Here is a 116,544-nt window from a genome sequence, read left to right on the forward strand (position 1 = left end):
TCTCCCTGGGGCCTATCTAACTCTCTCAGGGTCTCACCTTTGTATCCCTTACCTCAGGGAAACGCCCCCACCTGAGGATCCCTTTCCTGTCTCTCTTAAGGAGGACCGGGCCAGATAGCTGGAGCCGGTCCATTAAGGCAGTCTGAGGCTCTCTGTCATATACTTTATCAAAGCCCCCTCCAGACCTCCTACCTGGTCTTGGTTTCTGAGGATGCGTTCTGAGGTGTTGTTGAAGCATCTCTTTATCCATGATATTAGCCAAAGGTTCCCAAGAGTTTTCTTCAGGTCCGTAACTCTCCCATGACTGGAGGTATTCCCATACTCTGCCTCTCTTTCTCACATCAAGGATGGCATCTACCTTGTACTCGATGTCTTCTTCTGCATCAATAGGTGTAGGTTCAGGTGTCTCGGTGGAAAACTCGTTAAGGACTAGCGGTTTCAGTAGTGAGACATGGAACGCATTATGTATCTTCATCGCTGGTGGAAGTTTTAGACTGTACGTGAGAGTACCCAATCGTCGGAGAATGGGAAAGGGTCGTCTGGCACAACTGGAACAAGAAGCAACATCGGAGAACATGTCTTCCTTCATGGTGGGCCACCAGTAGTACTTCTGTAATTTAGCCAGAGTTCTTCGTTGACCAGGGTGTCCAGCCAGTTTCGAATCGTGAGCCCATGCTAACAGTTTTTTCCTTAGGTTACCGGGTACAATGATCTTGCCCACAGGTACCGGATGTGTAGCTGACAGGATAACGCTCTTCGGGTCTCATCCTTGGAGAGAAATTAGCAAGATAGGGCATCTGCTCTGACATTCTTATCTCCAGGGCGGTATTTCAGCACAAAGTCAAATCTATTGAAAAACAGGGACCATCTCGCCTGCCTATGGTTTAGGCGCTGAGCATGACTGAGGTACTCCAGATTTTTGTGATCTATGAAAACAGTGATCTGATGTTGTGCGCCTTCAAGCCAGGGGCGCCACTCTTGAACGCCATCTTTATTGCCAGTAGTTCTTTATCCCCAATCCCGTGGTTCTTCTCAGCTGGCGAGAAGCGTCGGGAGAAAAAAGAACATGGATGCAAGATCTTAGAGTCACTGGACTGGCTTAGCACGCTCCCTACACCTACATCCGAGACATCGACCTCTATGATGAAGGGCCGGATCGGATCCGGATGTCGCCATCGAAAAGCTCAGGCCACCGATACAGGCAAGCCCTTGGCATCGACGTTGTCTGAGTCATCGGCGAAGAAATCCCGTCTAGAAAAGGCCCCATCCTCTTCTGGGTCTGGGTCACCGAGGCGTTGCCGACTTGGACAGGTGCCGGGAGCCGCAATTCCACTTTCACCGGTGGATCTACTCCGGAACAGGGGCTCCATGCTCCAGGTTTCCGCGAGGAATTGGATCGGATGATCCAAGAGGCCATCGGAAAAGCACTCCAGGCTTTTAAACTCCCATCGATACTGGTGCCGGTTCCCGAGCCAGTCACTGACAAGATACCCATGGCTCTTGCACTGGCCAGAATGGATGCATTGATCGGTGCCCTTCCACCGGTGGATCCGAGGGAACCGGTGGCCCCGATTCCTTCCACGCCAATACCCTTATCATCAGATGAAGAAGAAACACAGATCTCCATTCCGCCTTTTGGAGTGTTGCCACCGATGCGTCCATCGATGTCACCGATTCCATCGGTGCCTCCGTTGATGCCTCCATCGATGCCTTCGGTGCCACCTCTGATTTCATCAGCGCCTAGTCCTGGACCTTCAGGATTAGCACCATTTCTCCCATCTGATAATCCCATGGGAGCTGGTGACGAGCCTTATGATCCCTGGACCGATGACACGTCCCAGGACACTGATGATCTTCCTTCACAGCCCTCTCCTCCTGATGAAAGAAGACGTTCTCCTCCAGAGGACTTGTCTATCATTAATTTTATAAAGGGGATGTCTGAAACAATTCCATTTCAGCTTCAGACAGAAGAGGACTCTAGGCACAAGATGCTAGAAGTGCTCCAGTTCATTGATGCTCCTAAGGAAATCATGTCCATTCCAGTACATGAGATCCTTATTGATCTATTGAAAAGAAATTGGGAGCATCCAGGTTCTGTACCACCTGTGAATCACAAGACTGATGCTACTTACGTAGTACAGTCTGCTCTCGACTGTAAACGTGCTCTGGCTTTCTACCTAGACCGTACAGCCGCCCACAGAAAGTCCACTCAATTGTTTGTCTCTTTTGATACCTTCAAATTGGGTAAACCTGTGGGAAAGCAGACCCTCTCCTCCTGGTTAGTGGACTGCATTTCCTTTTGCTATCAGCAGGCAGGCATTCCGCTCCAAGACCTCAGTAGTGCACCTCCACTCGGTGCCACTTACTGACATTTGTAAAGCTGCTACCTGGAGCTCTCTCCATACCTTTGCAGCACATTATTGCTTAGACCAGGCTGGCAGACAAGATTCCATCTTCGGCCAGTCTGTCCTTCGCAACTTATTTGCCAATTAATGTACCAACAGCCTTCCACCGACCCATCAGGGTTCAGGATGCCCTTTTAACCAAATTTCCACCCCAGTTGTTGTGCCTGTTGCACGCCGTTGGGTACATTTGGTGCATTGCTTGGGCATCCTCAGCTCGGTACTCACTCATATGTGAGGACTACCATCCTACTTGTCCTGTGAGAAAGCAGAGTTGCTTACCTGTAACAGGTGTTCTCACAGGACAGCAGGATGTTAGTCCTTACGAAAGCCACCCCGCAGTGTTGGGTTCGTAACGTTTTCTTATTTTATTTTTCGCATGTACTTTTTACTATAGGATGAGACTGAAGGCAGACCCCTGGCTGGTTGCAGGGTTAGTGCCATGTGGGCATGCCCAGTAGATGCCAGTCAAAGTTCTAGAAACTTTAACAAAAGTGTTCTGGATTGGGCTCCATCCTGTGACGTCACCCATATGTGAGGACTAACATCCTGCTGTCCTGTGAGAACACCTGTTACAGGTAAGCAACTCTGCTTTCTGCTTCCCTTATTCTGTATTAGATAAGGGTCTGTCTGTGTTCTGCCTGTGTAACTGGGGTGCAGTATTTCTTAGGGATGTGAATCGTTTTTCAACGATTAAAATTATCGTCCGATAATGTTAATATCGTCTTAAATCGTTATAGAACACGATACAATAGAAATTCTAACGATTTATCGTTAAAAATCGTTAAATCGTGTTAGTGCGCCCTAACGGGAGTTAGTGCGTACTAACTCGAGTTAGTGCGCACTAATCGGAAAAAACGATTTTTAACGATTTTTCAACGAAATAATCGTGCCAAACACGATTTTCTTCTCCTGCCACACGATTTCTATCGTTAAGACGATATGGAAAACGATTCACATCTCTAGTATTTCTGCTGGCATGTAGTTTTTCTGTAGGGCTTTGTAGCAGTTTGGCTTGCTCTGTTAACCTCAGTAGGTGGTGTATTGGTGTTCTAGGGCAGTGGTTCTCAACCTTTTCCCCATCGTGACACAGCTGACAGACCACGCTCATATCTGTGACACACTGCTCATTACAATTCATGGCGGAAATAAAAAATAAAGGCCCAGCATTAGTTTTATTGTGAAGAATGAACCAAAGGAAAGATAAGTACTCTGTCTGAACAGAAATTGCATAAACATTCCATACCAAAACAACGCCAATTTCCAGCACTCAAACTTACAAGGCAAAACTGAAACTATTACACCAGGCCGTAAAACTCCAATACTCCTCCTATAGGAAAATGGACCAAGCCAGGCTGCTTTAGAGTCCTACACAGAAACTACATGCCAGCAGAAAACCTCACCTCAGTCACACGTTCAGATCCTCACCTAACAAAGAATAAAGAGACCATAAAGTATAAATAGAAACTTGCAGACGAAAACTGAACTGGAAACCGCAACAAGCCAGAGACTCTGTATGCAGTGTAACAAAGGAAAAAGAGAAACATCACCAGTGTCATAAAACAAATCAAGAAATATAAAATCAATAGCAGTAAGTCCAGCTGATGAATGAAATATCCAATAATTAAAAATTCATACCAAAAATTTCTAGAGACCAATGAAATATTTCCAAATCGCAGGCACAAAGACCCAGTAATGAAAAATAATAATGATAAAAAAGTGCTTTGCTCTGCATAGCTGGGAACGTTTGATATCCAGGTGCCCTGAGATTGTTTTGAGTTAGCAGGAGGAGGGATGGTTTGCTTGCAACTTTCTCCTCTCTCTCTGTCACACACAAGCTCTCTCTCTCTTTCACACTGGCTCTCAATCACTTACATTTACTCATGCTTTTTCTCTCTCACTTACGGGCCGATACAGTAAAGTTCACGGGAGAGCGGGCGAGTGCCTGCTCTCCCAATGCGCGCACAGGCCAGTGTCCTGTGTGCGCGATTCAGTAAACAAAAATATTTAAATTAGGGCCCGCAGTAAAAAGAGGCGCTAGGGACACTAGCGCGTCCCTAGCACCTCTTTTTTGACAGGAGCGGCGGCTGTCAGTGGGTTTGACAGCCGACGCTCAATTTTGCCGGCATCGGTTCTCGAGCCCGCTGACAGCCACAGGTTCAGAAACCGGACGCCAGCAAAACTGAGCATCCGGTTTTCAACCCGCGAGCAGTGGGCTGCTTTTAAATTTTTTACTTTTTTTAACTTTTGGGACCTCCGACTTAATATCGCCATGATATTAAATCAGAGGGTGCACAGAAAAACAGTTTTTACTGCTTTTCTGTGCACTTTCCCAGTGACGGCAGAAATTAACGCCTACCTTTGGGTAGGCGCTAATTTCTTAAAGTAAAATGTGCGGCTTGGCTTACTGTATCGCGCGGGAATGCATGTTGTGGGCGCTATTAGTCTCGGGGGGGGGGGGGGGGGGGTGGACGCGCGTTTCTGACGTACTATTTCCCATTACTGAATAAGGGGTAAAGCTAGCGCGTCGAAAACGCACGTCCAAATGCCGGTTAACAATGCGCTCCACCGGAGCACACTGAACTGTATCGGCCTGTTATATAGGCTCTTAATTAATTAATTTATTTATTTTAACATGTTTTGTATACCGTATATTTGGTTTTGCCATCATAACGGTTTACATTAGGAGAGTAACATTAGAGTTTTAACAAATACAATTTAAAGATAAAGTTGGGTAGCAATGGGGGGTAATAGAGGGTTAAATTATATAGGGAAAAGTTCTTAGATGTCTGTTGTAGAGTTTGTGGTTTGATTAGTCCGTCATAAGTTGATAGGATGGTGTCTCTGTTTTCTTTGGAGTTGTCTGATTGGGAGTTTGTTGGTGTTTTAAATTATGTAAACAAATTAATTAATTAATGTAAATTACACATTTACACACATGTCTGTCTTTTCACACATACACATAGACTTTCAATCACACACATACATGTTCTGTCTTTCACTCACATACATAGACACTCATTCACACACTTACAAACATTCTCTCTCTCACTTACACACAGGCTTTTGATCACATACTCTCTCATCTACACAGGCTCTTAGTCACACACAAACACACATGCTCTTAATCATACATATACCTGATCTCTCTCACTTACACATACAGGTTCTCAACCATACACTTACATTCATGCTATCTCTCTCACACACAAAGGATCTCAATCACCCACACACACTCTCTCTTTTACACAAACAGGTTTTCAATCACACACTTACACATACAGGCTCTCAGTCACTCACTTTCATACATGCTGTCTCTCTCTCTCTCTCACACACATACACACGGGCTTTCAATCACACACTTACATGCATGTTCTGTCTTTCACTCACACACATAGACACTCATTCACACACTTACAAACATTCTCTCTCTCACTTACACACAGGCTCTCGATCACATACTCTCATCTACACAGGCTCTTAGTTACACACAAACACACATGCTCTTAATCATACATACACCTGATCTCTCTCACTTACACATACAGGTTCTCAACCATACACTTACATTCATGCTATCTCTCACACCAGGCTCTCGATCACATACTCTCTCACCTACACAGGCTCTTAGTCACACAAACACACATGCTCTTAATCATACATACACCTGATCTCTCTCACTTACACATACAGGTTCTCAACCATACACTTACATTCATGCTACCTCTCACACACACAAAGGATCTCAATCACCCACACACACTCTCTCTTTTACACAAACAGGTTTTCAATCACACACTTACACATACAGGCTCTCGGTCACTCACTTACATACATGCTGTCTCTCTCTCTCACACACACACACACACACACACACACACACACACACAGGATGCTTGCTCACTCTCTCCCCCCACCTAACTAGCGGCGGCAGCAGCCTCCTCCCCTTCCAGTCCTCGCGGCCTTGAAAAAGGACTCCCATCAGCTGCGGGGAATAAACAGCAGAAGGGGTGGAATCAGCACTGGGTGAAACTTATGAGCAGCAGTTGCTCGCTGGCAAAAAGTCAACTCTCTGGCCTTGAGGATGAGCGCGACAGTTCACAAGGTTTCGAACTTGTGCTCATTCAACGCTTTTTTGTGCCTGTTAGCCAGGGTCTCGTTTTTGGGAGATCTACACAGAATGGTATTGTGCCACCTTTTTCTTTTTTTTTTTATTATTTAAATTTTTATTGATTTCATAAATCAATACAGATAGCATAACTGGTAATCCACCAATTCTGGGACAGACCCAAAGAGTGGTGTAAATCAGTTCCAGGTCCCTGCAGAAACTGAGCAGAGATAGTGCTGGCGTGGATCATTTCTGGCCCCACGGGAAGCAAAGCAGAGAGGATTGGAGCTGCTTAAGCCTGAGAAGGGAGCAGCCACATGGCCTTGATTCTTCAGCAATTGCCTGGCACAGCTGAGGAGGCCTTGAGGGAAGACGGCCAAGGTCGAAAAGAAACAAGCCGAATGCCTGTCAGCCTCACTGCTTCTGCTGTTACTGGGTATGTCGGCTTCCTGGCCTGGTTTTGCCTCCGGTGCTGGCATCCCAGGCCCCCGACGCCTCTGCCATTTATTGAGCACTGTTGGGGGAAAAATGGCTGGGGGGGTTGAGAGCTGGCAGAGGCTGGAGGATCATTGAGGTAAGGAGGCAGAGGCAAAAGGAAACGTGTGCTTGTGCACATGTGTATGTGCTTGCACATGCATGCACTTAGGATAAAGGGAATTCACATCCAGCTCTGGCCCTTCTCCATCACAGGTCACACCCAGCCCTAGCCCTAACCCCTTTCCTCCAATCCTGCATGCCCTCCTTGCCCTCAACTCTACAGTACTTCTTCCTTTTCGTCTGCAAATAAAGCACTGCATAGATCACGCTGTTATTTAATCCCAGTGTGACTGCTCTGTTTCTTCACTGACCTGATAAAGCGAGGATAACTCTCCAAAGCTCATCACAGATGTATTAAATCACTTCAATAAAGAAGAACCACCTACAAATCGTTTATGGACCCTTAATTCCAAGAATTCATTTCCCAAAATCTGAAACGAATGTGCCTGATTCGGTTCTGATTTCTCATTCATTTTAAATGCATGCACAGCCCTAGTACAATCCCCCCTAAGCGGGAAACACAGGCAACGGAGGGTGAAGAATCTTGCCCAAGGTCACGAGGAGCGGCAGCGGCAGCTGAAACCTGGCTTTCTTACGTCAAAGACCACAACTGTGACCACTGCGCCTCCACACACAAAGCCAAAAGGGGAAGAGATTCTGCAGGCCCGTGAGCAGGAGAGCTACCAGGACCAAGCATTACACGGAATATAGAAAGATAGAGTTACCCAGCTAAAGCTATCCAGGTAACTAGAGGGCAGGGGGGTTTCCAATCAGACTTTCCTGACAAGCTTAGCTGAGTAGCGCTAACATCAGTCTGATTGGAAACCCCCTGCCCTCTAGTTCCCTGGATAGCTTTAGCTGGGTAACTCTATCTTTCTATTCCCTGTAATGCTTGGTCCTGGTAGCTCTCCTGCTCACGGGCCTGCAGAATCTCTTCCCCTTTTGGCTTTTGTGTGTGGAGGCGCAGTGGTCACAGTTGTGGTCTTTGACGTAAGAAAGCCAGGTTTCAGCTGCCGCTGCCGCTCCTCGTGACCTTGGGCAAGATTCTTCACCCTCCGTTGCCTGTGTTTCCCGCTTAGGGGGGATTGTACTAGGGCTGTGCATGCATTTAAAATGAATGAGAAATCAGAACCGAATCAGGCACATTCGTTTCAGATTTTGGAAAATGATTTCTTGGAATTAAGGGTCAATAAACAATTTGTCAGATTTATTCACACCTCCAGAATCTCACCATCACTTCCTCTTTTTTTTAAACTGTTTATTTAAACAACAAATAGACAAACTTTGTGCATTTATAAAGACTCTACTCACTTTTCACATATATTGAGTTGAGTTAACAGTAATGTACAACAAAGCGGTCTCATTCAGTTCCCTATAGATCTCTCCCCGCCATTAGCACACGGGAAGCCAACCATCAACCCGCTCCAATAGACTGTCCCTCCTCCTCTAAATACCTACATAAATATACCTCTTCTTTTTCAATATAAGGGTAAGTTTTTCTTTTTTTTTTTCTTTATAATTTTAAGGTATCATATTACAATAACACATCAGTATGCATGTAAACTAGCAGACACTAAAAAGCCGCAATACAAAGGTAAACAGCAAGGCAAATAGCCAACTTGAAATGAAAGTGAAGTGTTATATTGTACAATAAAAGTTTCACAATTTCAATACCTAACAGTTTTTGAAGTTATTTATTGGCATACCCCCCCCAACCTCCCCTTCCCCCCCCCCTCTTCCCCTCCCAAACCCTTCCCCATAGCCTAAATGACATTTCCATGTTGGGATTGCCAATCTTCCTATGGTTGCCATTGAGCAGAAAATAGGATAAGTTTTTTCCAACAACGCAATATTATGAATCTGTGCGATCCACTGAGCCACAGAGGGCATGGACTTCCACAGTAAGCTGCAATCAGCAAAGCGTGCCGCATGAATGAGGTGGCCACACTGTTTGCGCGATGCTTTTCCAAGGGCCAAGTCGGTCTTAACGCCCTAACAAACAAAGTGTCACCCACCATTGGTCCAGCTGCGGTCTGCACCCCTTCCCTAGAATTCAGCCAGTGGTCTGCAAGTCCACCACACATATAGAAGTACCCAGGGCACCACACCCCCTCCAACACAATCCTGAGGCCTGGGGTGAGAATGCAGTATAAAACATGAGGGTATCGATACGCTCTCCAAACCAGTTTGTACATCAGTTCCATCCTCCTGCTACATATAGACCTCTACCTTGTGCACCTTTCTCCAAATAACTCCCCATTCTCTGTCCGCTATCTGCAGGCCCAAATCTACATTCCATGTGTCCAGCAAAGCAGGGAGAGTTCTTTATCCTCATACGACAATGTCATTCTCTATATAGAGGAGATATAATTTTGCCCTGCACTGCTGCTCCCATCAGTACCTTCTCAACCCTCATGGGCTCTCTGCGTGCCCATGACACCCCTTCCCCTTTGGTTCTGGGGTATTTGCAAGTGCTTGCAGAGTGCGTACAAGGTCTTTACTGGATCTCAGCGCCCTCAAACCCGTGGGGAAGTTGAAGGCATATAGAGAAGAAGGGGAGGATCCACACCTCCCGCTGCACCCGCTTCTAGTGTAAGCCAAACTTGGTCTGAGGCACGACAAAACCAGACTGGCAGACAAGTCAGCTTAGCCACCCAGTAATACCCTAGCAGGTTGGGCAGAGTGAATTCCCTCCCCTCACACACACATACACACACTTGGTTCGCCAGAAGGTGCTGAATTTTATTCGGGCCTTCTTGCCCTGCCAGATGGATCAGGAATAGATGCATTCATACTAGCAAAGATTTGCATAGGGAGGGTGATTGGCAAGGGTTGAAACAGACACGTCAGATTGAGCAGGATATTCATCTTCAGGATCCCTGTCCTACCCGCCCAAGAAGCCATCATCCCTGACCGCGCCTGCAGTTTTCCTGCACAGAGGGGCATAGTTATATAAATCCCTAAATACTTAAACCCGTCTCTGGAAAGCTGAGAGCGGGACAGACAGTCAGGTAGGAAATTCGCCACCGCTCCCCCCAGTTAGGAACAATTACGATTTACGATAATTAATCATTTGCCCAGATTCCCTCCCACACTCTTCCAGTACTTGTAATAGCCGGGGTGCAGATTTCTGGACCTGTGTCAAGAAGGTCAACACGTCATCCGTGTACAGGGATATTTTTATGTGAATGACCATTAAACAACAAAGCTGCTAAGACCCTCATCTCCGCGGAGCACTTGGGCCAAAGCTTCAACAGCAAGGTCGAAGATCAGAGGAGACAAAGGGGCACCCTTGCCTGGTTCCCCGCTTCATCGGGAAATGAGCCCAAAAGGAACCAGAATCCGTGCCGACGGTTGAGAGTACAGGGCAGTCAGGCCCACTAATACATTTCCCATCAAAGTTGTAAGGCCCAGCTCCATCTATCAAAGGCCTTTTCGGGGTCCAGTGACACTAACAGGGCGATGCAATATAGCGCGCTCGACCGAGCGCACGGCTATACATGCGCTTGGACGTGCATTTTGGAAGCACGTCCAAAACCCTCAAGCAATAAGGGGATTAGCGCGTCCAAGACGCACGTCCAAACCAGCGCGTGGCTAACGGCGCTCATCGCATGTAAATTCATGGGATGATGGGAGCTATAACCCACCGATGCAATGGGAGCTATAACCCACCGATGCAATGGGAGCTATAACCCACCGATGATGGGAGCTATAACCCACCGATGCAATGGGAGCTATAACCCACCGATGATGGGAGCTATAACCCACCGATGCAATGGGAGCTATAACCCACCGATGATGGGAGCTATAACCCACCGATGCAATGGGAGCTATAACCCACTGATGATGGGAGCTATAACCCACCGATGCAAAAAATTGCAGCATGGCCACGGCGCCCATTTTAACCCTGGAAATTTAAACACCTGCCCGGAAGCAGGTGTGGAGCTCAAGGGCTGACAAAAAAAAACCAGGAAAGTCCTGCTTTCTGTGATTCCTCCTATTAGTATCCTAGCGATATTAAATAAGAGGAATCACAGAAGGCAGAATTCTGTCCCACTCAAGGGCTTAACGAAAAAGTAATCCTGCTTTCTGTGGTTCCTCATCGGTGGATCCCCAAGGTCTGGCCCAATCAGAGCCCCTGCCGGCAGTGAGTGAAGGAGTGAATACATTAATATTAGGGGTCAGTCACTTGATATTAATTTATTCACTCCTTCACGTCCTGCCGATTGGTCCATTCACTGTCACCTGTCAGTGAAAGGACCAATCCCCAGTCAGAAGGCTGTCCTGAAAGGGGATTGGTCCTTTCATTGACAGGTGACAGTGAAAAGGACCAATCGCAAACAGCCCTGCTTGTGGTGGGGAGGGAACTCTGATCGGGCTGTTCTAGATGCACAGCCACGTCTCCTGGGCGCCTGATGTAGGGCACTAGAGATGTACTAATTGCCCATTGCCTGTCCCTTTTAGCGAGGCAGCACTTTCTGCACTTCCTTCTCTCCAGCGTTACCTTAGGCGACTGGGCCCTATCAAAAAAAGAAAAAGCCACAATGGCCTCTTCTGTACTCTGACCCTCTCCTGCATATAGGGATTCATAAAAGGCTTTGAAAACATTATTTTTACCCATGAGATTAGGGAGACCGTACCGTTCCCCGTGCGAATAGCAGGAATCAGGGTGCTCTGGGGCTTTCTCCTCAGCAGATTAGCCAAAAGCTTCCCTGCTTTGTTGTCCTGTTCGCAGTATCTTTGCCGCATACACCATAGGGATTTTTCAGTTTGGTCTACTTGAAATGCCTCTATTTCCCTTCTCCACATTACCAGCTCCCTCCAGATCTTCTTAGAGCAGGTGGCCTTACGAGCGTGTTCCAGACGCGTGATTGCACGCTCAAGAGATGCCTCCTTCAACCTTTTTCTGGTGACTAGTGTACCCAATTACTTTCCCCCTGAGCAGCACTTCTAAGGTTTCCCAGAGCGTAATAGGGTTATATTGTCTGCTGCATGGATTTCCTTAAAATCCTTAATCTCCTTCCTAATCATCTCCGGGAAGTCATCTCTATTGAGCACCGACAGATTTAGGCCTACGCGCATGCCCTAGCATCAGATTGCGTCAAACAGATTCCCATTTCCACCGGACTATGATCAGAAATATCTGCAGACACAGTCTTGCGAACCAATCTCCCAGAGCAGAAAAACATGTCTAGCCTGCTGCAAGAGTGGTGCACCGCAGGAAAAAAAAAGCATAATTCCTGCTTTTCGGCATCCTGCCTCTCCAAATATCAACTCAACCAAGGCAGCGTGTCAGGCTTTTAACACCCTTGTTAGATTTCCCCCAGGTCCGATCTGTCCAACCTTGGCTCTAAGCATGAATTCCAGCCCCCTCCAGCAATAACAGGGCATGGTGTGCTTGAGGATTTTGGAAAAAGGAGGCTGGTCCTTGTTTGGAGCACAGAGGTTTATCAGTGCTAGTTCTTGACCATAAAGGGAGCCTTCCAGCAAAACAAACTGGCCCTCCGGATCCGTATGTACTTCTTGAATTAGCAGAAGTAGGTTCTTATGTGATAATATAGGGACCTCCCTGCTCTTGGTGCACCTCTGACGTTGCAGGAAGTAAGCGTCACCTGCGTCTTAGCCATACCCTTTTACAATAACCTCTTGCAGCTGTTTGGCCCTATCAGTGAAGACCACGTTCATCTAAGTCTGGAGCCTAAACCCGTCACTGTCACGTCTGTCATTTGTAACACGTTCAGACCCCAACCAGAACACCCAAATAAGCAACATGGTCCACCAAAACGCCACCCACCCACCCCCTTGCCTGGGTATGTGAAAAACTAGCCAGAGCAGCAGCAAAATATCTTCTCCCTGACCAGATTTCCATAGCCCCCCAAATCCTTCCAATCTGCAATTCCAGTCCCCTGTTTCCCTCCCAGAGTGAACCGCCCAGGTGGGAGCTACCTCAAGGCATGAGATCTGCCTTGTCAACCCACTCCCTTCCATCCCCTCCCCCATTGTTAACCATCTGTAGAACCACCTCCTACCCATTCCCCCCTTCCAACATAAACCCACCCTCACTGTACAGCTTTACCCAGAGTCTCTTCAGGTAGAGTGTATTCTGTAGCAAATGTCCATGTCCAAGCAACGACATATCCCTCCCACCACCACCTCTTCACCCACCCAACCCAATATTTCCTCCAATCCAACCTCCTCAAACCCCTTTGGAAGATATGTCCTCTTCCCATGCCAGCCCAGGTGGCTATAGACCGCTCTCATTCTACTACTTCACCATCAAGCATGTCACCACCTTCTCCGCAGCTGAAGATATTTGTTGCGCCCGTCGGTCGCAGACAGCCGCACCCTCTATTGCTCACCTTTTTTCTACCTCATTCAGCTCAGTTTGGAAAGATGGCTGCCTCTGCTTCTCCATGCCAACCCCTTTGGAGTTCCCAGTCCAGCATGGGCGATTGCGTTCGCCATCTTTCTCCCGGAGTTACTTAGGGCACACGCGCGCTCAGCTCCGTCCTTTACATGCTACTGGTCCCAGTAATAGCAGTGGCCATTCCCTAAGTCTACTTGATTAATAGCAGGTAATGGACTTCTCCTCCAAGAACTTATCCAATCCTTTTTTGAACCCAGCTACACTAACTGCACTTACCACATCCTCTGGCAAAAAATTCCAGAGCAGGAAATTGAAACAGTCCGATACTTCATAAATTGATAAACAAAGTTCCTTGTTTAATTATTATTTGTGCAATACTTCAAAGTGGCTATTCCAAGAGCTCAAGTGAAATAGAGAAGTTTTCCACCAGGTTCCCAGGTCCCCAGGTCTATATTTCACTTGAGCTCTTGGAGAAGCCGCTTTGAAGTATTGCACAAATAATAATTAAACAAGGAACTTTGTTTACCAATTTATGAAGTATCGGACCGTTTCAATTTCCTGCTCTTCATTACTTTTGGCATGTTATAAAATGGCCATGTCCATTCGTGCGAGCCAGCAAATGCGCATATATGTATGGCTGCTTAAAAGCTCCCGTCCCCATGCATTTAAACACTTTATAGCTGCTGAGAGAGGTCTTCCTCCCCAGTGAAGCTTTTCTCATGTTCAGAACATGGAAACACTCTCTTGACAGTATAATTTCATATCTTGTATGGTCACTCTTCATAAGGAAGCTTTTATTACAATCTCTTCATAAAAACAGTTTTTCTCCTGTGTAGATTGTCTGGTGAGATAGTAAACCTATCTTTCATAATGAAACTTTTTTCACATTCAGAGCATGAAAATGGTCTCTCACCAGTATGAATTGGTTGATGACTCTGTTGCGGTTCTGGCCGCGAGCGCCGCGACCAGACCCTTACCTCCGTGCTCCTGGACCTGCTCCCGCTTCTGGAGGCCTGGTTTGCGGCCTGTTCGGCGGCGTCCCCGTGGGGGCCATGCTGCCGGGAAGCTTCCCATGGACGCCCTGCTGCTAGGTGCGTGCGTCACTCGGGCGCTTTTCTAGGCCGGTTCCCGCCAGTGGTGACTCCGCCCAGTCCTGACGTCAGATGCCACGGCCTTGATAAGCCAGCCGGACACTCAGTCTTTGCCTTGCACGGGTTTACCTCCTGGTTCCCTGTTGCGTCGTGCCCCGGAGTGAGCTGCCTTGGTACTCGCTCCGTTCCTGCTACAGTACCTGTTTGGTTCCTGCCTGCTTGCTACAGTTCCTGCCTGGTTCCAGTACCTGAGTCTTGCTAAGGTTCCTGCCTGGTTCCAGTACCCGAGTCCTGTTACAGTACCTGTCTACTGTCCTAGTCTGGTTCCAGTTCTCAGTCCTGATCAAAAACCCGCCTAAGTCCCAGCGGCCGGGCCCCTATGGGCTCCTCCCAGGGGGGGGGGGGGCTTCGGCTTCCAAGGGTGAAGCCGCCTAAGTCCCAGCGGCTGGGCTCCTACAGGCTCCTCCCGGGGAGCACCAGCTTCCAGGGTGAAGAGCACCTCTACGTCCTGCCTGATCATCTGCCTCCCAGCCTGCCACATACTAGAGACATTGAACATCTTTCCCAGTCTCCTGCAGGTTGGCCCAAGGGTCCACTAAATTGAGATTCCATAACAGACTCGAGCTTTGCCTTCTGAAGGAAGCTTTTCTCACACTGAGTGCATGCAAATGGTTTGTCATCTTTGTGGATTTTCTCATATTTCTCCCTTCCTAATTAAATGTTTTCCATATGTAGTACATGAGAATAGTCTCTCTCGTGTGTGTTTTTTTTTCTGGCAAGATATTAGCAAATAACTGCTTACAAAGCATTTCTCACATTCAGAACATGAGAATGGTCTCTCACGGGGGCAATTTCTCCAAGTGGGTTTATTTTGCCCAAACCTTGACAGGAATGATCCTCATTTGTAAGCCATGGCATGTTGGGGATGACCTCAGTCTCTCAATTTTATTGTTAATGCTTTTCTTAGTACTTGCCAAAAAGAGCCTCCTTCTAGAGTTCATAAGATATAACCTTATCAGGTGACAATCAGAGATATGCTTGGAAAATTCTTCTTAATCAAACCCAGTGGCACCCAATACGATTGGAACTATTTCTGTATCTTTCTGCCACATTTTCTTGGTCCTCTGATTCCATTTCTTGTTTTTTTTTTTAAAGGCTTTATTTATACGTTTGCAATAATCATATCAAGCAATAAAGCTTAACAGAAATCCAGAATAAAATGTGCAGATTATAATATATGAAACAAACAGAGAAAGCAATAAACCACATTTGTCTATTTACAAAACCACTAAGGGGTGGCAGGATCTTTTGAACAACTTCACATTCACAAGGGGGGAAAAAGAAACAGACTGCTCAATAACAATGATATCTGCATATAAACCAACTAATTCAGTTGCACTGGAGTGGAATCTGGTGGCAGAATTAGTCTGCTATCCAATAATATGTTATAATTGATTAGGCTCATAAAAAATGATCCCATTCATTTTATTGAACGCTTAGAAGGATAATAAAGAAAAAAAAAGTCTTCACCCAAGCTAGAAAACAGTAGCTCTAAACTGAAGAAAAAGCCTTTCTCTTCTTCTGAGTTTGACTGGAAATATCTGGAAGTGTTCCAGTTTTATGCCCAATAAAAAGGACTTCCCTATTAGCAAAAAAATCTCGATGATCAGATTTTTCTCACTCTCAACAGACAATGTGATCAAAAGGGCTGCCTGTTCTGAACGCTATCATCAGATTGCTTAAGGAAATTGGTCAAATTAAATGACCAAGAAGATAATTTAGAAGCCTCAAGATTATCCCTAACCCCTTGAGGCTGCTTAGGAATAAGATAATATATCTCAGTTAAAGAAATTTGATCTTCAGAAATACAAAGGACGTCTTTGAAGATATTTTGCATAAGCTCATGCGGGCTGATAAAAGAAATATAAGGAAAATTTAAAAGACGAAGATTTAAAGATCTCCATCTATTTTCAAACAGTTCAAGAAATTGATGTATAATGGAACTATCTATAGAAGAAACTATTTTAAATTCTTCAGATAATGAATCATGAGCTTCGAGATTTAGTAGTCTCTTTGCGTGATCACCAAGAGACACTTGGGAAGCAGAAATTTGTCCCTTTAGAGTATCCCCAGAAGAGTCAAAATCATCCATTCTTTTACTTATAACCTTTTCCAGAAGAACTATGGCCTTCCATATGTCCTCAAGGCTAAGATTAGACGGCTTCTGTAGAATCAAAGCCACCAGAATTTGAGATACCAATTCCATCTGTTGATCAACAGGGACTCCAATCAAAGAAGGAGACTCAGGGAATACTGGTGCAGAGGGAGAGGTGCAGTGTCCAGGATTCAAGGTGGCATCTTCCTCTAGCTGGCCCAACACCATCCCAATCACATTACTGGCAACAAGGGATCCCATTGACCCCAACATCGTCTGGAGAACTGCCCACTGCTGAGAAGAGGAGGACACAGGATTCGATTGAACCTGATCTCGTCTCTTACCCAGATCAAGGGGAAAAAAAACCTGGTAAGGCAACACTAGGGGCCAAAAGGAGGCTGGCTTTGCTTTCTCTATATAATCCACAGAATAATTGCTGCTGACTGATACTTTCTGTCAATAATGCCATTCTTGTGTTCTTCTCCTTCACCACATTATCTGGTTTTCCACGCATCAATCTTCCTTTCTGTGGGAATAGGAATATCTGAGGTGATCACAACTTCTTCATTCTCCACTATTGTATTAGGGTTGTGCTCCCAATGTTTATTTGGTACATCAGTGTTATAATATTTACACATCTTCCAATGAATACGCTGTGCTACCTTGTTTTGCCTCTCTCTATATAAGACTTCTGACATCAGCACATCACATCCAGCAACAAGATGTGTAACTGTTTCCCGTTCCATTCCACAGAATCTGTATTTGTCCATTTTACCGGTCTTTTCTCTGCTGGCTGTGAACCATCTCGTCCGTAGCCCCCTATCCTGGGCTGCAATTAACAATCTCTCATCTATAGGTCTGAATTGACCTCTCCTCCACCACTGCTGTGTCGACTCTTGATCCACGTGGGGTTGCTGAAGTAGTTCTCTCTACTTCCCACTGTACTTATGCTTCTGCCAATTATCCTTCCTTGTTTGCTGGTCTGATTCTTTAAAACGTTTCTTCTCATGTTTTGCTAATTCTGTAGCGCCTTTCCCTTTGTCTACAGATGGATTTTCAGTCATTCACTCTATTCGCCAGAACGATTGTCCTAGCTTAAGGACTGAGACTCTCGCTTTCATACCGCTGCACTATTTTAGCATTTGGGTCCGTTGATGGCATTAAGTTTGACGTACCCCTGTTACCATGTTTTCCCTCTGTTAAAATGTAATTACATTAATTGTTGAGTTGCCTGCGTTACAATGTAATAATATTAAGACACTGTAGTCTTTCTATTCTCTGCGTTAACATGTAAACCGGCATGATAGACCCCAATGGATGTCGGTATATAAAAACAAATAAATTAATTAATTAATTAAGTACGCCTGAAGGCCTATTATGGTAGCTCTATTTTATTTATTTATTTATTTAAGTTTTTTATATACCAACATTCAAGACGGTAGTCCCATCATGCTGGTTCACAAGAAACAGGGGTGCAATTATAACAAACTTTACAATTTGAACAATGGTGCAGAAAAGCAGTAATCAATTTCAATAAGACCCACATCTCCTTCAGCTCTAGAGTTGTACAATCCCAGCATGCACTGGTTCTTTATGGATAACCTGATGGGCATGGTGGAGCTTTCTTGTTTTTACTTCCAATTCTTCAAGATATTTATGAGGTCAATTCCAAAGCTGCATGATCATGCAGGGATTGCAAGCTTGTATTTATTTATTTAAAATTAATTTTTAGCCCACATCCTCCAAAGTTCAGGGCGGGGTTACAGTGAAAGCATACACAATAGATAAAATCAGAGCATTACAGAAAACCAGGGACAAGGTATCATTGTATCTTATTTCATGCTGTTAAGGCACTCTTCACTCTCAGTACTTTATGCCAAATTACTCTCTCCCCTGTATGGGTTTTCATGTGTTTTGTGAAGTTGCTCTTCTAACTGAAGTTTTTATTACTTTCACCACATGAAAATGGGACTATTTCTGTATATTTCTGCCACATTTTCTTGGTCTCTGATTGCATCTTTGGGTACTTAAGGATCTTTGCTTTCTCCATATAATCCACAGAATAATCACTGGTTTCTGACACCTCTATCGGCAATGTCTTTCTTGTATTCTTTTCCTTCACCAGTGGTTCTCTCATCAGTGTGTATATTTTGATGTCTTCTGAGGTCTGCCTTCTGAAGGAAGTTTTTTCCACACTCAGAGCATATACATGGTTTGTCACCTGTATGGATTGTCTGATGTTCTGAGAGCTGTGCCTCTATAATGAAACATTCTCAGCAGTTAGTACATGAGAATGGTCTCTCTCCTGTGTGGATTTTCTGATGTTGTGAGAGGTGATATTTCATACTGAAATATCTTCCACATTTGCTACATAAGAATGGTCTCTCTCCTGTGTGGGTTTTCTGGTGTCGAGAGAGGTCTGTCTTCCTAATGAAACATTTTCCACATTCAATACATGAGAATGGTCTCTCTCCTGTGTGGGTTTTCTGGTGTCGAGAGAGGTCTCCCTTCCTAATGAAATGTTTTCCACATTCAGTACATGAGAATGGTCTCTCTCCTGTGTGGACTTTTTGATGTCGTGAGAGCTGTAGCTTTATAATAAAACATTTCCCACATTCAGTACATGAGAACGGTCTCTCTCCTGTGTGGATTTTCCAGTGTTGTGAGAGGCTTGTCTTCCTAATGAAACATTTTCCACATTCAGTACATGAGAATGGCCTCTTGCCTGTGTGGATTTTCTGGTGAGATTTTAGTAAATCCCTGCAAACAAAGTGTTTCTCACATTCAGAACAGGAAAATGGTTTCTCACTAGTGTGTATATCTTGATGTCTTCTTAGGGTCGCCTTCCAAAGGAAGCTTTTCCCACAGTCTGTACATGTAAATGGTTTGTTGCCTGTATGAATATTCTCATGATGTGAGAGGCTTACCTTCCTAATGAAAGATTGTCCACATTTACAACATGAGAATGGTTTCTCTCCTGTGTGGATTTTCTGGTGCAAGATTAGTGTATTTTTGGTAATGAAGCTTTTCCCGCACTCAGTACATGTAAATGGTCTCTCTCCTGTGTGGATTTTCTGGTGCTGTGAGAGGTTTGCCTTCGTAATAAAACATTTTCCACATTCAGTACATGAGAATGGTCTCTCTCCCGTGTGGATTCTCTGATGTTGTGAGAGGTGTGCTTTCATAATAAAACATTTACCACATTCAGTACATGAGAATGGTCTCTCTCCTGTGTGGATTTTCTGGTGTTGTGAAAGGTTTGTCTTCCTAACAAAACATTTTCCACATTTAGTACATGAGAATGGTCTTTCTCTAGTGTGTAATTTTTTATGTTGTATAAGAACGTCCTTGCACATGAAACTTTTGCTGCATACAATGCATGGAAAGGCTCTCACTCTTGTTTGTGGTTTCAGATGGATATTTAGTTTGTTCTTCTCAATGATACTTTTCCCACATTTATTGCATAGAATTTTGAGTGGGTGGGATTTCTTTCGCAACATTAAATTAGATTTCATAACAAACCTTTTTCCACAGGAGTCACACAGAAAGGATTTCTTCCTTTTCCCCTGTTTTTGGTGGACATCAGAATTCATTTGATCACTGTTATTACTTTGGAAGGGATTGTCTCTTCGCAGATGTCTCTGGTGCTCTGGGATATCTGTGAACTCCCTGTCACTTCTCTCACATGTAGTGACTCCATCCGGTGAGTCTCCTGCAGGATCTCGCTGCTTCTCATCTGATTTCTGCTCACTATTATTGCTTATGTTTCTCCTCTCAGTTCTCTGGGAAACATTCACAAACACATTTCCTGATTCTCTTGGGTTCAGTCCTACTCCCATAGGATATTCTTTTCGATTCTTCTCCTCTTTTATATTTTGGGTGATCTCATCACTTGCTGGTGAGAAGAGAAAGCATTAACCAAGTATTAGTGACCATACCAATGTTTCAGATCTTGTAATCACTGCTCTAGAATTGTCACACAGTGATATAGTTGCACACCTCTGACTAATCTCTAGTGTCCATGAAAAGCTACCAGTGTTGTGTGGTCTGCACCAAAAGCACTATGAGATGAGAAATGGAGACCTAAGTATGTACTCACTAGGGGTTGATGCATGTGTGAGAGGTATGTGTGAGAGAGAGAAAGGGTTTGTATATGAGAGTATATGTGTATGAGGAAGAAAGAACCTGTGTGTTTGTGTGTGAGGGAGAGAGTGTGAGTGAGAGAATGAACACTTGTGTCAGTGTCAGCGAGAGGAAAATGTTTGTGTGCCCCTCCCCCCATTCCTATTCCATGATAATCTCAGGACATCTGGAAATCAAAATCTCACCAGCCCGTAACTCTGGAGCCGTGACTCTCCCACTTCAGTGAGCTAAGGTGACAATGGTAACTAATGAGGTTTCTGCTGTTAATGATTGAGTCACTGTGTGATGATACCAAAGGTGAGGATTAAGAGAGGAAAATGTTGCTCTTCCTCCTGTTGGATCTTTCTAAAAGAAGCAAGGAATGAAACCCACCCAGAGGGAAGACAGAGTCTTGAAAATGAGTAGAATTAGATGGAATCTATATAGATTTTCAAAAAACGTAGTTGTCAATTTATTATAACAATTTTAATGGCTAACAACAACAATTGGTGAATCCTTTGTCGATGCACCACGAATGTTCACAACTAACACAATCTCTCTCTCATTAATTATCAATAACCCTGAAGAGAACCGATTCTCTCAAGCATCTACTACACAATCAGCTCAGTATGGTTCTTTTATAGCCTGTTCTAGTTTCTCTGTAAATGATACACTAACTATTACCTTAAAGAATGTGAGTCTTTGGGTTAAAATGTTGTTTTCCAGGTGCAGCTGCGTACAGATACCAACCACAGGTGCCGATAAGGAGAGAGAAGGTCTATTCTCTTCTTTCTCTCTGTATGTTTTCCAGTATTCTTTCTTTTATTCTCATCTGCTCTTTCTCTGTTATGTTTCAGTCCCTGTGAGTCTCGAGCTGTTTTGTAGTTTATGCTTTCTTTCCAGTTGCCCTAACACTGTTTCTTGCGCCTGTTCCTTTAAATGTCTCTCCCTGTCTCTCTTGCTCCATACTTTCTTTGAGGATGTCAGTCCTGGAGTCCAACTAGAATTGACAGCGTAATTGCCCTTGCATTATACACTTAAGCTGACCGAGGTCTGTGGAAAGGAATCGTCATCCCCACTAGGAACGGCTCGCATGAGTTGCTGGCTGAGCGCAGGTGGTGGACGAGGCTTGAGTAGCCAGAAGCTGTTTCTCCCTCTAGTACTGTCTTCTGATTGCATTGAGAACATTGTCTCCGGATGCAGAGTTGGAGTTTCCTCTCTCACTATACTTTAATCAAAACAATATAGTGTTCCTCGACTACTCTCTCACCATGGCTCTTCTGATGATGTACTAAATTAGATGTTCCCTTTATGTTGTCCATGAGCTCTTGTTGACCTTCGCTAACTATCTGTGCAAAAGAAAAGTAATTCAATTTCGCTAGCCTAACTAAAGCACAGAGGAATCTCTCCAATGATTGAGGGTGAGGGGGGAAAAAAAAACCTCTCACACACACTTTCCTCTCTTATCTCAGTGTCTGACACAATCACGCACTTTGTATTAATTGCTGGGGTAACCCTGTTATGCAGAGACCCTTAAGGGTAGATTTTAAAAGGAGCGCACGCGGCCTATATGTGCGCGCGCTACCCGGTGCGCGCACATATACGCCCGATTTTATAACATGCGCGCCTTCCTCCGTTCCCTCCCCCCTAACCTGACCTTCCCCCTCTTCCCCTAACCTTCCCGCCCTAGCCCAACTCTAACCCCCCCCCCCCCCCAAAATGCTGATCTTACCTTTTGCGCCTGCTAGCAACCTGCTGGCACGCAATCCTCCGACAGAGCAGCAATGGCCGCTCTGTCGGAGGCCTCTGGCCCCGCCCCTGCTCCGCCCCTTTTTGCAAGCCCCGGGACTTACACGCGTCCCGGGGCTTTTTCACGTCTCGCCGGGCCTTTTGAAAATAGGTCCGGCGCGCACGTAACCTTTTGAAAATCCGGCCCTTGGCGTTTGGAAATACTTCCCTCGGGTGCTCTATTAATACAGGAACGCTGTGGTCAGCTTTCCTTATCCTGGGTCTGCTCACACTTTTCTGCAGCTGTATGTCAGGGTGTTGAGCTTTGTTAGAATTCAGTTTTATTATGTTTTTTTATCAAAAGATGCATACTCTCATTCTGCTAAGAATTATTCTCAGATTCACACTCAAATGTATTATTCAGCTAGAATCAGATAGCACTGGGATTGTATCCTCTGCTATCAGCTAAATTTGAGAGGCAGTACTGATTAATCCTGGGATGGAATCAGACTCCAGGTTCTAAACCAAGGCTGTTATACCTTCCCTAGATAGCCTGCTTCTTCCCTGGGGTTTTGTGATATCAGTTCCTAGACACCATCAGGTTTTATTCTGATTTTATGACCATCAGCATTAACAGGTCGATCCAGTAAGGCCGCGGTAGAAACAGTGCGGTAGTGTCAGGTAGTGTCAGGCGCACCCTTCCTCCCCGCACGCACAGTTCTCTTCACTAACTCCCCGATACTCTCCTCTAATCGCATGCAAATGCATGCCGCGGCTTTAAAGCGGTAGGGAAGGGTTATGCCCGCGTAACCCATTTTACTGTATAGGCGCTTAATACAGCGCCTATACAGTAACCAGGGTGCGCTGGTGCCTGTCATTTCAAATGACATTTGAAATGACAGGCACCAGGAAGTGTAAAAATCAAAATTTTTAAATACCTGTCGGAGGGCTGCGTGGGTCCAGGCGGCCGGCGGGATCCGGGGGGGCCGGTGGTCGCGTGTTAAATCTAGGCCGCGGGCGGGTGGGCGCCTGTTCCGGGCGGCGGGGGGGGGGGGGGAGCGGGTGGACGCGCGTTAGTTTCAGATGGCCGCGTGGGTCCAGGCGGCCGGCGGCGGCGGGAGCCGGGTGGTCGCGTGTTAAATCTAGGCCGCGGGCGGGTGGGCGCCTGTTCCAGGCAGCGGCGGCGGGGGGACACGCGTTAGTTCGAAATGGCCGGCGGGCGGCGGGTGGTCGCGTGTTAAATCTAGGCCGGGTCCGCACAGGCGCGCATTCATTCATCCAGGCGGAGGAGCCGGTGGCGAAAGCAGCCGGCTCCTCCGCCTGGATGAATGAATGAATGTGCGCCTGTGCGACCCCTGCGATTTGGCGCTCAAGGCAGTCACATGCCGTGACGTCACGCCTTGAGCGCCGAATCGCAGGGGTCGCACAGGCGCGCATTCATTCATCCAGGCGGAGGAGCCGGCTGCTTTCGCCACCGGCTCCTCCGCCTGGATGAATGAATGCGCGCCTGTGTGGACCCGGCCTAGATTTAACACGCGACCACCCGCCGCCCGCCGGCCGTCTCGAACTAACGCGTGTCCCGCCGCTGCCTGGAACAGGCGCCCACCCGCCCGCGGCCTAGATTTAACACGCGACCACCCGGCTCCCGCCGCCGCCGGCTGCCTGGAACCACGCGGCCCTCCGACAGGTATTTAAAATTTTTTTTTTTTTCTTCTGACAGGTTTTATGTGTCCCACAGCATTACATTTTCTCGATCATCTCTGTATCGCTTTTTTTTTAAATTGTGTTTTATTGTTTTTGAGTATCTTAAGCGGTGTCAATGGATTTGTTACTAGACTCACAGTCCTAACTCCTACTAGGGGGAGGCGGTAAACTAACACGTTACGGCCGCGGCAAAACAGTGCGTTACTAATGAGAGAACCTGAGTGCCCGTTACGGTATCGGAGGGGAATAGCTAATTCCTTCATTATACAGCTAATTCGTTCATTTACATGCCGGGTGCGGGAAGGGTTACGCGTCTGTTTTAAGAAGCGCTACGGACGCGCAAAACTGGAGACTGTATCGCTAGTTTGCCTTACACGTCCGAATTGTGCGCAGCGAGCTCGTTACAGACGAGAAATCTTCAACTGAACTTTACTGTATCAAGCTGTAAGGGATTAATCACACAAAACTGTGATTCTCCTCACAGATGATTATTGTCTCTGCTATTCTCCATTTTGCGATTGGAAGATTATACTCGATCCATCTCTGTGGTGAGAAATTTAGGCAGACGCTACAGCTCAATTTCCATCCTTTATGAGAGTGATCGTTTATTTAATAGATTTGTTGCTTGTCATTCTCTCTTACACTCACTCATTCTCTGTTGCGTCAAGGCTGACTTCTAAACCTGCACGTCAGCCACACTTTCAGAATTAACTAGACTACGCTAAGCCTGTTCCTTACCTTCCTTTCAATCCTGTCACTAAAATCACTTGCACTCACATTACACTCTCTCATAAAGTAGTATGCTTGCCCTCCCTGTGCTTATAGTTGGGTTTTCTGGTATTTTAGAGCAGTCTCTGAGGAGATAAGGGATAATGCTCTCTGCTCTACTTACTGGATCAACCACCAGACTGACTGGATTGTCGGCTGGAACAGTTTTGAGAGAACCTTAAACTGATAATGACAATAGCTTCAACAATCCCTAGTGGGATTTTTTATCATAGAATATCCACCTTCTTTATATTAAATTATCAGGATAAACTTTTAGGGGTTTTTAAAGCTTTTTATTTGAAAACAAGGGCATTACAGCACACACACAAAAAGAGACAACGCACAATCATTTTGAGGAGTCTCAGGTAACAAGACATACATCATTAGTAAGAAATACTTTACAGTCCCTTGTGGGAGTCACTTAAATTCCCTGTAAGAGGGACAATACAGATTAATAACAAGACAAGCATATATAGGTCTCTATGTATGATTCTCATTCCAAAACTCCCAATATCCCTCCCAAACCTTATCATGAATTGCTGCTCTGTGTTTCAGTTCGTACATTAGCTGCTTGATTAAGGCAGCCCTTCAAGGCCTTTGTTTCAGCTGTCATCTTGCTCTGCAAACACTGTGACTTTGTGCTGAATCGATTGCAGTTGTTGTAAAATGTGGGCCAAGAAAAAATGTTTATGTAAAGAGTTCTGAAAAAATAAAGCTACAGAGAAGGGCGACGGAAATGATAAAGGGAGATGGCAAGGCTCCCTTGTGGAGAGAGGATAAACAGATTAGGGCTCTTTACCTTGGAAAAGAGATGACTAAGAGGGGATGTGACTGAAATGTATGAAATCGGGAGTGGGCTGGAATTGTAGAGGGGCCCTGAAAGAAAGTTTGGATAAATATACCTGTAAAATGTACATTCCTAATTAGTGAAGTACAGAGGAGCAATATAAAGGCAAGCCACAGTACAAGTCCTTATTCTTAAGTAATGCACTGCATTTTGCTTAGTATGAAATGCAGTATTTGCAAGGCAAAGGCACCTTGAAACAGAAGTTTCTAGAAACGGCTGGTAAGAAGCTTCCTAGCACTCAATGTATTGAAAAGTGGGATAAAGTCCAGGGATACGGGAGACCTGCAGCAGCTTTGCTCTAAGCTCACTCTCCATATTTATATATTAAAGACAAGAACATTTGCATTAGTCACTTGTAGAAATATCATTCATTACACAGGTCTACATTTGCAAAAAAAAGTTTTCTGCTGACCTAATTGTTTTTGCTGATTTTACCCAAATGAAAGGTGCCGACTCCAAATATGAAGTCAAAAAATACGCAACACGTCAAATTTTTTTTCACAAATGAGAAATGTTCGACTAAGATTATAAAGTCGAATATCAAGGGTAACAAGATGTTCTGAAGAAGCGATGGCACGTAATATATTTGTTTCATGCAAAAAACGAGTCTATCGTCTACCCAAGAGAGCAATAGTTGTGTAAATTTTAATTCTTAGGGAGAAATTCTCTCTTTTTGCGTGCTCTGGAATAGTTATGATCAGGGTCGTCACGCTGTAAACACCAGCAGTAGCCTGCCATCATGTTTGTGTTCCATCTGCCTTGGTATCTATCTTCCTTGGTCTTGATGTCTTGGTGGAAGCGTTCTCCTTGTTCTTCACTCTGAAATATGCATGATAAGCTTTTCGTACAAAGTCAGATATATTTGTCCTTTGTTTGGGTGTTGTAAAACAGCCACAACTGTTAGCAGAATATATCAGGATCATTCCGGCACCGCCCACGAACTATTCGAGTGTTGGATGACACATTAAACAAAAAAACAGATTTAACAGAGCTAAATTTGCTGCGACTTCTAAGCCTCTTGAACGACGAATGCTGCCGTCGGTTTTCACGCTGCTTATGTAGCCATAAAATGCCGATGTCAGCAGTTTTAAACTGTTTAATAAGCAGTCTTCCTATTGGTTATGCCTATTGCGTATTCAGCATGTCTTCCTGCGCATTAATTATCTTTTTGCGTATTCAGCATATCTGAATAATAATGTTACATTATTGCTATAAGAGTTTATGAGTAGGCAGCGTTTTGCGGAAAAACCGGACGTGGCTGGAGGGAAACGGATGTGATTTTTGGATTCAGCACCCTAAAATACATAAAGATCACTTGTTATCGTGTAGTCAGCAAAATTGATGTAGACCAGTGTTATCAATCATTTAAGAAATGTTTTGCTTATAAGTAGCTATCTCATTGGTGTATGGATTAGAGGTGTCAAACTATTTAACCCTTCGTATCACTGAGAGACTGCTCCTGCTCATCCTGCATGGTAAACTTGTAGCAACTCTCCATAAGATCTTATTTGCTTTTTGGTATTATTTGTGATAATTGTGGGTGGATCCTTGGGCCGGTGGCAGATGACCACGCCCACAGGGGAAGATCCCGAGAGGGGCCACCGGTCAGGCTCAGAGTATGCAGACACACAATAATTCTTTTATTAAATTGTATAGTGAACCACCAGAGGTGGCAGTAGTGAGCTGGAATAGCCCGGCAGGGCTGTAGTCCCTCAGGTACTGGAACAGCGATCCCAGGATGGTTGAACTATAGAGAAACTGAATATAGTGAGTAGGCAGGGTATGCAGAGTTCAGGAACAGACCCTTGATGGTAACACTCACACAATAGTCTCATGAAGCAGCCCAGGAGCTGGAATGAAGTAGGCCCTCAAGGAGCAAGTACCTGGTTCCAGGGAAAGCTCTGAGAGAGAGATGGTAACTCACTGGTGTTGTAGGCAGTGATGACCTCCTGGCAGAAGTGGTATTTGGTAGCAGGTCCGGGAACGTGGGCCCTCGAGGAGCGAGTACCGGTTCCAGGGAAAGCTCTGAGAGAGAGATGGTAACTCACTGGTGTTGTAGGCAGTGATGACCTCCTGGCAGAAGTGGTATTTAGTAGCAGGTCCGGGAACGTGGGCCCTCGAGGAGCGAGTACCGGTTCCAGACTGCGACCTGAAAAGCAAGAGAGAGAGCGAGGCCCCCGAGGAGCGGGTACCCCTGGTAAAGTCCGAGGATGCAGAGTAGCAAGGTAAGCGGAGAGCGAATCCCATCCGCAGCGATACCTGGAGGAAGCTAGGTAAACGAACATTAACCTTTGCTAACTCGATTAGCCAGCAAAACGAGAGACCTTAAGTAGCCGGTGAAGATGACGTCATCTCAGGGGGATGCCCCTGAGGTTCGCGCCACAGATGGTACTTTGAGTCGGGGCCGCGCAGCGCGCGCGCCCTTAGGCTTCAGGAGAACATGGCGGAAGGCAGCGTCTTGCCGGTCCGGGGACGCCGGAGGAGAACAGTCGCAACACTTTTTTAATTAAAGACTTTTCTCTTCTAGCTTTCAGTATTAAGAATTTCTTTAATAGCCACATCAGAATGGGTAAATAGGGAACGGTTATTTACCCCTTCAAACAACCCTAGGACTAAGGGGCAGTCCACGAACCTAACAACCCGCAGATTTAAAACAAATCATAGGAAGAAGTTTTTCACTCAGTGCACAAACTATGAATCTGTTGCCAGAGGACGTGGTTAAAGCAAGAAGATTGGACAATTCCTGAAGGAAATAAACAGTTATTAATCAGGAAGACTTGGGAAAGCCATCGCTTATCCCTAAGAGTGAGATACAAGAAATAGTTCAATAATTGGAAACCTGCCAGCTATTTATGATCTGAAATGGCAACTGTCATAAACAGGATGCTGGGTTTGATGGGCCTTGGTCTGACCCAGCAGGGCACTTCTTATGTTCTTAAGTTTGTGGAAGCTCAGCAGCAAGTGTCCTCAGGTGAGATATCACAATATGTGTAAGTCTTTTTGAAGCTCCTTATCTCAGCAGAAATATGGGATAAGTTTCAGACTGACCGGCAAGGTCTGGACTCAAGTGAAAAGACCCAAACAACCATTTTCAGCTACCAGCACAGACACAGAGCAATACAAGAGTTGCATTCAGGATCAAGCAGAGTTGCTTTCCTGTAACAGGTGCTCTCCAAGGACAGCAGGATGTTAGTCCTCACACATGGGTGCCATCATCAGGTGGAGCCCCGGTATGGAAAACTTATGTCAAGTTTCTAGGACTTTGACTAGGCACACTGAGCATGTTGGTAACAAAGGGGGAGACAGCCTTAACCCAAACAGCGGGCCCTAGGTTGGGAGAATTGGGTTCTTTACCTCATCAACCATCCCTATCCAGACAGTAATGAGATGTGAATCTCCACAGGAACTGCTCGCAAGTGGGCCAACGACGCTGCCATGGATCTGACAGAATGAGCCTTGACAAGATACAGTTCTGCCTGGGCATAACAGAAGGAAATGCAATCTGCTAGCCAATTGGATTGTGTCTTTGTGGCAACGGCAACGCCCAACCTATTCCTATCAAAAGAAACAAAAAGTTGGGTGGACTGTCTATGGGCTTCTGTCTACTCCAGATGGAAGGCTAAGGCTTACTTGCAGTCCAAACTGTGCAATGCTCATTCGCCTTGGTGTGAATGGGGCCTGGGAAAGAATATTGGCAGGACGATTGACTGGTTAAGATGGAAATCTGTCACCACTTTAGGCAGGAATTTAGGGTGCGAACGCAAGACCACCCTGTCATGATAAAACTTAGTACAAGGTGGATAAGTCACTAAGGCCTGGAGCTCATTGACCCTGCGCGCTGAAGGGACCACCACAAAAAAAAATACCTTCTAGGTCAGGTACTTCAGGTCACAGGTGCACAGAGGCTCAAAAGGAGCTTTCATGGGCTGAGCTAACACCAGTGAGGTTCCAAGACACAGTGGGAGGCCTTAGGGGGGGCTTCAATCAAGCAGGCCCCACATGAAATGTACAATTATAGGCTGTACAGAGATGGGCGTACCATCTACACTGTGGTGGTATGCGCCAATTGCACAAAGATGAACTCTAACAGAGTTGGGTTTTAAGCCAGCCTCCGATAGGTGAAGAAGGTAATCAAGCAGTTTTTACATGAGGCAGGAGAATGGATTTAGGGCCAACCTCCTCTACTTCAGTCCTTTGGACTTTCTAGTGGCAGGCTTTCTAGAAGCCACCAGGATTCAAGACAAATCCTCTGAAAGATCAAGCGGCTGCAGAATTAACCTCTCATTCGTGGGGTCTGACGGCTTGACTCAGCCTGTCCGCTACCACGTTCTCCATTCTGGTCAGGTATATGGCCCCGAGCATCATCCTGTGGGACAGGGACCACAACCAGATCTGGACCACTTTCTGACCCAGGAGGTATGATTCCGTGCCTCCCTGCTTGTTGACATACCTCATGGCTACTTGGTTGGATCAGGACAACTTTGTTGGAGAGCCGATCTCTGAAAGCCCATAGCAGATACCAGATCGCCTCAAGCTCCAGGAAGTTGATTTGACAAGAATGTTCCTGAGCGTACCACAGACCCTGGGTACCAAGCCCGTTTACATGCTCCCCAGGGTAGATGCATCCATGGTTAGCACAATTTGAATAGGGAGATTCCAAAAGGAGATCCCCTGTTCTAGATCAGAAAGTACCCGCCACCAGAACAATGAGTCCCTGAGAGACGCTGCACATGTATGAATGTGCCAAGGGAGTGACATGGATGCCTGCGGCCATATGGCCCAACAGTCTCAACATGTGCCAGCTAACACCTGCTGGCTCTGTTGAATCTCTGCCACAATGGTCGCCAAGGCAACGGCCCTCTGGCGAGGCAGAAAGGCCTTGGCCTGAGCCGTGTCTAGAAGGGCTCCTAAAAAGTCCAATTTAGGTGATGGGCTGAGATGGGACGTTGAGTAGTTGAGAATGAACCCTAGTGATTCCAACACCTGAAGAGTCAAGTGCATGGACCTAACAGCCCCTGCCTGAGGCATGCTCTTGACCAGCCAATCATCCAGGTATGGGAAAACATGCACTTCCAGCCTGCGGAAGTGTGCCGCCACCATAGCCAGGTATTTTGTGAAGATCCGTGGGGCAGACGTGAGCCCGAACAGCAACACCCACTATGAATCGGAGATACTTCCTGTGACTGGGGAAGATCTCGAGCATAGCCATTCCTTCCTCTTTTTGCAAAACAGGGATCAAGGTGCCCAGGAAAACTATCTTGAACTTTTATTTTTTTAGAAACTTGTTCAAGGCCCTTAGGTTTAGGATGGGAAGGAGTTCTCTTGTTCTCGTTGGAATCAGGAAATGCCTGGGGTAGAATCCCCACCCTCTTTGCCCTGGTGGTGCGGGCTCGACCACTCTGGCCGTTAAGAGAGAGGAGAGCTCTTTTAGTAGTACCTCCTGATGTGCTACTGGCCCACGATATGTGCACAGAGGGCAATTTGGCGGGACACCTAATAGAGTCAATTGGTACCCCTGGTAGACAATGGATAGAACCCACTGGTCTGAGGTTATAATCGGTCACTGGTTCTCAAAGAACCGCAGCCTACCCCCGACTGGAGGGTCCATCATCCCGGGTATGGGCAACTGGCTTACACTCCCTGCAGCCCAGTCAAAACCCTTTCTCCGGAGTTGACTGAAGAGCCAGCTGGGGTTTGGGGGCTCTCTGCTGCTTGGCAAGGCTGTCGGAGCCCTGATGGTATTGAGGGGGCAAGGAGGCAGAGGATAGTACTTTCTTAGGTGAAAGAAAGACTTCCTTGCTGCCCGTCTTGACGCCTCCTGGATGAGAAGGATGGGTCCGGAGAACTGGCAGAGAGTTATTGGAGGGTTTCACAGTGGTCTGGAAGTTGGGCCACAGCATCCCTCATCCTGTCTCCGAAGAGATTCTCTTCAGTACTCGCCACATCAGCAAGTCGTTCCTGCACCTCTGGTCGGAGATCCAAGAGCCACAGCCATGCTATTCTGTGGGCGCCAATTCCCACTGCAATGTCTCTCGATGCCATCTCAAAAACATTGTAGGTTGCACAGACCTCGTGTTTCCTGCACTCCAGGCCCTTGTGCCACCAGCGACACGAGGGTGTCTTGCTGCTGTTGAGGCAGCTGCTCAGCCACCTCATACACCTGCTTCCAGATGTCCTGCGAGTACTGGCTCATGTAATGCTGGTGTTAAAAGTTGAAACGGGATGGCTACCCGTCATCACTCTCACAAATCCTGTGAAGGTCAGGTCTTCAGGTGGGGACTTCCTTCACTCATCTGGAGGAGAAGGTTCTGACAGGAGACCATCAGAGCCCTCAGAGGAGGACTTTGTTGGATCATCCCTCCAGGAGTCATAGGGACCTTCATCCTCGCTGTATGCTACAGAGGATGGGGCCCTAGGTTACCTGGCCTTCGTCCAGAGGTGCAGGCACCAGTAGAACTGAATGGGGGGCTTCATGCCTCAGATTCTCTGCCAGCCTTGGGGGAGCTTCCTCCTCATTGAAACCAGCAACAATCACTGTATTGATAGGGGGAGGCCTTGGTGCCCCACCAGGCACAGGTGCTATCCCAGGAACTGGCACCAGCTGGTTTGGTAATGCACCGATGAGCATGTTGAGCTTCTCCAGCAGCAGTCGGATGACAGTCAGCACCGGCTCCAGTGCCATCGGTGCGTGATGCACTGCAGTGCCTGATCCACCACCAGTTGGACTCGATGCTCTAGCTCCTCCTCAAACATTGCTGATGCCAACACCGACTGGGAGGAAGGAAGAGTGACCAGATGTTCCTCGGACCCATGAGGTGGATCGGCAACTGGCACCAGGACTGGTGGAAACCGTCTAGGACCCCTGGCACCGAAGGGAGGATGGGCCCTCCTTGCTGCAGGGTTGCTTCGGGGGCATCACGGCAAAAGCCCCAGCACCATGCATCAATGGGGACTGGTGCTTATGCTTCATAGGCTTCCCTTGATGCTCGGCCTGGTCTTTCCTTGGTGCTGAGGCAAGACGATGAACTTGGTATCCTCGACCTGGAGGAGATCAACAATGGTTGGACTCTAGCGCTCCAATCCACTGACGGCACTAACTGAACCGACGGCCCCCACCGATGTTGATGGCGCGGTGTCCATTGGTGCGGTTCCAAGGTCCATCGATGCCAATGCCACCAATGTTGATGGCTCAGACCTCTTCGACTGGAAGAGCTGATCCATCTCATCAAGTTGAAGCCCTCATGCCTTTGGGGTCATTTGGGCACACAAGCGACAACCCCGGGAGTCACGCAATGCTCCCAGGCTTCATAGGCTTCCCTTGATGCTCGGCCTGGTCTTTCCTTGGTGCTGAGGCAAGACGATGAACTTGGTATCCTCGACCTGGAGGAGATCAACAATGGTTGGACTCTAGCGCTCCAATCCACTGACGGCACTAACTGAACCGACGGCCCCCACCGATGTTGATGGCGCGGTGTCCATTGGTGCGGTTCCAAGGTCCATCGATGCCAATGCCACCAATGCTGATGGCTCAGACCCCATGAGATATGCTTTCCACATATCTCATGGGGATCCGTGATGGACATGGTCCTCGGCTACCGGAGGCATCAACAAAAACTGGACGTGGCAATGATGGAATGAAAGAAAAGAGACAGTAGACACTAAACAATGGCTATGGTTGTCAATAGCCTGCAGGCACCGGGGAACCACTGCCACAAGAGGAATTGACCGTGAAAGAAAACTTACTAGAAATGCCGAAAACCCCAACTAGGACACTACAGGGAGGCACCGAGAGGGGCCCGGCAATGGAAAAATACCGAAAAACCGCAAAATAACTGCGATGAATAAAGAAGTTTTCCACTAGGCAAAAAACAGCTAAAGTGAGCGCAATCAGACCACGAGGCTTACAGCTCTGCGGAAAAGAAGAGGATGAAGAGGGACCTCATGTGGACGCGCGGCATAGGGCATGCTGGGCATGCTCAGTGTGCCTAGTCAAAGTTCTAGAAACTCTGACATAAGTTTTCCACATCGGGGCTCCATCTGATGATGTCATCCATGTGTGAGGACTAACATCCTGCTTATCCTCAGAGAAAAGTCACAAATGGCCTTCAGTAAAACAGGCCCCCGGTCTACTAAAAATGAAGATAATGCAATCCTTACCCAGGGAGCTCAGGGTCTCATAATTCTCCTTCATCACCTCCCTGTAAAGCTGCTTCTGCCCTTCATCTAAATACTCCCACTCCTCCTGGGAGAAAGAGACAGCGATGTCCTCAAACGTCACCCGCACCTGAAACACAAACCAGAAACACTCAGGAGGGGGGAGGGAGGAGGGGCTCAGCGTGCATTAGATCTCAGCTGGATTTATTCTCCTAACGTTTTATCATGGAAGAGAGGACGCCAGGACCCCTCAACCCAAGATGCTGTCACACTTGCTCACCTCTGGGTATGGGGCCATCCATAAATGACCTCATGCTCTGATGGGGAGGGGGGTTACCATTTTTGTGACGAGGGGGCTTGGAGATTTGTGATGAGGAGGGGGGTGTTGATTTCATGCCAGAATAGTGTGACGTCATTTATGGATGGCCACCGTGCCTCTAGAGTCAGTTCCCTCCATGGCCATCAGGGGTCTGCAAATCAAACTGCAAACAGATTCTCCGATACCGGAGACAGAGAATATCAAACGTCACTGCCTGAATAAATCCCTGTATAGTAAAACAGAAGTTGTATCAGAGCATCGGAGCTTAATTTCTGGGGGAAAGGCCTGGAACGGACTCCCCACACTTTTCCTTTTCAGATGTAAGAGACAGAACAGCAGGAGTAAATCTTCTCCGGTGCCTCCCCCTCCAGGAATCCTGCACGGGCGAAGGGAGGAGACCGAGCGGAGAAAAGCAGAGAAGAGCCACTCTGCTCCCCCCTTTCTGCTCCCCACCAGCTGAAGCCTCGATCAGGGCTTCACAAACCTGTCCTGGGGATGCGGCAAGAGATGTATTGCAGCAGGTGCCCTATTACAAACAGCTTGAACGGAAACTGACTTTAGTAAGCATTTAGTGATGGTTTGTTTTTTTTTTAATTTAGTTCATTTCACTACTTATTTAGTAGTTTAGAGAGCGTTGCTCTTTATTTACCTTTTCAGGGCGAATTGAATCGGATGATTAGAGCCGTTCTACAAATCTCATTCTAAGAATCTGAACGCTGATGTCACATTCGTAATCAACAGTGATGCTAAGCATACTGACTGCATATGTGATGCGCCACTATTTCTCCAAAATCTATGCAACTTCGTTTACAGTTTTCTCAGTCTTAAAGATTCAATGTAAACTTGTCGTCTTATAATGGAAATCCTCCCCCCTGAAGAAATTATGTTCTAGTGAAACGGGGGCCCTCTGTTGGGGATTACATGAACATTGCTGCATTTCGTACAAGAATCCTTTTTGGAGTTTATACAAACATTGCGGCATTTTGTATAAAAAGTGCTGAAGGTGTGCATGAAAACATTTTCTAATTTGTTTGAAAAATATTAAAAGCGGGAATGGTTGTGAGTTGTGGATGTGAGGTATGGTGTTGTCATTTTTCTATGAGGTGTGTGATGTTTTTATGGTACTATATTTTGGTATGAGCTTGGTGTGTGATGTTTTTATAGTACTATTGTTATTTTGGTATGGTCTTGTAACGTCAATTACTTTAGATAAAAAATTGCTATAAAATATTTTTCAAACACATGAAATAAAATCTATGTGAACTGTTGTGTTTACCATATTCTCTATTGCTGTAGTGTGTCACATTTGGGATTGTGTTATTGTTTACCTTTATTGTCATACCGAACTGGGGATCCCACAACCAGTCAGGTTTTCAGGATATCCACAATGAATATGCATGAGATAGTTCCACATACAATGGAGGCAGTGCAGACAAATCTGTCTCATGCATATTCATTGTGGACATCCTGCATACGAGATCTGCTTGTGGCTCTCAAAGAACAGAGTTGACCGCTGCTGCTGCAGAGTCCACTGCTGGGGCTGCTGAGAGAGGTATTGAGATGAGCCTTTAAGTCCCCTGGTGTTTGAAAGAGCGCAGCTGATGTGAAAGATGAAACCCAGCAGACTCTGTGTCCCCTGGCACTTTCTGCTTTCTTGCTGAAAAACATACACAGTACAGATGAACCTTCTGCTCCTCTGCTACTAAAAACAAAAGTGTGGACAGGAGCAGGGAAAGCTGGGGCTGCTAGGAGATGTAAACTCATGAGCCTTCCACTTCTTTGTTGCTGGAAACAGTCCAGGGACTTTGGATACTGAAGCGTAAAGAGCTCATGGTTGTCCTTTAGAGTCCTCGGTTGGGGCTGCTGGGAGTAGTATGTAACTGAGCCTTAAATTCTCCGTTGCTAGAAAGATTGTGGGGGCCATGATACTTTAACCTAGATGGCTCGCAGTGTCCTCTAGCATAGTGGCTCCTAAACCTGTCCTAGAGGACCCCCCCAGCCAATCAGGTTTTCAGGATATGCACACAATGAATAGGCAGGAGTTATATTTGCACAGCACGGAGACCTCAATGCATGTAAATTTAATCTCATGCTTATTCATTATGGATATCCTGAAAACCCGACGGGCTGGGAGTCCAGCAGGACAGGTTTGGGAACCTCTGCATCAGCATCTTCTGCAAAGGAGCCTGTTAGCTTTCAGCAGGCGGAAACAATCTGGGGACTGAGGAAGGTGAAGCATAAACAGATTGCGGTGCCTGCCAGCGTCCTCTGCTGGGAAAAGTATGCAAATACGCCTTAAGACCCTCCTGTGCTCAAGAGTGTGAGGGCCATAAAAGCTGATATTTACATGCCTTGCAGTGTCCTTTCTCAGGAAAGTAAGCAAATAAGCCTTCCAATTCTCCACTGTTGGGAAACAATTTGGTGCTGAGGAAGTTGGAGCCTGGAATGCTCTACTCAGGATACAGGGAGAAGCATTCAATGAACCTTCCAGTCCTCTCCTACAGACAGACAGACAGACACCACAGCCTTCTAAGCACATCTATATATAGTGGTGCCTGTCAGAAACAGAGGACTGGAAGATTGTATCAGAGGCAGGATGGCATCCCCTGCCCCCCTCCTGCCAGTCTCCTACCTGCTGAGCAGAAAGCCCTGCAGCCATTCTCCTGCCCCTTCCCCAGAGCAGGATTTCCAGCCCCGGCTCCCTCCCTGCACGGTCCCTGGGGTGGGGGATGGGATCAGTCCCAGGCTGCATCCCCTGCCCCCCTCCTGCCAGTCTCCTACCTGCTGAGCAGAAAGCCCTGCAGCCATTCTCCTGCCCCTTCTGCAGAGCAGGATTTCCAGCCCTGGCTCCCTCCCTGCAGGGTCCCTGGGGTGGGGGATGGGATCAGTCCCAGGCTGCATCCCCTGCCCCCCTCCTACCTGCTGAGCAGAAAGTCCTGCAGCCATTCTCCTGCCCCTTCTCCAGAGCAGGATTTCCAGCCCTGGCTCCCTCCCTGCACCGTCCCTGGGGTGGGGGATGGGATCAGTCCCAGGCTGCATCCCCTGCCCCCCTCCTACCTGATGAGCAGAAAGCCCTGCAGCCATTCTCCTGCCCCTTCTCAATCATCAGCTTCTCCCTTAATGGAGGAAGGAAGAGGACGAGAGCAACGCAAGAAGTGCAAGTAAGAGGAAGGGGAATTCGAGGCTGGGAATTGTGGGAAGTGTAGTCCCAGGGCATGGTTTGCTGTAATTCGCTGATTTAGTAAGCCAAGTCTCTTTTATAATAAGCAAAATGGTAACTCTGAAGGGAGAGATGAAGCAGGAGAGGGAGGGATCCTGTGGCAGAGCAGGGTGAGGAGGCGCAGGAGGGGAAGAGAACGGGAAGGCTCAGGGAGAGGGTAAGGAAGAGAGAGGATGTGAGAGAGAGAGAGAGCCCCCTCTGACTGCTGCCCTCTGCCTCCCCCGCCCAGCACTGACAGCAGGAGCTGAGGCTGCACACAAGGCTGCAGGATTCAGGATCAGCTGGGACTGCACTCTCAGGAATATTGGGACTGGCAGACTGGGAGCTCAGATTCATACATTATCTGATTTATAGACATAAACTCCATCAACTCACAGTGCACTCTGGGAAGTGTAGTCCTTTCTAGGAGGGGTTACTGTATGTGACTGTTACAGGGCACTCTGGGAGCTGTGGTCCTTCCTAGGAGGGATTACTGTATGTGACTGTTACAGGGCACTCTGGGAGGTGTAGTCCTTCCTAGGAGGGATTACTGTATGTGACTGTTACAGGGTGCTCTGGGAGCTGTGATCCTTCCTAGGAGGGGTTACTGTATGTGACTGTTACAGGGCACTCTGGGAGCTGTGATCCTTCCTAGGAGGGGTTACTGTATGTGACTGTTACAGGGCACTCTGGGAGCTGTAGTCCTTCCTAGGAGGGGTTACTGTATGTGACTGTTACAGGGCACTCTGGGAGCTGTGGTCCTTCCTAGGAGGGATTACTGTATGTGACTGTCACAGTGCACTCTGGGAGCTGTGATCCTTCCTAGGAGGGGTTACTGTATGTGACTGTTACAGGGCACTCTGGGAGCTGTGATCCTTCCTAGGAGGGGTTACTGTATGTGACTGTTACAGGGCACTCTGGGAGCCATGGTCCTTCCTAGGAGGGATTACTGTATGTGACTGTTACAGGGCACTCTGGGAGCCGTGGTCCTTCCTAGGAGGGATTACCTTATGTGATTGTTACTGTGTGGGAGGAGGGAAGAGGAAGAGTCTGGGGACAGAGCACAGAGAGGGGAATCTGGAGGGAGGGAGGGATCCTGGGGTTGGGAGGCCTCTGACTGCTGCCCTCTCCTGCCCCCTCCCAGCACTGACAGCAGGAGCTGAGGCTGCACACGAGGCTGCAGGATTCAGGATCAGCTGGGACTGCGCTCTCAGGAATATTAGGTCTGGCAGACTGGGAGCTCAGATTCATACATTATCTGATTTATAGAAATAACAGAGAATCATAGAAACATGACAGCAGGAAAAGGCTCCACAGCCTATGGAGTCTGCCCATCCACACCAACTATTCAGCTTTACAGTCCCTCCCACTCCCTCAGAAATCCTCTGTGTGCATCCCAGGCTTTCCTGAATTCAGATCCTGTCCTTGTTCCACCACCAGCACAAGGAGACCGCTCCATGCATCCACTCCCCTCTCTGTAAAGAAATATTTCCTTAGGTTACTCCTGGGTCTCTCCTCTTTCACCCTCATCTGATGAATCCTTGTTCTAGATCCTCCTCTGCATGGAAACCTTGGAGGTATTTAAATGTCTCTGTCATACATCCCCTGTCCCACCTTTCCTTTAGGATGTACCTGTTTACATCTTTCAGTCTATCCTCCATGTGCTTTAGAAGGAAGATCTCTGATCATTTGTCACAAGTTCCCGTCTCTGTCCCTTCGGAGATACGGTCTCCAGAACTGAACGCCGTACTCCAGGTGAGGCTTCACCAAGGCCCTGTACAAGGGCATCACCACCTCCTTTTCCTTACTGGTTATTCCTCTCTCTATGCAGCCCTGCATTTTTCAGGCATTTGACAAAGTCCCTCATGAGAGACTCCTCGGAAAATCGAGAGGTCACGGGATCGGAGGCAGTGGGCTTTTAAACGGGCGGATGCAATTTAATGTGGACAAGTGCAAAGTAATGGGCTTAGGGGAATATCATCCCAACCACAGGCAGAAAATGCTGGGTTCTGCGTTAGGGGTCACCACCCAGGACAAGGACCTTGGAGTCCTAACACCTCGAAATCTTCAGCCCCGTGCGTGGGCGGCGCTCAAAAAGGCAAACTGAATGCTAGGAATTATTTTGGAAAGAAACAGAGAAGAAAGCTGAGAATATCGTGGTGTGAGCGACCGCTCCTTTGTGCGTTGTGTGCAGTTCCGGTCCACCTCATCTAAAAAAAAAAGACAACTTAGCGGGGGGAGGGGCCACTTTCAGCAGAAGTCGCGATACCGCTGCGAGCCTCGTCCTCTGCTGCGTTTCGTTGCCCCCTCGCCCTCTCTTGGTGACCAACCTGATCTCATCAGCTGGCAAGAGGCCGGGCCCATTTAAACACTGGGCCTGCGGTGTGCGGCCATCGGTGCGTGGCCGAATCCACGGGCCAAAAGGGGGCGCTACTGGAAAAGAAGTGCGGAGGAGTCGAGAGGGCAAATTTTCCTGTGATTTTGATAAGAAGGAAAAGGAAGAGTAAGATGTTTGTTTCCTCTCCTGGTTCGACTGAGGGACCCTACGGGTCAGAGCCCTAGCGTGCCTACAGCTAATATGGCCACAGACTTAGGGGCCACTACCAAAAGGCGCCATGTGGCAATGAGAGCAGTGCAGCCGGTCGCCAGCAGGTCTTAGAAAAAAAGAAAAGCACAGCGGCCCCGTTGAAACTGACGGCGTGGACGGCGCGGCCTTGGTAAGTGGAAAAGCAGAACGGCGCTGCTGGCAACGCTGCTGATTCTGGCGGGGCCTTGTGCTTTTAAACTCTGGAATTTGTTGCCAGAGGACGTGGTTCGTGCAGTTAGTGTAGCTGTGTTTAAAAAAAGGATTGGATAAGTTCTTGGAGGAGAAGTCCATTACCTGCTATTAATTAAGTTGACTTAGAAAATAGCCACTGCTATTACTAGCAACGGTAACATGGAATAGACTTAGTTTTTGGGAACTTGCCAGGTACTTGTAGCCTGGATTGGCCACTGTTGGAAACAGGATGCTGGGCTTGATGGACCCTTGGTCTGACCCAGTATATTTATTTTATTTATTTTAGACTTTTATATACCGACTTTCTTGATACAAATCAAATCAACTCAGTTTACATCGAACTAAGCAGTTAACCATAACCAATTAACAAAAGACAAAATTTGATGAAGCATAAAGCTACATTATAACAAGGGAGCAAAAACTGGGGATAGGAAAATAAAGGGGGGAGAACAGAGATAGTATACTATATACAGGTGAGGGTGTGGGAGGGAGGCAAGGAGCCAATCTCTTTATGATGTATTAGCGAGTCTTAGTGCTAGTTTAATTACGGTGGAGATGGGAACAGTTCTGAGTCATGCTATTGGACTAGGAACAGGGAAAGGCTTGACCGAAAAGCCATGTCTTGAGTTTCTTTTTAAAAGTTAGGAGACAGGTTTCCTGCCTGAGGTCCGGGGGCATGGAGTTCCGAATGGAAGGACCATTTATTATTATTACTTACCTTCATCTTCCTTCCAGCTTATTATAAGCTTCCAAGTTTTCGATTCCAGTTGATTGTAACTTTGACTTATTCATATCTATTGTTATCTATTGTTTACCTGAATTGTTTCCTTCAGTTATACCCCCTGTTAAATGTAAACCGATCCGATATGGTTATTTACTATGAAGGTCGGTATAAAAAACTGTTAAATAAATAAATAAATAAAATATTGTTGAAAATGCCCGGTCTCTGATGTTTGAGTGGTGCACCACTTTGATAGGGGGAACGTGTAAGGATCCCTTGTAGGCTTCCCTTAAGGGTCTGGCTGTAGAGTGAAGTTTGAGAGGGTGTAGCAGGTCAAGAGGCGTCTGGTGGTGAATGTTTTTGTGAATAATTGTAAGTGATTTATGTAGAATCCTAAAGTTTACTGGGAGCCAATGGAGATCTTTTAATATGGGCGAGATGTGCTCTCTCCGATTAGTATTTGTCAGGATTCTCGCCGTCGCATTTTGAAGCAGCTGGAGGGGTTTTATTGTAGTTGCAGGAAGACCTTGCAAGATGGAGTTGCAGTAATCGACCTTAGAGAACAGGATGGCTTGGAGGACCGATCTGAAATATAACATGAAGTATAGCATGTTAAAGAACATAAGAACATAAGAAATTGCCATGCTGTTCTTATGTTCTTAACCTCTTGGGAGAGACCCCTCAAGATATTGTCATGCCCCAGGGAGAGGAATCCATTGGACACCACTGACCCCCAGGGTGGAACCCCCCTAAATGTCACAGACCCCCAGGATGGGAATCCCCCAGATGCTGCCAACCCTCAAAGTGGGGACCCCCTGGATGTCACCGACCCCCAAGGTGGGAATTCTCCAGTTGTACTGACTCCCAGGGTGGGAATCCCTCATATGTTGCTGACCCCCAGGGTGGGAAGTCTTCAGAGACCACCAACCCCCTGGGTGGGAATCTTGTGAATGGCTTCCCGGGAGGGACCTCCACAGAAGTCCCCAAACCCCAGGGAAAGAATTCACCAGATGTAGCGAACCCCCCAGAGAAGGAACCCCATAGACATCTCCAATACCCAGGAAGAGAATCACCTGGAAGGCACCATCCCCAAGGGAGGAAACCCCATCCATGGTGGTGCAACCCAGGGAGAGATCCTGCAAGCACCCAGTGGCCTCCAGTGAGGAGAACGCAGACAGAAACCAGGCCCTGGGGAGGGAGCTCACAAATCGCTGCCGGTCCCCAAGGTTGGAACCTACGAGCTCCCTCTGACCCCCAGGGTGGAACATACTCAGTTGTCATCAATTCCTAGGTAGGGAATAATTCTATTACCCCCAAATCCCCAGAAAGGAACATCCTGCCTGCCCCTGAAACCCAGGGAAGGAACAGCCAGGCCACCTGTGATCAAAGAAGAGAAATCCCAGGGGGAAAGAGAAAATGCAAATCAAAACAAATGGAAGGAGAGGAGCTAAGCCCAAGCACCCAAGCCCTGGCTGTGAAACTCAGATCTTTTGGTGGCCGAAGAAGCCGGCAGCCCCCTCCCCCCACCTATCAGAAACCTTACAACCCGGCCTTCAGCAGCTCAAAACGTCAACACAGGAGGACGCTCTGGCGCAAGTCAAAAACATGGTGTGCGCCGTGAGATGACATCCACGTGTAAGCTCCGGCAGCCGCACAAGTGGTAGGGGCAGAGAGCATCCACTCTGCCAGCAAGGACAACAGCAAAGCAGTAATTTACCTGTGATCTCTTGCTGCCGACCACACAGCTCTCGTTATTGGGCTGGTGGTAGAGGACATGGTCCTTCCCTCAGGGCCCCTTGATGCACAGGGGGGTGAGGATAGTTTTATCCAGTGTCCCTCCATTTCTCACAGAGGCTGGGCTGAAGCAGGAGCTGAATACCTTAGAGGAAGTGAGATTTTCCATCTCTCTCCTTCCTCTGGGGTTTAAAAGCCAAGCCACGAGGCACATGGAGTCCCGCTGAAGGCAGGCCTGGATCAAGTTCCCCAGGGGAAGAGAAGAAGCAGAGGGATGGTTTCCTGTGTAGGATGGGGGGCCCTTCCTATAAAATCTATTTTTCTACCCTGGAGTACTGGTGCTATCTGTGCCAGGAAGCAGGACACATCCACAAGGCGTGTCTCTGGAAAAAAGGGCAGCTCCAAAACCAGCAGGGCCACAATGGGTGGACATACTCCTTAGCCAGATTGATAACTTTGTGTGGAGCAGGAACACCCTCAAATATCTTGGTGTCCACCTATCCACTGTGAATACTGAGAACTCTGTGAACTGGAAGGATTTGGAGGAGGTCACAGTTTGTCTCAGGGCGTGGAAGTGTCTAGTCCATCTGATGTCCTTCTGGAGGAGGTCCATGATGGTGAGCCAGCTGGTGTTCAGTATGCAGTGGCATCAGCTGGCCACCTTGTGGCCCCCTAGACAGAGTTCATTGCATAGACCCAGAGGAAGTTGCTGGACTTCTTCTGGGCTGTGATGCAGTTCTTGATCTCTACAGGTGTCGTCGACCTCCCCATAAAGGAGGGAGAGCAAGGGGTACTGAACATCAAATGCAAGGTCCACAGCTTGCATCTCTAGACCTTGCAGAGATTCCTGTACACATACACACCTCCGCAGTAGCACCCATTGGGGGAGTACTTCCTGCAACAGATGGGTGGTTTGTGGTATGACTGGCAGCTTTTGGTGATTGACATGCAATTTCTCGTTACTGCCAGCCTTCTAGCAAGATATTTTCAAAGCCTGGAGCATGGTCACCAGAACAAGAGACCCCCCCGCCCTCAACACCCCTGAGTCTGGACAGCCTAGAAGAGCCCTTTCTTCACAACTCCGTTCTGGTTGTGAAGGCCCTGGAGTCTGTTCAGGTATGCTGATGACCCACAGAGTCTGGGACCACATGGGTCGTGATCTCCTGAGCGATGACCAGTGGCACTCGGTGTCCACTGAAGTGCTGATACAGTTCATGGGCATGAAGCACCTGTATGTGACTGGTCAAGTGCTCAGTGAGATATGGGTCCATTTTACCCCCTGACCATTCTTCAGGCCGGGCCAGAACATGCTCAATCTCTTGCAGGTGCTCCTGGAAGTTGGTATTCTTAATTAGTATGTCATCCATGTACACTAAGGTGCCCCTAGCATCTGCATCAGGTAATGCTTTGTGTAGGAAAATGTTGAAGGCTGCTGGTGGGTTTAGATACCCAAAGGGAGTTGTGCTCCAGGTGTATTGTTTCTTCCCGAAAGAAAAAGTCAATTTATACTGATCCTTAGGTCCGACATTGACTGTCCAGAACCCTGAGGCTAAATCAAGGCTGGTGAAATATTTGGCTCTCTGAATTCTGGTTAAATTCTGATCCAGGTGGGCCATGGGCCACCTGGACAAGGGTACTATTTTGTTCAGTTTTCTGTAGTCTATAGCCAGTTGCCCTGTGCCATTTTTTTTTCAAGATGGGCCATATGGGACTGTTAAAGGTACTGTTACATTGTCTGATAATTCCTCTTTCTTCTAAGGTGTTTTAAGATTTCTTCCACTGACTCGTAGGAAGCTAGCGGTATTTTGTATTGGCGTACGAAAACAGGCTTGCTTTTGGGGTCTGTTGGCACTTGAGTAACATATAAGTCAGTCAGGCTGCAGTCATTAGGCATCGATGGCAAAGATATCTTTGTATCCTTTAACTGATCTCTTTCTGCCGGGCTCCTACAAGCATCTGCTTCCCTGAGCTGATTGTTTACTGTCTCCTCGAATCTGGGGAAGGGTTCATTCTGAGCCATCTCCTCTCGCTCCGAGATGGAGCGTGTCAGTACTGAGCTTAACTGTTCGGATTCCTTCAGCCTGGACTTTGCCTGCTGAATTTCGTCAAGTTCCCTTGACAGTAGGAAGCAGTCGTTCTCCAGCTGAACCTTGATCATCATACGGCCAAATAAACTTCAAGTTGACAAGGCCTTTAGGCTGCGTTTTGCACCACTCAGGGCGGTCTTCTCCAGGGCCTACCTTGGGATTCCCAGGGAATTTACCTATGAGCACCAGGTTTAGCTCTAAATCAGGGAAGGAGTCACCAATTAAGGAACCGAGGGGTGAAGCTTTTCAGTCTCTCAGTGCACTTCGGCTCAGGCTGGTATTTGTCACTAACAGCCACCTCCATACAAGGTGTGGCTCCCATAGACAATCCAGATTCTAAAAATCTGATGTTTGGCGAGAAGAAAGCCAATTTATCTAACATTTGTTGACCCTTGGCTATTCTGATTTTGAGGGGATAATTTTGTACACAGCTAAGGATGTGGGCTTTCTCAGTGCTCACCACTTCACATACCTGTGGGACTGCCTGGCCAGCCCTGCGTGATTTGGGAATGTCGGGCTACCTACCCGATCACCTTCCAGACTGCTCCAGACATCATTCACTAGGTTCTCATAAGCTCTCAGTCTGATGAGACAGTCTGAGCCCAAATCCATTGATGAATCTAAACCTCTAATTACGGAGAAGTTGTGTTTGAAGGTCTTACCTCCTAATTTCTGCTCTAAGTTACATGTTCCCACTTGCAACTTAGTTTCATGTCCGAGTATCTCTACCAGAGTGTGATGGTGATTTACTGCATCCAGTTGTATCTTACCTTTCACCTTGCAGAAGAGGGACTCACTCATGAAGGAGACCTCACTGCTGAGCATCGAGGGTACCTGTAGGTTTTGTGTGTCTGTTCACTGGACATAGACTGAAATGGCATCTCCACTCTGGGTGTACCAGGTGTGTGTTTTTGGTTACAGGTGTGCTTATCCTTGCCAGAGGATGTGGTTAGTGCAGTTAGTGTAGCTGGGTTCAAAAAAGGTTTGGATAAGTTCTTGGAGGAGAAGTCCATTAATGGCTATTAATCAATTTTACTTAGGGAATAGCCTCTGCTATTAATTGCATCAGTAGCATGGGATCTTCTTAGTGTTTGGGTAAATGCCAGGTTCTTGTGGCCTGGTTTTGGCCTTTGTTGGAAACAGGATGCTGGGCTTGATGGACCCTTGGTCTGACCCAGCATGGCAATTTCTTATGTTCTTATGTACCTCCCGAGCGCCGGAGTCTGCTCGGCTTGGTTGAAGGTGGGTTTTGGTTGAGGCAAATCTCTGGTGTCAGCTGATGGTAAGCCTGTTGGGGTGTTGGCCTTTGATCCAGCACTCCTTCTGGGAGGAGGGGAGGGGCAGTTCCCCCTCCCCGTCCCAGGCTGTGTAGAGCGCTGCAGGTGTGCGTGTGTGTTTTGCGAGAGACGACGGCTGTATTTAGAAGATAACACCACTGCTTTGTCCCATGCTTTAAGCTTTTCCTGTGGTTCTATTTTCTCCTGATCTTGGACACAAGGCTATCTGTAGCTCTTTCCACTCTCACTGCTCCTTAGGGAGGTGCGGGAACAGGGGCGTTTCCTGAGCTATGCTGGGATATTTTGCGGCCTGCATGCTCTGCTTTGGAGACACTAAATATTGAAAGCACAAATCCACTGTAGAGGCGTTCATGCAAGAATGCAGAAGCATCATTGGCGGTTAGAAAGCTTCACCAAACTATCCGCAGGATCCAGTCCCTGAAAGTGTTCAACCAAGAAAGTGTGCTTTAACGCTGGGTAGCGGTTTGATTGTTATTTCTATCCGTTGACATTAGTGTACCTTTGTTCATATTGGTATGGTGCATCTTACCTGTGTTGTTTGCAATATCTTTTTCAATAAAAATTATTAAAAAAAAAAAAAAAAGAGAAAATGTGCTCTAAGCTGTCAGCCCTCTAATGCATCTCCCTGCATTGCTGGGAAATAGCTAATGCTTTCTTTTACAGGGGATGCTAAATTTAGCTTAGAGCATCATTTTGTAGGAGTTAAAACCCCTGTTAAATTCCAGAGTTTACTTACTGCAGAAAGATGTGGGCTAAACCAGGAGTAAAAACCTGCGCTGATGGCATTACAGCCTTCTCCTCAGCTATAGGCCAGGATCTCTGGCCTTTAACCTAGACCTGGCCTCACAGTTCTCCACTAGGAATCTGTGACCACAGCTCAAGCTTGTCCACTCGAGATCTGAGCAACCTCTGTGGATCCCAAAGGTCCCCACTGCAATCTCCAGCCTCTTTCTGGTCTGTCTCTGGCCTCTGACTCTTCTCTACAGTGTTTTCAACATTATGACATTATGCAGACTAAGAACAACCAGGAGGGCATCTGTCATAGAGAAGGTAGGCAAAGCCTATAGTCACACCAGGTACATTCTCCACTGGCCTGACCAATGTTAAACTCTCTCACCCCAAGGAGCCAGTTCTCATAGAGAAGTAAGATCAGCCAGCACCTGGCTGTCATACAAAAACTGACCCTCATCTCAGCTCTTAAAATGAGGAGATTGGCCCAAGGACATCTTCTTCAGAGCCCAGCTGCTTCAACTGCTGTACCGGTAAAGATACCTTCTACCATCTGTTGAGAAAGACTAAAGAGATGAAGGCAGCACTTGACCTTTATAGGGGCAGTGAAGTTAGCTTTGAACTTTTATTCTGTCTCCATCTGCTGGTGGGAGGCCATAACCAACATGTCTGGATTGGTCTGGCATGGATAATAAGGAATTTGCATTACTTTGGTGTCCCCATATGTACTTTAGAGAGAGTCTGTGAAGATTTAGGAGTGGGGCATTAGGTGCTGGTATTTGCTTTGATCTACAGGACCATCTGATGTGATACTATAAATAAGATTGGGGTCTGACAGTCAAGGCATAAAACTCTTTAATGTCCATCTTCATCATACGCCTATCGTCCTTTGTGCAATTATTTCCCCTCTTAACCTGTATCCTTATGTCCCCCTCCTTCAACCTCTTTAAACTTTACAATCAAGCTTCCTCCTCACTCCCCTCACAATTTCCCTCTTCAAAAGCATCGTTTATTAATTTTACCTATACTCTAAATATTGTATCTAGTGAGTCTGCTTACAGCTCTACAACCCTGTCCCCACTAACTTAATACCTTGGATCTAGTTAATTTGACTTAAACGTTATCATATAGTTTGCTTTCCATGTTATCATATCATCTTGTTCTTGTTCCATGTAAAGGCTATGCCTAAACGATAGCTATGCTATCAAAGTTCCAAGTTATATGTAAACCGATACGATGTGCAAACGGATGTCGGTATGTAAAAGATTCTAAATAAATAGCAGAACCAAGCACACTTTGTCCCTGCATTGAGCTGAATGTAAATCAGGCCAGGGAGCCCCCACCCACCCTTCCCCTGCCATACAAGATATGCAGTCCTAGAGATTCACATAGATTGAATGTCTTCCTATTTGTGTTAATTACACCTTCATGGCTGTTCCTTTGTTTGTCTGAGATGCTAAAGTAAGGTATTCTGTCATCAAATAGGTGCTTGCTCCCCTGCATTGATATACAAGTTTATTTCCTATGCATACATTCAGGTCCCCAGGTCTAAATATCTACTCCCTCCAACAGTACATGCCACCTAACTCTCCTGATCTCCCCACCCACCCACTCTCACCTCGCCCCAGGCTTATCTGGTGATCTATGGGGCCCAGAGCACCTTCTAGGCTGTGGACCAGCTCGTCACTCTAGGTAAAATACCAGGCCATCTTCAGTCTAGCACTACCCTATCACTTGATGGGGAGGGCTCGCTCACATTGAGAATGGGGCTATTTTAGGTCCACTACTTCAGCTTTTCTCCTCTGTGTCAGCTGCTGGGAAGGCAGTCGCATGCTGCCTCTTCCTTCCAGTTCATGTTGGTTAATGCAAACACACCTTTACCTTTTCTCTATCCTTCTTACAGCTTGGGCTGGCTCATGTACGTGTGGAATCGGGTGTCTTGCTCCTTCTAGTTTGTGCAGGCTGGCATAAGCGCACTATGGTCAGAGTCTGTAAGGGTATTAGGTACCCTGGATCAGAGGTCCCCCAAAATTGTCCTGGAGTCAGCTCTTCTGGATAAATGCAATGATTTGCATGCACTGCATCTATTATTATCTGTAACTCTATCTTAGGCATAGTCATTGCAGATATCCCCGAGACCCTAACTGGGTAGGGTCCTCCAGGACAGGTTTGGGGACCACTGACCAAGGTAAGCTTTTAACTGTCCATCTCCCCCACGTCACCACAGGCTCTTCCGCACTGAGATATCGATAATTAAATTCAACAGTTATTATGACCCCCACCACCACTCCCCCTCCCAGAACAATATTTAGCTTCTGCATCCCTCGTGTTAAGAAAATCAGCCAAAGCAGTGTACAACCTTTCCTTTAAAACCATTACCAATTGGTGTACATCATAAAACAGTAAAATAAACGAAACAGATCATACATGTGCAGGTAAGTACAAATCACAGCTAACGTAAACTACCCAGATACCGAAACAGCCAACACGTAGATCTTTACGGGAGCCGCCAGCAATATTAAAACTTTGCTTCGTAATTAAAATGGGACTCACAGAATATAAATATATACTCACAAAACACATAATATAAATACTGTATGTTTGGGAACTCCCGTCAGTGTATCTGCTCAATGTGTCGTCTCTGTTTGGGAATAAACCGCACACAAAATATCAAGAAATACCTAATCTTTACAGGTGCACAGCGGGGGTTTCCTCTTATCGTTTTTGTTTCAAGTTGGGTTTTTTTGCTTGGATTTCATCTTTAAAACGGTTCATCGGGATGTTTGTTTGTTTTCCCCCCATTTTTGTGTGTTAGTGCGCCCTAACAAAATCAAACTTCTGGCGTTTTTCCTTAAGTTTCATGAAATGAAACAAAATAGTTGCTTGAAATGAATTCATATCCCTACTAATATTATAAATTAAAAGAAATTCATAACGCATCGATTGAAGGTCATCGCTGAAATGGCGGCTGGACTGAGTGAGGATATTTCCCCTTACTACTCACCATAAAGAAATCTAATTCTATGGTCATCTCAGTATCTAGTGACACAACCTCCCTCCATTACCAGATACTTTGTAAAGTAACACAAACCTTGCAGAACTGTGTCTCACAACCCGTCTAGAATACCTGCCATACTAAAACCTCACTAATGGGAACAACCCTATGTAGAGCACCTAGAGATTCTCTACTAGAAGGACTAAGCTAATACTTTTAGAAGGGAGAGAGCGCTGTAGTTAGCAGTAATTGATGGTTTTGGCTCCCCCCTGTGGGAGATTTAGATGGTGCGCTCTGACAGCCACAATCTTAGGGTGTGGATTCTTAGCTTGATTTCCCTGAGTTGACTCTCTTATGTACAGCATGTCTTCTGCTGTGCCCACTTTGGATTATGTTTTAGGGGAAAGGACTCTGGAGCTCTTATGGGACTGAGACCGGGGTAAAGAAATGGAGACACGGGACCTTGTCCCCTATTTTTGTCCATGGCTTTGGAAAACATTTTGTTAAGTGAGGAGGAAAGTGTTCTACTCTTTCTGCCTCTTGTTTGGTGGTCACCTTGAGGAAGTGTTTTCTTTCACCTAGGGAGAACCAGAAGAGTAGCTGTGTCTTCTAGGAGAAATGGATTCACATCCATTACCAGAGAGAAGGAGTTTGAGAGTATTCATGCAAGAGTACATGACTACTGAGCCAGGGGAGGAACAACTGGGAGGAAAGGGGTAAAGCCAAGAGAATGGAAAGGAGAACAAGGAAGACTTCAGGAGAGGCAAGAGTACTGGGACCTGAGATTCAGTCAATGATTCTGGACTAACTGGCTGCTCATTTCTCAATGGGACAGAAAAAAACTTGGGTTTCCAGAACTGACTGGGAGAAGAAATTAACCTTCTACTCATTTCAGAATCAGAAAAACTTCACAATTCATTCTACATAATTGGCAAAGGGAAGGAGCTAAATTACTGAAGGCATTGACTTCATCCATTTAAATACACTGTACACAAAAATAACCCCGAGAAAAGTGGTGTCCACTAAATACAAACAGCAAAAATCAAAACCACTGAACATGAGAATAGTCTCTCACAGGGGCAATTTCTCCAAGTGGGTCTATTCTGCCCAAACCTTGACAGGAATGAACCTCATTCATAAGCCATGGCATGTTGGGGATGATCTCAGTCTCTCAAATTTACTGCTAATGCTTTTCTTAGTACTTGCATTGTATTGAAGGGAGCCTCCTTCTGAAGTTCATAAGATGTAACTGCAACAGGCAGCACATCAAGATTCGCTTGGAAATTCTTCTTAGTTTCAAATCTGTTTCTACTACTTTTCAACAAGGATACAGCAGGGTCAACAACTACAATTGGATGCGCATTGTAGTAGATTGCTCACCTCACAGCCACGTGCTTCTTGCTCTATCAGGACTTTACAATTAACATTAATTCCAATTAAAGAAACCCTACAAATCCCCGTTGCATCCCTCTTCCCCTCATTTTACAGTAACAATAGTAATAATATGGTTAGGAAACTTAATGTCCCACTTCAATAAAGGTGAGGGGCACGTCACCCTGCTGATTGTGGCGTGGTCTTCAATGAAAGGCTGTGCGCCCTATGCAGAAGGGATTGGAGCTAGATATCCTAGATTTGCAGAAAGACTCTACGCTTAATAGCTTGGCCAATCTTTTCTATATGCCACTCCAAAACACACTGATGATGGACAGCTATTTTCAATGGTGTTAATGTGGGGGGGCCTCCAAGGGTAACCATTTCTGAGGCTGGCTTTGTTTGCCAACAGTAATCTCTTTCATTCCCATTGTTTAGGATGAGTATTTTCAAAGATGACCGAATGCAGTTCATCAAATAAAAAGAACTGGGCTTCCAAAGGAATCATTGTTCCAGTAATCCTTAGGATGTACTCCTGTACTTTACCCCAAAACATTTGAACGCTCGGGCAGGAGCAAAATTGGTGACCCAGGGTACCACTCGTCGTCTGATATTTGACTCAACTATCAGAATGAGAGATCTGCACTGCACGCGCATGCATATTTGAAACATACACTCATCTGTGGTACTTGACGACTGGAGGGCTGCCAATGTAACGCCAATTTTTAAAAAGGGATCAAGGGGTGATCCAGGAAACTGCAGACCAGTGAGTCCGATGTCTGTGCCAGGCAAAATGGTAGAAACTATCATAAAGAACAAAATTGCTGAACATATAGATAGGCACAGTTTAATGGGACAAAGCCAACATGGATTTAGCCAAGGGAAGTCTTGCCTTACCAATTGGCTACATTTTTTTGAGAGCATAAATAATCATGTGGTTAAAGGTGAGCCAGTTGATATAGTATATCTGGATTTCCAGAAAGCATTTGGCAAAGTCCCTCATGAGAGACTTCTTCAGAAATTAAAAAGTCATGGGATAGGGAGGCAGCGTCCTATTGTGAATTGCCAACTGGTTAAAAGATAGAAAACAGTCAGTAGGGCTGAATGGTAAATTTTCCCACTGGAAAAAGGTGAATATGGAGAGCCCCAGGGATCTGTTCTAGGACCGATGCTTTTTAATATATTTATAAATGACCTGGAAATGGGAATAACAGGTGAGGTGATCAAATTTGCCGAGTACAGAAAATTATTCAAAGTTGTTAAATCGCAAGAGGATTGTGAGAAATTGCAAGAGGATATCACAAAACTGGGAGTCTGGGCATGCAAATGGCAAATGAAATTTAATGAGGACAAGTGCAAAGTTGTGAACTTAGGGAAGAGAAACCCAAATTATAGCTGCGCAATGCAAGGTTCCACATTAGGAGTCGCCACTCAGGAAATGGATCTAAGCATCATCATTGATAATATGTTGAAATCTGCTCAGTGTGCAGCAACAGCCAAGAAAGCAAACAGAATGTGAGGGATTATTAGGAAAGGAATGGAGAATAAAACAGAGAATATCATAATGTCTCTGTATCACTCCATGGTGCATCCTCATCTTGTGTTCATATATCATACACAAACAGAATGCTGGGGATTATTAGGAAAGGAATGGAGAATAAAACAGAGAATATCATAATGCCTCTGTATCTCTCCATGGTGCGACCTCATCCTGAGTATTGTCTGCAGTTCTGGTCACCACACCTCAAGAAAGATATAGCAGAATTAGAAAAGGTACAGAGAAAGGCGACCAAGATGATAAAGGGGATGGGACGATTCCCCTATGAAGAAAAGCTACAGCGGTTAGGACTCTTCAGCTTAGAGAAGAGACGGCTGAGGGGAGATATGATAGAGGACTGTAAAATAATGAGTGGAAAGGAACAAGTAAATGTTAATCAGTTGTTTACTCTTTTGAAAAATACAACGCATAAAGCAGCTCTGGAATTTAATGCCAGAGGATGTGATGAAAGCGGTTAGTCTAGCTGCATTTAAAAAAGGTTTGGAGAATTTCCTGGAGGAAAAGCCCATTAACCATTATTAAGGGAGAGTTGCAGAAATCCCCTGCTTATCCTTGGGATAAGCAGCTTGGAATCTTATCTATCCCTTGGGATTTGTGACCTCTGTTGGAAACAGGATACTGGGCTTGATGGACCCTTGGTCTGACCTAGTATGGAAAGTCTTATGTTATGTTTGAACAAGTTATGTTTAAACAAGCCTTCCCAGACCCGATCTAAATGATAGTAATTTTACAAGAGACAGCAAACTATACAATAGATTTCATATCATAATGTAAATAATGTAAATATTTTAATCTCTTCCGTTCGTCTCTCTTATTCTAATTTCTCTTCCCAGTTTTAAGACCCTGTTGTAATGTAACTTTTGTTCTCCTTGCACTTGTTTTTCGTTTCTTGTTCTCACCCCTTGTTTTATGTAAACCGGCATGATGTGGTTTCTAATCATGAATGCCGGTATAGAAAAACGCTAAATAAATAAATAAATAAATGTTCTTAAATGGAGTTTCTGTCAGGCCCACATTAGAGGTGATAAAACGCAGAGAAGCAAATAATTTTAAAATAACAAGGTGGGGACATTTCCAAATTTTATTTCCCGTTTCCAAACATGTACTATATTATGGTACTGAATGGGTGGCTCTTTCTTCAAAAGTAATTTGTAGTAGTATGAAACAGCGTGTCGGGTCGGCTCCTCGTAGTCAAGCATGTCAGTTTTAGGATTTAAATCTTGGAAGTCTAGGGACAAGATGTAATGTCTAATCTGAAGATATGCATAGAACTGCCTCTGATCAAGTTTATATTCTCGTAACTCTCGAAAAGAGAACATGGCGCCCTGGTCGTTGAGCATGTGTGTTCGTACCTGGATGCCTTTATTAACCCACCCTCAGAAAGCCCTAGATTGGGAGCCTGGTATAAAATCTATTGGCCTGGATGGGCAACATGAGGACACTCTTTTGTGTATGGAGGGGTAGCTGTGAGCAATTGCGAGGATCGAAAGGGGAGGTTAGTTCCCTTTCCATCTCCAAAGGAGCGTAAAATGACGAGCCCCTCAACCAATCCCCAAGGTGTCTCAAAACGCACGCTATGTTACAGAACCTTAGGTTCGGAAGTCCCATCAAAATGGACAGGGGGATCCACAGTCTCTTATTGTGCCATAGGAACTGTCTATGCTTCTTAATCCCCGTATCGTCCTTTTTAATTAGGAACATGGGTACAGTTTGACATAAATATAACCATTTGTGTAAAAGTATCATTTGGTAAAGGCGAACGCTACCCGCCAGGGATAATGGCTATTCCGTCAATTTGGTAGTTCATTTTTTTTCGCACAGGCAGTAGAAATCAGTGGGTAAGCTAAGCAAGGAACCAAATGACAGAAGTTTGGAAAAAACTTCCCTTGGCAATTCTTGTTTGTTTTTTTTTCCACAAAATTTGGATCCATATGTATTTGGATACTCAAACAGGTGAATGTTTCCTTTGCCCACTTCATCGGAAAGTCCAGTCCCCTACATTTCCTCAACCTCATCTCTCACTGACCTAGCTTCTGTCTTATCTAAGTTTAATTTTAGACCTGCCAGTTTACCATACTGAGAGATTTGCCCCACAAGCACTGGAAGAGAGGATTTCAGACCACTTATATGCATCAGTATATCGTCTGCAAAAGCTGCCATTTTAAAAGGATTTCCCATGTTGCCAACCAAAAGATATTCCCCTCATGTGAGCATCGTCCACTATTTTCTTTAAAAGCGGCTCCAGAGAGATCAAGAACAGGAGGGGTGACAAGGGGAAGCTAAAATTATTCTTAATCCGGCCAGTGGCACCCACTATGATTGGGACTACTTCTGTCCCATTTTCCTGGTTTCCGATTGCATCTCTTGGTATTTAAGTATCTTTGCTTTCTCTATATGATCCACAGAATAATCGCTGGGTAATGATACTTCTATCAATAGTGCAATTCTTGTGGTCTTCTCCTTCGCCACAATATTTGGTTTTGGCATATCGGTGGAAATAGGAATATCTGAGGTGATCACAACTTCTTTGTTCTCCACTATTCTATTAGAGTTGAGCTCCCAATGTTCATTTGGTACATCAATGTTATAATGTTTGCACAGCTTCCAATGAATACGCCATGCTATCTTGTTGTGTCTCTGTTTCCAGGCCTTCTGCCATCAGCACATCACATCCAGAAACAAGAGCTCTGTTCTGCAGAATCTGCCTTTGTCCATTTTACTGGTCTTTTCTCTGCTGGCTGTGAACCATCTTGTCCGTAGTCCCCTAGCCTGGGCTGCAATTACCAATCTCTCATCCATAGGTCTGAAGTCACCTCTCCTCAACCACTGCCGTGTCAAATCTTAATCTACATGGGGGTCGCTGAAATAGCTCTCTGTACTTACACTTCTGCCAATTATCCTTCCTTGTTCATTGATATAATTCTTTAAAGAGTTTCTTCTCTTGTTTTGCACAGTCTGTAGCTTCTTTACCTTTATGCACTGATGGATTTTCAGTCCTTCCCTCTAATTATCGGAATGATTGCCCAATTTAAGAAATGAGACTAAGGATGGATGCTCGCTTTTGTACTTCTGCACTATTTTAGCATTTGGGTCTGTTGATGCCATTAAGTATGCCTGAATATCTATTATGATAGCTCTTTAGGTGTAATCAATTTCAATGAGACCCAGACCACCTTCAGCTCTCCCATGTGGATTTTCCGGTGCAAAGTTAGTATATACTTAGTAATGAAGTTTTGCTTACACACTGGTTCTTACAGATTACCTGATGGGCGTGGAGGAGCTTTCTTGTTTTTACATCAAATTCGTCAAGATATTAATGAGGCCAGTCTACTATTCCAAAGCTCTCACTAGTGTGTTTCTTTTGATGTCCTCTGAAGGTTGCCTTCTGAAGGAAGCTTTCTCACACAGTACATGGAAATGGTTTGTCACCGGTGTGGATTTTCTCATGTTGTGAGAAAAGTTTGGCTTCCCATTGAAATGTTTTCTACATTTAGTACATGAGAATGGTCTCTCTCCCATGTGGATTTTCTGGTGCAAAGTTAATATATACTTAGTAATGAAGCTTTGCTCACCCTCAGTATATGGAAAAAGGTATCTATCCTGAGTGGATTTTCTGGTGTTGTGAGAGAACTGTCTTTCTACTGAAACATCTTCCACATTTATTACATGAAAATGGTCTCTCTCCGGTGTGTATTTTCTGATGTCGTGAGAGATTTGTCTTTCTAATGAAACATTTTCCACATTTAGAACATGAGAATGGTCTCTCTCCTGTGTGGATTTCCAGGTGTTGTGAGAGATGTGTCTTTCTACTGAAACATTTTCCACATTTAGTACATGAGAATGGTCTCTCTCCTGTGTGGATTTTCTGGTGAGATATTAGCATATCCTTCCGAATATAACTTTTACCACATCTAGAACATAAGAATGGTCGCTCTCCTGTGTGGATTTTCTGGTGTTGTGAGAGGTAAGTCTTCGTAGTGAAACTTTTACTGCATTCAGTGCATGAGAAGTGTTTCTCTCCTGTGTGCATTTTCTGATGTCGAGAGAGGTATCTTTTTCTACTGAAACATTTTCCACATTCAGTACATGTAAATGGTCTCTCTCCTGTGTGGATTTTCTGGTGCAAGATTAGTGAATGCTTAGTAATGAAGCTTTTCCCACACTCACTACATGTAAATGGTCTCTCTCCTGTGTGGATTCTCTGGTGCAAGATTAGTGAATGCTTAGTAATGAAGTTTTTCCCACACTCACTACATATAAACGGTCTCTCGCCTGTGTGGATTTTCTGGTGTTGTGAGAGGTGGGTCTTCGTCGTGAAACTTTTACTGCATTCAGTGCATGGAAAGGATCTCTCTCGCCTGTGTGTTCTTAGGTGGCTATTTAGATTGCGCCCCACATGGATAATTTTCTCATATTTATTGCATAGAAATGGAGTTTTGAGTATGGGGGGTTTCTGAGGTAATATTACCTGCAATTTATTACCAAAGCTTTTTCCATAGGAGTTACACAGAAAGGATTTCTTCATGTCCCCCTCCCTCTGGTGGAGATCAGAAGTAATTTGATCACTGTTATTACTCTGGAAGGGTCTCACTGTGCTCAAGTTCCTCTGGTGCTCAAGGATGACTGTGCTCTCATACTCAGTGACTCTATCCGGAGCATCTCCTGCAGTGGCTCTCGGCTTCTCCTCCGATTCCTGATGACTATTCCTTGTGTTTCTCCTCTCTATCCCCTGAGAAACATTCTCACAGGCATTTTCTAATTCTTCTGGGATCAGTCCCACTTCAATAGGATATTCTTCTCGATTCTCCTCCTCCTTTATATTCTGTGTGATCTCATCCTTTACTAGTGATAAAAGAAAACAATAAAGTATTAGTGACCAGATAAATGTTTGTGATCCTATAATCATTGCTCTAGAATTGTCACAAAGTCTAAAAGTAAGATGATGGAGAGAATGAGAGATAAAGAGGTCATGAATGTAGGCGAACCTATGGGAAACAGAGTGGGTGTTCCACAGAGAAAGTGTGAGAGGGAAAGAACAGGGAGGACAGAAGGGGATAGGATAAACCTAGAGGGAAAGTGAGTGGATGTGCCCAGCTAGGATGAGAGTTACCATAAAGGGCCACGGCTAAGACTGATATTCCAAGCTGAGAAGAGGAGAGGATAGAAGAGAAGGGGAGATAAGATGACAGTGACCGGGTGAGAGGTGATGACTGAAAGGAGGAAAGGTTGAGGTGCAATGGGCAGGGCAGAAGAGAGAATGGTGAGGGGAGATGGAGAATATAGAGAAAGGGGACAGTGCATGAGATGCACCTAATGGATTGCAGTGGGGAATAAGTTTACGGAGGATTTGCATCAGGAAAAGTTAATGTCATGGAGCCTTAAAAAACAAAGAGAACAGGAAAAATGATCATCTGGAATCCACACTATATAGCTGAGCTGCAAACTCTCTTGTACCAGGCTCGCTGGTCAAAAGGAGCACAGGGTGCTAAAAACCCAAATACCAGGTGGTCACTTTACCCACATGAGTCCATTACTGAACAGCTAGAAGTATGCATAGCTAAATATGTCACAGGGGGGGGTAATGATCACTATAGAGGAATCTCAGGCCTCTTCTAGCCTGCTGCTCATATTATGTTCTTTATCTGGGCTTGTGCGATCTGTAGTTCTGGTTCTACTTCTGTGGGCTTAGGCAGATACCACAAGGACTGCTGAAAGCAGAGCCTTCGCCTGCAGGTGGTAAATTGGACTTGCTGGGGAAAAAGCACATTAACCCTCCAGCAATTTTTTTCTCAAGATTTAACTGTTAGTTTATATTGTGGGCAAGTTTTAAGGTATTTTTGTTTGATATTATTAGAATTGTGTGTGTGTGTGTGTGCTGGGAAAATAGACTGATTAATTCTGTGAGCTAGTTAAAGTTATGTTTGCCTGTGTTACAAATCTGTCTTTTCAAAAGGTCACTTACTTGATCTGAGAAGATGAGAGAACTCGCTCCCAGGCTAACAGTAAAAGATTTGATTTCCACCCTCTTACTCATCCCAATCACATTTATTATATATACTCTACTACCTCCACTAAGGGGAAGGTCAATTAGTATCTTAGAAGAACATTCAAGGGGGGGGGGGGGGTGCTCTCGCCGCGGAGCGAGATAGCCGACACAGAAATGCTGCAGGGTGAACTCTGTGTGGCATATAAGAAACACGAGGGAGAGGGGAGGGAAGGGAAGGAGAGGGATTCAGTGGAAAGTTTATCATACAAGGCATGCAAGAAGGCTAACATCAAGCGTAAATTTTCTAATTAGCTTAGGGAATGGAATGAGTAATGGTACGGGTGCTCTTTATATAGTGGATGAAGAACATTGGGGTGCGGGCACCAAAGTGGGGTGGAATGGATCTAACATTCTGGAGTGCAGACTGGGGTCTGACTAGGCCAATAATATGATGCCCATTAAATTATGGTCCTTAAATGTGAAGGGCCTAAACAGTCCGCAAAAAACGGCAGTTTCTTAGACGTGAGGCGCAACACTCAAAGGCAGATATTATACTTATTCAGGAAACGCATTTGCAGAAAAGATATGAACATTTACTTCAGTGGCCATTCTACTCAAGACAATTTCACGCCGCGGCCTCCAAGGAGGGAAAATATACAGGTGTTAGTACACTTTTACACAAGGATTTTCAGGGTACAGTACTCAAACACGTAGCAGATCCCATGGGGCGTTTCCTACTGGTACAAATAGATATAGATAAAGAAATCTATACTTGATTTCTTGGATAGATTAGACAATGTATTGAACACAGTGGAGGAGCGACATCTGCTTATTACGAGTGATTTTAATCTCACCATCCAACCACGCTTGGATAACTTGTTCGGGGGAGTACTAGGGGCTTCCGAGGGACGCAAACACCTTAAAAAATTAATCAGGGTCAGAGATGTATTGGATATATGGCAAAATAGAAATACCACCACCTGCGATTATACCTTCTATTCACACCCTCATCACTCTTACTCCCGCATCGATTATTTTCTAGTAGATAAGTTGCTCAGCCTCCACATTAGAGATTTGGGGATAGGCCCCATTACGTGGTCAGACCATGGCCCGACCTGGCTGTCTATACAGACACGCAAATTACAGACAGTGTTAAAGTATTGGAAACTAAACGACTCATTATTGGAGGAGGACGCATTTTGTCAGAAATTGCGCTCAGAGACAGATGAGTATCAACAATTTAATGGAACAAATTCACACCCGAAACCCCTACTTTGGGAATGTTTAAAAGTAGTTCTCTGGGGTAAACTCATATCCCAGGCTTCTTATAAAAAAAAAAAAAAAAAAGACAACCCAGGCGAAAGTAAAAGCGTTACTCTCCGATCTTTCTGTTTTGGAGAAGCAGCACAAAGCATCCCTGTCTCCTAGAGTCTACAATCAGCTCCAGAGCACTCGCAGTGCATTGAAGGCACTACAAGCGAGTGACATCGCTTATAAATTACAATTAGTGCGGCAAGAACATTTTGAATGGGGCAATAAATAGGGTAGGCAATTAGCACGCAAACTGAAGAAACAGATAACACAAAATCAAATAACTAGGATTAAAGTGGCAGATGGTTCCATATTGGACTCTGCAGAGATGATACACAAAGATTTCAACAATTCTATGGTGAGCTATATGCTGCAGACTTCAACGTATCTCTGGCAAATATCGAGGCTTATCTTGATAATATCACTTTACCCATGCTAACAAAAAACGGAAAAACAATGTTTTGAGGGCCTTATAATACCCACTGAGCTCAACCAAGCTATCAAAGCTCTCAAAGTTAATAAAGCACCGGGTCTCGATGGGTACACGGGCATGTTTTACAAAACATTTACGGACCATCTATCACCTTACTTGCTGGAGGCCTTCAATGCACTTCGAGAAGGGGGTACCCTTCCTGCTGAAGCTAATGTCGCAGGTATCACAATACTGGTGAAACCGGGAAGAGACCCCCTTGGAGTGCAGGTCTTACCGACCCATATCACTAATTAATATAGATTTAAAGCTACTGGCCAAGATTTTAGCAACACGTCTCAATAGAGTGATGACTAAACTGACACACCCGGATCAGGCCGGCTTTATTCCAGGGCAGAAAGCGGCAGATAATGTCCGGAAAATAATAGATCTTTTATGGAAGACAAGGCAAAACCATATCCCGGCCATATTGTTAGCTGTCGATGCTGAAAAAGCATTTGATATGGTTCATTGGCAATTCTGGTTTAAAACCCTGAAAAAGATGAACTTTGGTCCCAAATTCTTAAATTGGCTGCTTAAACTCTATGAAAATCCGAGGGCTAGGGTGAAGGTAAATGGGGTCTACTCGAACCCATTCCCAATTTCTAGAGGAAAAAGGCAGGGATGTCCCTTATCTCCCCTGCTATTTGCAGGTGTTTTTGGAGCCACGCACCACGAAGATTCGTGGAGAACGGTCCATCACGGGCATCCACGTGGGGACAGAAGACTACAAGTTGTTGCTCTTTGCAGACAACGTTCTGTTGATATTAACCAACCCTCAACAGTCTTTATCAGGAGTTGTAGAGAAATTGCTGGAATTCACTTCGGTTTTCGTTTAAACCTTGACAAGTCAGAGGTATTAAACATCTCCCTCCCCACAGCACAAGCTACACAACTTCAACAATTCCTCCTGAAATGGGCGGGGTCAAAAATAAAATATTTGGGAATTATATTAGGTACTAAATTAGATGATCTATTTAAACTCAATTACATACCTCTCACGGCCAAAGTCTTCCGAGATCTACAACACTGGACATCTTTGCCTATTTCTTGGACTGGGAGAATAGCGATACTAAAGATGACAGCACTTCCCAAATTTAATTACTTGTTTCAATCGCTTCCAATTCATATCCCCACCGCTATATTAAATACATGGCAAAAACGCTTGTTTGCGTTTATATGGAAGCGGAGACCCCCTAGGGTAGCGCAAGCTATACTTTATAGACAAACTTCGAGGAGGGTTGGGAGTCCATAAACTCCAGTGGTACTACGCAGCAGCCCAGTTCGTTGCCGTCATTTCATGGCATAGGCGAGGAGAAACTCAGAGATGGGTGGCCATAGAACAAGCTATCTTGGGATCTTTCCCTCTTAAAGCCCTCACTTGGCAACCCAAGGGGACATGGAAGATAGACTGAGAAATTCCCCCCCCCCCCCCTCAAAACCACACTGCAGACCTGGAATCAGTGGAAATTTCTCCTAGTGGGCACGAGAAAATATTTCTCTAACACATATTTATTCCATAACACTAAATTCTCCCTGGGGTGGGATTCCTTGTTATTTTGCGAATGGAAGAGCAAGGGAGTGATTACCCTGGGCCAGATCAGAGACAAAGACGGCATAATGACATTTGATCGCATTCAGGAATTATATCAGTTATCACCATCTGCCGTTTTCTCCTACTTGCAACTTCGACAGTTTGATCGGCAGGAGGATATCCAGGGAAAACTAATTAAAGGAAAGTCTCATTTGAGGGATGGTGTGAACACGCAGATCGCATGAAGGGTGGTTTATGAAAAATGTATAATATGTTACAGGGGTCTTTGGTGGGCAGGCCAAATTACACACACAAATGGGAGGGAGAATTGGGTATTTCTCTTTCCGATGAGGAATGGGATCAAATATTTCTCCACACTAAGAGGTGCTCTGTCTCTTCTTCCATTACTGAAAATGGTTATAAGATACTATTTCGCTGGCACCTCATACCCAGAAGGCTGTATAAAGCCAAACTGTGCAGCGATGCTGTGTGTTGGAAAGGTTGTGGACAAATTGGATCTTACCTACATATGTGGTGGGAATGCCCTAAAGTAAAGAGGCTGTGGTCTGATGAGCAGGACATCATACAATGCACTCTACAAAGACAGCTGGAATTGACCCCGGCCCAGGGTCTCTTGAACGTTCCCGTTGACGGTTCCAGGTTTGAAAGTATACTAATCAATCAGTTCTGTTTGGGGGCACGATGGCTCCTGGCGGCCACCTGGAAACAGTCTATGGTGCCCACTCATTGTTACGGAAACTGGACATAATGTGTGCAATGTACAAGATAACGGCCCCAAAACACCAACATCTTCCCAAATTTAACTGGACATGGTCACCATATCTTTTATGGAAAGATGGAATGCTTCCTGCAGCTTGGAGACTTCTGCCTCTAATGCACCTTCAGTGGTGATGTAAACCAATGAACAGACTGACATAAGAACATAAGAACATAAGAAAATGCCATACTGGGTCAGACCAAGGGTCCATCAAGCCCAGCATCCTGTTTCCAACAGTGGCCAATCCAGGCCATAAGAACCTGGCAAGTACCCAAAAACTAAGTCTATTCCATGTAACCATTGCTAATGGCAGTGGCTATTCTCTAAGTGAACTTAATAGGAGGTAATGGACTTCTCCTCCAAGAACTTATCCAATCCTTTTTTAAACACAGCTATACTAATTGCACGAACCACATTCTCTGGCAACAAATTCCAGAGTTTAATTGTGCGTTGAGTAAAAAAGAACTTTCTCCGATTAGTTTTAAATGTGCCCCATGCTAACTTCATGGAGTGTCCCCTAGTCTTTCTACTATCCGAAAGAGTAAATAACCGATTCACATCTACCCGTTCTAGACCTCTCATGATTTTAAACACCTCTATCATATCCCCCCTCAGTCATCTCTTCTCCAAGCTGAAAAGTCCTAACCTCTTTAGTCTTTCCTCATAGGGGAGTTGTTCCATTCCCCTTATTTTGGTAGCCCTTCTCTGTACCTTCTCCATCGCAATTATATCTTTTTTGAGATGCGGCGACCAGAATTGTACACAGTATTCAAGGTGCGGTCTCACCATGGAGCGATACAGAGGCATTATGACATTTTCCGTTTTATTCATCATTCCTTTTCTAATAATTCCCAACATTCTGTTTGCTTTTTTGACTGCCGCAGCACACTGAACCGACGATTTCAATGTGTTATCCACTATGACACCTAGATCTCTTTCTTGGGTTGTAGCACCTAATATGGAACCCAACATCGTGTAATTATAGCATGGGTTATTTTTCCCTATATGCATCACCTTGCACTTATCCACATTAAATTTCATCTGCCATTTGGATGCCCAATTTTCCAGTCTCACAAGGTCTTCCTGCAATTTATCACAATCTGCTTGTGATTTAACTACTCTGAACAATTTTGTGTCATCTGCAAATTTGATTATCTCACTCGTCGTATTTCTTTCCAGATCATTTATAAATATATTGAACAGTAAGGGTCCCAATACAGATCCCTGAGGCACTCCACTGTCCACTCCCTTCCACTGAGAAAATTGCCCATTTAATCCTACTCTCTGTTTCCTGTCTTTTAGCCAGTTTGCAATCCATGAAAGGACATCGCCACCTATCCCATGACTTTTTACTTTTCCTAGAAGCCTCTCATGAGGAACTTTGTCAAACGCCTTCTGAAAATCCAAGTATACTATATCTACCGGTTCACCTTTATCCACATGTTTATTAACTCCTTCAAAAAAGTGAAGCAGATTTGTGAGGCAAGACTTGCCCTGGGTAAAGCCATGCTGACTTTGTTCCATCAAACCATGTCTTTCTATATGTTCTGTGATTTTGATGTTTAGAACACTTTCCACTATTTTTCCTGGCACTGAAGTCAGGCTAACCGGTCTGTAGTTTCCCGGATCGCCCCTGGAGCCCTTTTTAAATATTGGGGTTACATTTGCTATCCTCCAGTCTTCAGGTACAATGGATGATTTTAATGATAAGTTACAAATTTTTACTAATAGGTCTGAAATTTCATTTTTTAGTTCCTTCAGAACTCTGGGGTGTATACCATCCGGTCCAGGTGATTTACTACTCTTCAGTTTGTCAATCAGGCCTACCACATCTTCTAGGTTCACCGTGATTTGATTCAGTCCATCTGAATCATTACCCATGAAAACCTTCTCCATTACGGGTACCTCCCCAACATCCTCTTCAGTAAACACCGAAGCAAAGAAATCATTTAATCTTTCTGCGATGGCCTTATCTTCTCTAAGTGCCCCTTTAACCCCTCGATCATCTAACGGTCCAACTGACACGTTTGACCACTGTATTTTTAGCTTATTATTATACTTTATTCATTCTCATTCTTATATCTTCAACCTGTGGATGTTTGATTGCATTTGATATGTTACATGTTGCATATAATACATTTTGGATAGCTGTACAATATTTTTCAATTGATCCATATATTCATGTGCAATTTTTTTGAGAACCAGAATATTATTGTACATTATTCATTATTTCCAAATATATAAACAAACATTACATTAAAAATTTTTAAAAAAAAAGAACATTCAATTACCCCTGATTTTAGTGACTATTTTTAGTCCTATTGCTGGTCACTCATGAAGTAATATTGTTCACCTAGTTATATTTAAAAATTATAGATATAAGAGATAAATGTGGTTTTAGATTTATTATGTAATACCCTTAAATTGAAACCTACCCATAAAGATTCCATAATGAAATTATGTACATGAACCAGTACAACCAGAACCTCTGGAAGCAGGAAGGTCTCCCACAGCAGTCCCAAGAGGGCTTGGAATCCATTGTTCAGAAAGGATTTGAGACCAGCGAGCATGAGGTGAGAGCAGCGGCCGGTATTAGTGCCTGGTGCTGGGCTTGGCTGAAGGCCTTCGATCTTTGCCCAGAGGTCCAGGAAAAGCTGGCCAACATACCCTGTACAGGAGAGAACCAGTTTGGGGACAAAGTCTGAGATGCAATGAATCAGTTTAAAAGATCACCATAACGGATGCAGGGTTTCATCTACTACTACCTCGGATCCCTCTTCGGCAACCCGTAGAGAGCCTTGTAGGGACTCCAGGGAAGCCATTCGACAGGCAATGGAGATACTATCCTCCAGCCTCACCCGCTCACCCGGCCCGAAAGAGCCACCTACACTGAGTACCTCAGACTCAGCCAGCGCTTCAGCCCGGCTCTGCGGCTGGGTTTTTTTTTAGGTTTAACAATTTTTATTGATGCAGATAACGGTAAGGTACTTCAACAACCTTAAAATACAGAAAATATATAGAATGCATCACAAGTTTATGTCCCCCTTCTGCCCCCTCCACCCTTCCCCCCCCCCTCAAAGATCCTCTGCTAAATGAGTCCTCAACAGATTAAGTAAGGTAGAGCCCTCACCATCACCATTAACAACAGCATGCATAATCAATGTTACAGTAAAACGAGTTGGATAGAAATGTCATGTATGGATAGAATAACATTGGATCCACACCCAGCCCTGCAAAGACAAACCACCAGAATTCGCAGGGATAAACTGCTACAGACAAAGAGAACACAGCAACACTGGTCAGGTACAACATATATAACAGTCACATTTGAGATATGGATGTCCAAGAAGTCCGCCAGGCCAGATAAGGGTTCCAAATGCGGTGAAAGGATTTCAGCCTCCCGTATTTTTCCGCTGTGAGTTTATTCAAGGTACAGATTTGGTCCGTCCTATGTTGCACCGCAGCCAAGGATGCACCTGGCTTATTCTTCCATTGGCGCGCAATTTCAAGTCTCGCTGCGATGCACACTTGAGTACAAAAGGCCGAACAAGCCTTGGAAGTTTCCCGATCAAAGTCACTTAGCAAGGCACCCTCAGCGTCTAGACGTATCGAGGAAGCAAGCACCTCAGAGATCCAGCACTCCACCTTCCTCCAGAGAGGCTGTATACAGTCCCCATCCCACCACATATGGAAAAACGTACCCTTGGTATCACAGCCCCTCCAACATTTCCCATCATGCCCAGGTATTATCTTCCCCAATCTATCAGGGGTCATATACCAACGATAGAAAAGTTTATAACCATTTTCTACAAGCAATGCGGACACTGAGGCTTTACTAATGCATAAAAGAATGCGATCCCAGTCCTGAGTAGATATATCCCGTTTGAGATCAACACTCCACGCTAAGATATGACCAGTGTCTGCTAGAATCCTAGTATTTAGTAATTTATAAATCTTGGAGAGCAACCCCCTCGTTCGCTGTGGATTAGAGCAGTACCCTTCAAAGAGAGTTTTCCCCTTAGACAGGTCCGCTAACACTCCGTTGGTAGAACAAAAATGTGCAAGCTGATGGTAGGCTAGGAACTCAGTGGCCGGTAATCCCGAGTTTTCCTGTAGAGAAGTAAAAGAGAGCAATTTATCACTCCCCCATATGTGTGCCAGCCGAGTTAAGGATCCAGCTTTCCAGGCATGGAATGCTGATGCTGGGAGGCCCGGCCCAAAGTTCTTATTATGATATAGACTAGTTAAGTGAAAATATCTCTTAGAGCCCACTAACTGTGTCTTCCACTGAGCCCACATAGATAAAGTATGTTTGGTGGTGGGCAACAAAGCCTTGCACTCCAGCCACGTGGAACGCGGTTGCCAAGGCATTGCAGCAAGTTTCATCTCTGGTACCCTATCCTGCTCTATAAGGACCCAGTGCTTCATAACCGGCTCCCCATGCCATTCAATAATGGGTCTTACTTGGCCCGCCACGAAGTACCATTGAAAGTTAGGTACGCTAAGACCCCCTTCCAATTTGGTTTGATACAGCACCTGTCTCCGAATGCGCGGTGGCCGCCTGCGCCAGATAAAACTAAAGATGCGCCTTTGCCAGAGTTTTAGTGCCGCATTTGGAATAGCAATAGGAAGAGATTGAAATAAGTAAAGTAGTTTGGGTAAAATGGACATTTTTACAGTAGCTATTCGTCCCAACCACGATATTGGCAAGCGATGCCATTTATCCAAATCAAAAAAAATTTTCTTAATGAGAGGCGGGTAGTTATAGCTATAGAGATCTTTCGGGTGAGTAGTGAGATAAATTCCCAAATATTTAAGCGTGTGATGTGCCCATCGGAAAGGGTGTAAAGGCTGCAAGAATGCCACTGTTGCTGCAGCGCAAGTAACATTAAGTATCTCCGACTTCTCCCAGTTCACTTTATAACCAGATGCCTCGCTATAGCATCGGATCTCCCCTTCGATTGCTAATAAAGAAGAATGGGGATCTCGGACTATAAATATAATGTCATCAGCAAAGAGACATAATTTGTGCATGAGACCACCTGCTTGCAATCCTTGTATGTTTGGATTGTTCCGTATACTGATTGCTAGAGGTTCCAAGAATATCGCAAAAAGTATGGGCGAAAGAGGGCACCCTTGTCGCGTTCCTCTCCCCACTTCAAAGCATTCAGAGTGCCCCCCATTAATTTTGAGGCACGCTTTTGGATGATCATATAATTTAAGCAACCATTCACGGAAATACGGGCCAAACCCCATTTTCTTCAACACCCCAAACAAAAATGGCCAGTGCACCATATCGAAGGCCTTCTCCGCATCCATGGAAAGAAGGAGCACTTCACCAGGGTTCTCATGAGCAATCCATAGCATATCAACCAATTTGCGAATATTATCTCCTGCCATTCTCCCATGAATAAACCCAGCCTGATCCTGGTGTATAAGACTAGTTATATAGACATTTATACGTCCCGCTAGGATTTTGGCCAATATCTTGAGATCTAAATTTATCAGGGATATGGGGCGGTATGAGCCGCATATGGTAGGATCACGCCCTGGCTTGGGAAGCACCGTTATACCCGCCAAGTTTGCCTGGGGACCAAGGGAGACGCCCAGTCGGAGAGAATTGTATACTTTTTGTAAGTGTGCAACAACATATGGCCCAAAAAGTTTATAAAATTTGGCCGTCAGACCATCTGGCCCTGGTGACTTCCCTACCTTCAAATCTTGTATGCTCTCTAATATCTCTGCTACTGTAATCTCAGCCTCCAACGCAGCCTGCGCTTCGGCAGTGAGACACGGTAAGGATATGTCCGCCAAATACTCGTCCACTTTATCCTGTGCGATGTTAACATTAGGGGCATATAAGTGGGAATAAAATTCTAAAAACCTTTTACGTATGTCCGTATTATTGGTAAGCATACGATCCTTGTCTGCTTTTATTTTGGCTATGTTGTTTTGATATTGTATATGTTTTAACTTATTGGCCAACTGTTTCCCGGCTTTATTGCCTCCTTCAAAAAAGGCCTGATTCGCTAGAGACATTTGATGAGCTATCTGTTTAGATTCTAACCTAATGAGGTCCTCCCGAGCCTTGGTAAGTTGCAGCCAAATCTTTCCCGAACCGTCAGCTTGGTGTCTGTGAGATAAGTGTTTTATCGTATCTCTTAATGCCTGTGCAGCCTTTGTCTCCTGCTTTTTAACATAGGTGCCTCGGGAAATTAGAATACCCCTAATATAAGCCTTGAAGGCCTCCCAGACCACTGGAGCGGCCACGTCCCCCCCCCCATTAATGTGAAAGAAGCATTTTATATCTTCTACTAGTGCTTTCTGAAAAACCTCATCCCCCAGCAGTGATTCATTTAAGCGCCAGAAGCGAACCCCTGCATCATACCCACGTAAAGTTACCTTTACTGCTACAGCGGCATGGTCCGACCAAACTACCGGGTGTATATCCGAGGAAAGGATATGATGAAACAATCCTTTATCTGCGAATATATAGTCGATACGTGAATATGATAGATGCGATGTTGAGTAAAACGTATACGACCTCGAGGTAGGATGATGCACCCTCCAGACATCAAGAAGCTGCCACTGATTAACCAAAGCCTCTAGTTTTCCCCTCTGCTTGCATGAGGTCGACACAAAGCCCTTTGAGGCGTCCATGGGCGGCGAGCGAACTACGTTGAAGTCCCCTCCTAACAATAAGTATCCCCTGCTATGAGACAAAAGAAGAGCACTCAATTGGTCAAAGAACAGTCCTTGTTCCTTGTTGGGGGCATAAATGTTCACGAACGTATAATCCACCCCATCAATCTTAATGACCAGAATTAGGTAACGACCCAATGGATCTCTAATGCAGGATTGATGTTCAAAGACCACATGGGGGCCCAGCAATATTCCCACCCCTGCATACTTAGCTTTCTTAGAGCTAGCTGCATAATATTGATAGGGATATTTAGAGGAAGTCATTAACGACTCGTAACGAGCCCGGAGATGCGTCTCCTGGAGAAAGACAACATCCGCCTTCAAATAGCCCAATTCTTTATATAATAAGCGCCGCTTATGCGGAGTATTCAGCCCCTTGACATTGATAGAGGCTAGACATATGTTAACCATGAGAACAAACCAACACCTGCCCTCCCAAGTGCGTACCGAAGCAGTTCCCCCGCCTGCGACATACATATCCAACTCACAATCCTTTGAGTATACTTCCAACATGGATAGAGGAATACACTAATAGTGATGGTCTCCGCCCCCCCCCCCCTGCTTTAGCCCCAACCCTCCCCCTCTCACCCCCCTCCCCTCCCCATTATGGGATCTACTCACACTCCCCCATAGATCCATCCGTATTCTACCTGTGGAGGAAAAGATAACAAACTGCACTCCCCCCTCCCCCAAATCAGTCAGAAAAAGTATGAACAAACCAACATATGACATTTGAAACCTTTGCTGAACATAAAAACCTCGCAAGACAACTCAAACTAGCAGACTCTGGTATACGTAAGTGCAAGCCAGAGACAGCCAATGCAAAAAGAAAAGCAACCTGCACAGATGTGCACAGTTCTGTCAATTCAGGTAGCCCCCTCAGTGGGTTTGGCAGTATCAGAATGTCTTTTCAGCCTGCTGTTGCGGGAGGTGGCCCTCTGCCATCTTGGATGCTGCCCCTGAGGATGAAGCTTGCGAGGAGGTGCAACTGCAGCGTTAGTGGGATGAAATCCCTTTTCTTTCAGAAAAGATGCTGCCTCCGTAACTGTAGATGCCTGGCATGTCTTCCCTTCACAGGTAAAAATAAGTCCAAAAGGATGCATCCAACGATACTTAATATTCTCCCTTCTCAGATACTGAGTGACCTCCCGAAACTCAAATCGGCTCTGAAGCGTTGCCTGGGAGAGGTCAGCGTAGATAGAGATCTCCTGGTTCTCCCACACCCAGTTAGACTGCTGCCGTGCTGCATAAGCAATCTTCTCCTTTTGCTGGTAATTGTGGAAACAAACGATTATGTCCCTTGGGACATTAGCTCTCGGTGGACGCAGCGCCCTATGTGCTCTGTCAAGTTTTATTTCTTCCATGCCCTGCTGATCCGCGGAGCCTCCTGAGGATAGTAGGTAGGAACAAAATCTAGTAACCAGCAGTTCGCAGTTAGAATTATCATTATTTTCTGTAAAGCCCCGGAAACGGAGATTCCCCCTCCTCGCTCTATTTTCCAGGTCGGCCATTTTGGCCCGCATGGACGCATTTTCTCCCTGCAACTCGGTGTACATTTCATGGAGCTGTTTGGTTTGCTCAGCCTGCTCATCCATTCTGCACTCGTGGTCATCCACACGTCGTCCCATCGCGTTTAACTCTTCATGAAAGTCATCCATCATCTCGCGTAGCTCTTTCTTGTAGCTTTTTAAATCGGCGCGTATGCTACAAAACCAGTCCCGAAATTCAGAGCGGGAGGGTGCCTCTTCCGAGGTAACATGAAATTCGTCGTCGCCATCAGCCGGCTCCGACGCAGCATCCATCGCCGCAACTTTATCCCGGGCCTCCGCCTCCGCGCCCCCTGCTTTCTGATAGGAGAAACAGTGGAAATCCACTGATTTTTTCTTCGCTGTCATCACTAAAGTTGTCCGCCAGCAATCGCTGCAGAGTTATATCCAGATTGCACTCGAAATTTGCGGTTTGTCAGGCTAAAGATAGCTTTTTGAGGGAAAGTGACCAGGAGCTTGTAAGTTAAGCAGCCAGCTTCGTGGCTGACGTCACTTCCTCCCTCTGCGGCTGGGTTTTGACTGGCGCAGGAAAAGCTGCAGCCTAACGCTACGGCTCGCACAGTCCGATCCACCAGTCGGGGGCCAACTCTGCCTATTCACAAGAAGCTGGACCCCCATGACCACCAATCGATGGGTCTTATCCATCATCACATGGGGTTACCACCTAAACCTTCTCAATGTCCCACCAGATTCCTCTCCCTCTCTGGCATGGAGCCCAGTGGAACACGCAACAACCCTAGAATTAGAACTCTTGGCCCTGCCACAGTCCAGAGCCGTTGAACCGGTTCCCCGTGCAGCCGAGGGTTCTATTCCAGGTATTTTCTCATTCCAAAGAGAACAGGCGGCTTCCGACCCATCCTCGACCTCCGGAGGGAGTGGTTCAAAATGGTATCCTTGGGCAGTTTACTCCTGCTTCTCCATCAGGGGGACTGGCTCTGCTCTCTTGATCTACAGGATGCCTACGCACGCATCGCCATCTTTCCACCTCATCGGAAATATCTACGCTTTGTGGTAGGCCATTAGCATTTCCAGTACAGGGTTCTTCCCTTCGGGCTCGCCTCTGCATCCCGGGTCTTCACAAGTGCCTGGCAGAGGTGGGAGCACACTTGCGCTGCTAGGGGGTGATTGTGTTCCCATATCTGGACGATTGGCCTCAGCAGTTCTTTGGGGGAGGGAGCCCTTTAGTCCCTGAACTCAACAGTGGGGCTCCTCCAATCACTGGGGTTCCTCGTCAATTTCCTGAAATCCCAACTGACACCATCCCAGTGGCTCAGTTTCATCAGTGCGGTTCTGGACACCACTGTGGTCAAGGCGTTCCTGCCCAACAAGCACGTAGCTACCCTGGCTGGGATAGCCAGGTCCATTAGTCGCCAGCAGACAAGTCCAGCTTGCCTGCTCCTGAAGTTTCTTATGTTCTTGTGCATTAATACCTTTCCAATATTTAAATCTCTATCTAATCTCCCACCACTCCATCTCTCCTTTCTTTACAAGGCAATGCAATAAAGCATGTTCAGTTGCTGGGTCATGTACAACTGGTATGCTGCTATCCGGGCAATGAGCATTGCCCCTTGGAAGACCTTACGGCCCAGGGATTCTAAGGCTCTTTGGTCCTTCCCCAGAAGGGAATTTCAATCCATAAAGATTACAAAGTGAAGTTTGCTTCCTGCAAAACCTTTATCCAGCTTGCCTCTATGCCATTCTATATATATAGTGCCACCAATGTTTCTTTCTTTTTCTTGTTAGGTATATCTTAGAAGTTTACAATGTATTTTAGGTATTAGGATATCTGTATTTTTAACCTGTTGTGAACCGTTTCGATGGACCCTGAGCGGCGGTATACAAAAAATGTTAAATAAATAAATGTTATCTGCACTGTCCTGTCGATATGTGTACCCTGGTTTCACTGAATCCCATTGGTTCTCCTCCCTCCACTAGGTCTCTGAGATGCCAATTATGTCTGCATCTTCCTTCAGTGCCATTCAGTGCTAATTCTCCAGTATTATTTTTCAGACTTCTGGCATTTGCATAGACATTTTAAAGTTTTTTGTATTTCTATTTTTCTATTTTTTATTTATTTTTTTAATTTTTTAATTTATATTTAATTTTATATTTAATTTATTTTTTATATATATTTTATATTTTATGTTTTATTTATAAATATTTTATATTTTTATATATGAACCTACAACCTGTTTATTGGATGATAGGGGCAGTTTGGACTTTTCAGCTTTTACCACCCTGTCTCTTAGTACATTTTAACTAACTTACTTACGGGCCAATACAGTAAAGTCCACGGGAGAGCGGGCGAACGCCCGCTTTCCTGTGCGCACGATTCTGTATTCAAATTAGGTCCGGTGGTAAAAAGAGGCGCTAGGGACACTAGCGCACCTCTTTTTGGACAGGAGCAGCGGCTTTCAGCGGGTTTGACAGCCGACGCTCAATTTTGCCAGCATCTGTTCTCAAACCTGCCGACAGCCCCGGGTTCAGAAACCGGATGCCAGCAAAATTAAGCGTCCGGTTTTCAACCCGCGAGCAGACTTCAAATGTTTGTTTTGTTTTGTTTTTTTTTTAACTTTTTGTAACTTTTGGGACCTCTGACTTAATATCGCCATGATATTAAGTCGGAGGGTGCACAGAAAAGCAGTTTTTACTGCTTTTCTGTGCACTTCCCTGGCGCCGGCAGAAATTAACGCCTACCCTTGGGTAGGCACTAATTTCTGAAAGTAAAATGTGCAGCTTGGCTGCACATTTTCCTTTCTGAATTGCGCGGGAATATCTAATAAGGCCATCAACATGCATTTGCATGTTGCGGGCACTATTAGGTTCGGGGGGGGTTGGACGCGCATTTTCGACCCCTTACTGAATAAGGGGTAACGCTATTGCGTCGAAAACGTGCGTCCAATCACGGGTTAACAGTGTGCCCCGCCGGAGTGCACTGTACTGTATCGGCCCAATAGTCAATATCCTTGGAAGATACCTCCCTCTGAACTATGATGAATCACCCTCTGCAGCAGCCATCCCAACCCTTCCCCTCCTGGGTACATCCTCTGTGTATGAGGGTAAAGCATCACCTGAAGGGCAGATCCTAGTTACAGGATCACTTCCAGCCGTACCACAGTGATGGTTTCCTTCCAGATGATTTTGGTCTTCCAAAGCAGCACAAGGGCTTCTAGATTGGAGTTGAACGTGCTCTGCTCTGTCTCTTAAGGTCTCCTCTATGCAACGCTAGGTCTGCCTCATTTTCTTCAGGTCTGCCACTCTGGCCTCCAGAGATCAGACTCATTCTCTGAGAGCCGGAAGCTCTATGCACCAGGTGCACACTTAAAACTCCCTTACTAACAGGTGGATAACCATACACGTGGCACTTAATGCTGTGGACTGGATAGCCCCCATCTCGCTGCTGGGCCTGTATCTTAATTTGTTGAGTTCTTAAAGTCTTTAAAGCTGAATAACGAGTAGGTAGGTTTGCCTTATTCTTTGAACCTCTTGCGGCTAGAATGAGGGGAAATAAGGATATTCAAGGAGTCACAATCGGAGAGAAGATCTATAAGCCTTTGATTGCTGATATTATGTTCACCCTCTCACAGCCACAGGAGTCTTTAAAGGAGGTAATGTCTGAGCTCCATAGGTTTAGCAAGTTATCCAGTTTTAAAATCAATTTTGAGAAATCTGACATCTTAAATGTTTCTGTACCACCGAATTCTCTTGCAACCTTGTATAATGCCTTTCCTTTTAGATGGCCTCTACTTAAGTATTTAGGGCTCTACTTGGGCCGGAATATAAAGGATCTATTTGCGCATAATTATACTCCCCTGGTGGACACCTTATATAAGGATCTAGTACACTGGGAAAGTTCAGAGTTATTGTGGCTTGGGAAATTGGCAATCATAAAAATGACTCTCTTATCTCTTTCTTTTCTATCTTTTTCCAAACCTTGCCAATTCTTATCTCACCCAAACTGCTAAAACAATGGCAGAAATGTTGGTTCTCTTTCATTTGGAAGAGACATCCTCCTCTGGTGTCCAAAAGGGTAGAGGTGGATTGGGGGTGCCAAATTCGGTTTGGTACTAGGCCTCAGCTCAGCTACGAGTGATGGTTGACTGGCACGGGCAGAGGGAACAGAAACGATGGGTGCCCATGGAGCAGAGTTTAGCGGGAGAGATACCTCTGGCAGCCTAAGCAGATGTGGCAGCCCGTACGGGAAATGCCTCCTAGCACTCAACACCTCGCGTCTCTGGTTGCTACGGAGGGGGGGGGGGGGGGGACGGGACACTATTTCTCTGGTACCTCTATTTCTCATAATCTTGACTACTCTCCAGGTTTGGAGCTATGTCAGGATAGGACCTGGGTGTAGTCGCCATTATTCTCACCTGGTCCAATGGTCTTTTATCCTCTCGAACGATGGACGCTGGCACCTCCAAGTTAAAGCACCTTAAGCTTTAACCCATATTCTTTATTGTATCATGTTACAATTACTTCCTGCCTTTACCTTCTTCCAGCTATTTAAGCTTCCAAGTTTTTACTCCTTGTTAAATGTAACTTTGCCTTATTCAGCTTCAGTTATACCCTTGTTCTATGTAAACCGATCCGATATGGTTATTACTATGAAGGTCGGTATAAAAAAGTGTTAAATAAATAAATAAAATCTTTTCCCTTGGGCAGGTTTGAGAGGGTAGCTGTATATTTTCATGGGAAGAGTTTAAAAGCAAATTCATCTTAGATAAACAAAAGGTTTCATGCGTTATGCCCAATTAAGGCACTTTTTACTTTCTCCGGTAGTACGTCAGGACCTCGTCAAGCGGAGAACTGTTTTAGAGGGATATTGCTCCATGGCCGACAAAATTGAAAAAGGTGGGATTTCCAAAATATTTATTAAATACAGAGTTATGGAGAAAACCATCTCCCATAGTGGCCGGGGAGAGAGATGTAGCACCACTTACTGAGAAAGAATGGGACCGGAATTTTTTACGCCCAGCTAAGAGTTCCATCTCCATGGGTATTTTGGGAAACTCTTATAAATTATTGTTTAGGTGGTGTCTGACGCCTGAGAGACTTCATCACATGTACCACAAAGCTAGCAATAGTTGTTGGAGGTTTTATGCAGGGCGACGGGGGCTTTCTACCATATTTGGTGGAGTTGTGCGTCTAAACAAAGAAACATAGACACATAGAAATGACGGCAGAAGAAGACCAAACGGCCCATCCAGTCTGCCCAGCAAGCTTCGCACTTTTTTTTTTTTCATACTTATCTGTTACTCTTGGCTCTTAGTAATCTTTTGGTTCTATTTCCCTTCCACCCCCACCATTAATGAGAGAGCCATGTTGGAGCTGCCTCTAAGTGAAATATCTAGCTTAATTAGTTAGGGGTAGTAACCACAGCAATAAGCAAGCTTCACCTATGCTTATTCGTTAACCCAGACTATGTAATTCAGTTCTCTGTATATAGATCCACTTTTCTTCATTCCCTCTGCCATTGAAGCAGAGAGTATGCTGGATATGAATTGAAAGTGAAATATTGGTCTTTCTCCCCTGCCGTTGAAGCAGAGAGTATGCTGGATATGCATTGAAAGTGAAGTATCAGGCTTATTAGGTTTGGGGTAGTAACCGCCGTAACAAGCAAGCTACTCCCTGCTTTTGTCATTTTGGCAGGAAGGTTATATTTCTGTAGAGAAAGTGACAGGGTTACAAATTGGCACCTTGCATGAAATCAGTTTTACTAAATCTTCCTATTTCAGAGGGTAACAATTTCGATCAGTTTACTAATACAAGGGCATGGGACAAACACTGCAGCTCGGGATGTGCAACATTACTCCCTTACCTGAATGCATGGGATTAATCTGCACGGAGCAGCTGTTACAACCAGAAACAAATGTTGGGCAGACTGGCTAAACCAGGAGTAGCTTGTACTGCTAATGGGAAGAATCCACCTGACAGCAGAGGTAGTTCCAGTATGAAGATGGATGGGTATGTGAACATACGTAGCCTTTACATCCCTAGACTACATGCGTTTGTCCTTCTGAATGTAAGGGAGAATCCTGCTGAGAGAGTTCAGTTTTGAGTTTCTCTCAAAGAACGTATTTGTTCAGACATCTCAAGCCCCGATTTCTTGGGGGATGAGGAAGTATCAAGAATATCAGCCTTGCGTAAGTTGGGATGCAGAGAGTGGCTCTATCCCATGTAGCTGGAGAAGCTGTGGCAGAAGAGATGAATCTGGATGGAGCGTCAAAAAAACAGTGAGGCTGGGACAGTAGCCCGGAGAAATGCCACCGGTAACCAGCCTGCACAGTTCGGAGGTTCCAGGGTGCTTAGCAATCTGACGCCACTTCGCCTTGAAATGCTGGATTCTATCCTTCCCCCCCACACTAGGAAAGTGGGGGAATGTGGCTTCATTCAGCGGGATCAAAAACTAGGCCTCAGTTTGGGCTGAGCCTGTTGAGTGGCTTTTTTTGGCTGCTGGCGTTCTCTTTGTTGAGACCTGGATGGAAGATGCTGCTGAAAAGGGCGGCGGGCAGTACTGTCGAGAAGACCGACAGGGCCATCCGTGGAAGGACGGTTGCTTGGGTGGACAGAAGCGACACGGCATGGACAGCTGCTCAGAAGCTCTCAAGAGAGATCGGACCGCCACATTTTGGGCATTTATCTAAGTGGCTCTCTTTCAGAGCTCGTCTCCTAAGTCGGCTAGATTCTTGTGCACATCCTAATGGTTACACTTCTTGCTCAAAGCCATGAACAGGTCTAGCAGAGACGGCGGCTGAGGAGATATGTGAAAGAGAATTCAACGATTCACAGACAGAGCAGAGTACAAGACGGCTTGTTTCACACCTAGGGGCGATTGGGAGCAGTGGTTGCCCTGCTCAGGAGAACGCGGTAAGGGCTTTGACTTCTGAATGCCATCATGAATATATTGCGCCATGCAGAACCGGCGAATATGTGAGCAGAAGGCATTGGGCTTTGAAAAAACTTTTTTTTTTTTGCCAAAGTTATCCAAAGAGTTTGGGGTCTTTTCATGGGGGAGAATTAGAATGAATCTGTGCCTTTTTGTTTTCTTTTTAATTTTTAGAATCAATTACATACAAGAATATCTTGATTTAAGAAATCTGCCTGAATGGAGAAAATAAAAAACTGAAGAAAAAAAAAATCATAAAAACCAAAACATCAGTCCTCAAAAGCAGCCCACCTATGGGAGAGAGCAAAAAAAAAGCAACAGAATAAACGTTAGAAATCACCATCTGAACTCAATGGGGCTTCCTAGCTGGGTGGATCAATTCCTGCAGCTGCCACAGGATCAGTAAATGCACAATGAACATCCTGATATTTTATTAAACATTTACATGGAAATCTGAAAGTAAAACCCTCGGTACTGGACCCCTTGGTTTTTGCTGCGGAAAGCTTCGTCTTCTGGCCTCTTTTCTTTCACCACATCCGGGAAAATGGATATAGTATCCAGGGTGTGAAAAAAAAAAAGTCTCACTGGCCATCGTTTATCCGCCTCTTTGGCAAAGGTAACCAGCAGGGTTGATCGCCCAACAGTCTCCGGCAATAACCCAGACCGTTCTAGGAAAGCAGATAGACCGGCTCCCAAGCCGCGTCATGGCTCTTAACCAATGATATACGTCTTTTAATAGGAAAGTAACATCCTCTAGTGAACTCAGGAATCATTTCTTTAGAGAGCTCTTTCAACATTTCCTTAGGAGATAACAGGGGACAAGGAGGAAAACTGAGAAATCCGAGATCGAAACACCCTATGGAAAATTATCCATATTCTCTACCTTCTGATGAATACATTGAAAATTTTTAACAAGGGAATCATCATATTCCTCTAAACTAGCACAGCGACCTTTCAGTTACTGAAGCTTCCCTGGCTGCGGGGGAGAAGGCGAAAACTGTCAATGCCGAGCCTTTTTCGGCCTGCAACTGCTAATTAAAAAGTTAGGTCCACGCCACTCAAGGCTACCGGACTGAGGGCACGACCCCATGGTATCACCTCAGGAGGCAAGCAGTGCCAAATAAATCTCTCGTCTTTCCGATATCTCCTTTCCAACTGCTTTCTTTTTTTTTTTTTTACTCATAGGCAATCCCCAGTAGGGAAATGCATGTCCACCATCTGTTGGAGACGGAGAATACCGACGGGCTGATGTGGCTGTGACATCAGCTTGTGCTTTATCTCCATCTGCTGGCAGAGGTGCATAAGCCACTCATGGGTACTGACCTGCCCAAATGCTGAGGAAGTCTGTTCTGAGGCTCCTTATCTCAGCAGAAACAGGGGATACATTGTAGACTGACTGGCAGGGGTTGCTCTCAAGTGAAAAAGACTCAAACCGCCAATCTCAGGTACCGGCCCAGACACAGAGCAATGTGAAAGCAGAGTCAGGAGAAAAAGGAATAATGACCCTCAGTAAATCAGGCCCTGTGTCTGATAAAGATTCAGATAACGCAATCCTTACCCAGGGAGAGCAGGGTCTCGTAATTCTCCTTCATCACCTCCCTGTAAAGCTTCTTCTGCCCTTCATCTAAATACTCCCACTCCTCCTGGGAGAAAGAGACAGCGATGTCCTCAAACGTCACCGGCACCTGAAACACAAATCAGAAACACTCAGAGACACGAGGAGGGGCTCAGCGTGCATCAGATCTCAGCTGGATTTATTCTCCTAACATTTTATCATGGATCAGAGGATGCCAGCCCCCCTCTCCCCCAGAAACTGCCAGAATTGTTCCCCTCTGGGTCTGCCCCTAGAGTCAGTTTCCTCCATGGAGCCTAGGATCTGCAAATCAATCTGTGAAAAGATTCTCCGATACCAGAGACACAGAATATCAAATGTCACTGCCTGAATAAATCCCTGTATAATAACACAAAGTATAACAGAGCATCAGGGCTTAATTTGTGGGGGGAATGGCCTTGAATGGGAGTTCTCCTATTTCCTTTCAGATGTAAAAAGCAGAACAGCAGGAATCCTCCAGGGAAGAAGGGAGGAGACAGAGCAGAGGAAAGCAGAGAAGAGCCACCATGCTCCCTAATCCATCCCCTCCCCTTCTGTTCCCCCCTCCCCCACAGAAGGGAATAGTATGATCCTGAGACAGACTCTGCAAAGTGAAGAAATGACAAAATTAATCTACTAACTACACCATTACACACCTTATTTACATGCTTTGAACAATTGTTCTGTTATTGTGTAGTTCACAATGTCCCCTGGAGTATTCTGCTAGACTGCTGAGAAAAGTATATGGCTCAACCTTCTGGTATTCTGCAACTAAGAAGAGTATGGGGAGCCGTGCAATCTTAAACCTTCAGGTCTTGCAGTGTCCTCTGCTGGGGCTGCTGGGAGAAGTAAGCAAATAAGCCTTCCAGTCCTCCTGTTGGTGAAAACAGTGCAGGGTCTTTGGAAGCTGAAGCTGTGGGGGCTATGAAAGCTTTAACCTAGATGGTTCGCAGTGTCCTCTGGAGTCCTCTGCTGGGGCTGCTGGGAAAAGTATGCAAATGAGCCTTCTAGTTTTCTGCAGGTGGAAACAGTGTGGGGGTTAAGGAAGCTGAAGCATAAACAGCTCTTGGTAACCCCCCCTCAGTCTCATCTGTTGGGAAAAGTATGCAAAAGAGCCTTCAGATCTTCTTGTGCTCAAAAGCATGTGGGAAATGTAAAAGCAGTGTCCTCTGGAGTTCAGTGATGGGGCTGCTCAGGAAAGTCTGCAGATAAGGCTTCCAATTCTCTGCTGCTGCAAGACGTTTGAGCACTGTGGAAGCTGAATCCTAAGATGCTCATGGTGTCCCTCTGGAATGCACTGTTCTGTCTTCTGCTATAGACAGACACCACTATATACTGTAAATATATATATATATATCTCCACTTAGGAGGAAGTGGAGTTTATCTGTCTGTAGACTCATCTGCATACTTCTCCCAGCAGCCCCAGGCAAGCGCTTCAGAAGACATCTAGGCTTCAGGTTTCACAGCCTGCACAGTTTCCAGCTGTAGAGAACTGGGAGGCCCTTTCTGCATACATTTCTCAGCAGCCCCAAGAGCTATATAGGTTTTACCTTTCACAGACCCTGCACTCTTTCAAGCACTAAAGGATCTGAAGGTTCATGTGCATACTTTTCCGAGCAGTTTCAGTGGAGGATCCCAATAGGTGTCCAAGTTTCATCTTCCACAGCCCCTACACTATTTCTAGCTGCAGAAAAATTGAAGTGGGTTTTTTTTTTTTTGCATATTGTCCCCAGCAGAGGACTTCAGATGCCATTGTGAGCTATTTAGGCTTCAGCTTTCTCAGCCTCTGCACTCTCTTTAGCACCAGAGGATATGACAGCTCCTTTGCATATTTTCTTTTTTTTAATCAGCCCCAGCAGAGGACTCCAGAGATCACAATAAGATGTCTAGATTTCAGCTTTCAGAACTCCCACACTATTTCCAGTAGCAGAGAACTAGAAGGCTCACGTGCATAATTTTCCAAGCAGCCCCAGCAGAGGACACTAAGCCTTCTAGATTTGAACTTTCACCGCCCACCCACCCCCCCCCACTCTATCAGCAGAGGACCTGAAGATTCATCTGCATGTGAATCTTGCCGTGTCCTCTAGCAGAGGACGCTAGAGGACACGGCAAGCCCTCAGCTCCCACAATCCAGCTTCTACATTTCACTTCTTTCCAGCATCATTAAATCAGAAAGCATGCTCCAAAATACCACTTCCTTTAAATTTTCAAAAAGAGATTTATTTATTTGATACTATTACAGGAAATTAGTTCTAAACAAGAGTCAATAAGATGTGTAACCGGGAAGTTATAAGTAGATTAATTGTAGTCTCTGGAGGATCATGGACAGACAAATATCAAATAAACCACAGATTAAAAGCACTTTAGAGATTAGTTTGAACATCCTGGCTAACAAATGAACAAAATTATTATGCAAACAGCAGTCTAGCAATGAGAGCAGGGCTAACCAGTCTATTGCACTGAGTGCAAGATGTACGATTATCTACCAGTTAGAGGTTTTATGTGGGCAAAGAGCTCCTAGCCCTCAGAGAATGGGGAAATTACTTACCTAATAATTCCGTTTTCCTTAGTGTAGACAGATGGACTCAGGACCAGTGGGTTTAAAGCTCCCCTGCCAGCAGATGGAGACAGAGCAAGCTGATGTCACAGTATATATAACCCTGCAGTGACCCCAACCTGCCAGCATTCTCTTCTAACGCAACTGTGGATAGACTAGCAAAAAAACTTGATTAAACACAGGCAACCATAACTATACTCAACCAACAAGAAAACACTGAACGCGTGTAAGAATTTAGGTACCCCAATCTAGGGACTAGATTAACATTTACCAGTAATCTCTTGGGATCCAGAGTCCCACAGGAGGGCTGTTAACATTCTCATGTGGCAGCTGAGGGCGGGAAGCTGAGTCCATCTGTCCACACTAAGGAAAACAAAATTATCAGGTAAGTAATTTCTCCATTTCCTAGCGTGTAGCCAGATGGACTCAGGACCAGTGGGATGTACAAAAGCTACTTCCCAACAGGGTGGGAGTCTGCCCACGGTCCAGCCAACAACGCATGTGCATAGAAACGACGGCAGAAGAAGACCAAACGGCCCATCCAGTCTGCCCAGCAAGCTTCGCACTTTTTTTTTTCTCATACTTATCTGTTTCTCTTAGCCCTTAGTAACCTTTTGGTTCTATTTCCCTTCCCCTCCACCATTAATGTAGAGAGCAGTGTTGGAGCTGCATCTAAGTGAAATATCTAGCTTAGTTAGGGGTAGTAATTGCTACTACCACCAAAAGCTGCATCCTCCCGGGCCTGCACATCCAGATGATAAAAACTGGAAAAAGTGTGTAAGGAGGACCACGTCGCAGCTCGGCAGATATCGACGGGAGACAACCATGTAACCTCCACCCATGACACTGCCTGAGCCCTAGTGGAATGAGCCTGAACCTGAGTAGGCAACGGCTTCTCAGCATCCACATTCGCAGCTGTGACCACCTTCGTAATCCAGCGAGCTAGTGTAGAGACCGCGAAGCTGTAGCACCCTGCTTACTTCCGCCACGAAGGACAAACAGGCGATCCGTCTTCCAGAAAGGTTCAGAAACCTCCAGATACAACAAGTTTCTTGACATTCAATGAGTGCAAGAGGCGATACTTCTCCACATCCCTGACCTTATCCAGGGACGGCAAGGACATGGACTGATTCAAATGAAAGCCCAACACCACTTTGGGCAAAAAAGATAGAACAGTACTCTGCTGTAATGCCCCTGGAGTCACCCGAAGGAATGGCTCCCAGCAAGACAAGGCCTGCAGCTCAGAGATTCAATGCGCAGAACATATAGCCACCAAGAACACTGTCTTTCAAGGTTAACAACCACAGCTGTCGGAATGTATGACCTGCCAAAAAATCCAGCACCAAGTTAAGACCCTACAAGGGACCCAGTAACCGCAAGAGAGGCTTGGCCAGTCCGGCACCACCAGGAGTACTAGCCCCATGTGGCCTTTGATTTTGCAGATTATCCTGCCTAGCAATGGCCACAGAGGAAAGGCATAAAGCAATCTGTCTTCCGGCCAGACCTATATGAGAGCATCTATGCCCAAGGACCAGGGATCTCTCCTGCGACTGTAGAATCGGGAACCTTTGCATTGTGAGTCGTTGCCAGCAGGTATAAGAATGGAAGGTCCCAGTGATCCACAATGAGCTGAAACACCTTGGCTGACAACACTCATTCTCCTGGGTCCAGACTCTCCCTGCTAAGAAAGTCCGTTCTTACATTGTCTTTTCCTGCAATGTGAGAGACCAAGATCATCTGTAGATGTCCTTCCACCCATTCCATTAGTTGGCCTATTTCCCGCGACACTTGTTGGCTCTTTGTTGCTCCCTGGCGATTGATATAGGCCATCATCGTGTTGTCAGACATTACACAAACTGCCTGACCCTGCAAACTGTGGCTGAACTGCAAGCATGCAAACTGAACCACCTGGGCTTCCAGGCAATTGTGGTTCCAATGGGTCTCTATGGAACTCCAATGCCCTTGGGCCATCAGCTCCTAACAGCGAACCCCCCCCCCCCCCCACCAACCTTGGAGACTCGCATCTGTCTTGAATACCAACCAGGTTGGGAAGAACAAGGTAACTCCCCCTCTCAGATGAGCATCCTGCAACCACCATTGGAGGCAAGAGCAGACTTCCATCGGCAAGTGGAGCAAGTAGAACGGGTAGATGTGACTCTGTTATTTACCTGGCTGCTCTCTCAAGCCTTCTCCTGACAAATTCTTTCCCTAACTACTATCGAAAGGAACTGTTATGCTTGAACCTCTCATTTAATTATCCATGCTAATCAATGGTGTACTATTTCGTTTTACTCTTAGGAGAGCTTTGTTAAACTAATTCTTCCTCCTTCAATTGTCCTGTATTGTAATCCCTGTTCATTGTAACTTTCTTTCTTCTAGTTATTGGCTTCCCCTGGTTACACTGTAAACCGGTACGATAAGACTTTGTCTTGAGCATCGGTATATTAAAAAGAATTTAAATAAATAAATACATAAATACTCTTTTGGATAATAGAAAGACTAGGGAGCATTCCATGAAGTTAGCATGTGGCACATTTAAAACTAATCGGAGAAAGTTCTTTTTTACTCAACACACAATTAAACTCTGGAATTTGTTGCCAGAGGATGTGGTTAGTGCAGTTAGTATAGCTGTGTTTAAAAAAGGATTGGATAAGTTCTTGGAGGAGAAGTCCATTACCTGCTATTAAGTTCACTTAGAGAATAGCCACTGCCATTAGCAATGGTTACATGGAATAGACTTAGTTTTTGGGTACTTGCCAGGTTCTTATGGCCTGGATTGGCCACTGTTGGAAACAGGATGCTGGGCTTGATGGACCCTTGGTCTGACCCAGTATGGCATGTTCTTATGTTCTTAACCAAATAGTTCCAACGTGACAGTAGGGAGTGCTAAAAAGGACACATATGCACCCTTGCCCACGGCACCACTACCAGGGTTGCCACCATCAAGCTGAGCAACTGTAGATAAGACTTCACCATCAGGCATATAGTGTTCATCAACTGACACACCTGAGACATCAATTTCTGAATCGGAACTTCCGGCAGAAAAAATCTTTATCCTGCCCCTTGTTGAACCTAACCCTCAGATACGCCAATGACTGGGATGGCTGAAGAAGGCTCTTGGCCAGGTTCAACACCCAAATGAGCTCCTGCAACAAGAAGATCACCTTGTGAGTCACTAGGTGGCTCTCTTCCTGAGACCTGGCTCGAATCAGCCAGTCGTCCAAGTAAGAGTGCACCAGGATCCCTTCTCAAGGCCACTGCTACTACTACCATAATCTTGGAAAACATTCCAGGGGTGGTTGCTAGACCAAGGGGCAGCACCCAAAACAGATAATGGCACCCCAACACCACAAAACATAGAAAACGTTAGTGTTCCAAATGGATGGCAATATGAAGGTAGGCCTCGTACAGATCTGTGAGATCAGAAAGTCCCTCGACTGCACTGCCATTATCACAGACTGCAAGGTTTCCAATTGAAAATGAGTCACCTTCAAATGACAGTTGACCCCTTTAGAGATCCAGGATGGGACGAAATGAACCCTCCTTCTTGGGCACAACAAAATAAATGGAATATCACCCCATACCTTCTTGAGACGTGGGCAATGGAACCACAGCCCTAAGACTGAGGAGCTTTTGAAGTTTTAACTCCACTGCCTGCTTCTTCTGCGAGGAGTGGCAAGGAGACAGCATGAACACGTCCCGATGAATACTGCGAAATTCCAGCACATATCCTTCTCGTATCACCTCTAGGACCCACTGGTCTGATGTGATCTCGACCCACCACTGATAAGAGAGAGAGGTGACCATCTATCTCGTTCCCGAAGGTGGGTTGGCAAACCTTCATTGGGAAGCTCGGGAAGATCCGCCACCCAAGCCCATCCCTCTCTTGGGTTGTCTAGGACAAAAGGACTGAAACCTACTGAAAGGCAGAGTCCTCTGAAAAGGTCGACCCCCTATATGGACGAAACCACTTGGAACACCAGAAACGACCCCTCATACTAAAGGGGCGCTGTAACTGCTTCTTATTCTCCAGCAACTGAGGAACTGGAAATTCGCCCCACTTACTGGCCAATTTCTCCAACTTGCTCCCGAACAAGAGCGAGCCTTTAAAGGGCATCTTGGTAAGATTGGCTTCGGAAGCTGCATCAGCTGACCAATTTCGCAACCAGAGTTGACGCCTAGCTGCTATCACCGAAACCACTCCCCCGGCCGAGATACAGACTAAATCGCAGCTTGCGTCTGCTAAAAATGCGGCAGCAGGTTCCATAACCGCTCTGGAAGTCCCTCCAGAGTTATCAACCTCTTGAGAGAGAAGCAGACAAGATCATGCCACTAGGGCGCAACAGGAAGCGATCTGAAAAGTCATCGCCACTGCCTCAAAGGCTTGTTTAAGAATAGCTTCAGTCCCCCTATCATGTACGTCCTCCCTCCACAGGGATAGTCATCCGCTTAGAGACGGCACAGACCAGGGCATCCACCTTGGGAAAACACAAACACTCTCTCATAGCCGGATCCAGGGTACACAGGCTTTCTAACGTCCAACCCCCTTTAAAATTCGCTTCTGGAGTGTCCCATTCAAGACCAATCAATTCCTGAATGGCATCCATCACAGGGAAGAAGAAGAAGAAGAAAATGCCATACTGGGTCAGACCAAGGGTCCATCAAGCCCAGCATCCTGTTTCCAACAGTGGCCAATCCAGGCCATAAGAACCTGGCAAGTACCCAAAAACTAAGTCTATTCCATGTAACCATTGCTAATGGCAGTGGCTATTCTCTAAGTGAACTTAATAGCAGGTAATGGACTTCTCCTCCAAGAACTTATCCAATCCTTTTTTAAACACAGCTATACTAACTGCACGAACCACATTCTCTGGCAACAAATTCCAGAGTTTAATTGTGCGTTGAGTAAAAAGAACTTTCTCCGATTAGTTTTAAATGTGCCCCATGCTAACTTCATGGAGTGCCCCCTAGTCTTTCTACTATCCGAAAGAGTAAATAACCGATTCACATCTACCCGTTCTAGACCTCTCATGATTTTAAACACCTCTATCATATCCCCCCTCAGTCGTCTCTTCTCCAAGCTGAAAAGTCCTAACCTCTTTAGTCTTTCCTCATAGGGGAGTTGTTCCATTCCCTTTATCATTTTGGTAGCCCTTCTCTGTACCTTCTCCATCGCAATTATATCTTTTTTGAGATGCGGCGACCAGGAAAAACAAGAGGCTTTACGCAAGGAAAGCAAAATGGGATTCTTCTTTGGCTCAGAATTGGCATCCGAACCAGGAACACCCAGCTGTTTCAATGTCTGGGAAATCAGGGCCGGCAGTTCATCTCTATGAAAGAACCGCAACATGGTTCTAATTGGTTCCAGTCCCGGAGGAATTTCCCAACAATGCCATCTGGATTCCTGTCGGGAACACCAGCAGGGAGAAGAGGTGAACCCCGCTGCTGAAGCCTAGGACTGGAAGAGGGAGGAGCCACCGGCTGAGGGTCTGACCTGACAGGATTGGATGAAGCGGAGGACTGTACCTGAAGAAAAGCTTGTAAGCCTTGAAAAAATTCCACCCAAGAAGAGGCAGCCGGACCCAAAACAAGCCCAGAAGGAACTGAACTGGTCTCACAGCACTGCCCTCGCCTGCGGAGGAGCCAATCAAGGAAGAACCAAGATCTGAGTAGAGTAGCCGCCTAGTGGTTAGAGCAGTGGGCTAAGAACCAGGAGACCAGGGTTTGAGTCCTGCTGTTACTCCTTGTGACCTTGGGCAAGTCACTTTACCCTCCTTTGCCTCAAGTACCAACTTAGATTATAAGCCTCTCTGGGGAGAGGGAAATACCTATAGTACCTGAATATAATCCACTTTGAAGCGCTGAAAAAATTGGAATATAAATAAAATGGAGAAATTACTTACCTGATAATTTCATTTTCCTTAGTGTGGACAGATGGACTCAGGACCAATGGGTATAGTGTATTCCTGCTAGCAGTTGGAGATGGATCAGATTTCAATCTGACGTCAGCCCCTAGTACTTATACCCCTGCAGGAAGTGCAGCTCTTCAGTATTCTCCTCGAAAAGCATTGTGGATATATGTGTGACTGACTGACTGATTAACTTAATAATTTGGTTAACTTGGATAACTTCATAACTTGGATAAACGTTAAAACTTGATTAACTTGATTAATTTGAACTGGTTGATTGACTATAGCTGGAGACCACCAGTGTACTCAACCGGAAAGCGTCGACAGCCGGCAGGGTGGATGCCCTAGGTAAATGAAAACATGGCTTACCCTTGAATCATTTGAAAGACCATGCGAGACGGCAGCCAAGGGTGGGATACTGAGTCCATCTGTCTACACTAAGGAAAACGAAATTATCAGGTAAGTAATTTCTCCATTTCCTAGCGTGTAACAGATGGACTCAGGCCCAATGGGATGTATAAAAGATACTCCCTAACCGGGTGGGAGGCTGCCCGTGACCCACTTAGTATCGCCCTTGCAAATGCCGTGTCCTCCCGAGCCTGAACGTCCAGACAGTAGAATCTGGAGAAGGTGTGGATGGAGGACCATGTCGCCACCCTGCAGATCTCGGCAGGTGACAGCATTCTAGTTTCTGCCCAGGATACTGCCTGGGCTCTGGTAGAATGGGCCTTGACCTGTAGAGGTGGTGGCTTGCCAGCTTCTACGTAGGCCGCCTTGATGACTTCCTTGATCCAGCGGGCGATGGTTGCCCGCGAGGCCGCTTCCCCTTGTCTCTTTCCACTGTGAAGGACGAAAAGGTGGTCCGTTTTTCGTACGGGTTCGGACATTTCCAGGTATCTGGATAGGAGTCTGCCGACGTTGAGGTGGCGTAGACTACGGACTTCTTCTGAATTCTTCAAGCCATCTGTCGTTGGTAGTGAGATGGACTGGTTAAGATGGAAGTGAGACCATTTTGGGGAGGAAGAAGGGAACTGCGTGTAGTTGGATGACCACGGGGTGAGTCTGAGGAACGGCTCACGGCAGGACAGTGCTTGTAGTTCCGATATGCGGCGGGCTGAACATACCGCCAGCAAAAACACCGTCTTTAAGGTTAACAGGCGGAGGGACAGGCCTCGGAGGGGTCTGAAGGCGGTTCCCGCTAGGAAGTCCAAAATGAGATTGAGATTCCACAGAGGTACCGGCCACTTTAGTGGTGGGCGAATGTGTTTGACTCCTTTTAGGAAGCGTGACACGTCCAGGTGAGAAGCTATGCTGTTGCCCTCGCTCTTGGAGCCGTAGCATGACAATGCGGCCACCTGTACCTTGATGGAGTTGAGGGACAGACCCTTCTGTAGTCCGTTCTGTAAGAATTCCAGGATCACGGGAACTGTAAATGGATTGATGTTGTGGTCTTCGCACCAGGCTTCAAATACTCTCCAGATCCTTATGTACGTTAGCGATGTGGAGAACTTGTGCGCTCTGAGGAGAGTGTCGATTACCGCCCCCGAGTATCCGCTCTCTCAGGCAAGCCCTCTCAATTGCCAGACCGTAAGAGAGAATTGAGCTGGGTCCTCATGGAGGATCGGACCTTGTTGTAGCAGGTCCCTATGTGGGGGCAGGGGTAGTGGGTTCCCTGCCAGCAGTCTTCTCATGTCTGCGTACCAGGGTCTTCTTGGCCAGTCTGGAGCCACCAGAAGAACTAGTCCCTTGTGTAGGTGTATCTTGTGAATGATTGCGCCCAGTAGGGGCCACAGTGGGAAGGCGTATAGTAGGGTCCCCGGGGGCCAGGGCATTGATCCCTTGGGACTGCGGTTCCTGCCTGCGGCTGAAGTATCTGGATACTTGGGCGTTGGATCTGTTTGCCAGAAGGTCCATGTCCGGTGTCCCCCACCGATCCACTATCATCTTGAAGGCTGTGGACGACAGCCTCCATTCTCCTGGGTCTAGACTTTCCCTGCTGAGCAAGTCTGCCGTGATGTTGTCTTTCCCAGAGATGTGGATGACGGAGATCTCCTGGAGGTTTGCTTCCGCCCACGCCATCAGGGGGTCTATTTCTAGGGACACCTGTTGACTTCTGGTTCCCCCCTGCCGGCTGATGTAGGCCACTGTCGTGGCGTTGTCCGACATTACTCTGACCGCTTTGTTTCGAAGTCTGTGAGTGAACCGCAGGCAGGCCAGTCTGACTGCCCGCGCTTCTAGGCGGTTGATGTTCCATCCCGCCTCTTCTGCGTTCCACTGCCCTTGGGTGGTTAGCTCCTCGCAGTGTGCTCCCCATTCTCGCAGACTGGCATCTGTGGTGAGTAGGGTCCAGGTTGGGGAGGATAGTCTTGATCCACGGCTCATGTGGCTGGCCTGCAGCCACCACCGTAGCTGGGTTCGAACACTGCCCAGGAGTAATAGACGTACAGTGTAGTTCTGGGACCATGGGCTCCACCGTGATAGAAGTGAGCGCTGTAGGGGCCTCATGTGAGCTCGCGCCCATGGCACAACTTCCAGTGTGGATGCCATCAGCCCGAGGACTTGCAGGTAATCCCATGCTGTGGGACGAGGATCGTTCACCAAGGTTTGCAGCCGGTTCCACAATTTTGATCTCCTTGTGGGGGTCCTCTTTGGCGTTGAATCGGACTCCTAGGTATTCCAGCGACTATGAGGGCTGTAGGGAACTTTTGTTTGTGTTGACTATCCATCCTAGGCTTTCCAGTAGAGTTATGACTCTGCTGGTTGCTTGGCGGCTTTCCTCCGGTGACTTTGCCCTGATTAGCCAATCGTCCAGGTAAGGGTGAACGAGGATTCCTTCCCTTCCTCAGTGTTGCCGCCACCACCACTATTACCTTGGTGAATGTCCGGGGAGCTGTGGCTAACCCGAAGGGAAGCACCCGGAACTGGTAGTGACGGTCCAGGACTTTGAAGCGTAGATGGCGCTGGTGTTCCTGATGAATTGGGATGTGTAGGTAGGCCTCCGCAAGATCCAGGGATGTGAGAAACTCTCCTGGTTGTATCGCCCTTATAACGGATCGTAGGGTTTCCATGCGGCAGCGAGGGATCCTGAGGTGGCGGATGACCGACTTGAGGTCCAGGATGGGCCTGAATGTTCCCTTTTTCTTGGGAACGATAAAATTAATGGAATAATGGTCAGTATTTAATTCCTGTGGAGGCACTGGGGTTATGGCTTTGAGGGCCAGTAGTCTGCACAGTGTAGCTTCCACTGCCGCCCTCTTGGAGGGGTCGTGGCAGGGGGACTCCACGAACTTGTCCGGAGGGGTTCGTAGAAAATCCAGGTAGTACCCCTCCCGAATGATGGCTAGGACCCACTTGTCCGAGGTTCTCTCGACCCATCTGTGGTAGAATAGGGCTAGTCTGCCCCCTATGGCTTCTTCCCTTGGACGGGTCGGCTGAATCTCATTGTGGGGTGCGGCTGGGGCCCGTACCCGAGCTGGCTCCCCTCTTGTTGTGCTTGGTCCGAAAGGACTGGTCCCTGCCCGTAGGGCGGGGCGCTTGATAGTTGCTCCTGTAAGGACTGAAGCGCTGCGAATTTCTGCCCCTGGAGGACCTGGGAGTCACTAACTGCTAGAGAGAAGGAAAATACTGAGGAGCTGCACTTCCTGCAGGGGTAAATGTACTGGGGGTCTGACGTCAGATTGAAATCTGATCCGTCTCCAAGTGCTATCAGGAGCACACTATACCCATTGGTCCTGAGTCCATCTGCTACACGCTAGGAAAGTGAAGGTTTTCACCTACTAATAGGAGAAATTTTGCATTCACAGGGGATTCCCTCTCAGAAGTTCAGTTGTGAACTCATTTCAAAGGAATTCCAGGGTCAGACATAAAAATATTCCTTTGTTTGCCAAATAAATCCTTGATCGCAGCATCAGGGCACAGACATTCCCGCTCTGCAGTTACTTTGTTGTGTTTTAGCTGAAAGAAGCAGCTGCAGGATTTATAATCCCTTTTATTCTCTGTTCCCTTTGCCTTCTTTGTATTCCATTTTCATTAGCACAGACAAACAAACATGCAACTTATTTCCTCTGTTTCTATCTCACTAGAATTAAAGAGGTTGGTCTCCTTTTCTCCTGCAAAGCATTCACCCTCCTCTTTCCTGGAGCCCTGCTGTCAGCACATTCAAAGCTCTTCTTCCTGCCAGCCCTCTCACCTTCAATCTTTTACTGAGACTGATATGGACGTCCCTGGAGAGGAATGAGCAACAACAGACCTTGGCAGGAAGATCTTTCACCTGGGGAAGTATTCAAATCTCTGCAGCCATTCTCCTGCCCCTTCTCCAGAGCAGGATTTCCAGCCCTGGCTCCCTCCCTGCAGGGTCCCTGGGGTGGGGGATGGGAGCAGTCCCAGGCTGCATCCCCTGCCCCCCTCCTACCTGCTGAGCAGAAAGCCCTGCAGCCATTCTCCTGCCCCTTCTCCAGAGCAGGATTTCCAGCCCCGGCTCCCTCCCTGCACGGTCCCTGGGGTGGGGGATGGGATCAGTCCCAGGCTGCATCCCCTGCCCCCCTCCTGCCAGTCTCCTACCTGCTGAGCAGAAAGCCCTGCAGCCATTCTCCTGCCCCTTCTCCAGAGCAGGATTTCCAGCCCTGGGGTGCGGGCAGGTTTGGGCTTCTCTCCAGCGTTTCCGGATCGAAGGACTGTGCTAGAAAGCAATCCCCGCCCCCTTCCAGCAGGAAGTGACATCACCAAAGGGAAAGGAGAGGATGGGAACTATGGGACTTGTAGGTCCAGACCATGGCTTTTTGTAATAGGGATTTAATGAGCCCAGTTTTATTTATAATAAGCAAAATAAGTGACCCTGCTTCTGAGAGCCTGGGAACTAAGCGCTGGTCCCTGAGGGGAGAGGAACAGAGCAGGGAGAAGTGAAAGTAAGAGGGAGAGGGGAAGGGACAGAGCACAGAGAGGGGAAGCAGGAGGGAGAGAGACTGGGAAGGATCAGGGAGAGGGTAAGGAAGAGAGAGGATGTGAGAGAGAGCCCCCTCTGACTGCTGCCCTCTGCCTCCCCCTCCCAGCACTGACAGCAGGAGCTGAGGCTGCACACAAGGCTGCAGGATTCAGGATCAGCTGGGACTGCACTCTCAGGAATATTGGGACTGGCAGACTGGGAGCTCAGATTCATACATTATCTGATTTATAGAATTAACAGAGAATCATAGAAACATGACAGCAGAAAAAGGCTCCACAGCCTATGGAGTCTGCCCACCCACACCAACTATTCAGCTTTACAGTCCCTACCACTCCCTCAGAAATCCTCTGTGTGCATCCAAGGCTTTCCTGAATTCAGATCCTGTCCTTGTTCCACCACCTGCACAGGGAGACCGCTCCATGCATCCACTCCCCTCTCTGTAAAGAAATATTTCCTTAGGTTACTCCATAATGTGCCCCTCTCACCTTCATCCCATGACTCCTCTTTTTAGACCAGGGATTCCCAAACCTGTCCTGGGGACCCCAGAGCCGGTTGGGTTTTCAGGATATCCACAATGAATATGCATGAGATAAATTTGCATATCATGGAGACTCAGTATATCCTGAAAACCCGACCGGCTGTGGGGTCCCCAGGGCAGGTTTGGGAAGCCCTGTTTTAGTCTCTCCTTTCCTCTGAAGGAGGCTTGACTGCTCTGCAAGGAAACCTTGGAGGTATTTATATGTCTCTGTCACAGCTCCCCTACAAGAACATAAGAAGTTGCCGTACTAGGTCAGACTGAGGGTCCATTAAGCCCAGCATCCTATTTCTAATAGTAGCCAATCCAGTTTGCAAGTACCTGGCAAGTAAAAAAACATTAAATAGATTTTTTGGAGATTTTTTATATACCGCGCGGTACGTATAGGTCTACATGCTGTTAATGCCAGTAATAAGCAGTGGCTATTCCCTAAGTGAACTTGATTAATAGCAGGTACTGGACTTCTCCAGGAACTTGTCCAAACCTTTTTTAAATCTAGCTGTGCTAACTGCCTTAACCACGTCCTCCGGCAATAAATTCCAAAGCTTAATTGTGCATTGAGTGATTTCTTTTAAACGTGCTCCTTGCTAAACTCCTAGAGTTTCCCCTAGTCTTTGTATTATCTGAAAGATTAATCAACCGATTCACATCTACCCGTTCTAGACCTCTCATGATTTTAAACACCTCTATCATACCCCCCCTCAGTAGTCTCTTCTCCAAGCTGAAAAGTCCTAACCTCGTTAGTCTTTCCTCATAGGGGAGCTGTTCCATTCCCCTTATCATTTTGGTAGCCCTTCTCTGTACCTTCTCCATCGCAATTATATCTTTTTTGAGATGCGGCGACCAGAATTGTACACAGTATTCAAGGTGCGGTTTCACCATGGAGCGATACAGAGGCATTATGACATTTTCCGTTTTATTCACCATTCCCTTTCTAATAATTCCCAACATTCTGTTTGCTTTTTTGACTGCCGCAGCACACTGAACCGACGATTTCAATGTGTTATCCACTATGATGCCTAGATCTCTTTCTTGGGTAGTAGCACCTAATATGGAACCTAACATTGTGTAATTATAGCATGGGTTATTTTTCCCTATATGCATCACCTTGCACTTATCCACATTAAATTTCATCTGCCATTTTGATGCCCAATTTTCCAGTCTCACAAGGTCTTCCTGCAATTTATCACAATCTGCTTGTGATTTAACTACTCTGAACAATTTTGTATCATCTGCAAATTTGATTATCTCACTCATCATATTTCTTTCCAGATCATTTATAAATATATTGAAAAGTAAGGGTCCCAATACAGATCCCTGAGGCACTCCAGTGCCCACTCCCTTCCACTGAGAAAATTGTCCATTTAATCCTACTCTCTGTTTCCTGTCTTTTAGCCAGTTTGCAATCCACGAAAGGAACTTTGTCAAATGCCTTCTGAAAATACAAGTATACTACATCTACTGGTTCACCTTTATCCACATTTTTATTAACTCCTTCAAAAAAGTGAAGCAGATTTGTGAGGCAGGACTTGCCCTGGGTAAAGCCATGCTGACTTTGTTCCATCAAACCATGTCTTTCTATTTGTTCTGTGATTTTGATGTTTAGAATACTTTCTACTATTTTTCCTGGCACTGAAGTCAGGCTAACCGGTCTGTAGTTTCCCGGATTGCCCCTGGAGCCCTTTCTAAATATTGGGGTTACATTAGCTATCCTCCAGTCTTCAGGTACAATGGATGATTTTAATGATAAGTTACAAATTTTTACTAATAGGTCTGAAATTTCATTTTTTATTTCCTTCAGAACTCTGGGGTGTATACCATCTGGTCCAGGTGATTTACTACTCTTCAGTTTGTCAATCAGGTCTACCACATCTTCTAGGTTCACCGTGATTTGATTCAGTCCATCTGAATCATTGCCCATGAAAACCTTCTCCAGTACGGGTACCTCCCCAACATCTTCTTCAGTAATCACCGAAGTAAAGAAATCATTTAATCTTTCGCGATGGCCTTATCTTCTCTAAGTGCCCCTTTAACCCCTCGATCATCTAATGGTCCAACTGACTCCCTCACAGGCTTTCTGCTTCGGATATATTTAAACAAGTTTTTACTGTGAGTTTTTGCCTCTACGGCCAACTTCTTTTCAATTTCTCTCTTAGCCTGTCTTATCAATGTCTTACATTTAACTTGCCAATGTTTATGCTTTATCCTATTTTCTTCTGTTGGATCCTTCTTCCTATTTTTTAATGAAGATCTCTTGGCTAAAATAGCTTCTTTCACCTCCCCTTTTAACCATGCCAGTAATCGTTTTGCCTTCTTTCCACCTTTCTTAATGTGTGGAATACATCTGGACTGTGCTTCTAGAATGGTATTTTTTAACAATGACCATGCCTCTTGCACATTTTTTACTTTTGTAGCTGCTCCTTTCAGTTTTTTTCTAACAATTTTTCTCATTTCTGTAAATGGCGTTACATCTACTCCACTCCCCTCCAGTTTCTTGTTAACTAGTGTTGGTCCTTCTTCAGGGTCCTCTTTAGTGAACACAGAACTGAAGTATTTGTTTAATATTTCTGCCATTTCTTCATCTCTCTCCATCCATTGATCCTTTCCACCTTTCAATTTCACTATACCACTTTGAACTTTTCTCCTTTCTCTGATGTATCTGAAAAACATTTTGTCACCTCTCTTTATCTCCTTGGCAATCCTCTCTTCCGCTTGACTTTTCGCTTTCTTGATTAATTTCTTCGTCTCCCTCAGTTCTATCAGATATTCTTCTTTGTGCTCCTCCCTTTGGGATCTTTTATATTTCTTGAACTCTGTTCTTTTAACTTTTATTTTGTCAGCCTCCTCCTTTGAGAACCAGATAGGTTTCATTTTTCTTTTGCTTTTCTTTACATTTCTAACATATAGATTAGTTGCCTTGGTAATTGCTCCTTTTAGATTGGTCCACTGTTGATCCACATCTCTCTCGTTCTCCCAGCCTTTTAGTTCTTCCTCCAGGTACTTCCCCATTTCATCAAAGTCCGTGTTTTTGAACTGAAAACTTTGGATGTGTGTGTGTGGGCGAGAGAGTGAGGGAGCCTGTATTGGGGGTGTGTTTATGTGTACTAGAGAGAGGGAGCCTGTGTGAGGATGTATGTGTGAGAGAGAAAGGGAGTTTTTGTGTGGGTGTGTATGCAAGAGAGAGGGCCCTGTATGAGGGGATGTGTGTGTGTGTGAGAGTGAGGGAGCCTGTATGAGGATGTGTGAATGTGTATTAAAGAGAGGGAGGATGTGTGTGACAGAGGGAGCCTGTGAGAGGATATATGTGTGAGAGAGAAAGGGAGCTTGTGTGGGTCTGTATGCAAGAGAGAGGGCCCTATATGAGGGGATGTGTGTCTGTGAGAGAGTCAGGGAGCCTGTATGAGGGTGTGTGTATGTGTATTAAAGAGAGGGAGCATGTGTATGACAGAGGGAGCCTGTATGAGGATGTATGTGTGAGAGAGAAAGGGAGCTTGTGTGGGTGTGTATACAAGAGAGAAGGCCCTGTATGAGGGGATGTGTGTGTGTGTGAGAGTGAGGGAGCCTGTATGAGGATGTGTGTATGTGTATTAGAGAGAGGGAGCATATGTGTAACAGAGGGAGCCTGTGTGAGGATGTATGTGTGAGAGAGAAAGGGAGCTTGTGTGGGTGTGTATGCAAGAGAGAGGGCCCTGTATGAGGGGATGTGTGTGTGTGAGTGTGAGGGAGCCTGTATGAGGGTGTGTGTATGTGTATTAGAGAGAGGGAGCATGTGTGTGAGAGAGGGAGGGACAGAGGGAGCCTGTGTGAGGTATGTGTGAGAGAGAAAGGGAGCTTGTGTGGGTGTGTATGCAAGAGAGAGGGACCCTGTATGAGGGGATGTGTGTGTGTGTGAGAGTGAGGGAGCCTGTATGAGGGTGTGTGTATGTGTATTAGAGAGAGGAAGCATGTGTGTGACAGAGGGAGCCTGTGTGAGGATGTATGTGTGAGAGAGAAAGGGAGCTTGTGTGGGTGTGTATGCAAGAGAGAGGGGCCCTGTATGAGGGGATGTGTGTGTGTTTGAGAGTGAGGGAGCCTGTATGAGGGTGTGTGTATGTGTATTAGAGAGAGGGAGCATGTGTGTGAGGGAGGGAGGGACAGAGGGAGCCTGTGTGAGGGTGTATGTGTGAGAGACAAAGGGAGCTTGTGTGGGTGAGTATGCAAGAGAGAGGGCCCTGTATGAGGGGATGTGAGTGTGTGAGAGAGTGAGGGAGCCTGTGTGAGGTATGTGTGAGAGAGAAAGGGAGCTTGTGTGGGTGTGCATGCAAGAGAGGGACCTTGTATGAGGGTGTGTGTGTGTGTGAGAGAGTGAGAGAGCCTGTATGAGGCTGTGTGTATGTGTATTAGAGAGAGGGAGCATGTGTGTGAGGGGCAGTACTGAGAACGGGGTCAATCTCTGGGGCTGGCGATAGAGTGTAAGGAGTAGAGCCTAGAGGTGGAGGGCAGAAATATTGGCAGGGGGAGGAGATGGGGCCTGAGGGCAAAGTGGCCAGGGGAGTAGGGAGAGCGAGTGGAAGGGGCTCTCTTACAGTGAATTTCTAGGGAAATTCTGCTCAAAATATTTAAAATTCTGCATCATTAAGTAATAATTTTTTTCTGTATTAATTTAAAATGTAATTACTTAAAGAATATTATGTACATTGTGTTATTTTGACCAATATAAAGTTTGCAGAATTTTGCAGAATTGTACATTTTTTTGCGCAGAATTTTACATTTTTTTGCGCAGAATTCCCCCAGGAGTCAAGGCACCAGATGGGGGTCATGAGGGTTTCACTCCGGCCCAATACAGAACATGAAAGCCAGACAGCAGCCTCCTCGGCTCCTAGTCGGAGGTCTCTTTCCTCACACAGGGAGGTAGGGGATGAGGAGCATCCCATTGTAGGAGGGTCAGTGAATGGTACAGAGTCCACTGGCCTCTCAGGGCCCCTCGACCCCCTGACTGAGCTGACCCCACCCCTCACCCTTCCTGTTATCTGATTGGGTTGGAGACAGAGGATCAACATGGGGCAGGCAGCCCTTTGTAAGCTGCCACTCCTTGTGACCAAACATTTGCCATCTGAGAATGGCTCTGACGTTTGACTTTATGAATGTCAATGGCTGCAGGTGGGATCTCCGAAGGCACTGGGAGCTCTCCTTCCTTCAGGCAGGAAGGTATTCAGTGACTTTCTTACGGAGACTCCCTCCCTCCGAGGCAACTTGGCTCCTGGGTACAGCGGCAGGATGGAGTTCCAGCACTGGGGTGGTGAAAGGGGTGGGTGGCCCTCCTGCTGGTGGAATCCCTGCAGTGCAAAGTGCTGAATGTCAGACTTCCTGTGCCAGGCCCGATGTTCCACCTCTAAGTCCAACTCGAGGGCTGCACAATTAACCTAATTAACGTGTGTGGCCTGACAGCGGAATGGGAAGGAGGAATAGCCTTCTGCCGGATGTCAGCCTATCTGGACACCTTGGACGCCGATGAGGTCATGCTTAGGAGCGATTTCAATTGCACCCTCAAGCAGCGCGACTCTTGGGGTGAGGACTATCTTGCTCCTTGACAGCTGTCCTAGGGGAGGTGGGCTCACTGCCTCTCCCTGGTCAACGCCTGGCAAAAGCATCCCTCTGAGGCATCTGAAGGCCACACCTGCATTAGCGTGTGGTTTGGGCAGGTGCTCCACTCTTGGATTGACCTTTTTTCACATTCAGGATAATGTCACAAGCCCCTTTCTAGTGCCAGTGAGGTGGCAGCCTTCATGGACCACCCGGTGGTGGCTGTGGAAGGTGAGACCTGTCCCTGACTGCCCTCAGGCCACTCGCTAGCACTTCAACAACTCACGATGAGAGGAGCAATGGCTTGTGATGGCAGTCCAAGGGTTTTGGGAGGACTGGCAAGAGTTTGAGGCAGAATTCTACTCACTCACCTTTTGGGTAAGGTCCTTCTCGGATTTCTCTGCTACCAGTATACAAGAGACAATAACGGGGAGTGGAACCTCCAAACGAAGTGACTTAAGGAGGAGCTCCCTGACACCAAGCACCAACTGCAGATAGAACACAAGCAGAGTACGGGCAGAGGAGGAGCGAGACCACGAGACCTCTGTACACGCTCGAGCCCAGCTCCTATGGGAAATTAACTGCAGCTTGCGCTTCTTCCAGAGCCTAGAGAAGAGGTGGGGGGAGAAGAAATGTTTGCTCTCCCCAGACGGAGCCCCCTTCATGGAGCCAGAGAGAATTAGAGCAAGTGCTCAGGATCCTCCAGACCCTGCCGATTACAATGTCTGTGGGGACTTGTGGGACGGACTTCCCACGATCAGTCAGTATGACAGGGAGTCTGGCCGATCTCACTGCCACACTGAGTCAAAGGCCCAACAATAAAATGCTGGGCGTCAATGGACACACCACAGAGCTCTTTGTATTTTTAATGTTTATTCAATCAGCACAATTACAGTACATCAGGCAGAATATAAAGGAAACAGCATAGCAGAAGGACATAAGCAACCTGCCTGGACTGGTCTGGCATGGACAATAAGGAATTTGCATTACTTCAGGGTCCTCATATGTACTTTGGAGGGAGTCGGTGAAGATTTTGGGATGGGCTACTAAGTACTGTGTTTGCTTTTATCTATTAATGTATAGGACCATCTAATGTGATAAGATTTGGGTTTGACAGTCAGGGTATAAAACTCTTTAATGTCCAGGTTCATTATAGCATTAAAAAAAAAACCCCCCACAATTTGTCCCTGCCCTCAGCTGAAGGTAAATCAGCCCAGTGAGTCTCCCTTTCCTCTGCCATACAAGATATATAATTCTAGATATTCACATAGATTAATGAGTCTCTTCCCATTAATGTTCCTTTGTTTTTCTGAGATACTAAAATAAGGTATTTTGTTGATTTTGAATAAAGTCAAGTTCATTTCCTGGTGCATGCATTTCGATTCCAAGATATGATGATTTTACTTTTTGTTTGAAAGGCAGCAGTTTCAGATTGGATGATCATAAAACATTCAGAATTGAAATAGGGAGAATCGGTGGAGTTAATATAAAGAGCAGAGAAATATGTATCTTGTGGCATCTGGAGTAGATCTTTTGATATTTTAATTTACAAATGTATTTGCATTTTTTAACAGATGTAATAAATTCTGATTTCTCCTCTCTGTACTAGTTTATGACATTAAGAACATTTAAATGGCTTCTCTCCACTGTGGATTCTTTCAAGCTTTGTAAAATTTTATTATTTCAGCCTGAAACATTTATCACAGTGAGACTAGTTAAAAGGTTTTTCAACAGTGTGAATTCTTTCTTGCTAAGAAGAGTATTCAGACCAAAACATTTCTCACAATAAGAACATTTCAGTGGCTTTGTGAATTCTTTCATGCCTTTTAAGACCACATTTCAGATTTAAATATGCTTAATGTGAAAAATATTTCAATAATTTCTGACCAGTATGAATTCTTTCATATTAAGATTAGATTTCAAACTGCAACTTTTATCACATTCAATACATTAAATGATATCTCTTTTCTGTGGAGCATTTCATGTGCTCGCAAATTGCATTGCCGATTGAAACATTTCTCACATTCAGAACATTTAAATGGTTTTTCACCACTGTGAATTATTTCATGCTTTGTAAGATCAGATTTCATATTGAAACATTTATTACACTGACAACATTTAAATTGTTTCTCTTTCCTGTGGTTCATTTCATGCAATAGGCAATTTCTTTTCAGACGGAAACACATATCACATTCAGAACATTTAAATGGTTTTTCACCATTGTGAATTATTTCATGCCTTGTAAGACCCGATTTCCAATTAAAACATTTATCACATTGAGAGCACTTAAATGGTTTCTCTTTCATGTGGTTCATTTCATGAAATAGCCAATTTCTTTTCAGATGAAAACACTTATCACATTCAGAACATTTAAATGGTTTCTCACCAGTGTGAATTCTTCCATGTTGTAGTAACTGGAAATTCTGTCTGAAACATTTATCACATTCAGAACATTGAAAAGGTTTCTCACCAGTGTGGATTCTTTTATGTTTGCCAAGACTAGATTTCAGATGGAAACATTTATCACATTCTAAACATTTAAATGGTTTCTCTCCACTGTGCATTCTTATATGCTGTAATAAAAGGTAATTATAGCTGAAGCACTTATCACATTCAGAACACTTAAATAGAATCACTCCAGAGTGGATTCCATGATGTTTTGCCAGTTTCGATTTACAGGTGTAGCTCTCATCACATTCAGAACATTTAAATGGTTTCTCTTTCCAGTGGGTCGTTTCATGTAATAGTAGTTTGCTTTTCTGATTGAAACATTTCTCACATTCAGAACACTGAAATGGTTTTTCACCTGTGTGGATTCTTTCATGCCTTGTAAAATCATATTTCTTATAGAAACATTTATCACATTGAGAACATTTGAAATCGTTTCTCAACAGTGCGAATTCTTTTGTGCTGGCTAAGATTAGATTTCAAACTGAAACATTTATCACATTCAGAATATTGAAGGGGTTTTTCTTTCCTTGGTGAATCATCCACTTTTAGAGTTTTTCCCTGATTGAAACTTTTCCCACATTTTTTGCACAGAAATGGTGTTTTGAGTGGGTGGGATTTCTGGTGCAATATTAAATGTGATTCCTTACCAAAGCCTTTTCCATAGACATCACACAGAAAGGATTTCTTCCCTTTGCATTGTGTCTGGTGAAGGTCAGAAGTCATTTGATCACTGTTATTACTTTGGAATTGTGGCTCTGCTCTCAGCTGTCTCTGCTGCTCAGGGATGTCTGTGAGTTCCCTGTCATTTTTCTCACACTCAGTAACTCCATCTGGTGAGTCTCCTGCAGGTTCTTGCTGTTTCTTCTCCGATTCTTGCTGACTATTTCTTGTATTTCTCCTCTCAATCCCCTTGGAAACATTCTGACAGGCATTTCCTGAATTGCTTAGGATCAGTCCTACTTCTTCTCGATTCTCCTCCTTCTTTATATTCTGTGTGATTGCATACCTTGCTGGTGATAAAAGAAGTGATTCATCATGCATTAGTGCCCATGCAAATGTTTCTGGGTTTCTGATCCTATATTCTCTGTTCTACAACAGTCACACAATGATAAAATTGCATATTTTTGACCAATCACTGGGGACCATGAAAGCTGCACCAAAAGCCCTAGGAGCTGAGACTTGATGACGTAAATATGCACAACCTAGGGGGCCAATTCAATCACATGAGTTAAAACTGCGCGAACAAACTCAATGCACTGTTTCTTAAAACACATGATGATAAAAGTGAACCAGTACATGTGGTGTATTTGGATTTTCAGAAGGCGTTTGACAAAGTCCCTTATGAGAGACTTCTAAGAAAACTAAAAGTCATGGGATAGGAGGCGATGTCCTTTCGTGGATTGCAAACTGGTTAAAGCACAGGAAACAGAGAGTAGGATTAAATGGTCAATTTTCTCAGTGGAAAAGGGTAAACAGTGGAGTGCCCCAGGGATCTGTACTTGGACTGGTGCTTTTTGTTTTGTAAATGATATTTTATTGAACGTTTTTAAACTTGTGAAAACATCGAATAAAACTCATAAGAAAATATACATCACAATAATAGCTCGCGTTTGTGCTTAAATTGCAACTTATTCGATTCCAGACTTAGGGCGAGATTTTAAAAGCCCTGCGTGCGTAAAGTCCTCCTGGATTTATGCGCAAAGGGCACTTGCGTGCTGGCGTGCCTATTTTGCATAGGCCGCCGGCGTGCGCAAAGCCCCAGGACGCGCGTAAGTCCCGGGGCTTCATAAAAGGGGCGGGAGGGGGCGTGTCCTGGGTCAGGGGCAGGCCGGGGCGGGTCCGGGGGCGTGGCGACGGTTTGGGGGCAGGCCGGGAGGGCGGTCCCGAGTCCCCCAGCACTGCGGCCTGTGCCGGGGGATGCGAGGCGGCGCGCGCAAGTTACGCCTGCTTCAAGCAGGCGTAACTTGCCCAACAAAGGTAGGGGGGGGGGATTTAGATAGGGCCGGGAGGTGGGTTAGGTAGGGGAAGGGAGGGGAAGGTGGGGCGACGCGGAAGGAAAGTTCCCTCTGAGGCCGCTCCGATTTTGGAGCGGCCTCGGAGGGAACGGAGGCAGGCGGCGCGGCTCGGCACGTGCAGGCTGCCAATTTTGCGCAGCCTTGCGCGCGCTGACCCCGGATTTTATAAGATACGCGTGGCTACGCGCGTATCTTATAAAATCCGGCGTAATTTTTAAAGATCTACCTCATAGGCTAGTAGCTTAATTGTAACTCAAAGGTTCTTTGCTGAGATACAAAGTTGTAAACACAGATGGAATGGCTAACCTGCTACCTATGGGTTTCTGCCTAGCCCGCCACTGTAAGTACGGAGACCTTATTGAAGAGAACCTTGGTAGAACGTGGTGTTTTCGGGCTGTCAGCTTACAGAGCTCACACCTCTTGTCTAACTTTGAAGTGACGGAGGATTGGGCAACTTCCAGGCAGACGCTATAACACATCCAGCAGCTAGGATAATTTGATGCGCCAATAACCAATCATTCCTGGAGCATTTTCGGGGGATAGATGAATAGTAATCTGTAGCACTTGCTGGATTAAAAGAGAAACTGCCCCCTCCCCCCAAAATCGCACAATCATAGGCCACTCCCTCCACAGATGGAAGAAAGGAGCCCTTGTGACCGCTTCCCATCTGGCACAGGTCTCCGCTAGATATAAAGGCTTTGTGCAACCGGACGGGGGTAAGGTGCCATCTCAATAAAACTTTGTAACTGCTTTCTGATAATAGCCCGAAGAACAGAGCTCCGTTTAGTATTAAGAAAGACCACATCCCATGTCCCGTCCTCAGGTTCTTTTCCTAAGACATTTCCCCACGCCTCTATGGTAGGCGGGCTTCTTACGAGGGGCATTACTGAGAAGGCTGTGGCTCGTGGGGTAATTCCCCCTTTTACCTTGTGTGCCTGCTCACACCATTTCATTTCATTTATTAAGAAGCCACGTAATTGTACATCTGGAATCATGGCTTTATCCAGTAGCTGGGGGGTTTTCTTTAATATTTGTGAAAGTTAACAACCCGTCAGGGCCCCGTACATTCCCCAATAATAAAATCTTATTTTTTGTTTTCCAATCCACAAAGAGAGGTGAGTTCCACCCTGGGGTAAAATGACTATTAGGGAACAGTGAGAAGCTAAAAAAAAAAACCTTCTGCCCATCAATTTAAGTTGCCACTGTTTCCATACGTGGACAGTAGTGTTAGTGGTTGGGAGGAGGTGTTTGTTAACTATCCAGGTGTAACGAGGCTGCCAGGTTAAGAGCCCAAATCAGCAGACTTCCCCAGAATACGTGCCCCGTTGCTACCCGCCTTTTCTGGCCTCCCCGTTCACTCCACCCCTCAAGTGGGGGACCCCCTGCCTGCCTCTCAACTTATGCCAGCCCATCACGCTGCTGGCCGCCCTGGGCGATTTCCTCTGCTATGTATTTGCAAAAAATGCATTTCTGCCAGCGTTTCAGCGCAGCGGTAGACATGTGTATCGGTAGTGACCGAAAAAGGTAGTTGAGCTTTGGGAGAACATGGACTACGAGTTCCTATTTCCATGCACGCTTTCAGTTTATTTATGGATGTCTTTTATAACATATTGTAAACCGTTGCGATGGCGTGCCTGAACGACGAGATCAAAATCTGACAAACAAATAAATAAATACATTTTTATCGATGCTATTCTACCCATCCATGCTAGTGGGAATCGAGACCAATTATCGAAATCCTTAAAGACCTTAGAGACCACGGGGGGATAGTTCAAACTAAATAAGTCCTCAGTCTCATTGCTAATTAAAATACCTAGGTATTTTATTTTCTGGTTTTCCCATTTAAAAGAAAACATCTGTTTTGAGGTCGATATTTGTTCTAAAGGCAAAGCTTTTTAAAACCTCTTGACTTCCCAAGGGTTAACGTAAAGCCAGAAACAGAGCTAAACTCAGACAGCACCTCTACCTCCCCCTTTTAAGGAGTTTTGTGGCCTGGACAAAGTAAACAAAATGTCATCTGCGAAAAGTGACATCTTATAATCTGAGCCACACACATCTATCCCCGAAATTGGTGTCAGTGCCCGAACCTGTATTGCTAGGGGGTTCTGAAAATAAAGCAAATAGTAACAGGGATAGGGGACAACCCTGTCTTGTTCCTCTCTGAATGGGAAAGGGATCCGAGTAGGATCTGTTAACTCTGACACAGGCTTTTGGAGATTCGTACAGCTTGGATAACCACCTCAGAAAAAAGGGTCCAAAATTCATCCTCTCTAGAGTGTGAAACAGATATGGCCAAATGGACCATATCAAACGCTTTTTACGCTTCTACCGAGCGTAGTACTGCGGGGATTTGTCCCTGTTTTACCCACCAAATAAGATCAATAATCTTGCGGACGTTATCAGCTGCCATCCTGCCCAGGATAAAGGCTGCCTGGTCAGGATGTACTAATTTTGCCATGACTCTATTTAAACGATTTGCTAAAATTTTGGCTAATATCTTTAAGTCAATATTAATTAAAGGGATAGGTCTATAAGACTCACACTCTAAAGGATCGCGGCCAGGTTTGGCCAAGATAGTAACCCCGGTGACAATGGACCCCGAAAACAAGGATGTTCCAGTACATATGGAGTTAAATAGTGCTATGAGGGGGGTAAGGGGGAGGGGATGTCAATTCATGTGCAAATGTTTTATAAAATTGAGCGGGGGAAACCATCTAATCCTGGGGCTTTGTTAGTTTTAAGATCATTGATCACTTGTAGTACTCCAATCTGTGTTATTTCTTTTTCAAAAAATTGTTTTTCCTCTTCCAAGATACTTGGGAGATTAACCTGATCTAAATATGAATCTATCCTCCCCTCCAAGATGTTGGAGTCCACCTTATACAAGTCACCATACAACTGCTGAAATCATTGTTGAATTTCCTTAGAAGAGGTCAATGAGGACCTGTCTACGCCGCAAATCCTAGGGATTTGATTTTGGGCCAGTCGTTGTTTCAGCCTTCTAGCTAGGAGCCTACTGGCCTTATTTCCCTGTTCAAAATGCTCCTGTTTTGGAAGGTTGAGCTGTAAGGAAATAACGTCTAAATTAAAGAAGCAAAGGGAACGTCTAGCTTGTTGCAAATTTAAGAACTTTTCTCCTTTTTTTTTTAAAGTTGCCTGAGATACGAATCTTCCTCTAAAGCACAGCTTTTAAACATTCCCAATATAATGAGGTGTTTTTCTATCGGCCCCATTATGTTTCTCGTCTTCAGCAATGGCAGCTTGTAGAGATGAGCAACAGGCCCCATCCTCCAATAAGGTATCGTTGAGTTTCCAAAATCTCTTCCTAGGGTCTCTGCCTGATATCTGTAATTCAATCCATACGGGGGTGTGATCTGTCCATGTTATCTGGCCTATATCCACCCCAGTAATCCTCTGACTAAGAACTTTATCCACTAAAAAGAAATCTCTCCTCGAATAGGATTTATAAGGGTTAGAATAGAAAGTGTAGTTTCTGACACAAGGATACCTGTGCCTCCAGATATCCAGTAATTGCCATTTCTGAATGAAGGATTTAAGGTGCTTCCTACTTGAATTTGCTCCCGGACCATGCCCCCGTTGAATTATCCAATCAGGGTTGGACCGTGAAGTTAAAATCTCCGGCCATCACAAAATGGCTCTCCCCGCCGCGCCCAAGATGCTATCGATAACAAAAGCAGAGTGTTCAGTACTCGGAGCATATATGTTCAGCAAGGAATACATCTCCCTCCCCACTTCTATTTGTAAAAATAAAAAACGCCCCCCCTAGGGTCCTCCTTGGATCTTTCGAACTCGGCACTGAAATTCTTTACGGAACAGGATTCCCACCCCAGCGTACTTTTGCTGATTTTGAAGCCGCTGCAAAGAACTGCAGGGGGAATAGCGGCCACTTCAATAGGCGCTCATAACCACGCTTTAAGGGGCGGATTTTCAGAGCCCTGCTCGCCTAAATCCGGGCGGATTTAGGTGAGCAGGGCCCTGCGCGCCGGTGCGCCTATGTTCAATAGGCGCACCGGAGCGCGCAGACCCCGGGACTCGCGGGGTTTTCCGAGGGGGGCGTGTCGGGGTCGGGCCCGATCCGCGCAGCGTTTTGGGGGCGTCGGCAGCGTTTTGGGGGCGTGGTTACGGCCCGGGGCGGTCCGGGGGCGTGGCCAGCGCCCTCCGGATCCGCCCCTGGGTTGCGACTAGGCGCGCCAGCGGCCCGCTGGCGCGCGGGGATTTACTTCTCCCTCTGGGAGGCGTAAATCCCCCAACAAAGGTAGGGGGGGTTTAGACAGGGCCGGGGGGGTGGGTTAGGTAGAGGAAGGGAGGGGAAGGTGAGGGGAGGGCGTTAGAGGATTCCCTCCGAGGCCGCTCTGATTTCGGAGTGGCCTCGGAGGGAACGGGGGTAGGCTGCGCGGCTCGGCGTGCCAGCTATACGGAATCGATAGCCTTGCGCGCGCCGATCCAGGATTTTAGCGGCTACGCGCGTATCTACTAAAATCCCGCGTACTTTTGCTTGCGCCTGATGCGCCAGCAAAAGTACGGTTTGAAAATCTACCCCTAAGTGCGTTTCTTGCAAGAATGTAATAGCGGTGCCTGAGATCTGGGCCTCTGCCCCAAACAATTGCCGTTTACGTGGGCTATTTAAACCCTTAACATTAACGGATAGTAACCTAATGGATGACATCTTGATACTATGATTCTAAACACCTCTATCATATCCCCCCTCAGCCGTCTCTTCTCCAAGTTGAAACGTCCTATACGGTCTTTATGGTCAGTTTCCCAAAGGTGGAGCACCCCAGGGCCTTGTGCTGTTTAGCACATTCATAAATGATCTGCAGAAAGTACAAACGAGTGAGGTGACTGCCTTTGCAGACGACACGATATTGTTTGGAGACACGAAAACGGCAGCGGACTGTGAAGAGCTGCCGAAGGGCCTTGTGAGACAGGAAACTGGGCTTCTAGACGGCAGACGTGGGCAAGTGCAGAGTAATGCACGCAGGGGAAAATGATCCGAACTGTAAGTGCACGGTACTGGGCTCCGTGTTAGGAGTCGCCACCCAGGAAAAGGACCTCGGAGACCCCGTGGCCAATACCTTCACATCTTCAGCTCAAAGAGGCAAACACACTGCTAGGAATTATTTGGAAAGGAACAGAGAGAACAAAACTGAGAATCTCATACTGCGCCTTTGTGCACATCCAAGGTGCGAACGCAGTCCTGGCCACCCCCATCTCAAGAGAGACATGGGGACATAGGAAAAGGTACAGAGAAGGGTGACAAAAGTGATAAAGGGGATGGAAGCTCCCGTACGGAGAAAGGATAAACCGATTAGGGCTGTTTAGCATAGAAGAGAGGGGATAGGGTTGAGATTTATAAACTCTTGAGTGGGACTAGGTCTAGGGGGCACTCCATGAAACCAGCAGCCGGCGGCTTTAACATAAATCCCTGGAAGATTGTTTTCACTCAGTGCGCAATCGAGCTATGGATAAGGCAGCTTACACGGTGGAGTTCAGAAGAGGACAGGACAAAGTAGGTAGGTGTGTTAAAATACGCTATTTATTTACATTCCGCTTTCTCAGGCCCTTCAAAGCGGATTACCTTCAGGTACTGGAGGGATTTCCCTGTCCCCAGAGGGCGCACAAAGTTTGCACCTGAGGCAATGGAGGGTCACAAAGAATTATTTGTACTTTCATTTTCCCTTTGTCTTCACAACCTCTTTGCTAGCAAACGACACAGGCAGTTTACAGTCATTCGCGTCTGGGTGCTCTTTATCTAAGCTCCTGAAGGGAAAATCCATAAACGGTTATTAACCGGATGAACGAGGGAAAGCCCACGTGGATCCATGGGAGTGAGATACAAGAAATAGCTCAACTCTTGGGGATCTGCCGGCTCCTTGGGATCAGCAATGATTGCTGTTGGACACAGGATGCTGGGTTAGATGGGCCTTGGTCTGACCCAACAGGGCACTTCTTATGTTCTTAACTTTATGGAAGCTCAGCAGCAAGTGTCCTCAGGTGAGCTATCAAAATACATGTAAATCTGTTCTGAGTCTCCCTATCTCAACAGAAACGGGGGATACATTTCAGACTGACTGGCAGGGGCTGCTCTCAAGTGAAAAACCACAAACCAATCTCGGGTACCGGCCCAGACACAGAGCAATGCAGAAGGAGTAGGAGAAAAAGGAATAATGACTTTCAGTAAATCAGGCCCTGTGTCTGATAAAGATTCAGATAATGCAGTCCTTACCTAGACCCAGAGAGCTCAGGGTCTCATAATTCTCCTTCATCACCTCCCTGTAAAGCTCCTTCTGCCCTTCATCTAAATACCCCCACTCCTCCTGGGAGAAAGAGACAGCGATGTCCTCAAACGTCACCGGCACCTGAAACACAAACCAGAAACACTCAGGGACACGTGGAGGGGGCTCAGCGTGCATCAGATCTCAGCTGCATTTATTCTCCTCACGTTTTATCATGGAACAGAGGACGCCAGGACCCGCCAGACTTTTATTCGTGTGATTTATATGTTGTCTTTCAGCACTTCAAAGCGGATCACATTCAGGTACTGTCCCAAAGCACTTACAACCTAAGGGGGTCAGAATTTTCCCAGAGAGAGAACAAAAAATACCATGAGCCACGGAAAATACCACGGGGGCTTCCAAAGCTGCAGAACTGGGTACCGAAGCAGTGGAAACTGTCTGAGATTCCCCCCTGTGGAAAAACTCCATGGAAACAAGCTGGGAAAATCCAAAACTATCACACGAAAAGCAAAGCAGCTCATTAGCATCCCCACAGCATGTGGGGTAAAATATCACATGATGTTGCTGCAGTAGGCATTTATCATGTAATAAATGCTCTCTCTCATTCAGTACCACCTTACGCAGCTTAGTCAATCCAGCCCCAAGTTTGTACCTCAGGCAATGGAGGGTAAAGTGATTTGCCCCAAACTCAGAAGTGCTGGAAATGTGCTTGACCCTAGAGAGCTCTCTCGATGGGCTCTACCGACTGATTATTGCCATCATGTTTCTATGTTTCTCTGTGGGTGAGGAAGAAAGAGGAGGATGCATAGGAGAGAGAATGGGGAAATCACTCCCCTGATAATATTGTTTTCCTTAGTGTAGACAGATGGGACTCGGGACCAAAGGGTGAGGCTCCCCTGCCGGCAGATGGAGACGGAGTCAGGTTTCAAAGCTGACGTCACCCTAGATGCACCCCTGCGGTGACCTCGGCCCTCCAAAAGCCAATGTGGACATACTAATGAAAAACTTGATAAAAAAACGGATAACCGTAACTGTCCTCAACCAAACACTGAACCCCAGGAAGATTATAGATGCTTACCCGTAATCTCTTGGAATCGATATCTGCTCCCTGGCACTGTTCTTGGGCAGCCATGGGCGGGATGTCAAGTCCATCTGTCTACACTAAGGAAAACAAAACCATCAGGTAAGCAATGTCTCCATTTCCTAGCGTGTAGCCAGATGGACTCAGGACCAATGGGATGTACAAAAGCTACTCCCGAGCAGGGCGGGAGGCTGTTTGTGGTCCGGTTAACACCGCCCTTGCAAAGGTTGAATCCTCTCGGGCCTCAACGTCCCGGCAGTAGAACCTGGAGAAGGTGTGCAAGGTGGACCACGTCACCGCTCAGCAGATATCAACGGGAGACAGCAGTCTAACCTCCATCCATGAGACCACCTGAGCCCTAGCGGAATGAGCTTTAACCCGAGAAGGTAATGGCTTTCCTGCTTCCACGTAGGCTCCCGTGACCACCTCCTTAATCCAGCGAGCTAAGGTAGCCCGCGAAGCTGGTTCGCCCCACTTCCTTCCACCGTGAAGGACAAACAGGGGGTCCGATTTTCGGATCGGGTCTGAGACTTCCGGATATCACACCAAAAGTCTACCGACATTCAGTTGACAACGGGGATGATATTCTTCCACTTCCAAATTTTATGCGCACGGATTTTGGGTGCCTATGCAGGCCACAGCGAGGCGCGTGCGCAGCCCATGCACCCGGTTTTACCTGTATTCTGCACTTAATAGGTTGTGCGCGTATGTACGCACGCGATGTTATGCGCACTGTGCATACCGACTTTCAGGCTGATACAGTAAACGGACACTGTGCGCGCGATTCAGAAAAATAATTTATTCAAATTAGGGCCCGCGGTAAAAAGAGGCGCTAGGGACACTAGCACATCCCTAGCGCCTCTTTTTGGACAGGAGCGGCGGCTGTCAGGGGGTTTGACAGCCGCCGCTCAATTTTGCCGACGTCGGTTCTCAAACCCGCTGACAGCCATGGGTTCGGAAATCGGACGCCGGCAAAATTGAGCGTCCGGTTTTCAACCCGCGAGCTGCAGGCCGATTTAAATTTTTTTTAAATTTTTGATTATTTTAAACTTTTGGGTCCTCCGACTTAATATCGCCATGATATTAAGTCGGAGGGTGCACAGAAAAGCAGTTTTTACTGCTTTTCTGTACGCTTTCCTGGTGCCGGCAGAAATTAACATGTGCGGCTTGGCTGCACATTTTACTTTCTGGATCACGCGGGAATGACTAATAGGCCCATCAACATGCATTTGCATGTTGTGGGTGCTATTAGTTTCGGGAGGGGGGGGTTGGCCGCGCGTTTGACGCGCTATTACCCCTTACTGTATAAGGGGTAAAAATAGCATGTCGAAAAAGCGCAGCAAAACGTGGGCTAACAGTGCGCTCCGCTGGAGCGCACTTTACTGTATTGACCCACAAGTCATTATAGCTTTGAGCTCTACTGAGCATGTGCAGGAATTCATACATGGGCATTGCCTAAGAATCTCCTCAGTCTGTTTCAAAGCTAACAGAGCAGGAAAGTCTGCTATCCAGGGAAGACAGCATCTCATGGCTAATTCATCCTGCTATTTATCTATGGAGAACACCCTTTACAGTAAGCAGAGCAGGATTTCCAACCCTGGTTCTCTCTCTGCACAGCCATCTGGGGTGAAGGATGGGAGGAGTCCCTAGGCTGCATCCCCTGCCTGCAGAGCAGAAAGCCCTGCAGCCATTTCTCCTGCCCCTTCTCCTGAGCAGGATTTCTAGCCCTGGCTCCCTCCCTGCACGCTCCCTGGGTTGGGGGATGGGATCAGTCCCAGGCTGCATCCCCTGCCCGTCCCCTACCTGCTGAGCAGAAAGCCCTGCAGCCATTCTCCTGCCCCTTCTCCAGAGCAGGATTTCCAGCCCCGGCTCCCTCCCTGCACGGTCCCTGGGGTGGGGGATGGGAGCAGCCCTGGGCTGTGCTGGTTGCAGGCGCTCAGTGTTTATGTTCTGCCCAGTAAGCCCCGCCCCCTTATAACAGAAGGTGATGTCAACAAAGAGGGAGAAGGCACAGGGAAGCTGCAGCTGCGTATTGGACGCTGGGAAATGTAGTTCACTGCCTTTTCTTCAGCTACAGGGAAGGTGGGTTCCTCCCCTTTCCCACTTCTCCTGCTCAAAGCTCATGAGTTCCGGCATCTTGCAGCTAGTCATGATACCACCCGTGACTTTGCTTCAGTCCTCCTTTGCGTACCCTGCGGGATGCAGGGTCGCATCAGTTGATGTTCATTGTTTTGGGGGGGGGGGGGGGGGGGGGGCGGCTAACGCACCTTCCTCCCCGATTCATTTTGTTCTGGGCTGAAATAGGTACAGCGAAGGTGGGAACTGTGAGAAGTGTAGTCCCAGGCAGTGCACTGCCTGCAAGTTTAGATCAGGGAGAGTCTGGGGACTGAGAGCACGAAGGAAAGAGGGATGAGGGAGGGAATCTAGGAGAAAGGGAAGGAGGCTGGGACACAGCAGGGAAAGGAGAAACAGGAGAGAGGGGGAAGGATGTGAGAGAGGAAGGAGTCTGGAGAGAGCTGGGAGAGGGGAAAGAGCTCAGAAGGAAGGCGGTGGGGGACACAGCAGGGAGAGTGGGGTGTAGGTAGGAGGGAATCTGGAAGAGAAGAGAGGGGGGAGGGAGGGATCCTGGGGTTGAGCGGCCTCTGACTGCTGCCCTCTGCCTCCCCCGCCCAGCACTGACAGCAGGAGCTGAGGCTGCACACAAGGCTGCAGGATTCAGGATCAGCTGGGACTGCGCTCTCAGGAATATTGGGACTGGCAGACTGAGAGCTCAGATTCATACATTATCTGATTTATAGAAATAACAGAGAATCATAGAAAGGAGAGGCAGGGAGATTGGGAATGATGAGGGAGAGGGTAAGGAACAGAGAGGATGTGACAGAGAGCTGCCTCTGAAGGCATGGGGGTAACCTGCAGGGAGCGGCAGTTATTACCCTTAACGGAAGGCATGGGGGTAACCTGCAGGGAGCGGCAGTTACTCCCCTTAACAGAAGGCATGGGGGTAACCTGCAGGGAGCGGCAGTTACTCCCCTTAACAGAAGGCATGGGGGTAACCTGCACAAAGCGGCAGTTACTACCCTTAACAGAAGGCATGGGGGTAACCTGCACAGAGCGGCAGTTACTACCCTTAACAGAAGGCATGGGGTAACTTGCACAGAGCGGCAGTTACTACCCTTAACAGAAGGCATGGGGTAACTTGCACAGAGCGGCAGTTACTACCCTTAACAGAAGGCATGGGAGTAACTTGCACAGAGCAGCAGTTACTACCCTTAACAGAAGGCATGGGGGTAACCTGCACAGAGCGGCAGTTACTCCCCTTAACAGAAGGCATGGGGATAACCTGCACGGAGTGGCAGTTACTACCCTTAACAGAAACATGGGGATAACCTGCATGGAGCGGCAGTTACTACCCTTAATAGAAGGCATGGGGATAACCTGCACGGAGCGGCAGTTACTACCCTTAATAGAAGGCATGGGGATAACCTGCACGGAGCGGCAGTTACTGCCCTTAACAGAAGGCATGGGGGTAACCTGCATGGAGCGGCAGTTACTACCCTTAACAGAAGGCATGGGGATAACCTGCACGGAGCGGCAGTTACTGCCCTTAACAGAAGGCATGGGGGTAACTTGCACAGAGCGGCAGTTACTACCCTTAACAGAAGGCATGGGGGTAACCTGCACGGAGTGGCAGTTACTACCCTTAATAGAAGGCATGGGGATAACCTGCACAGAGCGGCAGTTACTACCCTTAACAGAAGGCATGGGGTAACCTTCACGGAGTGGCAGTTACTACCCTTAACAGAAACATGGGGATAACCTGCATGGAGCGGCAGTTACTACCCTTAATAGAAGGCATGGGGATAACCTGCACGGAGCGGCAGTTACTACCCTTAATAGAAGGCATGGGGATAACCTGCACGGAGCGGCAGTTACTGCCCTTAACAGAAGGCATGGGGGTAACCTGCATGGAGCGGCAGTTACTACCCTTAACAGAAGGCATGGGGATAACCTGCACGGAGCGGCAGTTACTGCCCTTAACAGAAGGCATGGGGGTAACTTGCACAGAGCGGCAGTTACTACCCTTAACAGAAGGCATGGGGGTAACCTGCACGGAGTGGCAGTTACTACCCTTAATAGAAGGCATGGGGATAACCTGCACAGAGCGGCAGTTACTACCCTTAACAGAAGGCATGGGGGTAACCTTCACGGAGTGGCAGTTACTACCCTTAATAGAAGGCATGGGGGTAACCTGCATGGAGTGGCAGTTACTACCCTTAACAGAAGGCATGGGGGTAACCTGCATGGAGCAGCAGGTACTGCCATGGGCAAATTGTGGGTCAGACTGGATGGACCATTTGGTCTTTGTCTGCCGTCCTTACTGTGCTACTGTTTTGCCTTTCTCCATAAGTGAGCTTTTCCATCTCATTTATCATTTTTGTCTCCCTTCTCTGTACCTTTTCTATGTTTTCTTTGTCTTTTTTTCAGACACAATACTCAAGCTGTGGTCGCACCATGGATCTACACAAAGACATTACGACATTCTCCGTTTTGTTCTCTATTTTTTCCAAATATTTCATTCTATTTGCCTTTTTGACTTTCATTACAAACTGAGCCTAAGATTTCAAGGCATTGTCCACAAGGATGTAAGATCCTTTTCCTAGGTGGTGACTTCTAACATGGGACTCAGCACTGTGCGCTTACGGTTGGGATTCATTTTCCCTGTGTACATGTCTTTGCATTTGTTCGCATTAAATTGCATCTGCCGTTCAGGAGCCCAGTCTCCTAGTCTCGCAAGGCCCTTCTGGAGCTCTTCACAATCTGCTGCTGCTGTTTTAATGACTTGAAACAATTTTGTGTCATCTGCAAATTTTGTCACTTCACATGTCCTTCCTTTCTTTAAATAATTTATGACTATGCTAAATAGCATAGGTCCCTATACAGACCCCTGCGCACTCCACTAATGACCTTTCTTCTGTTTCCTATCTTTTATCCAGTTACCAATGCACCATAGGACACTGACTCTGATCCCGTAACCACCACCACCCCACCACACACGTACACACACACAATTTTCTGAGGAGTCTCTCGTGAGGGACTTTCTCAAACGCCTTCTGAAAATCCCAATACACTACATCAACCGGCTCACCTTTAGCCACATGTTTGTTTATAACCTAAAAATAACTAGTAAATTGGTAAAGCAAGACTTCCCTTTGCAAAACCCTGTTGACTCTCCCCCATTAAACCATGTCTAGTTATACGGGCAGTAATTTTGTTTTTAAGAATAGTTTTGAACATTTCTCCCAGTACTGGCATCAGGCTCACTTGTCTTTAGTTTCCTGGATCCCACCCAGAAACCCACCTTCCAGTCTTATGAAGCCATGGCTGTTTTAAATGATAATTTGCAAATCACCAGAAAGAGATCTAGAATTTCATGTTTGAGTTCCTTCAGAACTTCGGACTGAACACCATCCGGTCTAGGTGATTTGTTACTCTTTAGTCGGTCAGTCTGAATTATTACGTCCTCCAGCTTCACAGTCGCTCAGAATCATCACCAAAAAAGAAAAAAACCTTTCTGGAGTGTGTATGACCCCCAAATCTGCCTCAGTAAATCAGAAGCAAAGAATTAATTTAGGTTTTCCACTTATATCCTTGTCATCC

At 46.2% G+C, this 116,544-nt stretch overlaps 3 protein-coding genes across 4 annotated transcripts; all 3 read right to left on the bottom strand.

Annotated features, from left to right (window-relative positions):
* Window positions 1-17,173: 17,173 nt before the first annotated feature.
* On the bottom strand, window positions 17,174-34,040 carry LOC115083539 (gastrula zinc finger protein XlCGF26.1-like). The gene is made up of 2 exons (XM_029587423.1): window positions 33,987-34,040; window positions 17,174-20,555 (listed from the first exon to the last, which is right to left on the bottom strand). The coding sequence occupies exons 1-2, from the start codon at window positions 34,018-34,020 to the stop codon at window positions 18,934-18,936; spliced, it is 1,656 nt and encodes a 551-aa protein (XP_029443283.1). The 5' UTR covers window positions 34,021-34,040; the 3' UTR covers window positions 17,174-18,933.
* Window positions 34,041-53,656: 19,616 nt separating this feature from the next.
* Window positions 53,657-92,975, bottom strand: LOC115083540 (gastrula zinc finger protein XlCGF52.1-like). 2 transcript variants are annotated; one of them, XM_029587425.1, is made up of 4 exons: window positions 92,604-92,975; window positions 79,545-79,671; window positions 65,287-65,519; window positions 53,657-57,615 (listed from the first exon to the last, which is right to left on the bottom strand). In XM_029587425.1, the coding sequence occupies exons 3-4, from the start codon at window positions 65,288-65,290 to the stop codon at window positions 56,369-56,371; spliced, it is 1,251 nt and encodes a 416-aa protein (XP_029443285.1). In that variant the 5' UTR covers window positions 65,291-65,519; window positions 79,545-79,671; window positions 92,604-92,975; the 3' UTR covers window positions 53,657-56,368. The 2 variants fall into 2 exon arrangements, with proteins under 2 accessions (XP_029443285.1, XP_029443284.1); XM_029587424.1 differs by lacking the exon at window positions 65,287-65,519.
* Window positions 92,976-99,950: 6,975 nt separating this feature from the next.
* On the bottom strand, window positions 99,951-110,798 carry LOC115083541 (zinc finger protein 226-like). The gene is made up of 2 exons (XM_029587426.1): window positions 109,796-110,798; window positions 99,951-102,543 (listed from the first exon to the last, which is right to left on the bottom strand). The coding sequence occupies exons 1-2, from the start codon at window positions 109,980-109,982 to the stop codon at window positions 101,942-101,944; spliced, it is 789 nt and encodes a 262-aa protein (XP_029443286.1). The 5' UTR covers window positions 109,983-110,798; the 3' UTR covers window positions 99,951-101,941.
* Window positions 110,799-116,544: the final 5,746 nt, after the last annotated feature.

This window comes from Rhinatrema bivittatum, chromosome 2, assembly GCF_901001135.1.
Source record: "Rhinatrema bivittatum chromosome 2, aRhiBiv1.1, whole genome shotgun sequence".
In the NCBI taxonomy this organism is placed as follows: domain Eukaryota; kingdom Metazoa; phylum Chordata; class Amphibia; order Gymnophiona; family Rhinatrematidae; genus Rhinatrema; species Rhinatrema bivittatum.

Excerpts from the sequence above, each read along its gene's own strand:
- LOC115083540 (XM_029587424.1), bottom strand. The coding sequence starts at position 92,762 with ATGTCACTTCCTGCTGGAAGGGGGCGGGGATTGCTTTCTAGCACAGTC. Across the intron at positions 79,672-92,603 it reads CAGGGCTTTCTGCTCAGCAG|GTGCCGGTGACGTTTGAGGA; the intron begins GTAGGAGACTGG and ends TTTGTGTTTCAG. Across the intron at positions 57,616-79,544 it reads CGAGACCCTGCTCTCCCTGG|TAAAGGATGAGATCACACAG; the intron begins GTAAGGATTGCG and ends TTTTATCACTAG.
- LOC115083541 (XM_029587426.1), bottom strand. The coding sequence starts at position 109,982 with ATGCACGCTGAGCCCCCTCCACGTGTCCCTGAGTGTTTCTGGTTTGTG. Across the intron at positions 102,544-109,795 it reads CCTGAGCTCTCTGGGTCTAG|CAAGGTATGCAATCACACAG; the intron begins GTAAGGACTGCA and ends TTTTATCACCAG.
- LOC115083539 (XM_029587423.1), bottom strand. The coding sequence starts at position 34,020 with ATGAAGGAGAATTATGAGACCCTGAGCTCCCTGG. Across the intron at positions 20,556-33,986 it reads TGAGACCCTGAGCTCCCTGG|CAAGTGATGAGATCACCCAA; the intron begins GTAAGGATTGCA and ends TCTTCTCACCAG.